Source organism: Talpa occidentalis, unplaced genomic scaffold (assembly GCF_014898055.3).
Source record: "Talpa occidentalis isolate TD23 unplaced genomic scaffold, MPIMG_talOcc4v2.1 talOcc4.9, whole genome shotgun sequence".
Classification (NCBI taxonomy): domain Eukaryota; kingdom Metazoa; phylum Chordata; class Mammalia; order Eulipotyphla; family Talpidae; genus Talpa; species Talpa occidentalis.
In genome coordinates, this window is record NW_023605305.1 from 18,295,272 (window position 1) to 18,432,809 (window position 137,538).

The 137,538-nt window shown below is 55.8% G+C and overlaps 4 protein-coding genes and 2 long non-coding RNA genes across 19 annotated transcripts in view; 3 read left to right on the forward strand and 3 right to left on the reverse strand.

The window, feature by feature from the left end:
* Positions 1 to 318: 318 nt before the first annotated feature.
* HCRTR1 (hypocretin receptor 1) lies at positions 319 to 8,004 on the forward strand. Its single transcript, XM_037498822.2, has 8 exons — positions 319 to 338; positions 575 to 888; positions 1,058 to 1,236; positions 2,290 to 2,533; positions 2,877 to 2,992; positions 4,566 to 4,792; positions 6,099 to 6,220; positions 7,768 to 8,004. Exons 2-8 carry the CDS (start codon positions 690 to 692, stop codon positions 7,956 to 7,958), a joined length of 1,278 nt encoding a protein of 425 aa, XP_037354719.1. The 5' UTR covers positions 319 to 338; positions 575 to 689; the 3' UTR covers positions 7,959 to 8,004.
* A 2,581-nt stretch (positions 8,005 to 10,585) lies between these two features.
* Positions 10,586 to 27,605, reverse strand: PEF1 (penta-EF-hand domain containing 1). Of its 2 annotated transcripts, XM_037498821.2 has the most exons (6): positions 27,559 to 27,605; positions 18,010 to 18,307; positions 13,729 to 13,884; positions 12,993 to 13,136; positions 11,471 to 11,717; positions 10,586 to 11,151 (listed from the first exon to the last, which is right to left on the reverse strand). In XM_037498821.2, the coding sequence occupies exons 1-5, from the start codon at positions 27,580 to 27,582 to the stop codon at positions 11,488 to 11,490; spliced, it is 852 nt and encodes a 283-aa protein (XP_037354718.1). In that variant the 5' UTR covers positions 27,583 to 27,605; the 3' UTR covers positions 10,586 to 11,151; positions 11,471 to 11,487. The 2 variants fall into 2 exon arrangements, with proteins under 2 accessions (XP_037354718.1, XP_037354717.1); XM_037498820.2 differs by having other exon boundaries at positions 10,590 to 11,717.
* Positions 27,606 to 27,739: 134 nt separating this feature from the next.
* Positions 27,740 to 33,882, forward strand: LOC119237007 (uncharacterized). The gene is made up of 3 exons (XR_005123171.2): positions 27,740 to 28,279; positions 31,965 to 32,184; positions 33,295 to 33,882. It is a non-coding gene; the product is annotated as an uncharacterized LOC119237007 (long non-coding RNA).
* On the reverse strand, positions 33,725 to 91,645 carry COL16A1 (collagen type XVI alpha 1 chain). Of its 9 annotated transcripts, XM_037500949.2 has the most exons (73): positions 91,321 to 91,364; positions 90,368 to 90,517; positions 89,873 to 89,971; positions 79,869 to 79,975; positions 77,851 to 77,925; positions 77,627 to 77,744; positions 76,676 to 76,799; positions 76,119 to 76,385; positions 75,466 to 75,546; positions 75,169 to 75,294; positions 74,393 to 74,446; positions 73,553 to 73,588; positions 72,574 to 72,600; positions 71,432 to 71,494; positions 71,227 to 71,268; positions 71,075 to 71,119; positions 70,951 to 70,986; positions 70,536 to 70,598; positions 70,140 to 70,184; positions 69,960 to 70,055; positions 69,747 to 69,785; positions 69,079 to 69,123; positions 68,906 to 68,941; positions 68,277 to 68,387; positions 67,860 to 67,895; positions 67,599 to 67,634; positions 67,438 to 67,527; positions 67,049 to 67,093; positions 65,035 to 65,070; positions 64,845 to 64,889; positions 64,457 to 64,588; positions 63,680 to 63,715; positions 63,405 to 63,512; positions 63,041 to 63,163; positions 62,866 to 62,919; positions 62,648 to 62,689; positions 62,269 to 62,304; positions 62,141 to 62,194; positions 61,911 to 61,979; positions 59,907 to 59,960; positions 59,790 to 59,816; positions 58,994 to 59,053; positions 58,767 to 58,814; positions 58,582 to 58,635; positions 55,408 to 55,455; positions 55,163 to 55,195; positions 52,970 to 53,086; positions 52,845 to 52,886; positions 52,668 to 52,754; positions 51,945 to 51,989; positions 51,086 to 51,130; positions 49,409 to 49,462; positions 48,878 to 48,931; positions 48,292 to 48,345; positions 46,768 to 46,812; positions 46,604 to 46,657; positions 46,315 to 46,350; positions 45,906 to 45,968; positions 43,482 to 43,553; positions 43,222 to 43,275; positions 42,617 to 42,661; positions 42,378 to 42,422; positions 42,056 to 42,109; positions 41,587 to 41,640; positions 39,576 to 39,626; positions 39,188 to 39,277; positions 37,797 to 37,832; positions 37,212 to 37,256; positions 36,134 to 36,322; positions 35,752 to 35,818; positions 35,056 to 35,232; positions 34,811 to 34,888; positions 33,725 to 34,166 (listed from the first exon to the last, which is right to left on the reverse strand). In XM_037500949.2, the coding sequence occupies exons 4-73, from the start codon at positions 79,939 to 79,941 to the stop codon at positions 33,964 to 33,966; spliced, it is 4,824 nt and encodes a 1,607-aa protein (XP_037356846.1). In that variant the 5' UTR covers positions 79,942 to 79,975; positions 89,873 to 89,971; positions 90,368 to 90,517; positions 91,321 to 91,364; the 3' UTR covers positions 33,725 to 33,963. The 9 variants fall into 9 exon arrangements, with proteins under 9 accessions (XP_037356846.1, XP_037356848.1, XP_037356847.1 ...); XM_037500951.2 differs by lacking the exons at positions 90,368 to 90,517; positions 91,321 to 91,364 and adding an exon at positions 91,607 to 91,645; XM_037500950.2 differs by lacking the exon at positions 90,368 to 90,517 and having other exon boundaries at positions 91,321 to 91,369.
* On the forward strand, positions 81,781 to 88,346 carry LOC119237006 (uncharacterized). The gene is made up of 3 exons (XR_005123170.2): positions 81,781 to 81,916; positions 83,547 to 83,745; positions 86,687 to 88,346. It is a non-coding gene; the product is annotated as an uncharacterized LOC119237006 (long non-coding RNA).
* An 11,589-nt stretch (positions 91,646 to 103,234) lies between the features above and the next one.
* Positions 103,235 to 137,538, reverse strand: part of ADGRB2 (adhesion G protein-coupled receptor B2) — a 34,978-nt gene continuing 674 nt past the window's right edge. Inside the window, exons 1-30 of one of the 5 annotated variants that reach the window (XM_037499032.2) lie at positions 135,087 to 135,104; positions 130,810 to 131,623; positions 120,078 to 120,161; positions 119,664 to 119,828; positions 118,282 to 118,446; positions 117,535 to 117,699; positions 117,283 to 117,450; positions 117,107 to 117,208; positions 116,858 to 116,964; positions 115,953 to 116,147; positions 115,768 to 115,836; positions 115,583 to 115,691; positions 114,959 to 115,289; positions 114,486 to 114,591; positions 114,238 to 114,281; positions 113,855 to 113,981; positions 113,320 to 113,423; positions 113,107 to 113,209; positions 112,241 to 112,391; positions 112,010 to 112,079; positions 111,539 to 111,605; positions 111,310 to 111,395; positions 110,916 to 111,014; positions 108,776 to 108,947; positions 108,365 to 108,460; positions 107,988 to 108,027; positions 106,723 to 107,342; positions 104,604 to 104,639; positions 104,241 to 104,339; positions 103,235 to 103,716 (exon numbers count right to left, since the gene is read on the reverse strand). In XM_037499032.2, coding sequence (XP_037354929.1) covers positions 103,531 to 103,716; positions 104,241 to 104,339; positions 104,604 to 104,639; positions 106,723 to 107,342; positions 107,988 to 108,027; positions 108,365 to 108,460; positions 108,776 to 108,947; positions 110,916 to 111,014; positions 111,310 to 111,395; positions 111,539 to 111,605; positions 112,010 to 112,079; positions 112,241 to 112,391; positions 113,107 to 113,209; positions 113,320 to 113,423; positions 113,855 to 113,981; positions 114,238 to 114,281; positions 114,486 to 114,591; positions 114,959 to 115,289; positions 115,583 to 115,691; positions 115,768 to 115,836; positions 115,953 to 116,147; positions 116,858 to 116,964; positions 117,107 to 117,208; positions 117,283 to 117,450; positions 117,535 to 117,699; positions 118,282 to 118,446; positions 119,664 to 119,828; positions 120,078 to 120,161; positions 130,810 to 131,608 — 4,665 coding nt within the window. In that variant the 5' untranslated portion in view covers positions 131,609 to 131,623; positions 135,087 to 135,104 and the 3' untranslated portion in view covers positions 103,235 to 103,530. Of the gene's footprint in view, positions 103,717 to 104,240; positions 104,340 to 104,603; positions 104,640 to 106,722; positions 107,343 to 107,987; positions 108,028 to 108,364; positions 108,461 to 108,775; positions 108,948 to 110,915; positions 111,015 to 111,309; positions 111,396 to 111,538; positions 111,606 to 112,009; positions 112,080 to 112,240; positions 112,392 to 113,106; positions 113,210 to 113,319; positions 113,424 to 113,854; positions 113,982 to 114,237; positions 114,282 to 114,485; positions 114,592 to 114,958; positions 115,290 to 115,582; positions 115,692 to 115,767; positions 115,837 to 115,952; positions 116,148 to 116,857; positions 116,965 to 117,106; positions 117,209 to 117,282; positions 117,451 to 117,534; positions 117,700 to 118,281; positions 118,447 to 119,663; positions 119,829 to 120,077; positions 120,162 to 130,809; positions 131,624 to 135,086; positions 135,105 to 137,538 lie in introns of those variants that run through there. The other 4 variants (XM_037499033.2, XM_037499036.2, XM_054691187.1 and 1 more) reach the window with 4 other exon arrangements.

Below are 137,538 nucleotides of genomic sequence, written 5' to 3' on the forward strand. Positions count from 1 at the left end.
CTCCGCCCCGCCGTGGGGGTGGGGTGTGCAGTGGCCAGGGCCTGGGTCTCTAACGCCGCCCAAGATCCATTTTCAACCCAAAATTCAGGCCCGTGAATTGATTCGGGAGAGAATATTTGCAGTCAGATTGTGTTTTTCTCCCAATGCATGGCGTTGGGTGGATTTGGACACGCCTGGTACACTTTGTGGCCTTGAACAGGGGCTCGACCTCTCCGAACTCGCGTTTCTCCGCCTGTGAAGCCGGGCGCCGCGAGGACGCGAACCTGCCGGGACCACGGAGCCTGCTCCCTGCGCGGGGCTCGGGGCGCACCAGAGCGCACTACCCGCCGGCCTGCGAGGTAGGTTATGGTGATTGCGCCATTGACAGATGGGGAAACTGAGGCAGAAAGGGCGAGGTAAGTTACCCGAGGGCAGCTTATATGGAATCTGAATGCAAGTCAGGTGGGTCTTTCTCCATCAGCTTCAGGTTCACCATAACCCACGGGACTGGGAGAATGAAGAGCAGGCGCATTTGCAGAGTGTCTGCCGCGGTTCCTAACGTTTCCTTTCCTTCTCTTTGCCTCCCTCCCTGAAGGAGGTTTGGGGCTGGGGCCCCACAGACCTGGGCTCAAGCCATCTGAGGCCTCGCCGGGGCACCCCTCCCTCTGCAGAGCCCAGGATGGTCCCCAGCTGCCTTGGCGCTTGAGCTCATGGAGGCCTCCGTCACCCTAGGGGCCCAGACATGGGTCCCCAACGGCAGCGGGGAACCGTCCCCGGCACCCCCTGACTACGAAGACGAGTTTCTCCGCTACCTGTGGCGCGATTATCTGTACCCCAAGCAATACGAGTGGGTCCTCATCGCAGCCTACGTGGCCGTGTTCCTCGTGGCCCTGGTGGGCAACACGCTGGGTAGGTCCCCGTGCCCCGGTGGCGCGGCTCACCCGGGGTCTGGGAGCGGCCCTGACTCAGGTGTCCCTCCACTGGACCCCACCCCGCCCCTCCCTTCCGATGCCGGGTAGTGTGGGGGAGGAGCCCGCGGATCACCGGGCGTGGCCTCTTCTCACCCCCGCCCCTGCAGTCTGCCTGGCGGTGTGGCGGAACCACCACATGAGAACCGTCACCAACTACTTCATTGTCAACCTGTCCCTGGCTGACGTGCTGGTGACAGCCATCTGCCTGCCGGCCAGCCTGCTGGTAGACATCACCGAGTCCTGGCTCTTCGGCCATGCCCTCTGCAAGGTCATCCCCTATCTACAGGTGAGCTCTGCGCAGGCTGCTCATGGACCCCAGCACACCAAGTACAGAAGCCATGGCCTCGCGTGAGTCTCAGCGACCCTCAGACTTGCCTTTCAGACAGGCTCAGTACCTCTGTCGTGTCATCAACTACTGTCACAAGGACAGATCGCCAGGCCCAACTCCAGGACACAAACGCAGCCCACATACTCACAGACCCTTTTCTGCGGACATGTACACATCCAGGGACAGACACACGGATAGTCACACGGATAGTCCTCAGCGTGTTCCTGTTGCCCCTACTGCGCCCTGGCAGACACAGATGCACGCTGGACCTGCTCCCTGACCCCAGGGGGGGATGGGGGGATTGCTGCTGAGAGTCTCCTCCTTCCATTCCTGACCAGGGCCTGCCCTCTCTGCAGTGGTCGGGGGCAGGCTGTGCACATGGAGCCAGTTAGGTGGAAGGAGACTGAGTGGCCCCTCAGTTGCTCTGTACCCTAGAGCCTGGGAGCACTTCTAGAGGCAATGCCCACTTCTGACCTAGACTCATCTCCCAGAATGAGGGTATTTTTTTCCTTACAGGGATAGCAGCTCAGGGCCCGGGGAAGCACGTTTGTATTTCAATTGGCAACCCTGAGAATAAAGACAGGCAGGGGAGGGAATTGACTTCTGGCGAGTTATTTAACCTTTCTGTGCCTCAGGTTCCTCACCTGTGACATGGGGATAAGAGTGCTCAGGACACAGGATTGTTTGAGACTGAGAACAGTACATAGTAGGTTCCATAAATGTAAGTTATTATTCATACTCAGGAACACCTACTATGTGCCAGGTCTCAAGTTGTACATTCTCCAGCCGTGATTTCATTTATTCTCACAAGAATCCTGCCAGGTGGATATGTTCCCATTCAGCAGATGAGGATCAGAGAGGGTGAGTGTTTTGCCCAAATCTGATAGCGAGTAAGTGGTGCAGTCAGGATTTACTGGCTGCCTCATATTTCTGGGCTGTGAGCCCTTCTCACCCTTCCCCCAATCTCTGAGTGGCCCCCAAGAGGACTGACCTTGTGTCCTCACTGGGCAGGCTGTGTCCGTGTCAGTGGCAGTGCTGACTCTCAGCTTCATCGCCCTGGATCGCTGGTACGCCATCTGCCACCCGCTGTTGTTCAAGAGTACGGCCCGGCGCGCCCGTGGCTCCATCCTGGGCATCTGGGTGGTGTCGCTGGCTGTCATGGTACCCCAGGCTGCTGTCATGGAGTGCAGCAGTGCGCTGCCTGAGCTAGCCAACCGCACCCGGCTCTTCTCTGTCTGTGACGAACACTGGGCAGGTAATGGTGGGAGGTTCAGGCAGGCATGCCTTAGGTGGGCACTTCCGAACACATGTCCCTGGGGCAAGCATCCATCAGGGCACTTGTGGGAGGGGACTCCCAGAGTGGGCATCCACCAGGGATACCTCCAGGGCAGGTGCCTCCTCCAGGGTAGACTTCTGCAAGGATCCCCTCCAGGATGGCCACCCCCAGGTGGGGCCACTTCAGAATCTCTCTGCAATGATGCCTGTATGGGGCCCAGGTGGCCCCGGTCTTACCAGTTGGGGCAGGGTGGCCATGAGAATGGGGGCAGGCTGTGGGCTCCCAGACTGGGCCCAATGCCTGCATCTCTTGGTCCCTGCAGATGACCTCTACCCCAAGATCTACCACAGCTGCTTCTTCATTGTCACCTACCTGGCCCCGCTGGGCCTCATGGCCATGGCCTATTTCCAGATCTTCCGCAAGCTCTGGGGCCGCCAGGTGAGACCCACTCTGGTATTGCTGTCTAGGCTGGGAGGGGGTAGGAGAGTAGACAATCCTCTGCCTTCAGCACATGCCACGCTGGCTGCCGCCAGGGGCATGTCAGACTCAAGGCCAAAGGTGCTAATGCTGACCCTGGAGTCAAATCTAACTTACATCTTGTTGTAATCTCAACAGCTGCCATATGTTATAGCAGTTACTCCCCGCTCGTCCTCCAGCCTCTTAACTACCACCTGTTATCCCCAACTTAATATAGGAGAAGACTGAGGCCCAGAGAGGCCAAGAGCTTCCCCCATACCCCTCAGCCAGTGAGCAGAAGATCAGAGATTAAGATTCAGAGGGATTCAATGCTCAGTTCACTGCCATTGCCACAGCGACAGTAGCAGCTCCGTGTTGTGCACCAAATCAGGCACTTTACATGCAGTGTCTTCACAGCTATCTAGCAAAAGCAGCAGCAGCAACCACTTTGTCAATGCAGAGTAAGGCCAGCTAGCTTGGCAAAGCCAGTGAGTGGCAGAGCCTCTCTGGGTCCAAGTACTGCCTCCCTGACTCTCTCCATATAAACTGACCACAACAGGCTCTGTGGAGTCTTTGTCTGGGGGGGTGGGGGTGAGTGAGACCCGAGTTAGTGTCCAGATCAGTGAGAGACTGCAGGCCAGGACATGCCCGGCTGGGGAATGTCACTCACACCCTAGGGTGTCATTCCCATTCTGCAGAGAGCACAGCCTTGAGCCCACCTTGTAGTGTGGTGGGTGGTAGAGACAGACCGGCTCAGACCCAGCCCTGCCTCGGAGCAACGCCCGGTCTGGTGGGGCCCTTCCTGGCCCATTTGCACACCACCAGCACATGCCATCTGCTCAGCACAGCCCCCAGTCCAGATGGCGGGAGTCACCATCCTCCTCTTACAGACACAAAAAAGATGGTGAAGTGACCACAGTCCATGAATGGCTGAGCTGGTCTTAGACCCCAAGTTTCCTGAACTCTAGCCTCATAGACCTCTTGTGGAGTGATCCACTGGTGGTGGAACAGACCTTGAGGGCATCTGTGGCGGCTCCAGGAGCCTGGAACTATCCTAGGCCTATGTGCACCAGCCTCGGCTGGGATCTGGGCTCTGGGCTCCAGACCATTCCATGGCATCCACCTGCTCACCCTCTGCCTGGGCCACCATCAGGCATGTGCCAGGGGTGTCACAACTGACCCCCCACACCAGCCCCAAAGATGGAGGTGGTGGTTGAAGAGGATCGATGGGCACTTGGGTGGCTGTAGCCTGGTGTGTCAAACATCCCTTGCCTCTCTGGTTTCAGTTGCCCCGAGTGTAAACTGCAGGCCGGTAATTCCTCCCCCAGAGGCATGCTGGTGTAGCCTCACAAGGAGCTAGTGGAAAAAGAACACTGCATGGACCTCAAGTCCAGAGTGTTGGTGGTATCAGGAATTTTAGGCTCCTTCCTATGGCAGGGGTCTGGCCCCTCGCCCACCCCCACCCTACCCCAGGGTCCCGCCGGGAACAGGGCCCAGCAAAGGAGAAGCAGGCCCCCGAGGCGCCATGCCACTGCTGCTGTCTGTGTGTGGGCAGATCCCCGGCACCACCTCCGCTCTGGTGAGGAACTGGAAGAGGCCCTCGGCGCACATGGAGGAGCAGGGGCCGGGCCCGAGCACGGAGCCCCCGCCACGGGCCCGCGCCTTCCTGGCGGAGGTGAAGCAGATGCGAGCTCGGAGGAAGACGGCCAAGATGCTGATGGTGGTGCTGCTGGTCTTCGCCCTCTGCTACCTGCCCATCAGTGTCCTCAACGTCCTCAAGCGGTGAGCCACCGGGGAGCGCAGGGCTAGGAGGCTGTGCAAGTGGCTCTCTCCGCTGTGAAGAAAGGCCTAGCTCCATCTTCAGCCACAGTGTGAGCTTAGGGCAGGCCACTTTGATTCTGTGAGCCTCAGTCTCTTCATCTGTAAAATGGGAATAGTAACCCATTTTGGGGAACGACGCGGGCCAGTGAGCAGGTGGAGAGGCAGGGCTAGGCCAGGGCTAGGCCCTGCCCCAAGCCCGCAATCACCTCCTGTCTGGTAAACAAGGTAGGAGTCACGTTCCCCAGAGGGAGCCCTGCCTGAGGCGTGACCGCGTCTGTAAAATGGGAATAGTGCCAGGCCTCCTGGCGCCGCTGCGGACATTCGTTCATTCACTCAGTCGGCAGATTGTAGGGGCTGGGCACACAATGAACAGTGTCCAAGACAAAGTCCCTGCCTCACGGAGGCGACACCTACTGGGAGAGAGAGAAATACACAGTTGTGCTCCCTTATCTGCATTTCAGTGACTCGCAGTCAACGGCAGCCAGAAAATATTACATACAGTAACATGTGACTTTTATTACAGTATATTATTAGAATTTTTAAACATTTTATTATTGATTATTGTTGTTAGCCTCTTATTGGGCCTCGTTTATAAATTAAACTCTGCCATAGGTATGCATGTATGGGGGGACAGATGGTTCCCCGCTATCCCCTCTTCAGGGGTCCAGAACCTGTCCCCCGCAGATAAGGGGGACTACTTCTTATGGTAATGTTGGGTGGTGATAATAGCTATGAAAAAAAGTAAAATAGGGAAAGAGAATAGAGAATGGCAATGACAGGGATTGGTGGGTTTTTAAATTCTTTTATTAGATATAATGGTTAAAAAAGGAGGACGTGACGTGTGAGCTGAGCCTGGAAGGGAGGATCCAGCCCTGCAGGCGACTGGAGCCGCAGTCCCCCCAGTCACAGGAACTGGGACACAGCGAGCAAGAGGCCGTGGGGGGCGAGGGAAGAGCAGAGACGGCCTTGGCATGTGCTTGCGTTTGGCCACTTGCAGGCTGTGTGATCTTGGGTGTGCTGCTTCACTTCTCTGGACCTGTCTCCCTAAGTGGAAAATGGTTGGTGTCTGTAGCTTATGTTGCTGTGAGAATGGACGAGAACGTGTACGACAGCCCCGGGGCAGCAGACCGGGCCGCTGTTCCTACCTTTGGCTCATGTTTTCTGTGTCCGAGAAGCCAAAACTGTTGCAAGGCCCAGGGGGCCCAGGATAGGGCCACTGGGTAGCGCGTCCACCCATTTCTAATTATCCGCCCCCGCCCGGTCCTAGGGTGTTTGGGATGTTCCGCCAAGCCAGCGACCGGGAGGCCGTCTACGCCTGCTTCACCTTTTCCCACTGGCTCGTGTACGCCAACAGCGCCGCCAACCCCATCATCTACAACTTCCTCAGCGGTGAGCGAGCGGGGAGGGATGGCTGAGGGTCGCGACAGCCTCCTCACCCCCAGTGGAGCTTGAATGCAGGATGGTGGTGGGGAGGATACACCTGCGTCCCCTGAGGATCATGACCCTGCTCCGGGGGCTCCTGGGAGACAGGTCACGCTCGCAACAGCGAAGGAAGGAAACTGCCCAGCACCCAGGACCCATTTGGGGGCATTACGCAGGCTAGTGAGCGGGCGGAGGGGCAGGGGCTAAGCCGTCTCACCTCTGCCCTGGTCTTGCCCTGTGTCTGCAGTCACCTCCTGACAAGGTGGGAGTCATGTTCCCCAGAGGGAGCCCCTGCCTGAGGCGTGACTGGCATCAGGGATAAGGGGAAGTTACCCGCAGAGGTAGCCCACGGCCAGGAAGACACACACTGGCAGAGTGGTCAGAATGTGGGGGGCTACCCCTATGTCTGCCTGCCTCCAGCACCAGCTCTCTCACTCTCTCTGGAAGACCAGGCATCCCAGTCCCTCCCGCCCTACCCCAGGCCTCTCTCTACTGCCCACAGTTCCCACTGGGGCAACAATGCCCCCTGCACCCCCACCCTGGCCAGGCTCAGCAGTGTGACTCACCAGACCTCTGGCTGCGGGATTAGGCCTCAAGAAGTGGTTCAGATGACTGTTCAGGCCGGAACACAAATCATCTTTGAGAAAGGTTGAAAGGCTAAAGAATAGGGCCCAGGGGTCACGCTCCTCTCCATCACTGAGACTGAAGAATTACTCAACAAAGGCTCGCCCTGGCTCCAGCCGAGAAGACAGGGAGGTGTGGCCTGCAGCCACACAGATGTCAGGCAGGCTTCCTCAGGGCGTCCTCTGTCTACCCTACCTCCCCTAGGTGCCTGCTGTGCGCTGGGCCCTCAGCCGGGCCCCAGAGAGGCTGCAGGACAATCAAGCACGATCCTAGTTTTAGTTCCGGGAGAAATGTTTCCCGGGTATCCCTTGGCTGAGCAAGGTGGCCAAGGTAGCCCCTCCTTCTCTGCTCTCTCCTCCCTTGAAGTGCACCAGACCAACTTTGCTCCAGGTGGCCTTGGACAAGCGGCTGTACCTCTGCTTGCCCTACCTGTAGAGTGCGGGGAAGGCGTTCAAGCTGGGGGGAGGGGGAGAGGGCGGGGAGGGGCTAGGATGCCTGAGGGGGATCAGCTGAGGCCCCAACACTGCTGTGGTTTTGTCATCATGAGGCAGAGACGGGGAAAGCCTCACCACAGATGGTGAGTCCTAGCCCTGCACCTGATGCCAAGGAGGAAAGAGGTGACCTGAGGCCCCTGAGCCAGACACCACGTTTTGAGCCGGGGCTCAGAGCCAGAGTGCAGTCAAGGAATCAGATGAAAATTGCATTTCTCATTGGGAACCTGCTCCAGGGCCTCAGTCCTCACTCCCTGGCAGTGATGAGTCGCCTGGGGGTTCTCTCTAACACAGCCCCTCACAGGCCACTTGGTAGGCCTTGTGTGAGGGGCTCCTGGGCCCTAGGTCCCCTCCTGCTGCTCCGTCTCCTTATGGCTGTGTCTTTTGTCTCCAACGAAGGCAAATTCCGGGAACAGTTTAAGGCCGCCTTCTCCTGCTGCCTGCCTAGCCTGGGTCCCTGCGGCCTGATGAAGGCCCCCAGCCCCCGCTCCTCTGCCAGCCACAAGTCCCTGTCCTTGCAGAGCCGGTGCTCCGTCTCCAGAGTCTCCGAGCATGTGGTGCTCACCAGCGTCACCACGGTGCTGCCCTGAGCGAGGGCGGCCTGTGCTGCTGCTCCCTGGCTGGGCTGTTCCTCTGGCTCCTGGGGGACCCGCCCCCAAGCCTCAGGAAAGACTGCTGGACACAGTGTGAGGCTGGGCTCAGGTCCTGGTTTTCTGTCTGACTCTGAGGAACTCACTTTTCCCCTCTGAGCGATGTCCCCTAAGCAGGATTGATGCCAAGATTACGCATGCTCAAGAAAGTGGAAAGCTCTTTGTAAAGTGTTGTGGGCAAGATTATCATTGTGCCCCTCTCACCTGGTCAAGCCCAAAGCACCATCTATCCCCATGACCCTCCCAGCAGCTGGCCTTCTTCCCAAAGACCCCTCTCCTACTCATTTACCAGCCTTTCCTGGAGTCTACTGTAAGAGTCCCAGCAGGCATTTCCATCTGCCTCCTGGCTCCCTAAAGCCCAGGCTGAGGCTGCACGGGCCAGCCGCTCTGACGCCCTGCGACGTAACCTGGGCCCAGCCCTCCCCCAGCAGGCACAGGAGCACAGCTACACCCTCATCAGGTGCGAGAGCACGCACCATAGACTGGACCCTCTTGGCTTTGTGGTGTGATAAAACACTCTCCGTGTGGCCATTTGGCATGGAAGCCAGCAGCCGGAAGCAATTGTAATTAAAAGCCTGGCACTGAATGTTCCCTTTCTTTGTCACTGCACAAAATCTGTGCTCCTTAGGTAAGGAAGGCGGTGGAGAAGCAGGAGGAGGGGAGAGGCTGCAGTACTGGGATGCAAAGATCTGCTGGCTACTCCCACCTCCCATCCCCCAACACACAGGCTACCAGATGGGCTTCCTGCCAGGCCTCAGAGTGCCCAGGGTACCCAGCCTCCCGAGGTGCCATCCTCTGACACACAGGACCTTGATCTTTGACAGATCTGTCAGCTCACAGGCCCAGTGGCCTGTGGCAGGTAAGGGTGGGGGGGGATGCAGACAGCAGACTGATGTACTGTTATCTTCACCTTCTTGGGAATCGGGGCTTGCCAATTATTTTCTATGAATTCACAGGATAAAAGAGAAAGCCAGACTTGACTAGACATACTCCTTCTGCCACCAAGACAAACAGAGGGCTGCCAGGACCCTGATCTCTGTTGCCAGGGCGGGAGGTGGAACAGTCTGAAGAACTGCTCTGAGAGAAGCTGGGCACAGCTGGCAGAGGCCTGCCCCCCAGGTCTGCTTAGCTTGATTAATGGAGCTGCTGTCTCTCTCATCTCACCCACCAGGAGGTGGGGCAAACATGGGCCTGCAGTAGCCCAGCCCAGGAATGTTTGGCAACCCCCTTAGGCAGCACACTTTCACTGGAGCAGCACCAAGCCCTCCAGGTGACTCAGTGGCCCAGCTCTGGTTGCCATTTCCACAGGTGTTGCTGGGCAGATAGGCTGTCCAGGCCCTGCCGCACTCCCGCTGGCCTTAGGACCCAAAACTGCTTCCAGTTTGTAGGCAGGTTTGGAGTTGCCACGTGTGGCGTGAGGTGGGCCGGCCGGCACTCAGGCTCAGAGCCAACCATGCCCACAAGGGCGGACAAAGTTCCGGGAGCCGCAGCCCCCCTGAGCACAAAGGTGAGACGCTGGCTGGCACCGTGGCAAAGACGGGTTGAGCAGCCACTCGGCTCAGTGGGAGCACAGGAACGGCAGCTTCCCTGACAGCTGAGTTCTACTCCATACTCCACTGGTTGAGTCCACACCACAGAGGGTCTTACACCTCATCTGGGGGCTTCTGGTGAACTGGAGAAAATTCAGGGAAGACGACCAGATGCTAAGGGGAGCGTGCACAGAGAAAAGTTGCTGGAGCCAGGACTGTGGAGACCAGGAAAGGAAGGAAGTGGGGGAGATGTCGCGGGCCCCAGTACCGAGGGTTGACTTATAGAATAGCGACGTATGTTCTGGGCGACCCAAGTGAGAAGCCCACAGCCTGTGGGTGGGGTGTTCAAGGTGGGAGGGTTGGGCATTCGCATCGGGCAGACATTTCTACTAGTCAGAGGAGGACACAGGCTGCTGGCACAGGCTGGGCCAGTGGCGCCATGGAGGGCACACCAGCTCCAGGTGAGGACTGGCCCCTGAGAACCGGATTCCATCTAATTCTAGCACCACGGCAGCCCAGAGAATGGGGCTGAACTGGCTGCACCCACCAGATCTGCTGCACCCCACTGAGCTCTAAAACAATCATGGTGACTTCACCACACCACCCACTGCAGGGAGCAGAGCCCTGCTTTCTTATCTTCATTCCCCAAAGCAAAAGGATCATCACACCATTACCCATGATAAGGCCCCTCAGGCAAACCAGAACGTCTGGTGTCTTGGCTCTTGATTGAAATTTTGTCAGATCACTGTGGACACTCAGTGTAGAATGGTTATCATTCCGATCTGAAGACCCAGCTGGCAAGTACAGATGTCTGTGCTTAATAAAAGCTATGACTTAATAAATGCAGTTTGTCTGCAAGATAAAAACTAGGGCTTGAGACAATAAAAAGGCCACACTGTAAAAAGCTGAGTGGCTGCTCCCATCGCAGAATGCCAGCCCTGAGTGAAACAGCTTCCTGTCCTCTCCTAGGCAACACTGACTTGACCTCAACAGGGCCCACACTTCAACTTCACCATGGTGAAGGAACGCAGCCCCACAGAGACGTGAGCCTGCACTGCTCCTTTCTGCATGGTGTGCAACAGAGCATGCACCCAAGCGTTCACTGAATGAAGGAATGAATGAGTGGCGGAGTGGATGAGGACATGAGCCGACCGCTGGGGAGGTTGGTGGGAAGCATGGAACTCCAGCGTTTTGTCCTTTTATTGAAGTTTACAGTTTCACTGAACTTTTGGCCCCAAATGAAAAAAAAGGCAAATAAAAACAGCATTGGCAGTGGGAGATGGCAGCGGTCCCCTGGAGACTGAAGCCAAGCGGGGAATGTCAGGCAAGTGAGGGTACAAGCTGCAGAGGGCAGCAGCCTGGCCACAGATGCCCAGACAGGAGACCGCCCAAGCCCCCTGAGCGGGGCCAGTCCCCAGACAGCCAGAAGCTAATCCCCACAGACCGAGGGGAGGTGGAGCCAAGCCTCTGGCGCCCTGGCCATCTCCCTCACTCCTGGTCAGATTCCACTTTGGAGAAACTGATGGACAGTCCGTCTGCTGGGACAGCCCAGGCGAGAGGCCACAAGTGCTAGTGGAAAGAGCAGAGGACACTCACCGCTGCAGCTGGGGAAGAAAGGGAAGCTAAAGGCTGGAGCCCAGTTGAATGGACCCCACTGCAATGACTGGCATCTCCTGCTCTGGCACAAGGCTGTGCCATTTAAATGCTCAGAGCTGTAAGGACAGTGAACTTGCTGTCCTCTCCTAGGTCAGGTCCCTGTGTGGCCTCAGCCCAGGACCCCGCTACTGGGCGGTTCCCCGCCCTCCTGGGGTACAGTGCTGAATCAGGCAAGGCAGAAATCTTTTTCTAGGAGGGGCAGTTAAAGAAGCCCACATGCTTCCCCCTCCCTTGAGGAGCTAGGGCAGGTCCCCTGGTGCACCCTACTCTGCACATGGGCGGGATCAGAGCATCCGAGAAGCCGTCATGGTGATGAAGTCCTCGAAGCTGAGCCGGATGTTGCCCTGCACAGCCGTGTCCTTCTCCCGGAAGGCTTCTGTCAGCACCTGCAGCTGGGTGCACACCTGGATGAAGCGGTCTAGCTGCATGGCAGGAGTGGCAGAGCGTGGGCAGTAGCGGGAGACGAGGAGCTGGGTGAACTGGGGGCTCAGGTTGTAGCCCATCTGGGACAGAGCTGGAGAGCAGGGGCACACAGAGAAGATAGAAAACCTCCTGTGAGCACCTCCGGCAGCCAGGTCCGTGGAGCAGAGCAGTTCAGGGGACTCCGAGGGCACGGGCACCAAAGCAGACAGGCAAGGCACAGACGTCCCAAGGGCCTGCCCAAGATGGCAGAGCACCAGGAGTGTCTGGACACTCTCCTCGACTGGAAGCCCCTATCCCTGTTCCTCCAAGTCTCCGTTACTGTCTGTTCAGTCAGGGGCCAGGGGCCTCAGCACGACACTGGTCTCGCCATGCTCACTCTGGCTTGTCTGCACTGCACGAGGACGCCTGAGCCCCGAGAACCACCTTGTCTCATCATTTCTAAAATGGGGATAATACTTGCCTGCAGGTTCTAGTAACAGTTAAAGGATGACCACATAAAGTGCTCATTACAGTGCCCGGCATAGAATAAGCACTCAGTGTTGTTTGTTAAAAATAATAGAATCCCCGCCATCTCACTCGCCAAGGCAGTCGGGCAGTTACAAGGTCACAGCCTGTACAACCTCCACCTGGGAGGCTCCCCTCCATCCTCACTGCAAAATCAAGCAGCTCAGGTGAAAATCTTCGCTCCCAGTGTGCTATGGGAAGTTGCCTATACCAAGTCTTGGCTTTCGCATCTACAAAAGGGTAATAATAAGGGCTTCCCCTCCCAAAGGAGAACAGTAAACAGTAACTGTAACCCGGGAGAATGGATGCTATGCTAACCGTGCTGACTACTGGGCCTGGCACCTCGCAAGCATTCAATAAACACTAGTTTCATTGTTTTATTATCACCAAAATCCTGACAGGACCTGGCAAAAGGTCCAGTGATGGGACAGGTCACCTCCTTTCCCTGTGACCAGGGTGCAGGCATGGTGAGCGTACCCCCACCACTCCTCAGTCGGACTGACATCTATAGTCAGGACAGGGGCTGGGTTCCCTGGGGAGCCCTTGCTCCCTCTCAGGTTCTTGTCACCCACTAACTACCCTCCTCTAGAATCAGAATCAGGACCATACCTGGAGCTGTGATTTCAGGTTCCCCAACTGCTACTTTTAGACCCAACTGTCGGGGTCCTGGATTTGGGAAGGAAACTGAGGGGTGGGCAGGGGTCTGTGCTGAGTACAGCTGGACGCGTGGCAGTCAGTCAGAGACCAAAGAAAACCCCTTGCTCTGCCTCAAGGAGTCGAGACAGGTCTCGCTCTGCCGGAGCAGTCCCTGCCTATTTCCATAATTATCAAATGTCTTTAGTATATATGCCATGGCCCTCACCTTGCTGCAGCTCTGTGGGACTGATGGAGCCCGAGCGGTCCCGGTCATACTGCTGGAAGAGGTTCTTCCACTGCTGGATGAACTTCCACAGGGCTGAGAAACCGTAGACGTCAATGCGGCCTGACTTGGTCTTGTCAAACATGTCTTCAGGGAGGAGGAAAAGAGGGAAGAAAGGCTTCAAAACTGAGGGCCAAGGGTCCTCCAGTGCCACTGAAATAGCCCTTCTCACCAAGCTATAGGGGAGACTCCCCAGAACCACAGACCTGAGGCCCAGATGTCTGTACCCAGAAAGACCTTCATCAAGATCTGCACCAGCCTCCCACGCTGGCCACCTTCCGCCCCTTCCAGAGCTGCGTGCTCTCTGCAGGTTTAGTAGCGGACATCCCTCACTCCACCCCCTCCCCATCTCCTTTCAGGGCAGAGGTGTCATTCTGTCAAAAGGGAAACAAGTTAGCTTGTGACTCAGCAAGGTCTAGAACTTGAGGGAAAAAATTGAAGGAAAAGAGCTTATTCCAGGGGATCTCACCTTGAATCCAGTTTCCTATTTGAAATCCTACCTGGCCAAAGGATTTCTCCTCAGAATGGAAGCCCACCAGCCCACTGTCAGATATCAGGTGACTGTTATCAGGGGCAGGGTGTGTGAGTAAGTGGCTTTGTAAGTATGTCTGAGGAGGGAAGGAAGGAAGAAAGGAGCTTTGTGTCTGTCAGAAGCCCAGGGGGAAGGGCTAGGACTCACTTATCATCATGAGGCACGTCTCGTCATTGAACGAGGACCAGTTGGAGTTGACCAGAGCCTGCTTCAGCTCCTTGATGGAGATGTAGCCACTGTGATCGGAGTCCACTGACTGGAACCAGGAGTAAGCCTCAGGATCCACGTTGGGAGGAGCACCACCTGCAGGAAGGGGTGCAAACCAGGAAGTCAGACCCAGGTCTCAAGGCCAAACCCCAGAAATGCTGGGATGGGCCAGCTTCAGTGCCTGCCTGCCTACATTTTATCCCGACCCACAAAGCCTCACAAACCCACGCAGCCCCTGGTTTCCATGAGGCCAACATCCTTACTCCGATGGAAGAGGAACTTTGATGCAGATTCAAAACTATCTGCAGTTGATTTCTGCTCCATGAATCCCTCAAGCTTTTCCTATAGTGTTCTCCAGTCACTTCTCTGTTTGATTTTAAGTTTCTAAGGAAGAGGGAGTCCAGCAGATTAAGGATTATCTGAAAAGGGGGATTATCTCTTCCCCAGAGAATGGGAACCTAAAAGGTTTGCTGAGAATCTGACATGCACAGGCCAGAGACAAGTATTTTGAGTCACAGGAGCACAGGGCTCTGTGGTGGGGACTGAACCTGGCCACCTCTGTCCCCTGGTACAGTGGAGATTTGGTCCCCGCCATAAGGAGCTACCAGTGTACTGGGGTCCCCAAACTCCCCCTCTTTTCCTTGCCCATCACCTCCAATGCACATCCTCATTTCCAAACCTTCCTGGAAACATCTTTGACACCTTCTCATCCCATATATCCAAAGAAGTGCCCAATTCTGTCAGTTCCATGTAGATATATCTGCTCCTCCTCATTCCTACTGAACCTGCCCTGGGTTAGACACCTCTCACTAGGACTGCTGCTAACAAACCAAAAACTCCTAATCAGATGATCCTGATAGCTAGTCTTCACCACCCTTCAGTTGCTGTGAGGTAATCTTGGTAAAATTCAACTCTATTCTCATCAACTTGCCCCTACCCTAACTCAAAACTCTTCAAAGGCTCCCCACTGCCTACAAAACCCAGCATCCTTAAAAGAGCATTCTAGGTTCCCACGCAATGGGGTCTACTCCTATCCATCTCTCTTGCTCTGCCTACCACTGTCCGCCTCAAGCCTCTGTTCTAGCCCAGATGAACTACTACACTTGCTCTCACCTACACTGCCCACCCCCACCCCCAGCCTTGACTCACTCTGGGCCACCTCCAATCCCCTTCTTCCTAATCACTTTGCATCCATTTCCTGTCCAACCTTCAAAACTGAAAATGCTATTCCCGCCATACGACCTTCCCTATTCTTTGATCCCTGGGCAGGCCTCCTTCCTTCCTCCTTCACACTCCTCCTCCCTTGATCCTCACCAGTCCACTGTGTACATGTTTTTTTCCTCACCCTCTTCCAAGTTAGACTTGGAACAACCTGCCGGCAGGACCCCAGTCTAAGTCATCTCTGAGTCTCTCTGAGTGTCCAGGGTCCAGCACAGACACAGAAAGGGAAGGTGTTTGATTCACACGTTCTGAGGTTCTGAACAGATTCCAGCACTGGTCTCATAATTCAACTCCCTGTCCCTTCTTTTGCAGCCCTACTTAAACTCTCCGTGTCTCAGTTTTCTTATCTGTAAAATGAGGACATGACAGTATCTCCTTTGTAAGTGTATTGTGAAGCTATAGCTAATAGATGAAAAGATACAGTTAATATATGAAAACCCTTAAATCACAACCCGGTACAACCTAAGCGCTATTATTAGTGCTGTTGTCCTGGTTCAAAAGCTTTGTGTGTCTGTAAAGAGTAAACAGCTTTAAGTGTGTGTGAGTAACTGTGTGTGTCCAGGATGAGGGAAGGATCCCTGATTTGGATTGGAAAGACACGCTGAGTAAGCTGGGGGTGGGGAACAGTGGTGGATGAATGTGGAAAAGCACAGAGGTCTCCTAGGAAAAAGCAGTGTTGGTACGTTTTACAGAGTTTACTCAGCAGGCTTTATTGCATTAACTGCCACAAAGAGAGGGCTCCTTCACAGGGGCAGTATCGGAGACAGCCCTGGGCAGTGTGGAGCTCAGAAACTACTGCTCAGCCCCAAAGGTGAGGTCAGCAGGAAAAAGGTTTGCTGGACTGAAGGACTAGTCTGACCTCCTTGCATGGGAAATCAGGCAACTCCACCTTCTTCCTAAAATAGCAGCCGTGCCATGGGGGGATGGAGTGGGGGCAGAGTCCCAGGCAGGAGGGTTTCTGTAATGTGTGTAATCTGTGCAGTTTGCACAGAGGAGCTCAGGCTCTGGAAACAAAGAATTTGTACACAAATCCTGGCTCTGATCTTTCTGGTTCTGTGACTTCAGGCAACTGTTTAATTTTCTGAGTATTGGTTCCCCCATTTCTAAAATAGACCAGGGGCTGTTGTGATGAGGAAATGAGATAACAGCAAAATAAAGTCTTAGCAAAGGGCCTGGATGTGTGCAGTCACACATCCAGGAAGGGATACTCACAGTGGGTGTGCAAGGATGGTAAGGAGCTGAGGTGGGGAGAATAAGCATGTGGCAGGGGCACAGTACTTCCCGGGGGTTCTGGGTTGATGGGAGAGTGGGTAGGTAAGGAGGCTGAAAGACCCCTTGGGTCTCAAGAGCCTTTGGGATCCTTCATGTGGGCAGTAGGGCACCTTTCATGGTGCTCGAACAGAGATCCTGGACTCAGGGCACTGAGGGGATGTCCAGGCGGCTCCAGTGCAGGTGACAATGGATGGCACTTTAAGAGGCACTGCTGCAGGGGTCACTAGCTGCAGCAGAGGAGGCAATGGCGGCCAGGCCAGAGGAGGCTGCAGAAGCTGAGCAGCTAAGTCTGAGCTCGTCTCTCCTCTGCTCTCTAGCCCCAGTGGTCACCTCTGGCTTCAGGCCCTGGAGGGTTACTTCTCATAGTCAGGGGCTCCTTTCCCTGCAGTGGCCACAGGTAGGCCCAGAGACGAGGTTTTAAAAGGATAAGGAAATCCACCATGAAGCTGCTGAGCTGAAAGCCAACAGCAAGAAGCTCTGGTCTCGACAAGACAAATGGCACTGGCTCAGTGTCTGGAGCCCCAAGGTTTGTGCGTTTCCCGCAGGACCCTGGGTATAAATGCAGAGACACTGGCAGCGCCACTCCCTGAAGGCCCAGCAGGTGCACAGAGTATTTCCAGGCTGCCTCGCTACTGGCTTGATCTCTTGGGAGAAAGCATTCTGTGAAGAGGCTGACTGTGTTTAGGAGAAAGCAGGGGGCTGGGCAACCACCTTCCTTGACCCCCCCTGGCTGAGACCATTCAGAAATCTTCGCTGAAGATTCTCTGCCTCCACTGAATGGCAAGCCCTGCACCCATCGTGTCCAGCACCTCATGTACAGCGTCACTGTCTCTGTCTCGTCTGCTGTCACATTAGACTTGAAGACCTCTGCTATGAACGCCCCAGGGGGAGTCCTCTCAGAAGACTGTTTATGAAGCTCTTCCTCCATGCTAGACCGCACCCAGTGTTTACCTGTACCTTCTCGTTCAATTTTTATTCACAATCCCATCAACATTTTCCTATTTTACAGATGTGGACACTGATGCTTAAAAAGGTGAAGTAATCTGTTCCAGTAGGAAAAAGCCCAAATTCTGAACGACTACTCCATCCTATCTTTCTACAGACAGTGGTCAGTCTCCCTCTCGGAAGTGGGGTTCCCCCACCTTGGTGGCCTGCTTGTTTCCTACCCCCTTCCCTGTAAGAGCGCTGTGCAGCCTCTCCACTGCCGGCTTGCAGAGTCCCTCCAGAAAAAGAGTATCTATGCCCATCCGACTGACAGGCTTAACCAGGGATGCGGTTTGGCCAGTGGAATGTGAGTGGAGGGACTACTTCAAAGCAGAAGTTTTAAGAGGCATTGTGCACCCCATTAACTCTCCTGCTCTTTTCCTCTGCTACAAGAGCAGCTTATCCCAAACTGGGGCTGTTCTCCAGCCTGGATCCTGGAAAGGAGAGGTGGAAAGAGAAGCTTGGCAGCCAAACCACAGCTGCCAACATGTAAGCAAGAGTAAATAAGCATGAGCAAGCAAAGAAATAGATGTTTGTTGTTGTAAGCCAGAAAAGATTTTAGAGCTGTTACTACAACAAATCTAACTAACATGTTTTACATGCTGCTGATCAAAGCTGAAGTTGGAAGCAAGACGCTAAGGTGCCAGGGACCAGGCTGCCCACACATCCACAGGAAGGGCAGAAAGGGCCCTGGGTAACACAGAATGAGAACAGAGGCACCCAGAGTCCAGGATTCCTACTTACCTGGAGGAGGTCCCTGTCCATAAGGCCCTGGATGCTGGGCACCATAGGAGCTTGGAGGCGGCTGTCCATAGGGGCCTCCTGGAGCAGCACCGCCATATGGTCCTCCTGGAGTTGCTGGGAGTCCCCCAGGGTTGGGAGGTCCATAAGGCCCTCCACCGGCTGGTGGTCCATAAGGCCCTCCAGGGGCAGGACCTCCTCCATAACCACCACCGGGGGGCACTCCACTGCCATACTGGGCTCCGCCATGGGGGGGTCCAGGATAATAGCTACCCGGAGGGGCTCCAGGTGCTTGTCCTGCCTGCAAGAAGAGCAAGATATCAGTTAGAATGACAGGGCTAGAAAGTAGCCAAGGTGTCGCATGGTGGAGTTAGAAAACACTGCCACTGCTCCACCATTCTAGCAACTGATTCTGCACGCAGCACTGGAATTATGATCCCATTGCTCAGATGGGGAACCTGGGGCTTCTGCAGGAGAAACAACCTGCCCAAGGTCACACTGTCAATGACCTGCAGAGTCAGGGCTGGAATCCTTCCCTCGTGGCTCCCCTTCCTTGTTCTCCAAGGGGCCCCATGAGGGCTGAGATCATGTCTTGTTTGCTACTTCATTCCCAGCCCCCAGTGTAGAATGAATGCCCAGTAAATATTGATTGTATGAATAAGTAGGCAAATGAATCAAACAGAATTCCAAATCCTCACCCTGCAGCATTCCCATCTCTATCTGCAGAATTCACACTGCAAATGTGGTCTCCGCCTCATTCCCCCGACCCTCTTCAGTCATAAACCAGGTATCCGGACCATGGGTACGTCCATAGCATATCTTGCTTACCCTTCTAGATGCAAACACATTTCCCCATCCTTACTCATGGCTCTGTGAGACAGGCAGGGGAGATTCTATTCCTAAGACAATCCAGTAAATGGTCAAAAGCCAAAAAGATGATTCAAGTTTAGCTTCTATCGCTTACTAGACAAATGACTTATCCTCTCTAAGCTTCAATATCCTTTGCCGTAAAATGGGAATAACAATTAGTGTCTACCTCCCAGGCCTACCTCCCATTCATGTGAATTAAACGACACGAGTTACATGAAGCACTTTGACACAGAATAAGCACTCACTACATGTTTAGCTAACACCCTTTTACAGAGGAAGACATTCAAGTCCAGAAAAATTACAGACTGTGTGGAAAGGCTGGGGCCAGAATCCAGGTCTCCTGGCTGCTAAGCCCAGGCCACCTGCTCATTAAAGCACACCGGGGGTGGCGGCGTTCTTTCTCTTACCCATGTTCCTGTGCCACCTGCCAGGGACGCCTGAGCTTAGAGTGCTCAGCTCCATCTCCCTAAATGGCCAGCACAAGACTGGCAGAGCACAGCCCAGCACATCTGCAGACAGGCTGAGCTCAAGAGCACAAAGCACAGCTGGGCTCAGCTCTGAGGCTGGCACCACTGAGACATGTTCTAGATTAACTTGCATGGTACATGGGGCCCTGGCCACTGAGAGCCTGGACTTTCTCTTTTGATTGTGCTTGATACACAGTGTTTGAGAGTTACCTCAAGGCTACAGCCAAATTCACACTTCATCTAAAGGGGGTCTGCTCGTTCAAGGAAAGGAGGCTCTCGAGGGAGGGCAGGAAGCAGGCACTCCACCTTGCCACTCAGCATTTTGGGAGCCCTTCCACCCTGGAAGCTGTCATGGTAGCAAGACTCCCTCACAGACAATGAAGTCATTAAGAAAATCTCAATTCAAAATTCTGCTCTTGCCAGCTCAGTTTATCACTGTGGGCCCAGGGCTTAATTAAGCTTGTTAAGGCTTCTTGCCTCACAAATAAGATATAATAATCCCTTCCTCATTGGATTATACTGTAGATTACAAGAAATAAATGCAGCAGAATTTTGTTAATTTAATTTTTAGCTAAGGAATCTTTTAATAAAATGAAACTTTAAAAACTGGTAAAAGAAGAAAGCTGCTCTGGCTGAACCAAGGTGAGGATTCTCACATCCCCACTATGTGGCCCCCTCCCTTGCTGGGTTCTGAAAAGCTGCAGAAGCTCATAGTATCTGAAAAGAGAGTTTGCAAAACATTAATATAAGGAATAAAGTTCTTGACAACAGTGCCAGGCATCAAGTAAATAAACAATGAATCACAGCTGCTATTGTTATGGCTTTATATATTCCATATACATTACACCCCGGGTCAGGTGCCTGTGGGGGAGGGGGCACATAAAGATGAGTGAACCCTCCCGAAGGATCTCACAGCTGACAGGAGACACAGAGGCACACTCTGTAACATCTGAAAAAAAACAGCAGGAAGTAGATGTTTAAAATGGACACATATGCCAAGAGCATGGGCCTGCCAGGAATAGAGGGTGCAATCATGGAGGGTTTCCATGAGAGAGCAGCACTTGAGCTCCTTAAAGGATGAAACTTAAAGAATGACAAATTCTTCCCAAGGGGTGTAGAGAGGTGTGATGGGAGAGGTGCCTGGGAGGGCAGAGGGTTTACCTAACCCTTCAGTTTATAGGTGAGGAAGCTAAGGCCAAGAGAGGAGAAAGGATTGGTTCACGTAGCACTGGGAGTTGGAGGCAGAGGTGGGACTAGACACTGCCCCACACGCACCCCTTACATCCTTGTCCAGTGACCCCACCACTTCCTGCCACACTGCTCTTTCTTTAAGGAATAGAGTCAGATGGAAAGAGAAGTGGGGATGCTGCAGAGTCTGGATGCACCCGAAGAATGGGCTGGACACCAAGCCAGGAAATAGCTGCTCCACAATAAGCCCAATGAGCAAAGCCAGGGTACCCGACAGCACCCGAGGCACCGCCTTGCCCTCACGCCAACAGAGCAGAGGCTGCCACGTCTTCTGACTTTCATGCTCTCACCTTCCAGGGGACTGCTGGTCTGAGGCAGTCTGCGAGCAACTAAACCCTTTCTTTCCTGCCCTGCATCAGAGCCCTGGAAATGGACAGTTTACAAAGCACGTTCATGTGCACACAAACGCTACTGGCAGAATCCTGCCAACAGTCCTCTAAAAGAAAAAAGAAGGTATTAGTAGGTCTATTTTCAGATAAAGACCCTGAGGGGCACAAATGTTAAATGGCCTCATTCTGCGAGCAGTCAGAAAGTGAGCATACTGTCAGCTCTGGGCAAGGCCTGGGAGCACAAAATCAAATACAGCCCGTCCTTGAAGGGTTCAGATAACTCTGACACAATCTGACTGATGCCATCAGAAAAATCTGCTTTAAATCCTACAATGGAGGCATGGGCAGAGGGACTTGTTCTGTTGGTTGAATGATAAATGAGCAATCAAACGAGCAAAGGCATGAAGTCAGTCGAGGAGGGCTTCCTGGAGGAGGTCAGATATTGACTCTGGCCTTGAAGGATGCACAGGCACTCCAGAAGAAGTAGGGCAGGACATTCCAAACAGAAGGAGAAAAAAGACAAGGACACGGACCTATGAGCAAGCAGGGAGTGGGCTAAAAAAACAGGAGGCAGGAATAGGGATGCAGTGTGCACTCAGAAAGGCAGGCTTTTTACATATTCCTTGTCCAAGCACCCCACCTATGGCACTTCAGTTAACTGGTGAGTAACCAGGGTCTCAGAGAAATTTCTATCAACTCCCCCACGCAACAGTGGGCCTCACTCATCACCCACACTCCAGGGCCCAGTACAGTGCCCGGCACCTGCAAGCCTTCTGAACAAACTAATGCCACTTTGGAGAGTTTGCTGGAGAAAACAGCCCCAAAGAAGGGTTTCCAATAGGGGAGGAATGTGATCAGAGTCTTGTTTAGAAAATTAACAGCAGACCAGCAGCGGTGGGAAGGATGAGCCTGAGGGGAGGCGGCAGCCCAGGTGCTGGGCGGGCAGGACTTGAGCCAGACAGCAGACCCGGAGCTGGAGAGAACAGCTCTGAATGGATTCTGAAGCTATTTCAGCGATAGACTAGACATGACTTGGCGACTAATTAGATTAGGGACGAGACAGATGGGGAGTGAGATTTGCAATGACTCCGGTCTCCAGCTTGCACAGGAAGAGAAAGTAGACACACCAACTGAGGCCAGTTCCAGGCTGGGGAGTTTTGGGGAAGGTGGTTCTCAGGGTAATTAAGCTTTAAGTAAAGTTCTGAGCCACAAATGAAAACCATACTCTCCAAGCTGCCAGCCCTTTAGACAGTTTTCCCCAGAGCATTTCATGCTGACAGATACAAGATTATGAAAGAAAAGAAAAAAAAAAAAAAGACAAGAGAGATCAGTAACCTGGTTTCCAAAGAGTCACAGAAAACTATCCCTAGGTCTTTACTAATTGCAAATAAATTACACTTGATATATTGGGGTAGTGGGAGGGGACAATTAACATTTTACTGAGGTTCTGCTAGATCTTTCCAGTTCATTTAGCACTCACTGATCCTTGGTCCTAGGAGGCAAGTGCTATTATCTCCACTTTACAGATGAGAAAATTAAGGTGCAGAAAGTTTAATAATGTGCCTATGAGACAGCTAGAACCAGTGAGTTGGGACTAAAAGAGGGTCTGTGTGACTTCAATACACTATCCTCTTCTGTGTGTTCATTCGATAAAGGAGTGGGCATCGACCATGTGCCAAGGACTGTCCTATATGCAGCTGTGGACTGTGGTGGATTTCTACAGTGGACAGGGGTGGAGGGGAAAGGGCTGGATTAGGTGATCTTACAGAGGTTTCAAGTCCAGAAATCAGGAAGACTGAAAAAAATTTATTCCTTTTTCACCCCAGCACCTAGACCCAATTTGCGAGACGCAGTGTTGTAAGAGTTCCCCAAGGCCCTTCTGGCCAACCTCTCAGTCCCTGACAGACTCTGTGCAGCATAATCTAGAATCTCTTTGCATCCCCACAAGTGGTGCAAAGCTCACCTCCTCCTAAATAACCCACTCAGAAGTCCCATCTTTTCTCGTGGCTCTGAGAGCTCACCTTCTGTTCCTAAGATCCTTGTGAAGCTCAGAGGCAGCAGAGCGTGGCCATGCCGAGGCCTGTTGGGGAAGAGGGTAGCTGGCACTGCAAAGTCAAGCCCAGACCCCAGAGCTAGCCCTCACGTGCCCATGGGAGGAGGCTAGAGATCATCCAAGGGGCAAACAATCAGGAGAAGACAGGAGGAGGGGTTCAGGCGTTCGTCTGCAGAGCATCTTCAAATATTTAAAGGCCAGAAACCTGCTGCCAATAAAGAGTGAGCAAGAACTGTCCCCAGACATGTCACACCTCTGTGTTGACACTCCAAAATTTCTCTCCCTAGCGCCATCTCTCCTGAGCCCAGGCCCATATCTCCAGCCCTTCCTGGACCTGCTCTCCAAATCCACTCCTCCCTCTGTGTTTCCACCACAGTGACTGGTACCTCCTACCCCCCAGCACAAAACCTAAAGCCCTCCTGGGCACGTCCTCTTTCTTTTCTATCTTTTGTCACCTCAGTTAGCACACAAGTTTTCTCAATTCTACTTCCCAAATGCTTCTCACAGCTATTTCACAAGGTCACTGTTCTCTTGAGCTTACAGGACTTCACTAACTGAAATTGGTCTCCCTGGCCCAGGCTTTCCTGCTTTCAACCCAGTCTCACAGCGGCCCATGATAATAGCTCCAGAGCAGAAGAGAAAATTCTTTCACGGCTCCCTCACTACTCTTAGGATAAAGTCCATACTCCCCCAAATGGCATTCTAGGCTATTTAGGATCTGGTCCTTGCTAACCTTTCAGGTCTTATTTTTTTTTAAAGATTTATTTATTTATGCATACAAGAGCTGGGGTACAGGCCAGAGATGTGGGGGCGTGAGAGGATTCACCAGAGACAGTGGGGAACAGAACAGGCAGATTGACAGAAGTACACTGCTGATGGGAGCAGCGGGAGAGTCAGGAGAGGTCTGCTGCGCCATGTGGGTTGTTCCCTGGCAGGCCGGGGATTGAACTCGTGCTGTAGAGGCTGCAGATTGCTTCATAGTGCGGTGCTTAACCCCTTGCACCACCAGGGAGGCTCAGGTCTTATTTTTTACCCCCACCCTAACCCCTATTCACTACAACTAGACCGATCTCCTTAAATTCCTCCTAAAACGCCAGGCCATATTACTTGCTTCCTGGCCCCTGTGCTTGCTGTTCCCTCTACTGGAATACCATTCCTTTCACCACACAGCTAACTCTGGCCAGGGATCCAGTTTTTAGTGTATTTTTTTTTTTTTTAATAGAGGCATGCTTTATTTATTTATTTGTTTGTTTGTTTGTTTTGTTTATACATGCACTGGGTACAGTCAGAAGCGCGGGAGGGTGAGAGAATTCACCAGAGCCAGAGCGGGGAGCAGAGCAGGCAGAAGGACCGAAGTACACTGCTGAGGGGAGCAGCGGGCGGCAGGAGAGGTCTGTGCGCCATGTGGGACCCTCCTCCAGTGGCCGGGGAGCAGCCGGGGATCGAACCGGCGCCACAGAGGCTGCGGGCAGCTTCGCAACCCAGTGCTCAACCGCTGCGCCACCGGGGAGGCCCCCAGTTTTTAGTTTAAATGTCACCTCCATTAAGAAACCTCCCTTCTCCTCACGCCCCGCCCCCTGCCCCAAGACAGATTTAGGTATCTGCCTGTGCTGTCTTAGCATCTTGTAATTACTCCCACTTAACACCACCCAATTCTATAATTTATGTCATCTATATCACTCTTCCACAGGGAGTATTTATACCAAACACCATGCCAAGCTTTTTACATTATTATCTCATTAACTCATTTAATCTTCACAGTAACACTTATGACCCCATTTTAAAGAAGAGGAAACAGCCTCAGACTTTTACAAGACATTTCTGCAAAGAAATTGCAGAGCAGGGATTTAAAGCGAAATCTCTCTGGCCTCAGAGACCACGCTCTTAAGCACTAAAACCCATCAAACTGGTTCCCACACAGGACCAAAGGATACTTGAGTTTTACTAGCCCCAGTATTAAAACTGGAGGCAGTTTAACCACAGGCTGGACTCCCCCAGGGCAATGTACTAGGTAAGGGAAGGCAGCCTTGACTAAGCCTTCAGACGCCTTAAAACAACCCATTTCCATTCTTTGAAAGAGCTTGAACCAGGGGTTGGACAAGTAGACAAGAGTACCATGTGTGTGTCCGTTGAGGGGCTGGCGAGGGGAGGGGCAGGAAACATTTCTTCTATTCCAGACATGCTTCTCTCTGTGTCCTGTCTCAATATTTCACTCATGATTCCTCCTTTCTGAATGCAGAACATGTCTGAGGTGGAACTCAAAAGTGTACTCTTGGGCCTCCCTGGTGGCGCAAGGGGTTAGGCACAGCACTAGGAAACTATCCGCAGCCTCTGCAGCATGGCCTGCCAGGGAGCAACCCACATGGCGCAGCAGACATCTCCTGTCTCGCCTGCTGCTCCCCTCAGCAGTGCTTTCAGTAGATCTGCCTGTTCTGTTCCCCACTCTGTCTCTGGTGAATCCTCTCACCCCCTGCACCTCTGGCCTGTATCCGAGCGCTCGTATGCATAAATAAATCTTTAAAAAGTATACACTTTTTCTTTTTTTTAAACAAGCCTCTAGGTGATTCTTGTGCAGACATTCCAGTCAGAGCCAGGCACAGTGACATTGTGTTCCTCAGGAATGCTAGTATCACCAAAAGAAAATGACCAGACATAAAATAAGAGTGGGGTTTCACAGTTACTTAAGTAAGTTTAAGAAATACTGTATATTCTCTCCCTCTCTGACAGATTTACAATGTGTATTACCAATTTAAGAGTTCTGAGATGGCCTGTAGTGAACGAAGTCTTCTTCAGTATTTAATACAGTATCCCCATGACCCTCTTTTCCCCACAGAATCCTCCTCGGGTAGCAATATTATTAACATCTTCTAAGACTCAGCAAGGGGAACAGAGCTTGGATAACACTACTAGGTTATACTTCCTCCTAACCCCTACCTAGGCTGGCATCTCTTTCCCTCCCAAGTCCAACTATGCAATAAAAGTTCAAGCCTCTGGCCTCACCCTTGGGCAAGTCATTTAACCTCTTGGGGCTTATAGCACAGCTGTAAATTGTAATTATTCCCGCTAGCATGCCTACAGGGCCTTCATGCCTGAGATAATGGAGGTCCAAATATGTGCACAAAAACCTGTATGGGGCTGCACTCCCTCTAAGGGTTCTTGTCCCGTGTTCTGGCATATGACTGTACTCAGTTGTAATATCCATATGCTCATGTTTTCCAGTTTTTCCTATATGGGTTTTTATCTCCTTAATTAGTGTGATCTTGGGCAACTCAGGAGTATTCTCTTTCCTTCAGCTTCTACTTAAAAATGAGGTGACTATTTTGAGGGCCCTCCCAGCATTGACCTTCCAGGAAGTCTAGTAAAAATCAAAATACTGGGCCTCCCCGGTGGCGCAGCGGTTGAGCGCTGGGTTGCCAAGCTGCCCGCGGCCTCTGCGGCACTGGTTCGATCCCTGGGCTGCTCCCCTGCCACCGGAGGAGGGTCCCACATGGCGCGCAGACCTCTCCTGCCGCCTGCTGCTCCCCTCAGCAGTGTACTTTGGTCCTTCTGCCTGCTCTGCTCCCTGCTCTGGCTCTGGTGAATTCTCGCACCCTCCCGCGCTTCTGACTGTACCCAGTGCATGTATAAACAAAACAAACAAACAAACAAATTAATTAAAAAAATGCCTCTGTTAAAAAAAAAAAGGAAAAAAAATCAAAATACGAAATGGTAACACTTGTCACTTTTTTTTTTTGGTCTGTCACACTCTTAGTAGTACCAGATGCTTTACAATTGCTCTTGATAACATCTCTGTAAAGTGGATCCTATTATTTGGTCCTATTTTACAGAGGAGGAAATTTTGACTCAAAAAAGCAATGGCGCCAAGGTGTGAACCTTCCTGACTGCAAACTACACTTAACCACCCTATCATTCTGTCAGCCAACAAAGGATTTCTGCTGCAGAATCACCTTGCGGTGGTGATCTTGGCTGGATCAGAACGGGCGGACAAGTGGGGAAGAGATATTTGGCCACAGCCCCAGGTTCTGCTGCCTAACTGCCTGGTGACTTTAGCTAAGTTCTGTGTCTTCTCTACGTTTCACTTTCTCCATATGTGAAATGGAGGTGTTGTACGAAGTCCGAAGTCAAACCAGATCACTTGCGGAGCCTGCTAAAACCCCAGATTCTCCTGATTATTCTGATGCAGTACGTCAAGGGGGGTATTTTCACCCAACACCTCAAATGATGCCGACGGAACCAGTACTTTAAACGTTCTCTCGGCGCCGATGACCCTGCCCAGAGGCCCCGTGGAAGGCCTGTGAAGGTGCGGGGCCCAGGGCGGATCCATTCTGGGTCTGTGGGATCCAAGGCCCCCAAATCCTCGCGAGCGCGACGTCAAAGAGGGCGCGACGCGACCTCCCAGAAGTGCAGTCCTGCGTGACGTGAGACAGGCGCGACCGCCCGTCCCTTTTCCCATCTCTCCAGCGCGAGGCCTCGCTGAAGCAAACCTCAGCGTGGGAAGGGCGCGGAGAAAGTAAAGCCGGGGTAGAGGAGGCCCGGCTGGCCTTGGCGAGGCCACTACCTAGATTCGCCGGTCCCTCACACTCACCTGCCCATACGGATAGCTGGCCATGGCGACTCTGACGTCATACGTCGGCGAAGGGCGAGGCTTCCTGGCCTCACACCCGCCCCTCGCCCGATCAGGGGGCGGGGCCGTTTCTGATTGGATGTTTGGGGCTGTCAATCCTAGGCCCTTGGGTAAACGGAAGTGACGCTACGCGTAGGGAGTAGGTCCGTGTCTGCCAGAGAGGCCCGAGGAGCTAGGGTTCGGCTGGCAGTTTCTGGAAATTTTGGTCACTGTGCTGGCGCGGCTGATCCCCCCGCCCCCGTTCTGCCCTCGGGGAGGCCCCGGGGCTGGTGAGGCCCGGGTAATAAGAGACGCTTAAGTGGGGTGTTGCCGCGGTAGCCTTGTCAAAACCTGTCAAATGGAAGGTGGGATAGAGGCGTAGTTGTCGTCACTCCCGAGTTTCCAAGGCGGTTGCCGTGACAACGGTGAACCTTTCGAGGTCTCGAAGGGATAGAGGCAAAGGCGGAAGTTCTCTCTAATGCTAAAACACCAAGACCCCAGGCGTTTTGGAGTGCGATCTGTGGTCTTCGGAGAAGAAACTACGGAGCTGCCAAAATGGGAGGAAATTTTATAATATAGGGCCTCTTCCGTGGAGAAACCGAGATCCAGAGTGGCAATGACTCGCCCTGCTATGCAATGTGGACTAGAACTGGTGTCAGTGGATCCCCAGTTCTCAGCAGGAAAGTCTTGAATGGTCTCCAAAGTAGGTCAGATCCTAGTTACTAAGTGACCTAATAAATAGTGTGTACTTCCTTAGAGCTTGGTGGTTCAGGTTGTAGGTTTGATTAACTTGAAATTCTTCCGTGTGCACACGATTGTGTGTTTTTCCTTGTCATTATAGCCTCAGTACTTAGTGCAGTGTCTGACACTTTTTTTTTTTTTTTAACTAAGTAAATGAATAGTGTTAATAGGCGTTACTCATTCCAGCCCATCTCTCTAGCTATCTAGTCAGGCACATTCCAAAATCACAGTGCTGATCATGCTCCTTGCCCACTGAACAGTTCACAATGTTCATCTACCCCTATACTTACAAAGTAAGACCCAACTTCTTATTCTGGCACTCCCAGGCCCTTCACAATTTGGTTCAACTTCACCCTTCCAAACTTAAGCCTTATGGCCTCTGTCTATATTCCTAGGATTCAGTTCCACCATTTAGCATTCTTGCTTTGGAGTGAGGATCTTGATTTTTACCACTTCTAACTGTATGATCTTGGGTAGTTATTTGACCTCTCTGATTCTCAGTTTCCTCAGATTTCAGCTGTTTGTACGAGATTAGAAAAATGAGCTTATTACACCTGCTCATGTCCACACATATGCTCAAACTATTCTTTTCACCGACCAAAGCCCTTGCCTTTCAGTCCTTCAAAGATCAGTTCCAATCCCTTTCTCCACTTAACCCTTCCGTATTCCCCCCGTCTCCAGACTTATCCACCTTCTGGCCTATCTCCTTTTGTACTTGGTACCATCACTGTGTCATATTCTAGCTTGTCTTGCATATGAATTCTGTTTGATATTTCCCCCCAAACCCATTCCTCTCCTCCTTCATCTCACCTAGCTTCTCAGACCCCAAACCTGGCGTCATTCTTGCGTGGCCTGTTTCTCCACATTCTCTCCCTCTTCCATTTGCTCTAGTTCAACAATAGACCCACGTCTTCTCTTTTCTCTCTGTTTGCACTATCACCCTACTCCAAGACACAATCTGTGGCCCAGATCACTACACAAGCTCCCTAGCCAGTATCCCTGCTTTCCTTCTTTCCTCCACACTGTTCTTCATAAGGCAGCTAGAGTAATTATATTGAATGTAAATCAGATCTTAAACTCCACCAAAGGCTTCCATAAGTCATATAATAAAATATCCTATTGGCCTTTGTGACCCTAAATGACCTAGACCCTGCCTGCATCTCTGGCCTCACTAGCTGCCACTGCTGTTCCTCCTGGTTCTCTCCAACCATGCTGGCCTAATCTGCACCCTGGGACTTTCAGAGCTCATTTCCACCTCCGGATTTTTGGGTTAGTTCTTCCCTGGGTCTGGAATGCGCTCTTTTTTGGCTCTTCACTTAGCTGGCTCATCCTTGCCATTCAGGTCTTAGTTCTAGTATCATCTCCTTGGGTGGACATTCATTGACACCACATTTAAAATAGCATTGCCTGTGCGTGTGCACTCTCTCTCTCTCACTCACTTTCACACACACACACACACACACACACACACTAGTCATCTATCATGTCACTGCCTCATTTGTTTTCATATTGTCTCTACTTGAATTATCCTCTATCCCTAGTACCTAAAATAGTGCCTGCCATGAATTTAGTGAAGGTCAGTGTTGATATTGTCCTTATCATCACTATCATCCTGCAGTGAATGCTTACCAGGTGCCAGGCATTGTGCTAAGTACAATGTGTGGTTTCATTTTCACAACAATTCTTTGAGATAGACACTATTACCCATTTATAATGAGGCACTGAGGCGGAGAGGATGAGTTCCCTGCCAGCAAAAGGATAAGTGAACAAGCCAGGATTTCATCCCAGGTTCACCATCTTTTATTTACTCTATATTTTGTAGTTAGTAGGTCTTATGGCTTACCTTTGTAAGCTTCCCCACCCCGACCCTGTTCAAATTGAATTGTAAAATCTCTGAAAGGAAGCAATTTGCAGACTGGGCTGAAGGTCAAGGAATATTTGCCAAGAGAGAGAATAGTGACACCTAGCCTGTAAACTGGGGTAACTGTGACTCACACTCATTTGATTACACAGACTTATTAACCTGTTGAGTTCCTATCACTTGACAGGCAGTACTCTAGGTGCCGAGGATTAAACCCTAGGAGAATTCCATGTCCATAGTCCCCTTGGGTCAGCAGAGGGCTCTTAGGAAAACTTTCTGCTGGATGTCTGTGCTGTTTGGGGACAAGGTCACCCAAATCATTTCTCAGGCAGTCAGATGTCAGCCAAAGACAACGTCCAGGGCCCAGGTGTGTTTATTTTGGGGACAGCCACATAAAAGGGAGATCAGGACTTCTAAAGACTGAAAAACAATCAGTTCATTTCTAAAATCCCAGCTACCTGAGGCAGACAGGGATGGGTGGGGAAATTCCTGTTATTGTTTCAGTTTTAGCCAAAGGGGGGAAACTTGGATTCCAGAACTTTTTGAGCACGGGGCACTTTCCTGATTTCAGGGAAGCCCCGTGATTGATCCATTAGAGGTAAGGGTGCTTGGTAGTGAAAGATCATCTCCCCCAGAGACACATCATGCCCACCCAGGCATCCTGGCTTACCATCAAGCTTCAGTATTGCTTACTGAGAAGGAATGCCAGCACCCATCTAATTATTATGGAATTAATTCTTTAATTCCATATCCAATTCCAAAATTCAAGTTCCATTCAGATGCTGTGGATCAGAGGTGATTTGAAGCTTTCCACAGAACCAACAGAAAAATGGAAATAGCAGAGGTGGCATTTGGACAGACTCCCCTTGGTGATGGGATCACACTGTGAGGAGAGCACCTCAATAAATTGTGTTCTCATAGACTGTTCAGGACAACAGAAAGGTCTAGTCTTGTAGGAGGTTAACAGACCACAAGGGAAGAAAGAATCTAAATAGATTCTGTTCAGTTCTGGCAACAGGGGGAAAAGGCAGATTTAGATTCCAGAAGGCACCAAATTGGGGGGTTTTCTTTGCAGAATAAACATACAGCTGCCTTTTCTCCATCTTATAGACCACAGGGTTACTCAAAATAAGGAACCTCCAATTCATTCTTCACTCTGCTATTAGTGAACTTAAAATTAGACAAACTTGTCTCAGCACGTCTTCATACAAGACCCTCCTTATTTCCCAGTCTCCCCAGCTCACGATCTGCCTTCCAACCGCACTGCAGGTCTCCCATGGCTCAGCTTGCTGCACTCAATCCTGTCTGGACCTTGGTACATGCTGTATCTTCTGCCTACATCCATCTTTATCCAGGCAAGGTCAGGTCCTCAGTCTGGTGCTCCCCTGACACCTGGAACCACCCCATCTTCATTGTAACTTCATTACACTTCATTGTAATTGCTTGTTTAACTCTCTGCTCTCCCCATAGACACCAAAGAGGCAGGGACCACATCTGTCTAGTTTGTCTCTGATTCCCTAGAGCCTAGTACAGTTCCTGGCACAAAGTAAAGAGAGAAAATGGATTCATCAAGTTAGACTTTGCCAATCTGTATGATCTGTGTGTTGCCTTAAAAGCCTGGACTAGACTAAGGAATAAAGATTGAGGATTAATAGGGCAGAAATAAGAAAAAGCTGCTGAGGAGGGAAAGACTTGATGCCCTCCTCCCTTCCTCGCCAGCTTAGCCAGCTCCTGAATTTACCAGCAAAATCTCTGTATTTTTTTTTTTTTTTTTGGCTGACCACAGTAACAGAAGAGACTATAAAATTCAGCTTCCCATCTGGTTCTTCATGGTCCAAGAAAATACGGCAATTTCAACTCCAGAGAGACAAGTGCTCAAATCATGAAAGCTTAAACCTAGCCTGTCGTAGAATCCCCAAAGAGTAGCATGAACTTGACTCAGGAAGAAAAGTGAAGAAAGCATCATTTACTCTGTAAGGATGAATTCCCTGGTGGCCTCAAAGTGGGTGAGTCTGATGTTTCCTCTAACGATTTTCCTCACTGGCCTTCAAAGCCAACCTGCTCCATTCAACAGCTGTTCCTCACTTCTCTTGCTTTCTACTCATGCCAGTCTGCTCCTTATCATGACGCCCATCGTCAGTGAGCACTGCACAGGCTGGGCTGGAGGTGGAAGCTGGACTTCCAGTGGGAGCACTTTAGCATCTGTCCAGAACTGGCTGCCACTTCAATACAGAGATGATGCATTTGCTTTTTAACATTTGATGTTAGAATGGCTGGTGAGAGATAAAATAAGAATTGACTCCTCCTTTATCCAAAAACATCATGTGAGATACTCGGGCAGTTCCCTGAGCCTTCCTGATCTCATTCCTCTGGCCACCTGCACACTTTTGCTCCTGGCATGGAAATAAACAGGGCAACGTTTCTGAAAAGCCATCCAAAGTTTCTGGCCTCCTGATATTTTGGGTCCCAAACAGAGAGAGGATTTTCAGAACTGTGCTGGAAATGGCAGCTCTGGAGAGATTTGACAGCCAGTTTGAAGGCTTCAGGCAGTTTGGATAAGCATCTGGACTCGGGGTACATTTTTGAGCCTGATCTACAAGCCTTTTGAAGTTTATCCAACTTAAATAAACTTTCCAGAAAGCTGGGACCAGTAAAAAGGCTTTCTTTGGAAGTCCCTCTGGTTGTGTCCTGTTGCTTTCTCACAGGGCAGCCAGCCTATCAGGACAAGAGATTTGAAAAGTAGAGAAACAGAAAGCTCAAGGCTGTAACAGTCAATTTTCATCTCCTCCCTGCTCCTTCCTACCCTTTAACATACAGAGACAGTGACAGCAGATAGATCATCAAGCTCCAGGTCTCTGGACCACGAGCTGAGACCTGATGGTGGCTTGCCCAGGACCGCCTTAGTACAAGCCATTTCTGAAGGCCTAGGCTGAGGCACAGGAAACATCACCCAGGCTAGATTAGCCAGAACAGCCAAAGATGCCATTTGCAGTTCAGGAGAGCTGGTGACAGCACTGTGCATTGGTACAGGCAGAAGGTTCCATCTCATTTCCCGGAGAAGCATTCCCTGGTCGCCTAGGCCAGGGCTGGAGTCTGTCTCTCTCCTATTTGCACAGGTTTTCTCATCACAGAATTACTGGAGCAGCACGGGAGGCCGCATGCAGGCAGACAGATGGATGCACTGCAGCAGCTGGGTGGCATTTCCTGAGGTGCAACCTGACTTCGGGTCACGCATGAGAAGTGAAGGCAGCGGGTGGGATCCCAAACACTGGGGGTCTCCATCTATAGGGAGACAAGTAGGGAGGGGCCTTTATGAGACCGAAGTGGGGTCTCCAAACTGGCTTTTGGCTCACTCTTCAGGAGATTCAAGGTGGAGCCACTCTTCTGATGTTGAAAAATGTGCTGTGGAGAACAAGACACAAGTTCCCCAGGGCCAAGGATGACCCAGAAGCATCTGGAAAGGCGAGCTGAGTTAGGAATCCCCGTAGAGCAACATCCCTTAACTGCAGTGGTTGACCACAGACAATGAAGGAAATGCCCGTTTTGGGTTTTGTTTTTTTTTTACTCAAGAACCAAAAGACAAAAGCAAGATGACAGGGAGATGCAGCTGCAGCACCAGAGAAACCCCACTGGAAGTGGGATTGCAGGTAGTTTTGTTTGTTTATTTATCAATAAAAAATATTAACAGCAATTAAAAAATTAAAACATTCACAACCCATCACAGAGTCCTGTAAGTTTTAGCCATGTGTTCCCAATGGGTCCTTCATCTAACGGAGATGGTGACTTCAGCCAAAAGGCCCCTTCATGCTTTTCATGGGTGGGTACTGCTGCTCCACTGGCATGGCCCCAAAGCAGTCAGAGGGGGTACAGTGGCCAGCCTTGCCCGGCTGGCCCATGGGGCCTGGGGGGCCGGGGATGCCAGGGATGCCTTGCTGGCCCATTGGCCCAGTGGCACCCATCTTGCCATACCCTGGAGGACCCTGAGGACCTAGAGAGGGAAGAGTCAGAGAAGGAAAGTCAGGAGGCACAGATCCCAGGGGAAGAGATTAGACCCTACATTTGATTACTATTCCTCCAGTCACATGTTATCCTGAAGACCTCATCTGATTCTGACATTAATTTCATAAGGGCAGTGATAATACTGGCTCATTTTATTGAGAGTTTCCATGTGCCAGGCGCGAGGCGAGTGCTTTTTAATGCATCATTCATTGAATCATCTCAACAGCTCAGTGTGAAAAGAACTATTATCTCATTTTTGGAGAGGAGGACACAGGCTCGAGCGGTGGTACATGTGGAGATGATGAAGTGGAGCCAGAACCGGGTCGTTGGGCTCTGGTTTAGGCTACACAGCCTGGCTTCGGTGACCTCAACCAGGTCTTCCAGCTGGTAAGATGTTGAGCAAGATTTGAACTGGCCTCTCTACATTCGACTCTCTTCCACCATAGGCTGTTCACCCCATTTAAGACTTCCACTCCCCCTGCACAGGGTCTTACATACAGTGGCATTAGCTATAACGTTGTTTGATAGGTCTATTGTTATTTGAGGTTCTACCCAGCAATGCTGTGGAAGGTCCACAATAAAAGGGGGCTGAGCTATTTTACACGCATGGTCTGATATGTTGGCTTTTCCTACCTGGGGGGCCAGGGAGACCATTTTCTCCTGCAATGCCAACGCCAATGTCCCCCTTTTCACCTTTGGTACCGGGCATTCCTGGAACAAAAGAAATAAAATAAGTCCCATCCCTGAGCAGAATGACATACCCAGTCGGATTATTTGAACATACACACATGCGAATATATACACATCAGGCCCCTGCAATACTCATGTTTGCTCCGAAGAGCTGTACATGCACGTTGGGAACAAGAGCCCAGAGTTACCTCTCATTCCTGGCAAGCCCTGCCGTCCTTCTCTGCCAATTTGACCAGGGAGTCCAGGTGACCCCGGAGCGCCTGGCCGGCCCGGAGCACCATCCTTTCCTGGCGGCCCTGGTCGTCCAGGAGATGCTGCCATCTCCATGGGGAACTGCATCCTGGAGGTGTAGTAAGCCATCCTCTCTGTGAGAGAGGACAGGGACAGTCACAGGGTGCCCTGGGGACCCAGAATGACTGCAGCTGCTGCAGACAGGCCACCAGTCTGACACAGCATTTCAAGGTCGACTTCCCAAGCAAGGTGTCTGACCCCTTCAGGACAGGGTCTGTGTTTACCCCCGTCCCTAGCACAGTGGTGTTGGAGGAACAGGTGAACAGGAAGAAAGCTTATAAGCCACACCAGCCATCTTACAGATGCTGCTCGCCCCTCTATTTAGAGCTCACTCCATGCAGACTCGTTTGATATCAATTTTCTTGTCTGTCTCCTTTGTTCCAGTGGGGGCTCGGGGAGGGCAGGAGGGAATCATTTTATCTCTGAACAGAACAGGTGACCAGGAAGGTCTGAAGTCTACTTGAACAGAAGCCTGTAAGTGGGCGGGAGCAGGGGTGAGTCGGGAGGAGTTTGAAAAGGAGGCCAGGGTGGGGCGGAGAAGCAGCTGGGAGGGACAAACAGCACCCACTGTCACCCAGCCGTCTGGCAATTACCATCAAACATTTTAGTGATCTCTTGTCTGATGAACCTCTTGATTTCATCATAATTCACCATGTCTCCCTAAGGAAAGAGAAGAAAACCTGCCTCAATTAAACTTCCCAGCCTGGTGCCCTCCCTCTGGGAATAGACTTTATGGAAATAAAGGATGGGGAGGAGGGCAGACACTTAACCCAGTGTCCTAACTCCTCTGGAATGGTACAATATATTTTGTACATCAGTACATTTTAGGGGAAAGAGGGGCCCCCCATTTCACCACACACACAGGTGAAAAGCCATCCATAAAGGAGTCAGGCTCGTTTCGGCAGTGTCAGCAGTAGCTTCTAAAATGTCCATGCTCCTCCCACATGCCTGCTTGTGAGACAGCCTCCCCCTTACCATGGAGCCAGGCACCCCGGGTAATCCGGGGCTTCCTGCAGGGCCCGGAGATCCAGGGTGGCCCCTCTCTCCTGCAGGACCTGGCGGCCCAACAGGCCCCATGGAGCCACTCTTGCCAAGCCCACCAGGACTGCCAGCTCGTCCCTTCTCTCCTGCTTGGCCCTTCTGTCCTGAAGGCCCAGGATCACCCTACAAGAAAAGGAAGTCAGTCCAGCATTGTCGAGAACTGTCCAATCAACCTCATGATAATCACAGCAGTCTGCCCTTTTCTCTCCATCACCCCCCCATACCCACCCCAGAATCTCCTTCTGGACTGTGGTCAAAGCCTCCTGACAGCTTGCCTCTTCTCACTGCCCCCAGAATGGTCCTTTTAAAAGACAGTTCTCCTGGTGTTACTCCTGCTTAGAAGATTCCGATGGAGCCCAACTGCTTTCAGGATAAAGGCCTAATTCCCTGGCCAGGCATTCAGGATCACTTACCATGTAGCCCTGATCACATCCTCTCCAGCCTCATAGCCCTGCCCTTGCAGCTCCAGCCAGACCTCCCTGGTTGCAGTTCTCTTACTCATTTCCTCCCTCCCTGTGAGCGCTCCCCCCTCCCAGGGCACTCCTCCTACTCAGCAGAAATGCTTCTGTTCTTTGTCCCGCTTCTCTAACTCCCAGGCTGAATTGGGTGTTTCTCCCCTCTGCTCCCACAGTGCTGTGTCTAGTTTTGTGGGTTTTTTCCCCATACTCTACTGTGTGACTGGACTTAATGAACCCTATTGTTCAGGGACCTCTGTTCAGCCAAGCCTGGGACAGAGCACCTGGAATATAAGCAAGATCAAGCAGAGGGTTGTAGAAGGAGCCAATCAATCAACCCACCAATGATTGAATCAAGTGCATTTCCATTCTCCCAACCAGAGCTAAGTTCCCAGGATCAGCCCCGTGTAAGACGTTTAGAGATGAGCTTGCCCGAGGTCTGTCCACTCTCTCTCTGCCCACTGGACTTCCTGGGTCTCCTCTCCACCACTGAAGTCAGCAGCTAGGCTTAGCCAACTCACAGGCTTCTCCTCTCAGATCCACCAGTGCCCACTCACCTTTGGGCCAGGAGATCCATAGAGTCCCTGTTTTCCAGGAGGCCCCTGAAGGAAAGCAAAAGTCAGAGGTTAAGTCTGGGAGGGACCTCCAAGCCATCCTGGGGAGGCACCAAGGAGGACCATCTTCCAGAGGCTCTGGGCCATGTCCTGCTGGGCTGTGTGTGAGCACGACAGCTGGAAGGGGGAGTCATGTCCCCTCGGGCCTTGCCTTGTGTGATCATGTTGGTTGGGTCCCTGGTCACAGACAAAAAGAGGTGAGAAGTGAGAATAAAAGGGCCAGTCTGGTGTACTGGATGGCCCCGCAAGAGCAGGTGGCCTGGAAATGTTTGGAGTTTATTATTATTGGCTCTTTTTCAACAAGTACATGGTTAAAAAAAATAGTGAAGACAGTTTTGCTCAAATCCTGGTCCCTTAGTCCCCAGCTCCCCTCCCCAGAGGACAGGGGCACAGTCTTCTGGGTGTCTGTCCAGAGATCATCTGTGCATTCAGGGAACGCTTACTGAATGAATGGAGGGGTTTGGGGAGGGGGAGGCAAGGAGCAAGACGCTTCTCCAAGGGAAAAGAAGCAGCACAGCACAACAGTACCTCTTTGCCAGCTGCGCCGTCCGCTCCAGGCTCACCCTGAGGAGAGAGTGATGGAGATGTGATGCGAGTCACCCAGCTGGCGGCACCCGCTTGCCTGGGCACCAGGCCACCAGCCCCCCTGCTCCACCAAGAAGCCAAGATCCTCCCCTTCTGCTCTGACACTCTCGGGTCATGGAAACTTAGACGCCCACCCCACACCCCAGCCTGGCCCCAGGGCCCCACATGGAAGCTCCTGTAACCCTCCCACTCCAGCTCTACTGGGAAGAGCACACTGTACCTGCCTCGCCCTTTGCTTGAGATCCTGGCATCTCACACACTCCTCTGCATGTATGTTCAATGTTTGCCCAGAGGAGGCATAAACTGTGAACCTCTGTCTGGGTTGAGCGTCCAGAAATTAGCCAGGGTGAGCCTGAGTCTGCTCCCTCCCCCAGACAGGAGAGGTGTCTCCTAACCCAGCGCGGTGCTGGTGGGATGCCGGGAGGAGGAAGCTGTGATTGCACAGCTGGCAGGCTCATCCCAGGCCGGAGGCTCCTGGGCTATAAGCAGGGGACACTGAGGCTTGAAGGAGCTGCTTAGGGTTCATTGTAGAAACCTGAGTAGGAGGCGAGACTGGGCCTTCCCCGCGGATGGGCTGAGTCATCCATCACCCCTGCACTGGCTGGACTCATCCACCCCTTTGCAGGCCACCAGCCCCAGGCCGTTGCCACTGCTCCAAGAAGAAAGCAGGCTGTGGTGGAAAGCCCTCTGACCCAGGGGTTCCTGCTCAGCACCCCATAGACTGGCAATCCATTCCCCCTGGTGCAGCCTGTTGCCTGGGGCCTTTGGAAGAGGAGTTGAGCAGAGACGTGCGCTCTGCCCACCAGCGGCGTGTCATGAACAGCCCACTGGGCCTTGCGGACCATCAAACCTACTCAGTAAGGTCGTGGTGCAGATTAAGTGACAAAATGTCACACTTGGTTCACTCTTTGGCATTCATCAGTGACCAATATGTCACAGCTCTTAGTGTTAAACATTAGTGAGACTGAGGAGCGATTCCCGAGTTGCTGAGAAAGCGACAGTGAAAGTCCCGCGTTTCTGGTTCCTGACATTTACAGACTTTTCTGTGCTTACCAACAAGCTCCCTGGGGAAGGGGGAGGAAACAGGGCCGTCTCCTCTCTGACACCTAGTGGCGCTGGCTGGTGGTGGGGGGCAGTGGCCAGGTGTGCATCTGGAGCAGCTGGGCCCAGGGCTGCTCTCTGCTCCCCCGTATGAAGGGATTCTCAGCGTGAGCTCCGGGCTGCTCTGTCCATGCTAACAGCCTGCCCTTCCCCAGAGCCCAGGCATGCGGGGCTGCACTCAGCTGACAAAGCACTGGTCCTCTCAGGGCTGTGCTGCAGGAGGGTGGTCTTACCGGGGGGCCAGGGTGTCCAGGTGGGCCAGGCTGGCCTGGAAGGCCTAAAAGGCCCCTCTCTCCAGTGGCTCCCCGGTCTCCTTTCAAGCCCTAGAGAAAAGGGGGGTGTTAGTGAGGGAAAAGTGAACCCCACATAGGCAGACCTCCCATCATATGCCATATCCTCCATGCCTGAGCCTACCCCCTGCAGGGGGACAGCTCTGCCTAAGCATGGGGCTGGGACCAGCAGCAGTGTCCAGCCTCTCTGAAGACTGTCACCTCTTGCTTGTTGGGGAGCTCTCTGGTGCTAGGGAGGGAGGAGGATGGGGACAAACTGTTCTCTGCACCAGCCCCCATTCCCTCTGGAAGGACGCCTGGGAGAGAGGGACGAGGGAAGCATGTCACTCACCACCGCAGAGAGCCCTGCTGGGCCCGGCTGGCCTGGAGGTCCTGGTGGCCCCTAGGGAGTGACGAAGTCAGTGGGGAGGAAAGAAGCACCAGGCCCCAGGAGGCAGAGGGACGTCAGCTGCTCCGTTCTCATCCTTAAATCCTCCCTCCCCTCTGGTCTCGCACCTGGGTTTCTGACAGATTTGTGCAGAGCTGAGGGCCGGATCCTGGAGGGCATAGGCCCTCGCGCCTGGCATAGTGAGAGGCACATCTGGGGCTGTGCTGAGGGGGTGGTCTGGGAGCCATGGTCAAGAGGCCAAGAGCATAGGGCAGTGGCCCAAGGGAGTTAATTACCAGGGGCTCCCCTCCTTCTGTTCTGAGAGATAAAGATCAGGAGCTGGGGATCTGAGCAGCAGGTCAGAGGAAGGGGCTCAGCGCCAACCCCAGCGTCCACTGGGTTAAGGTGTAAGCTTGGCACTTAGGCCCCCCTGGGCTCCTGCTCCCTCTCTTCCCACACCCTTCCAAGCCACTGGAGGGCAGTGAGACACAAACCCACAGGTGCATCCACCTGCCTGGCCTGGCTGTGTCTGAATCCTCCCCAGCTATCCACAGCCTCACCTCTGAGGCACAGTCAAATGCCAGATCTCAGGCCAGAGCTACATCTCAACCTCAGGGCATTCCCAGATGGAAAGTTCTAGAAGACTCTGTTCTACTAATCCCAGGTCTTCTGGAGCAGGAATGCCCAGCACTGGGCCTGGCTCATAGCAGGGGGCTGTGCTGGAGGGACAGAGGTGAGAGGAGCAGCCCTGCACCCCCTCATCTCACCCCCCCCCCGCCCAGTGGGGACACAGTCCTCAGCATGTGACTCTTTTCATCTGTAACCTGAAGCGGACTGGACCAGACCTGAGGGCCCCAGTCCAGGGCTTCTGGACTCCGGAGATCCATAAACACAGCGAGGAAGACCTGAGTGTTCCTTATTTGGGTGATGAAAGATAGTTAACATTCCCAGCCACCACAATGGGGCTGTAAGAAAATACCAGTGTGTTCTCTCTTCCCTGGAGCCCTACAACTCAGGGCCCCCACACTGATCAAAAGCACCCATTGGCAGTCGTCTCTGTTACTAATGAGTAAAGTAGATGGAAAATTCGTCATTGCTTAGTTAATATCCTCTCCGAGATGCTCTGTCTCAGTAAATACACCACCCACGTATCCAGCTGCCCAAGCCAAACGGCGCCATCGTCCTGAGTCCTCTCTGCTGCCCCCGCCCCTCCCATCCAGGTGGTTAGTGTGACCTCTACCTCCAAGCATGGGTCAGATCCACCCACTGCTACCCAGCTCATCTGCTTCCACTAGAGCCCCCAGTCCCCCACCTCCAAGGTACCCCGCCTCTGAAGTCTGCACCGTGGTCAGCCTCCCAGCCCCACTCACACCCTTCACAAGCCCCCCTCTCCCGCAGCACTGACCTCGGGATCCCCAAACACACCCAGCCCTCCCTGCTTATGCTTTTTGCCTTGGCTGTGTCCACCCACCCCACCCACTGCCCCAGACTGCAGAGACAGCCGCTCCTTTCTGCCACTGAGGCCTGGTCCAATGCCGCTTCTCCAGGGAAGCCTCCTCCAAAGCTGCCTCCCATCTCTCCTGGTAACAGCCCATCACTGCCTGATGCCTCCACCTTAATTTGTTTATTGTGTCTGCCTGGAAGCCCTGGAACCCAGGGACCTGCTCTAGCTCACTCACTGCCTTAGCCCAGTGCTTGGCACTGCGCCTGGCACGGAGCAGGTGCTCCACAATTATTTATTAAATAACTGAATGATCTTTGTGTGATCAGTAAACTCAAAAGCGCCAGAAAATAAGAAAATGGCAAAAAGCCTGGAACCACTGGATGCGGTGAGTGCAAAGCCCATCATAGCCAGTTCTTCGTGGCGGGGGTGCTCCTGTGCCAGCTCTTGCAGGTCATCGCCAGCTTGCCCACCACCTGGCCCCCGCAGAGTCCTAACTCAGAAGGAGGCAGAGGTGGGAACAGTTGAACTCACAACATGGCCAGGGGGGCCGGGTCTTCCCTGGGGTCCCATGGCACCAGGCTCGCCCTGCAGGGGCCAGAAAAAGGAAGAAAGACCAGAAAGAGATTGACACTCATGGTCTGTTAGGTGAGAGGGCTGAGCAGAGAAGGCAGGATGGCCAGGGTCAGAGGGACAAGTAGAGCCCCCGACCCCCCAGACTTGCCAGGCCGGAGGGACCAGCCCTGACAGTGAGCATTAGGAAGGGAAAGCAGCACCCCAGCCTGAGAAGGCTAGGCCCTGCCCTTTAGGTGAGTGACCCATCAGCCTGCAGGAGGGGTCCAGTTACAACTTAAAGGAGGAAAGGTCAAGACGGACAGTGTTGGGTATAATCTCCACCAGAATTCCCAGAAGGCCAAGGAGAAAAGGCCGCCACTTTGTCACTAAGTAAGAGAAATGGTCCCAGACACAGCAGAAACCAAAGCTACCCACCCCTAGGCCTCACCTCTGCTCCTGGTCGGCCACTGCTGCCAGGGGGGCCTTGTTTTCCACAGTCACCCTACAATAGACAGGGGTGACTGGAACTCAGCACATGTCCACTGGGATCCTCCCAGTCCAGTGGACTCCACATCAGAGGGGTCCTGCCATCTGCCCCTCTGATGCCCTCAGGCTGGAAGATGGTGACCCCTGGAGGCTTAAATGTTGGGGTGGCATCTCAGCCACACATCAGGCTGCATGCTTCCTCTGGTTAGGCTGCCACCTCTGCCTGGTGCCAGGCCTCCGGGAGATCCGAGGAAATTGCTTGGCAGAAGGCACCAGGTCCTTACCTTCGGTCCTGGGAGGCCAGGGTGTCCTGTTTTGCCCTTGAAGCCCTGGAAGAAAAAGCAGGGAACTGTCCTGCCCTTGCCTCAAGCAGAGGCCTCTTCCCACACCTCCTTCTTCAGGTTAAACAAATCAAAGCCATCCCAAGCCATGACATGGGCCACAGGAAGTGTGGCAGGGGCTGCCTGCACCTGCTGTGCTTGGGACACCCGAGCTCCCAGGTGCTTCCTGCCACTTAACTTACCGGGGGTCCCATGAGTCCAGGTGGGCCAGCAGGACCAGGGTCCCCCTAAGAAATGAGACCAGGGCCATTGAGACATGAGCTCTACCTAGGTTACCCCCAACTCATCCACCACTGGCTCCCTTTCCCCAGCCCCTCCCCCAGCCTCCCAGGTTGGAAGGATGTCACTTGGGGAAGAAGGGAGAATCAAAGTGGGGTTCAGCTGCTGACTCCCTGTGAACCCTGAGTGAATCCTGCACCCTTGCTGGGCCTCAGTTTTCCTTCAGGGCACAGAAGAGGGTTGACTTTGATGTTCTGCCCTTTGCCATAATCCCCAGGTTCAACACGCTCCCCATGTGCATCTTGCTCTTCCCGACATCTAGCCTGGTCTCCTGCGTTGCCTGGATTCCCTGTCCTGCCTTGGGTGAGGCCCCGCTCATCCAACATGGGTAGGGGCACCAGGGGAAGTGGGAAACCAAGGGGTTCTGGGGCCAGCAGGGAGGTGGGGTGTGGGAGATGCAGACTGAGGGAAGGTATGGGAGGGCACTTTAGCTGCTTTCATCAGGGTTCCCTTGACTTTGGCTTTTGGACGAGAAGAAGGGGGTACATTTCTGGGCCCATCATCTCACCCTCATGCCAGGTTTGCCATCCTTCCCATCCAGACCATCCAGGCCAGCTGGGCCCTGGAAACAGGAAATCAGCATTTCTGCATGTCTGTGCTGGAGTCCCAGGAGAGGGGAGACCAGACCAACCACCTCCCCCTTATTCAATCCTCACCTCATACCAAACACACACAGGTGCATGCACATGTGTGTGCGCGTGCACACACACACACACACACACACACATACCTCTGCACTCCCATTGGGCTCAGCGGGCACACACTCACCTGGATCCCTGGAGGTCCTGGTGGCCCAGGGGGACCAGGCAGGCCTGATGGGCCTCGAACTCCTTCACTGCCCTGGAAATGAGCCAACAAAGTCAGCAGGGCTTGCCCCACCCTGGTGCCAAGGTCTGGGCCACCAGCTCTGGGGACCCTGGAGGTAAGGACAGCTGACTTCTGCCCCTGCTCTGTCATGGCTTAGCTGGATGCATCCACATGGCACTCCCCGAGAGGCTCTGTCTTCATATGCAAAGCAGTCCCTTCCCTGCACTGCTCCTTGAGGAAGGACAAGGCCCTTGGGTCCAGCCTCTTCCTCAGGGCTGCCCCGGGGTGGGCATGGCAGGCGCTCAGGAGTGTGTGTGCTCACTGAAGGTGTGTTCATTTCACATCAGGCCTAACAAGGCGCTCAGCACGACGTGTGCTCTGACTCCCCCAGATGAGAAAAGGGTGGCCCTGTCCTCAAGGAGCTGGCTGTCCACAGGCTCCCCATGATCATGGGCAATGCATCGGCCCACATGCCCTGTGTGAGTTACGGGGCCCCGGGGGTTCAGAGTGGGAGCGGCTCACTCTGGCTGGGTCAGGATAGGGGTCACAGGAGTGTCTCCAGATGGAGACTCTGAGGGTGGAGGAGGAGGGAGGGGCATGCGGGAGGGAGGATAAAGGTAAGGCAGTGGCCTTGTGGCTAGCCTAGCCAGATGTCTGGGGAGCCCTGTGATGGTTAGAGGTAAGGGAGATGGGGCAGGGGACAGAGCCAGAGAAGTTGAGAGTCTGACTGGAGGCCCTGAACATCATCTTAAACATGACCAGACATACGTGTGGTTTTCAAACTGCACTTCTCAGAGCCCTGGGGGGTCCCGAAGGAACCTTAGAGCTAGGGACAGGAAGTGGGGCTCAGAGGGTGGGACTCCAGGACCCCTCTGCTTGCCTTATCCAGAGCAGCTCCACTTACATCTGTCGCTAGATTGAGGGTTCACATGAGCTTTTGTGTGGGGGAATAAAAGGCTTGGGGACTGCAGCATAAAGTCTGAAACCCACTGTAATAGGCACTGGGGAGCGATTGATGGTTAAAAAATGGAGTGATGACAGATCTGCAAACTAGAGTGTGTACTGGAGAAGTGAGGGCAGGCAGGCACATTGATGAGGAGGGCTGCCGTGTTCATCCTGGGGTGGAGAGGGTGGCTTCCCTGGACCAGTGACTTGCTAGAGACCCAGCAAGGGGGAAAAGCACTGGGTGGCAATGCAATGCCACCAGCTACCAGGTGGGGTCAGCACAGCCCCAGGAAATGTCAGCCCCACAGGGAGGCTGGATAACCCCTGGCCAGAGGTTTGGGATTCTCCTCAATGACAGGCCTAAGGACAGCAGGCAGCCCTGGGGTAGAGGGCTGGCAGAGGGCTCAAGGACTGCCCACGGGTCTCCAACAAAGAAGGAAAGGAGGTGGCGCCCACCGCTGCCTCAACCCCAGCCAACAGGCGCTGACTGGGGAGGCAGCAAGAGGCCTGGGGGCTTCTCTGGGTTGAGAGGGATGTTTCAGCTCTGTAGCTCTCTCTGTACAATCCTGAGATGTCCCGAGCCTCTCGTACCTCAGTTCCTCCCCTGAACAGTGGTAAGTTAGGCCAAGATGGCCTTCTGTGAGGGTCTCCCGGCTCTGAAAGGCTGTGCTGTGTGCTTCCAGAGGGAAGTGCTCCTGTGAGGCCACAGGCCTCCTGCCCCCCTCTCCCTACGCCATGATTCCCCCCATACCCCAAATCCAGAAGTCAACCTTGGAGCCTCTTACACCGCTCTCTTACATCTGGGGTCCAGAGTTTGGACTGAGTCAGGGATGCCATCCCCAGGCCAGGGCAGAGTAGTCTCCACAGCTTATCAAGTCAAATGCAGGGGTAGTGACTTGCTGCTTCTTCCCCGCCTTGTCACAGCTGCCCTGGCTTGGCCCTTGGGGACAACCTGAGCATGACTTCCCAGGGGCCAACACCCTCTGGGCTGGTTGGTTTCTTTCTACTATTGTCAGAAACAGGAGGCAAACACTCCCCAGAGAAGCTCCTGCTGGCTGGCCTCAGGTGCCCAGTGCTGCCCTCCTTTCCTCAATGGCTGGCCTCACCTTGAGGGGAAGAGGCTGGCCTGGGCATTCCCATCACCCACCTCTAGCTACTCCCACCTGTCTCCTCCCCTGCCACCCTGCCATTCCCCATCTCCCAACAGGAAGCAACTTCCCTGCACAGAGGCCAATGGGAATCCTGGGCTCAGCTGCCATTCCTAGGCAGGAATGGCACCAGGTCCCTGTGGCTGGCTCACCCTGGAGGTCTCACTCTCCATCCTTGACGTGACTGAGTCAGTCCTCAATTCCCCTAAGGCCTGATGCAAGGCCTGGGGCAGGTGCTTGGGGGCGGCATGGCACAGATCTGTGACCATGCCCAACTCGGGGCCCTGCTCACCTTCTCCGCTTGGGGGCCGGGTGGGCCAGGTGCTCCAACTTTGCCTGGGAATCCAGGGAGACCCTATATCAACAAAGGAGCAGGCAGCGATGAAAGTGGGCCTGGAGAGGGAGTTCCCTTTCCACTTCCTCCTGCATGTGCTTCATTTTGCTAACAGGATGCATTTTGACTTTCTAGAAACACCACCCAGGAGAATTCTGTCTGGCTGAACTACTGGGCTGGAGCCCACCCAGGAGGCCCTGATTTCCAGGTCTTGGCTCCTGGAATTAGGCCTGGCCACCCAGGCTGTCCCTCGGGTGCCTCTTCCCTACCCCCCCCCAGGTCCATCCTTTTCCAGGCTGGCCTGGTCAAGCCTGCCCCACCTGAATGGGGTCACACAAGACAGAGCTGGCTTTGTGTCTTCACTCACCGGTGGGCCTGGAAAGCCTGGCTGGCCTTGAAATCCCTAAGGGAAGAAACAAGGGACAGTTTGCTGTGCTGCCCGCCCTTTCCTGCCTGGCTCTCCAGGTGGAGAGAGTGACAGGACCTTCACTCCAGCCATGGGACCTTCCCTTCCCTTTGCCCAAGATGGCCACCAGATGAGGCTCTGGGCATGAGGAGAAAGGTGACGACTCAAAGATGGGGGGGCAGGGGCTGGGTCCCCCACATGACCATCCACTGTCATCACAATAGCAAGCTGGGTCCTGGTGGTCACTCACCTGGTCGCCCTTCTCACCCGAGTTCCCTTGGGGTCCTCGCTCTCCTCGGGGACCCTGTCATCATAGAAAGTGTAGCTGGAACTCAATAATCTGCTTTAAGACCCCCAGGCAGGGCCGAGACCGGGAGTTCAGTGTCCACATGCCCCTGCCCCTCCTTTACTCACTGCTGGCCCTGGAGAACCTGGGAGGCCTTCGGATCCTGGTGGGCCCTGGGGAGACAAAGGAGCAAGACCAGTTACTCTGACTGGGGGAGATGGGCGATCAGGGGCCGGGCACAGTCGAGGTGGGGGACGTGGTGAGACACCCTGCTAAGCCACCAGGACTCCTCCCCCTCTCAGGCTTCTCCTCTCTTGCCTGAGAAACTGAACCAGCCTCTTAACTCGCCCTGCCAACTCCTGGCTCTCTCCAGTCCATCCAGTAATGGCTGCCATATTCTCTTCCTGCAGCACAGCGCAAATAATGCCCTCCTGCTCTGAAACTTCCCGTGGCTCCAAGTGAATGGGGTGCACTGCCACCAATGCTAGGTTTGAGGCGTCCTGCCAGTTGCCACCAACTAACTGCTCTTCCTACTTCACTTCCCTTTCCTTTTCTTATCTTCCCCTTGCTTGGTCCAACCACTATTTCCCAAACACTCTATGCAGCCCTACCCCTGGGCCTTTGCACACCTATCCCTTTTACCTAGAATGCCTACCATTCCCCCACCCCTTCTAGGTCTCTTGAAATCTTACCAAATCATTAGATGATGTGAAGTTATCCCCATGGTGGCCCCACCCCTAGCATCTCCCCCTAAATTTCCCAGTAGAGCTAACATGTGGCCCCCTGACCCCTGTTCAGGTCTCAGCTCAAACACCACCTCCCCAGAGGAGTCTCCCCTCTACCTAAGGACATCCTGCAAATCAGCCCAGCCCCCCTACCCGCTCTACTTTCTCCAACAGTCTTTTCTCCCATAATCCCATGTGCTTATTTACATGTGTGTTACCTGCCTCCCCCACTGGAATGTGAGCTCCATGAGGACAAGGTGTGCAGTTACTTGTTTGATCTTACACAGCGCCCTCAGAACAGAGCGTGGCACCCACGAGAAATATTTGTTACTGAATGGATGCACAACGGGGATGGCTGCATCCCACCGGGACCTTCCTGACACCTGTGAGGGGATACTAGACTAGGGCTTAAGAGTTTGTCACAATAGATTTGGGTTCAAGTTCAGGCTCTACCCCAACTCACTACCTCGCCACCTGACTCTCAGTGTCCTCATCTGGTAACAGCCAGGGTCCTGCATGGCAGGGGCCTGGCCAAGGCTGACTTTGCAAAGGTGACTCTGGGTTCGCCCAGGACAGGCCTGGCCGTAGGGAACCTGAGCTGGAGCCCCAGGCCAGCTCTCCCAGGCCAGCCCCCGCCCACTGCCCTTGCAGGGGGTGATGCTGTCCTGCTGCTGACTGGCCCCTTCCCCTGACATCCTGGCTAGCCTGCCTCCGTGCAACCTGCTGCGATTCTCCTCACAGCCTCCGCCTCTGCAGCACCAGCCTGCACGAACTACTTGAGACACAGCTGGGGCGGCTCAGGGGGCAGAGAAGCAGGGGTCATGCCCCCCCTTCACAGGCTGCTGGCAAATCTCTAGTCAGCAGCGTGGAGGCGGCAGAGGCCGACTCCATTTGAAACCCTCCTCCCTGCCCGCAGCTCAGACTCACCGATTCTCCCTTCTCTCCTGAGGGCCCGGTGTAGCCGCGTTCCCCCTTGATGCCCTGACAAGCCAGCAAAGAGAAGGGGATTAGCCCAGTGGCCCGCCAGTCACAGCGGTAATGTGAGGGGCGGAGACTGCAGCTGGCACCCAGAAGAGACAGCCCTGAGGGCGCTGCTGGGGAGCGGGAGGTGGGCGGCTGTGGCTCCCACCACGGAGGCCCGCAGTGCACAGCAGGAGCACACCCACCGGCTTGGCAGGACTCTGTGTGGTGACACGTGGGCACTGTCTCCAATCCCCCCCCCCCCAGGAGGCAGACCTCAGTCCCCCCAGAGCCTGGGCCTCTCAGAGTGCTCTGAGAATCTGACCCTTGATGTACAGTGACTATAGCAGGCGCCCAAAACAGAGACACCTCTGTTTTGGGGCCCACCCATACTACCAGGGGGGTTATAACTGGGGATCTTCCTGCACAACCCAGCAGAGCCACAGGCTGAAAAGCCTGGAAGGAGGGTGCCCGGGGAGCACTGCCCAAGCCCTGTGCTGCCCTGACCACCCCCAAGACCCTGTAGCCCCAGAGCCAGCATCCCCTTACTCACAGGCAGTCCTGGGGGCCCCATGGCACCTGGGTAGCCAGACTGCCCTGGAGGACCCTGTAAAGAAAGGTGTACAGCATGGACCAGCCCCCAAATGTTTGTTTCCCCCTCTCTGGGCAGAAGTGTGGCCAGAGGCAGAACACGGGAGGGGCCATTCAGCAGGTGCCATCCCCACCACCCCAGTGCAGCCCCGCTGTGGGTCATTTCCGCAAGGCCCAGGCTCCCTTGCTTGTGACTCCCACCACAGGCCTGGGACTGGGGACAAGCACAGCCTGCCCAGGACCTTCAGGGCAGGGCCCATGAAGGCCCAGAACAGAGGACACCGAGAACCAGGGAGAGGCCCTGGAAGGGGTAGGCACCCCTGACAAGGAGGTGGGGCACACGGAGGTCCTGAAGGTATGTGAGGACCCCCAGGGTGAAGGGCAGCAGGGCTGAGAGGTAGAACTTCAGAGAAAGAGCCACCTTCCATCTTCCGGTGGCGGCCGCCATCCCCCAGACCTTCACCCATGCCCACCCCCTGCCGCTTCCTCTCACCTGTTCTCCTTTCTCTCCTGTCAGGCCCCTAAGTCCTCTCTCTCCTTGAAGACCCTTGGAGAGAAAAATCATGAGAAACTGCAGGGGAGGGTGGGCCCCACCCAGGCCCTGTTTCCTCCCCTGCCCTGCAGCTCCTGTTCCCATTCCAGGCAGAGGTAGAGGTGCTGGGAGTCCTTCCAGTGTCCCCAGCAAGGTGGCTATGGGGGTTACCCCAAAAGGGTAACTGTCAGAAGTATAAACTCCCACCTATGGGTGACTCTCAGGAGAATCCCCCACCCCCAGGGAGGGGACACTCAGGCAGGGGCTGTCTGGGGTGCACCTTCAGGAGGGTGACACGTGGTCCCACTGAGGGGCAACTGTCAGGAGAAGTGTCCCCAGAGTGATGCTCGCCACCAAAAGGTATCACCGGACACCCCACACCTACCTGTGCAGGCCCACCCCGTCCCAGCCCCTGATCAAGGCATGGAGGGCGCCCCACAGAGCAGTCCCTGTCACTCTCAGGGTTAAAGGGATATCAATTTCAATCGAAGCCAGAACCACCAGCCCCTACCCCGACTCCTCACCCCAACCCTGGATCCACACACTATTAAGGGGCCATGTCTGCTCCTTCTCCCTTGTGCCCTCACGAGATGGCGCCCAAACCTTTCCACAGCATGAGACAGATGGCCAGACGGACAGATGGCCCCTCCACCCAAGCAAGCAGAAACAGACAGGGTCCGGCCAGGATGGGGACTTGGGGACAGATGGAGCTGTGACAAGGCCGGGCCCTGCTCCCTGAGCCTCCATCACGAGGCCTGGGAGGAGCGAGCCAGGCTGCGGAACATGAAATCCCACACACGGGAGGTTAGTTTCCGTGACCCGGGAAGGAGCAACAGTGAGGACGAGGGTGATATAAACACACTTGTGACGATGACGATGACGAAGGCAGAGCAATTAACGACACCTGGAGGAAGGAGCAGGTCAAGGCCCTGGGCACAGAAGGGCCGGGCCCCACGACACCCAGAAACCCAACTGGCTGGCATCACGTGCCCAGTCTTGGAGCAGACTGGGGCCGGAGCCAAGGAAGAGGAGAGAGAGAGGAGGAAGCCGAGAGTTTCCTCTAGGATGATGGGAAGGTGCAAGCATGGCTGCTTTTAAATCGCGGGGGTGCCCTGGACGGTCCTGCCAAACAGCGGGGCAGCAGACCTGTGCCAGCCTGCAATGTGAAGCCCTAAAGCTCTGGCATCTCTGCCGGGCTCTGTGCCAGGCGCCTGGCAGGGCCCCAAGAACTACTTTCAGCAAATCTTCAGTCAACACCAAAGGTGGGAGAAGCAGGAGGCAGAAGTGAGAAGGGAGGAATAAAGAGGCCCCTAGAGGCACCAGCTTAAAATAAGAAGGTAAAATAGCTCTGGAGGATTTAGGGGGAGTGATGTGGGATTGTGGGAGAGAAAGGGAAACGGAAGGGGGGAGAAGATGAGAGAGAGAAAGCAGGAGAAGGGAAAATGAGCAGAAGTCAGCGCCTGGGAGGATGTCCGCGCTGTGGGGACCTCGGGGGACCTGTGTCGTTAGCTACCCTGCCTGCAGGGGACAACGACAAACACAGTGGAGGAGGGAGGCGCGGCATGACGGGGAGACAAGCAGAAGCCACAGAGACCTGGCTGGCGGGGGAAGGGAGGTCAAGCAGCGCTAGGTTCTTACAGGCAATCCGGGGGAGCCAACAGCACCAGGAAAACCTGGGGGGCCCTGGTGGGAGAAACAGCAGGTCACTTCTCACAAGCACAGTCCAGGGCTGGGGTCATGGTGAGAGGAGGTTGTGGGAGTATTTTCAAGGCAACTGGTAAAAAGACTCGTTGAAAATCCTGGCCCAGAAGACATCTGCTCCTCGCCTCGCCCCAGGAAGAAGGATTCTGCCATCAGCAGAGATGCTAAAGAGCCCCCACCCCCGAGTCAGACAGCCTTCCCAAGCCTCCCCGAGTCTAACTGGATGCCCCGCAGGAGTGGAGGCTGGAAGCTGCTTCTTTCACCCTGCGTGTGGGGCCTGTGACCTGGCCTCCACCTGCCTCAGGCGGGCAGCTCCCTGCTTCTGAGATGACTCCCACCAGCTAGTTTTTATCTCCAAAAAAAAAAAAAAAAAAGTAAGTTCAGTTCTCCCAGTCACTTCTAATTTCCTGCCATATCAACAACACAGAGAATTCCAGGGCAGCCGCCCCTGGCTGGGGCTTTGGAGACTGGTCCTAGAGATGACCCTATGGAGGGACAAAGGGCAGCTCCAGCTGAGCCAGCCCCTGTAGGGACGGTGTCACGGGGGCATGGAGAGACCTGGCCAGCATGCCACAACCATGAGCCAGAAGCCTAGGCCGTCCTGCCCACCGATGTAGACATGGGGATGGGGCAGCGAGGCTGCACCCTGAGGCACAGGCGGGAACACAGGCAATGAGGGTGGAGCAGGCAAGTTCCAGGGATTCGGTCGTGGGAGTCCACAGTCCCCGCAAATACCGTGGGCACTCTGCCCCCTCAGAGAGCATCTCAAGCAGGCCAGAAAACTGCAGATACTTACAATGGGTCCTGGAGGACCTGGGGAACCCCTCATGCCAGGTGGGCCCTGCAAAGGAAGCCAGGGGAGATGGATGGAGGGACTCAGGCCCCACAGAGCCAGAGTCTCTGTGGCCTTCCTCCAAGTTCACCAGCATCAACCGAGGGTGACTAATAGCCAGAGGAGGACCGTTGAGCTGATGTTAAACCTTTCATTCGGCTCATTCAATCATCTAGCATTTACTGAGCAGCTGTTATGTGCCAGGCACTGGTGCAGGTGCTGAGAACACAGCAATAAACAACACGCACGAAGCCTGCCTCGAGGCACGTACATTCCAGCAGAGGGAGGGACAGCAACCAATAGAACAGGCACTGGCACTCAGTTGGGGCTCATAGTTGTGGTATGTCCCTCGACGCAGGGAACACAGCATGTCAGAGGGTGATGAGTGCGATGCAGGGAGGGGGTGGTCAGATAAGTGTCCCCAGACATAAAATGCAACATTTGAGCAGAGAGCTGAGATGGGGACCAGGGACCCAGAACCACAAGTCCAGTGGCCAGGACAGCAGATAAGTTCAGAGCAAAAGGGGTGCTGGGGGGGCCTGAGGCCTCTGAAAGACTCCCAAGAGACATAGAGCCACCAGAGAACCCAAGAGGACATCTGGCAGAAGGGAGACTGCCCCCAGGAACTGAGGGCCACTCAAGCAGACACACCAGCCCCTCGGGGCCCTGCCCAGATGAGGGTCTCACCTCCTCTCCTCTCTGGCCAGGCAATCCCGGAGGACCTGGCAGGCCGGGGCTCCCTGGACAGCCGGGATCTCCTTCGCTGTTGTCACCCTGGAGCAGGGCAGAGATGGTGGCGTAAGCAAGCAGGGCCCTCCCCATGGAGCTCAGGGCAGGGCAGAAGAGGTGGCGGGCCCCACTCACCCGGGGCTCCTCCGCTCTTGGGCGCTCCCGCTCGGCGAAGCACTGTGGGCAGTGAAAGGCTGTCTGTCAGGGAGGCGGCCAGGGGCACCCCTGCACGCAGCTCACCCCTGGGCGCAGCCTCCTACCCGGGCACAGTTGTCGAAGCCTGGCACACCAGGGACGCCCTGGTCTCCTTTCTGTCCTTTTTCTAGGAAGGCTACTGGGTGGGCCGTCTGCTCCTGGGCACAGTCCCCGCAGATGGCCTGAGGAAAGGAAAGGGTTAGAGGAGAGCAGGAAAGGCCGAATGGGGACCCCCACTACGAACTTAGCGGGGCCCCCTGCCTGGCAGCCTCTGCCCACGCCTGCTTTCTCCGTAGTCATATCAGGAGCCGCTGCGGCAGCTTTGCTCCATCCTCAGGGGACCCAATCCCAACAATTGGCTTTGAGTTTCCTCCAGGAAGAAGCTCTGGTGGGGCCATGCCAAAGCCACCTTCCAGACAGCGTGTGGGAGGAGGCGGAGGGGCCTGTGGAGGGACCATCTGTCCCGCCTGTGCCTGCAACCTGCACCCACAGTGAGGACACGGCACGAGGATTCAGGCTGCAAACGCTGGCTCCAAGCAGCAGCTTCTCCACCCGAGGGAGCAAGGGAAGCAGCTGCAGGAGGAGCCCCCTGCCGTCAACCCTCAGGGCTGGGGCCTGCCCTCTTCCCCAGCAGGTCTCTGCTGTCCGGGGCTCCCCAGCTTGCTGGGCCTGAAGACGTCTCAACAAGAGGGTCCCCTGCTTACTTGGGGATTTTAACCCCTTTGGGGTCACAGGCTTCTCTGAGAGTTTGATGGAAGCTACAAGTTCTCTCCCACTGCTAAAAACCAGGGTACAATTTCAGAGGATTGGGGAGGCCCCGAGTCTACCCATGGCATGGCAGAGTGTCCCTGGACCCCTAGGCAGGAGCGCCTGCTCCCACCACCTTCATTGGTCACCACAAAGCCCAATGACAATGGCTGTCATGGACTCAGCACCCATGGTGCCAGCCACCAGAATAGGCCCGCACCCACACTCACACTCAAGCCTGACGCACAGGGAAGCAGGGGCATGACACGCCTTCTGGGGGTGAGGGCCTCGGTGCTCAGGGATGGTGCGACTGTCCAAGGACGTGCCCCCGGCCTGTCTGAGGCCAGAGCTGGCGCCCTGACCACAGATCTTGACTTCCTCTGGGCAGTGGGTGCATGTGGTGAGTGGGGATCCTGGTCAATATCCCTGGGGGGGGGTGCCTCTGACCCCTTTTCCAGACCACACTCAGTTCCTGGTTGGGGCCCTCTGTAGGGCGCTTGTCGGGAAGCCACCAGATGAAATCTTAGAGGGAGAAATCTCAGATTCTATACAATCACTTGCTCAGAGGTAGGACTCAGAGGAATCCTGGCTTGCTTCAAGCCCAGGGTTGAAGAGCTGGGGGTGTTATTACCACACCCCCCTGTGATCCAAACAGTAACTGCTGCTCAGGCTGCTTTTTTTCCTAATGTCCAGAACAGGGGTGGATGGACAGGCAGTCCCCATACTCTGTCCTGACCAGGAGCCACCGGGGTCGTGGGAGGTTCAGGGCCAGTGTTAGAAGCTCATGGCCAGGACCAGGGGATCTGCAGGCCCCTTAAGGGAGGGGCCCCCAAGGATGCCGAGCTGGAGGGGGAAATAATCCAGGTCTTATCTCTAGAGGTGACTGAGCAAGGAAGGGGCGTTACCCTTGGCTCCCAGCTTGGGAGGCTCCACCAGGCCACAGCCCATGGGTGGGGCCCTGGCACAGGCCTGCTCGCCTACCAGACCCCAAGCCCCCTTTCTTGCAACATGAGAATTGCTTCTCAAATCCCATCTCCTCCCTGGATTCTTTTTGGATTCATCAGAGGACCACTGAAGCCTTCCACGCTGCCCTCCCGCGTCATCACAGAACATGCGCTTCGCAGGCCCCTTCCCACCCTGCTTTGGAAGCCGCTGGGCCCGGCCCAGGTGTGGCTGGGTGGAGCAAGGCTCCACAGTGGCTACTGCGGGCAGGATTCCAGGTTGGAGCTGCCGTAGTGTCCACCACGCAAGTACCTTCGCAGGACTCCTACAGTCGTCCAATGAATGAGACATTCATTCCAAACAAACTGTGGGCTTCATTCAGCAGATACTGACAGAGGCTCTATTTTGAGCCAGGCACTGCTCTAGACCCTCTTGGACACTTGCTTGGAACACACGTCCCCACAGAGCGCTCCACTAGCTGCCCTCTCTGTGCGGGGCCACACGGCTGAGCACAGAGGCCCCCTTAGGAGACACCCAGCCAGGTCCTCCTTCCTCCCTCGTACTCTTACCTGAAGCAGACGCCTTTCAATTGGTAAGGATCCCTGCAAAGACAGATGGGAAGGCTCAGGCAGGTGGGGGCAGGGGTGGAGATTTAAGGCATTAAGTGGAAACTTGGGAAGTCACGTGCCACCCAGGGCTTCTAACCTGGGAAGAGGGAGAGAAGAGGGACCCCGACTGCAGCTAAGGGAGCTGGCAAGGCAAGCTCAACCCTGGGGAGGGCGGGGGCTGGATGGAGAGTCTGGCTGGTACCTACCACTTCCAGCCCAGGCTGTCCGGGCAGACCGTTGTTCCCAGGCACACCCTGCAGCCATCAAGAGACACCATGAGTGGACCCCTCTCCGGTCTCATGTCACCCTGCTTTATCCTCAGCATCCCCACCAGCTCTTCCCCTTACCTTACAGAACGGAGGGCCCTGGCTGCACAAGGCTAATGTGCAGTCTTGGCTTAAACCTCCAGACTGTAGGGGAAGCTGAAGAGGCCCAAGGGAGTTCCCACCCTCTCAGCCTCACCCCCACAACACGTGTCAGGGGATGGTCAGAAAGTGGGCGGAGGGCTCCTCTACCAAGTGACTACTGTTTCTGTGCTAAGCACTGTTCCTGATTTCCTCAAGTAAGCATCGGCTGGCTATCTTGGGGAGCTGGGTGTCTACCTTTAAAACCGGAAAAAGAACTCAGAGAGGGTAAGTACCTTGCCAAAGGTCACAGGAGGAGCAAGGCAGAGGGGTGAGACCCAGAGTGAGGACCCCTGGTTTCCAACCTTCTCTTAACCCTCACCCTTTTAGCATCATCCCTGAACGCTGTTTACACAGCAAGGCGGAGGTGTGGGAGCCGGGCCTAGAAGGTGCAAATTCAACTACCTGTATAATGTTGGGCAGGTTATTTGGGGAAACGAAAACTCAGTGCCTCAGTTTCCTTTTCTATAAAACAGGGGTAGTTTGTGGGGAGGCTTGGGAGGGAGGCTCACCAGAGTTGTTTGCCACCCAGACTCTGTTCACCTTGCAGACCCACAGTGCACACTTGCACATTAACTCCTGCAGGGAGGCAGGGAGTGTGTCCCATTTAAACACCCTGTGCCCGACATGGAGGAGGCTTGTCTTAAACACGTGTCAAGTGAATGCACGGCTGCTTGCCCGGCTCTCCCTCGGCCTTCGCTGAGAGCTGGCCTCCCTTTAAGTCCCAGCTCCCAGGAACACCACCGGCCCCCACCAGTCACCCAATTTCAGGCCAGGTTCTGCCAGGCCCAAGATAGACCTGGAGTCAGCCCTCCCCTACCCCTGCCCTGCCCACTCTCTGCATGACCCCCCATGCCCCCTCCCCTCCACCGCACATCACTCAGTCCTGCTCATTCTGTGTCTTAAATGAGTTAATAGGGTAAAGTGCTTACAACAGCATCCAGCACTGAGAAAACACCTTGAACATGTTAATTGTAATTATGCCCTTAAATTATCGTTCACCCCTGCTCCACTCTCCAGTGCCGTGTGTTAGTTCAAGCCTGCTAAGTTGTGATTTTCTTTTCCTGCCCACCCAGCACTAAATCCCAGCTGTTGCTCCACTGTAGAAGTGAAGTTATCCGCTAGCTATAAGGTCCCTGATACATTTCTTAACCTCTGTGCCTCAGTTTCCTCTTCTGTGAAGTGGATGTAGCTTACACGAGATCACACGACTAGGGCAAGTAAACGCTGTGTATTTCTAAACCTGTTCCTGCTCTCGAAGAGAGGAGTCCCTGGCCTCTCCCTTCCTTGAAAGGACTGCAGGAGACGACCTGGCCAGGAGGACCTGCACTCAGCCTGGCACCAGCAGGTGCCCATTCATTAGCAGCAGCCTCGGTTTGGTCTGCAGCACTGGGTCTGTGAGACCTGAAGCCTGGGCCCAGACTGAGCTGTCACGTCACTTTTCTGCCTGGTTACACCAGCAGGCCTTGGCAGGGCTGACAGCACATAGTGTGCGCTTGGTAATGGGTCATTGGAAAAGACCCAGGCTTCCTCAAACTGCAAGCCTCCTGCAGACAGCGCTCTGTCCCCAGCCAGGCAGCAAGAAGTGGGCACACTGGTAGCTGTGGCTGGCATGGGGGACCGGGAGATGGCTCTGGTCATGAGGCTCAGTGACAGAAAGAATGGGCCCACGGGCCACATCAGCAGTGGGGCTCATGGGTGCAGATTCTCAGGCCTGGGTGGTGGGGAGAGGTGATGAATAAAATCATCAAGGGCGGGGAGGGGGTGGTCATTTGTAAAAAGCTTTCGTGTGACTGTACTATTTCTTCAGGTGGGAATTGCTCCTTCAGAAGCTGGGAGCCAGACAGGCAGAAGCCACTGCCTATGTCTCCTGGGATCTCTGGAAAATGAGGCCTGGTATGTAAATCATTGGGGAAGTATCCTGAAGTCTTCCCCAAAGGAAGGCCCCCAAAGACCCTGCCAAGTCCCCACTGGATGACCTCAGAAAAGACAACTCACTTCTCAGATTTTGTAACTTTGGGACCTCACCATCTTCCCACTGGATTTGGTGAAAAGCTCAAATGAATGTGAGAATGCCCAGAAAATATAACAGCCATGGGCGTCATGATTGCTAATGCCATCTAAGCATTGAGCATGTGCCAGGCTCATTCTCAGTGTTTTGAATGTATTAACTTGTTTAATACAAAAGCCCTATGAAGTGGGCGCTGTAATTATCGCCACTTAACAGATGAAGGACGTGAGACACAGAGTTGGCCTATTTCTAGTCCCAGGCATGCCAGGCACACTCCCACCTCTGGGCCTTTGACCTGTGGCTCTGCTGGGAATGCACTCCCTCTCTGGCTCATTCCTCATTGCCTTTAGGTCTAGATTCAAATGCCATCTTCTCTTCAACACCTTAATCAAATGTCTCTCCTGCATGCCTCCTATTTTCTATCCCCACACCCTGCTATAATTAGCCTTCTGCTTAGCACATGTCACTTTTGAACATATTTATCTTTCTTATTATGTCTCTCCTACTAGAATGCAAGCGCCAGGGGGGTAGGGATTTTTACTTTCATCCACTGCTGCATCATCAGCACCTAAAACAGAGCCTGGTAAACAGCAGATGTACAAAAATAGTAGTTGCATGAATGAATGTGGATTGCTGCTCCAAAATGATGGAGCCTGGTGTCCTTGTAGAGGGTTTTTATCAGACCCAGGTTCTGGGTTCCTGTCAGCTGACCAAGGCTAAGCTGGGCACAGTGTCAGTGGGTGCCTGGGTCAGCACACAACGTCACATTCCTCAAGAAAGGGCAGGGAGGGCACACAGCCTGCGCCATGGGACCAGAGGGGTCTCCTCCACACTCTGCAGAGCATGACAAAGGAGAGAGAAATGACATGTGCGCTGGGAGGTGGAGCACTGCATTTGGGTCCAGCACAGAGTGGGAGCACGAGCCCAACATCCCACCTCCGAGTCGCCTCACTCGCCCCCTTTACCTGTAACCCAGGCATTCCGGGGGGGCCTGGTGGTCCAGGAACACCGGGGGGACCCTGGGGAACAGAAGAAATCATCAGACTGGCAGAAAGCTCTGCCCCGCCACTGGGGGCGGCGGAGTTAGGGTGGACAAGCCGCGGGGTGCTGGCGGACAAGAGGAGAGACAGAGGAGACAAGCGACACACACCTGCGGGCCCGGCTGCCAGGAGCTGCCCATCCAAAGTCCCGGAGCACCCTGGGTGGGAGTGGGGACCGCAAAAGAAGGGAAGAGGTTATAGGCAACGTCCACACCAAGCACAGGGCTGCGTGGGGAGGCAGCTGGCCGGGGCGTGAAGCCCTGCGGGGGCCTTGCACACTGGGCACGAGACAGGAAGCTGGGCCTCTCCCCCAGCAGGGGTGAGACTCTCAACTTACCGGCATGCCAGCGAAGATGGGGTCTCCTCGGGAGGGGCAAGAGCACTCCCCTGGCTCACCCTGAAATGACAAGAGCCTTTCTCAGAGGGGCAAGGATGGAGCACCTTCTGGAAACAGGCAGCAGGGAGGCAGCCTGGGTTCTCGTGATAAGGCAGGGTCAAGTCTAGGATCTGCCTCTTATGATCATGCCCCGGAGCATTCTGTTCGCCCTCCCAGAACCTCAGTCTCCTCCTCTGTGAAAAGGGGATAATAACACCAAACACACAGACTGTCATGAAGAGGGAATGGCTTGACACACAGCTCCTGCCACCTGGCAAGCGCTCAACAAACTGCCACTGCTGTTACTGCTGCTTTCGGTTTCATCATCCCTGCCGCTGCCCAGGGAGCCTCGGTCAGTCGCAGCCCCCATGCCCCTTGGCAGCCAGCCTGCCATGCCCTTCTCTCCCAGGCCCTCACAGCTATGCCCTCTCCCTACTAGTCCTCTCCAACCCAGTTGCTGCCCTGTCCTCCGACTCAGGCTCCATTTGAAAATGCAGCTGCCCCCCCAAGGAGGTCTTGTTGCTCTCTGGGTCTCCTGGGATCCTGGGGGAGCACTGGGCAGCATCCAGGTAAAGTGGAAAGTGTCTGGTGCCCCTGTTTCTGGGACCAGGGAGCAGGTGGGTGGCAGGTAACCAAGATGACGGGTGCCTCGGTTCCCTTCCTGTAGCTCAGGCAGCCCCAGGCGCATAGGCTCCCCAGCCAGCAGGCCTGCAGGCTGCTAATATCCCCAGATTATCTGCCAGACCTGGGGACTTACCTTCTCCCCCTGAGAACCCTTTTCACCCTGGGGGAAGAAACACAAGGAGGTGAGTAGATTGGGGTGGAGAGGCTGGGCCAGCTGTGGCTTCCTGAGGCCCCAAGACACTGTACTCACTGGCATCCCTCTGGCTCCTGGAAGTCCAGTCTGTCCTTGCTGCCCATCAGGGCCCTGCAGGGAGAGAACCCAGGCTCAGTGGACACCGAGGGGCAGCAGCAGCTGTCTGCCCCCACCCGCGGGTAAAGGTAATAGGACACACAAGCCCTCAACCCAGTGCCCTCTTTCAAGAGGAGGCAGCTGAGGCACAGGAGATGAGGAGAAGAGGAAGACAGGCATCTCCTGAGCCCCATGGGGTATCAGACACCAAGCTGAGGGCCTGTTAGAGGACCCTGAATGCAACCCCTGCTCCCAGCCCCACAGGGCACTATTGTGCTGTTTTAAAGATGAGGAAACTGAGGCCAAAAGAGATTTTGTAATAGACCCAACAGCACAACTGCACCCAGATGTGTGTGTCCCAAATCCCTGCTCTCTCCTTTCCCGTGAGTGCAGGACACTCTGCTGACACTCTGTGTCACTGCTGGACACACCCTCTCTATCGCAGACATCATCTTAATTCACTAAATGGGGAGACAGGAACTTAGGCCTCTATTTTGTCAACAAGGAATTGGAAACCAAGAAGCGTCACTTGCCTGGGGTCACACAAGGAGCAGAGTGTGGGCAGGGGGAGGGAGGCCTCCCAGATGGGATTCAGCTGGAGAAGAAGGTCCGGAGAGGCCAGGCTGGCTGTGCAGGGACACGCCGATGGCTGCCTGATTGTGGGACACTCCACCCCACAGGGACCTGAGGCCTCAAAGGACCAGGACTACCTTCACCCTGACCTCTGCTTCACCCTAGGGCCCCCGACACAGGCAGGGACCCAGGCTGTCCAGCTCCACTGGGTTACACAGAGGGGTCCTTGGCCCCTCCAGGTTTCGTGCCCCCTCCGAAGGAATTTATCGGGGACCGCAAACTGGAGCTGGAATTTCTCTAGTGAGTCACGAAGGTAGATTAGCACACATTTACCAGGCTACTCTGAACACTTCCAAGAGCCCAAGAAAAATTACACATTTGCCCAAGAGTTGGCCTGGCACAGACTGGCTGAAACGTAGCATTTCTTGATTTAGGCTGGAATTATATCATCTTGTAAGGTTCTAGTGCGTTCATGTGGAGTAGAAGCTGACTATTATACAGGTCTTTGATGAATGAAAATGAGATGATGCATTTATTATTACTTAATCTGTGCCATTTGTTCAATAGGCACATCTTTTGAAATGGGACTCACTGAGGGGGGCAGTAATAAAAGGAAGGTCTCTGGGGGTAATGAGGCTGGAGGGTCTGCTTGTCTGGAGAGACCCATGCTGTCCCAGGACGGTGGCCACCAGCTACGTGTGGCTATTTAAATGTAAATTAATTAAAATTAAAGGAAATTTTAAATGTTCATGAATTTTCAGTTACACTGGCTAGTTTCCACATGCGGCTAGTGGCTGCGCAGGGACATGGGACACGCCACCTTCCCACTGGGCCACCTTTCCACCTTCCTGCCTGGGACAGGACAGGACAGCACATCTCCAGCATGCTGCCACTGGGCAGCTCCAGTTTAGATGACCCTGAGCAGGGGTGGAAGAGTTAATATGGGCTTATGGGCGTCGAGTTGGAGAGACCTGCGTTCAAGTCCTGACTCTGCCTCTTCCCTTTCTGGCCTTCAGTTTCCTTACCTGTGAAATGGGAACAAATCCAGCCTTTCCCTTGCAGGACTGCTGTGGTGTCAATGAACTGCTCTTTGTTTAGAGCTTAGCACTGGGCCTTAGTTAGATCACTGCTAGACACAAGATGGTCGGCATCACGGTGGTGACAGGTATCACCATTATTCAGATGTTATGATAATCCTGAGCACTGCTACCTTGTGAACAGTGATAAACTGAGTACTAAACCCTGTACTAAAATAGTCCCCCCAAAAGTGCAGTCTTCCTTTCCCAAGGCTGGGCCTGGCCAAGGCCCCTCTCCTCATGCCCCCGGGCTGCTGGGATGTGCCCCCTCCATAGCAGAGTTTGGTCCAACATGGAGCACAGAGAGGACCCTTACCGGAGGCCCAGAGACACCAGCACCAGGAGGTCCCATAGGTCCAGTGGCTCCTTTCAGGCCTGGAGATCCCTGTGAAGAGGGAGGACAAAGGGTACAGGGTAATCCAACAGGTGAGATGCACCAGGCTGGGTCAGAGCAGCCCTGGCAGGCATCACTTAGCTCCCACTGTGCCCAACCACAAGTGCACTCCAAGTACTGCAGACCTAGCACTCAAAGAGGCATATGCTCACCTTGGCACCCTTCTCTCCAGTGGGGCCGGGTGGTCCGCGAGGTCCCAGAAGCCCCTGCATATGGAAGCACTTAGCCATCCTATCCTAGAATGGCCCGTCCCCTTCCTCCAGGCCCAAGGCAGACGTACCTGAATGCCAGGCAAACCCGGGGCCCCAGGCTCTCCCTGCAAGTCAGAGAAGGCAGACTGAGCCATGGCTGCCCAAGCCAAGCTGCCTTACACCCCCAACCCATGGAGACCCGGTCTGGGGTGCACTATCTGCCAGCCCAAACTCAGGAGAGGTTTCCAAGAAAACCCTGAGGTTTGGAGGATGAGGGGTCAGAGCCAAGGTCAGAAGTAATAAAAGCAACCACAGGTCAGGACTATGGCCCAGCTCCTTAAGCCACAGCTGTGCTCTTGAGCATTTGGGGGCAGGGGGAGCTCTGTGGTTTGAGGGGCCAATGGGAGTGGGTGTCTGGTTAATGGGAGTGTTGGGGGAGGGGAGGGACAGGTAAGGCTGGAGACTCACCTGGGGCCCCTGGACTCCCTTTCCTGGAGGCCCAGGCTCTCCCTGAAGAGACAGAAGGACAATTCTCATCTTGAGGTTTCCCAATCACCCTTCCCCTCTACCCCAGACCCTCTTCCTCCCCACCCCACCTCTGCTTCCTCCCTGTGCCGTAGCTGGTCTCCATTCCACACTCCAGCCCCACTGCCCCCATGGATCTCCCCATCCCCACGCACACATACCTGTACACCCTTCAGTCCTGGGGGCCCCTGAACTCCTGGTAGACCCGGCTGACCCTAAAAGACAAAAGGTGGTCCATGGGCCCCATAGGGGGAAAAGCAGGAAAGAGAGAAAGCAAAGCCCAGGCAGGGAAGGGCCAGGGGAGAGGCGGGGGGGGGGGGGGGGGGGGGGACTCACATGTTTACCAGGTCGACCCACACCTTCAGGGCCAGGCTCTCCTTTGGGGCCCCGCATCCCAGGCAATCCTGCCATGTCTGTTGGCACCCCCTGCAGGCTGGGGCAGGCAGTGCAGCCATCACCCTGATTAGAGACAGGCAGGATCAGGGCTGGAGGGCCAGGGCTGGCAGCCAGGCCACAGTCCTTCTGAGAGCTCTGCCTTCCCCTCAGCCTGGGAAATCAAAAAGGCCCCTGACACTCCCAGTGCTCCTCCCTGCTCCCCCCAGTGATCTCGCTCTCAGCCTGACCCACAGTCCTTTCACTCATTAGCTCTCAGCCTGATTTCTTCATGCTCAAGCCATAAACTGACCCCTGCCTGACTGACCTTCTCTCCTTTTGGCCCCATAGGGCCCCGAACCCCAGGCTCGCCCGACAGTCCCGGCTGCCCCATGGTGCCCGGTGTTCCAGGATCTCCGGGATACCCAGCATCACCCTGTAAGGAGTAGGAGTCACGGAGGGCTGAGGGAGGTGGTCCAGCTGGGGGCTCCTGCAGGCACTCAGAGCCCTCCGCTGGGGCTGGACAGGGAGTGGGAGTCGGGCCAGGGAAGTGAGGGGAAGGAGGTGGTGAGCCTGTCTAAGAGGCCCCCGAGATTCGCTCACCTTCTGCCCCTTCAGTCCACGCTCTCCAGCCTTGCCCTGAGGAGAAAGCATTGCCAGCACCTGTTCACTCATACCGAATGCCCCCACGTGTCTGCCACTGTGTTGGACCCAGGGAATACAGCAGGACACAAAACAGACAAAAATCTCTGCTCTCATCCCAGTGAAGCAGTGTTGTGAGATTAAAAGAAGAGACCCAATTCCTGCCTGGGTGACTGTGGGCCAGCTCCCTAACTTTTCTGTGCCTCAGTTTCCACATCTGTTAAATGCAGATAATAAAAAATAGCATAGGCTTCTACGCCGTAGGATTTTTTTTTTTTTTTTTTTTTTTAGATGAGAGGAACTAGTACATGTGGCCCATGGTATACACTGTGCCGGCGCCACTGCTATAATAGAAGCAGTAACAGTAATAATCACCACTGCGTAACTATCATTTCTGCTGCCTGTTGTATGCTGCTCGATGTTCCGCACACATCATCACCCGGCTTTCCAGCACCACCACCACGCATGGGAAACAGGCACAAAGACGGAAGCTGCTTGCTTGAGTCAAAGTCAATAAACGGAGGAGCTTGAAGCCCTCCCTGCCTGGGCCCAGGTTGGTGCTCTTTCTGCCCGCCCTGCCTTGCTGTGTCCCAAGCCAAAGGGGGAGGCCTGGCAGGCCAGCTCCCTCTGGGCACAGAGGCACTGACCCCTCGGCCCCAGAAATCCAGCCAACCAGGCAGGGCCCCTCCTTCCTCTTCTGCCTGCCGGCGTCCCATCTACAGAGGCCCTAGAACTCACCTGTTTTCCTGGTAGGCCAAAGCCTGGGGGCCCCGGCTCTCCTTTCTCTCCAGGATGGCCAGGGAAGGCCACCATGTGGCCGTCTCCGTCCTGAGACTTGGGCAGGGCTAGGCATGGCTCACAAGACTCTCCCTGTGAAGCAAGGGCACAGGACAGACTTGGAATGGGGGGCTGGGGACATAGCCGGGTCTGACACGGCATGTCTACTGGGCAAGGGACTGGGAGGGAGATAAGAAATGGGGAGTCAAGTCATCAGGGGTCTTGAACTCTACATGATGGAGTGGCGTCCCCAGGCAGTGGGGCCCCTGGGGAGGTTCGACATAGAGGGGTAGATGTGTATGTTCAGGACGTACATGCTGGCTGCAGCGTGGCCAGTGTCCCCACTCACCTTCTCCCCTTTGATGCCTGCTGGTCCCACTGGCCCTGGCAGTCCCTAGGTGATAAAAAGCCAGGGGTGATGCCCAGCAACTGCCTGCACCCACAGAGGCACAGGCCAGCTCGATCATCTCCATGCTGGAGGCAGGCAGCACCCTCACCTGTCCTTCCTGCAGGGCTGTTGCCACCCAAAGCAAACTTACCGGACTTCCAGCTGGCCCTGCTTCCCCGAGGCTACCCTGAGAGAAAGCAGAGAATACAGGGTCAGCGTGGGGAGGTGCAGAGCTATGTCAATCAAACCCCAAAGTAGCCCCGTTAGGAACTTTAGATTACTGCCTAACCACCCCTGCCCCTCATTTCCTGACCAGGAAAATGGAGGCCCACAGAGGACAAGGGTTTCTCCAAGGTCTCCAGGGGAGACTGTGACCAGCCTATAGATGCCCAGCCCTGACCCAGCACATGAAGATGATGAATCTGTTTATCCTGCAGTGACTCCCTAGACACCTCCCCGAGCTGCGCACTGGACAAGGTGCCTGTATGGAGCACGCTGCCTACGAAGCTTACATGCTTGTGGGAGACAAGAACGATTTAAATTATAGTAACTGTAAATAGTGATGAATGCTGGGAGAGAGAGAAGGGGATGAGACAACGCTGGTGGGAGGCCATTTTAGTCAGAGAAGTGTCAGCCACAATTACCATCAGAAAGATGGTAATAAGGTCAGCCAGTGAAGAAGAAGGGGAGGTAGACAGGGAGACTGTTCTAGACAGTGGGAGCATGAGGACAACATCTCAGAGGTGGGCGCAGTCTTGAGATTTTCCAGAACGGGAGGTGGGCTGTGCATCTGAGCAAGGCAAACAGAGAAGCAGGCGGGCCTAAGGAGCAGGCAGAGCAGCTGGTCAGGCTCTTGTTAGGCCTTACAGGCACCACAGAAGGGTTCTAAGCAGGGAAATAACATCCTTGGAGGTCTTTTTGCAAAGTCACATGAGTTACTGAACAAAAAATGGACCCTTCAGGAGTTGCAGAGGCTGCGCGGGCAGGCCGGCCACAGGGCTGCCACCACAATCCAAGTAAGAGGTGATGGGCCCGAGACTAAGGTGGAGGTAATGGAGGTGGAGGGAAGCAGTGGGAGAGGAGAGAGATGCTGTTGGTAGTACTGGCAGATGCAGGAGATGCCCTGGGGAAGGGAGGCAGCAAAAATGCCATCAGCTTTGGGGTTTGAGGAGCTGGGGATAAGCCATCTCCTGAGATGGAGAAGCCTGGAAGAGGAAGCAGGTGTGGGCTGGGGATGCAAACACTCCACTGGAGAAATAGAAAGCCTGGTTCGCCTGGTGGGGCTGAGTCTGAACATGGGTTTCTCACTTTGGAATGCTCAGATGCCCACAGAGCCCCTCACTTGGGTAACACTGCATGCCAAGTTCAATGCTGTCATTTGTCCCCATTGCAATCGAAAACATAAACATTAATAAGGGCACTGAAATGGAGAAGAAGGTGAAGCCTACAGAATCTGGAGCCAGTCTTTCTGGGCTCAAATCCTGGTTTACACCCAAGCACCAGGGTGGCCTTGGGCAATTTATTTGGCCTTTCCTGTCTCCACTTCCTCTTCTGTAAAATGGGAATAATGGAACCCATGAGGCTTGGGGATGAGGACACAGGTTAACACAAGTACAAGCACTTGGAGATTTTATTATAAAAATCTTGAAGGTGGGTCTTCCTGGCGGCACAAGGGGTTAAGACATAACCTATGAAGCTGTCTGCAACCTCTGCAGCACAAGTTCGATCCCCGTCCAGGAGGTCACCACATGGCGCAGCAGACCTCTCCTGTCTCACCCGCTGCTCCCCTCAGCAGTGTATTTCATCAGTCTGCCTGTTCTGCTCCCCGCTCTGTCTCTGGTGGATCCTCTCACCCCCGACACCTCTGTCCTGTACCTAAGCTCTTGTATGCATAAATAAATAAATCTTTTTAAAAAAGTCTTGAATGTTCTAATTGTTTTAGGTTATCAATAAATTAAAAATACAACACTAAGGAATTCTCTTGGAGAACATGAAGGCTCTCAGAAGTAAATTCTTGGACTGTAGTATGGAAACACCGATGCGCTCATCACTGTGGATTAAGTTTGATCTCTTATCCATATTGGCCTATTCCCCACCCAGGGCCCCCCTTCTGCTGCCTCCCTGCCAAGGAGCCCTGAATCCCTGACAAATAACCCAGGTCTTACCTTCTCTCCTTTCAGCCCTGTTGGCCCTGGAGCCCCAACTCTCCCCTGAAAAACAAAAGCAGTTACAGCATCTCTTCAATCCCATTCCCCCCAAGACTTCAGGGGTCCAGTGCCCACCCATAACGGGAGAGACAGGCCTGGGATTCTGAGTCCCACACACAGCAGGCAGCTGACAATGACTTCTGCCATCCAACTAGGCACTACTCAGTGATTCTGAGAGCGAGCCCCAGAGCATGTGACCCTGGAGGCAGTGGAGGGACAGAAGGAGGGAACCAGCTGGCCCACTTGCTTAGGGACTTCCCTCCTGTTGTCAACCTTGAGCCAGGGAGGCTACCAGGGTGGCAAGGATGGATCAGACTGGGCTGGGCTGGGAGGACGCAGTCACTCACCGGAAGGCCAGGCACACCCAAGGTGAGGGGGCCCCCTTTAGAGAGCCCGTGGGCCTCTCCAACTGATCTGCAGGATGAGCAGGACTCCCCCTGGGGAAAGAAGGGAAGATCAGAAAGGATCCCAGAAGTCAGGGGTGGCTAGAAGACCAGGTGCCCCTTACCTTCTCTCCTTTGAGGCCTTGAATGCCAGGGTCCCCCTGCAGGGAGAAAAGTTAGGGGCTAGGACTGGAAGTATTGGGGAACTCCAGACTTCCTAGTCATATATGAGGACAACAATGTCACACACCACAAACCCTTCAAACACCCAGGGGTCCTTTGGAGTTCAAGGTCATCACCACAGAGCCAGGGCACATCAACCCATGTAACAGATGAAAGAAACAAAGCCAGGCTAAGTTACCCCACCAGAAAGTTCCTGTACGTACCCGATCACCTTTTTGTCCAATAGCTCCCAGGCCATCCTGGAAGAAAGGGTCTGTGAGTGAGTGGAGTGGGGCCTCCTGGCGAGGACCCTAATCCAGCTACACCCACCCCATGCTCCATCCCAACCAATACCCACTCCCAGGAAGAGGGCATAGCCTTGCTCACTATAAGGGATGGCTCCACCCCAACTTGCCCAAAAGGCATCCTGGAACCTTATCAAATATACTCTGTGGAGTTGCCATGGAGACTTCATGGGCAACCTTCTAGCCTAGCCCTGAACTCTATGGCTCATTCCCTGACCCAGAATGTTGGGAGCCTGGACCCTCAGCCCTTAATCTCTATGGCTGCCAGAAGTACCCAGTCCCTCTGCCCAGCTCCTCTCCATGGTCATGCCCACAGGCTTGTTAGTGAGCACTCACCCTGGCTGGTGCAGGATCACCAGGCTCCCCCTTTGGCCCTGGCTTTCCAGGGAGCCCCAGGAAGTTCTGGAACCCCTCAGGCAGAGTCGGGCACACTTCACAGGGGTCACCCTAGCAGAAGAGAACAATCTTGAGTGGACTGGGTAGGGCTAAGACCCCGGGGAAGGTAAGGAGCCTCATGCCCACCCTGCTCGAGATAGTGGGTGGGCAAGCGCCCACCCCCAATGTCACAGCAAACAGCAGGAACACTGGAAGAGCTTCCTGGTCAGCAGACTCACTCACTCAATAATTCCCGCACACCACAAAACTACACCCTCACAACCAGCCGTAAGAAATTATTGGGTCCTGTTTACTGTGTCCCATTTAGATGTGGAAACTTGGATGAAGACAGAGCTAGCTAATTGCTTGCCACATTCACAAATCACGTGTGTGGCAGAGGCAGGATTTGAACCCAGTGGTTAAATTCCCAAGCTGGGATCTTTGTGGTATAATCACACACACGCTGTAGGAACAAAGATGTAGGGTATCCTCTGGAAGATCTAGCATCCCGGGGCCAGGGGGCTGGGTGCTCAGTGTCATCTTTGGAGACAGGCCCCCACTCCCATCTCTACCCGAGGCCTGACACTCACCTTCTCTCCTTTCAGCCCTGGCACGCCTGGCTTGCCCTGTTGGAGAAGTAGTGTTAGTGCCAGAGCATGCAAGGGAGAGCCCCAGGATGTAGCCCCCTCCCTCTCGAGTCCTTGGGACAGTGGACCTGGGTGAGAAGGATAGCAACACCCCCTACCGAATTGGGGCCACTCACCGGCTTCCCACCAGGACCTTCCTTTCCCGGCATCCCAGAACTGCCCTGCGGTCAGAGAAGGGTTAAGGAGCAGATTCCTGGCCTGACCCCAACCCATTTACCCTTGGCCCATCCCAAGTCCCCTCTCTGGGTAGCAGGACAATCTCTGCCAAATCTCCCGTTTCCTCTGGATCTGTTTGTTCAGCAAGCACTCCCTTCTTCCAGGCACCTGTCCCTCTTCATGTCTAGCCTAAGTCCTTCTGGTCACCAAGGAGGGGAGAACATGGTGCTTCTGAGTCCCCCTTCCCTGGTGCAGTGGGAGGGGAGGTGGTCTGGGTGACCCCAGAAGAGTCACAGCAGACAGACAGATGGACATTGCCAAGGCTTTCTGCTCATTGTGGCGCAAGGTCCTAAAACGAGCTTGGGCCCTGCAGTTAAGGCCTCTTTGTTTGTTACCAGACTTGGGCCCGCCCACCGCCACGCCTGGAACGCAGGCCAAGGCTCCCACATCAGCAAGCCCTGGAATGGGGCACTCCCCGACAGGGACCTGGCTGAGCAGAACCCGATATCCTCAGCCCAAAGCCTGGTTCTCCCCTCCCTCCCTCCACATGCCTGCCCCCTCCTCATTCCCTCTCTCCTCCCACTGCGCAGACAGCCCCCCACAGGCCCACATGCCCTTCCTCGCTTACCTTGTCTCCCTTAGGGCCCGGTGGGCCGCCTGGATCTCCCTGAGGGCAGAAGCACGGTCAGGTGGCAGCTCCCCAGGGGCTTCACATTACAGTAAGATCTACTCAAACCCCTCCCCCAACCAGAACCCCTGGGATGAACCTCATCTCCCCACGCTGACCAGGCAGGAAAAGGGTCTCTGAGGGAAAGGCAGCAGAAGGCCAAGGAGTACTCACCGGCATCCCAGGCAGCCCGATCCCAGGGAGCCCAGGGGGCCCAGGTGGCCCAGGCTCTCCTGCCAGCCCCTCAGGCCCAACAAAGCCAGGGTCTCCCTGGCACAGACAGGAAGTGGGTGTGAGAAAGCTGCCGCCCAGCCCCACCACCCACATTCTACTCTACAGACCCCCACAACTCACCTTCTGTCCTTTGGGTCCCATAACACAGATCTCTCCTGGCCGACCCTGTGGGGTGGGATGAGGGTGTAAGAATGGCCTGAGGCCTGGCACCCCCTGGGGCAGCAGTCCCTGCTGGGACTGGCCAACACCCACCTGCCCACCCACACTCCCCTCCCCAGAGCAGATGCCAGCCCAGTGCTTCAAGGTCAACCTCAGGGTCAGGGCTCTGGGGCTGGGTGTCAGGGGGCTTGAATCTGGGTCCTCTCTGCCTCCTGGAGCCCCAGCCCCCATCCCTGTGCCTATTCTCCAGCCTGAGCAAGCGCGGTGGGTCAGATTCTGCTGGTTAATTTCCAGCACTTCAGGGCCCTGTGCTGAGGGGTGTGAGGGTTGAGTGGGGAAGGTCCCAAGTGCCCGTACATCTCGGCCTGGCTTTCCTGGCGAGCCCTTGATGCCTCCATCTCCCCGCTCACCTTTCTGGCCCTGGAGAAGGAAGAGGCAAGGTGACTGGGGTGGAAGAAAGAGGTTGGAAGAACCGGAACCCCTCCAGTTGGGCGAGACACCGTGGTCTCTGCCTCCCCTAAGACCGAGTGACTTCCGTCACCACGGGAGGGTGACAACAGGTAGGATGAACCTCCCGCCCACTCCAACCACTCACTCTGGGAATCTAAGGCATCCCCTCTAGATCTGGAGGGAATGTGGGCAAGGCAGGCGACCAGGGAGTGAGGCTTCAGAGAGACCTGTGCCCAGGAGCCCCAACCTCTGGGATGACGCCGAACACCTCCCTTCTCATGTCCCTCCTTGGCACCCATTGCTCCCCATCCAGACTTATTACCTTCTGGCCGGTGGAGCCTGGGAGTCCTGAGGGCCCCTGAGATGAGGGGACACAAAGGAGGGGTAAGAAAGAAGGATGAGGCTGGGCCAGGACCCTACCTCCCCTGTCCTGTCCCCCCACTCACCAAGGCTCCTGACTCCCCCTTCTCTCCCTTCAGGCCTTCTGCACACTGAACAGGGAGAAAAGATGTTGAGAGTGGCCCAGGGTTACCCCATGGGCTTCCCCAGGGGCTGACCCCATATTGGTCCTGAAGCAGGCCTGACCTCCAGGTCTTACCTGAAGTGGGGCATCCGGGGCGATGCGGACACAGTCACTGCCCTGGGGTTAGGGAACAAGGGGTCAGGGCTGGGCCCAGGGACCCCATAGTCCCGGTGCCCTTAGAACACAGAGGTTTTCACACACTGACACTCGAAAGACCCTGACCCCTCAAAGGGCCAGGCCACAGGTTTCCAGCTGAGGTGGGCAGGGCTGGGGCACTTACCCGGGCTCCTTTCTCTCCCTTGGGGCCAGCTGGGCCAGGCGTGCCCTGCTCACCTCTCCCTCCCTGAGGATGAGACCAAAAGGGGTGTTGGAACTGAGGGACCCGAGGGAATCTAGAGGAAGCACTCCCCAATCTGATCTTGCCTCCCACACATGGGTGTGTAAATGAGCACGTGCCCCAGCCCCCATGTACGGGGCATATGGGCCCTCCATGTGCCCCCCACATGGCCAGGGCATCATCCACACCTCCCCCAGATGCTGTGTTTGGCAAACCTTTGGTCTCAGCCAGAGGGGCTCTCTTCCCCCACACACCTGCCCAAGCACTCCAGCTCACACCCTTTACACAGGGCACATGGCACGACACACCCGCATGGAGTGGCAAGACCTGAGACGCAAGTACTGGTTGCCTGAGTCCAAGTCCTGTCCCCACCGCTGACTAGTACATGGCTCAGGCAAGTCATGGGGCTCCCAGGGGCCTCAGTTTCTCCATCAATAAAATGGGGTTCATGGTAGCACCTACCTCAAGGGGTGTGGTGAGGAAGAAATGTGATGCTTGCAGGTAAGTGCTGGGAACGAGTCGGGCACTGTCAGCGCCTACGTGAAGTGGTTCCAAAGACCTACCCCATGCCACGGCACACGCAAGTGCTGTCGCCCCTGAGCATGCACTGCCATCACTCACAGCTCTCAGCTCTGTCAGGCCCACAGCAAGCGGGTTTGCCCCCACGACAGTGGGCCGCACACACACAACCATGTGTCCCAGAGATATATGTAGCCACATGCACACACAATCACTCTGACACACCTAGCCACACACGTGGGCGCGGCTGAGCCTCAGTTTCCCCTGAAGCAACATGATAGCACCCTGTGGGATGTGGAAGGGGGTTCAGGAAGGTAATAGTTGTGCATGTGTAGCCGATGGCCCGATGCACAGCAGGGTCTCACGAGGGGCAGTTCTTAACATTCTTATGCACACACAACTCTCTGTTCTCTTCAACACACACACACATACACCTCTAATGTCCTCCAATACACACAGGCTTGGGTAGCCCCACTATAAACACAGTCATGGATTTTCACACACTGAGGGATGGGCTAGGACCACCAGAAAGGGCAAAAGTGTCATCTTCTCTGTCTGGGACTTACCTTGGGGCCAGAGGGACCAATTGTGACCTGACAGGACAGAGCAGAGAACATTACACCTCAGAGAAGGAGAGGAAGACAGAGGCCCAGAGAGCACAAGCAAGTTAGCCAGGGCCACACAGCTAACCAACAGCCTGAATTCCCGTCCCTGCTCTGCCCCAGACCAACTCGACGCTGACTCTACAGCCTAAAGTTGTCAACCTTGCAGAGAGGGCTCACCTACCTTCTCTAACCTGTGGGGCTTTGGCTAGGATAATACGACAGCTCGGTTGCCATGGTAACCCCTGCGTATCTGGGGACCATCAGCCTCACCAGATTTTGTGGGAGGACTAGATGGAAAGAGGGGCAGGCAATAAAGTGGGTACTTCTGGATGTCCCTCAAGGTTGGGGACTTAGAGCTGAGAGGAGCGGGCGTGGTCTCTGTGGGCAGGGTGGCCTGTCAACTCAGCATGTCAGCTCATGGGAAAGAGCCAGGCTCCCCACAGAAGAGGCAGTTGGTTCCAGTGGGGCTCACAGTGAGCCCCTTGTCCTTCTGGACCCCCAGAGGGAGGCTAGGTCAGGGGGCTAGAGAGGCATAGGAGGTGAGCCCCTAAGCCAACATGTGTCTGGGAGTTCAGCACTGGGCTCTGTCGCCCTCAGCCTGCTTTTCTCCTTTTAGACCTTTAACATGGCGCATGAAGTCCTCCAGCTGAGTGGGCCCGAGTGCTCGCAGGGAGTGCAAAACTGGGTCCTGCCAGCCACTATCCCGTCCCCACTCCACCCTGGACCCCAACACATTGCCCAGATCACAGCGCTCGAGGCGTCCTTCTGCGCAGCCCTGGCTTGGCAGGGATGGGATGGGGGTCAAGCCCAGCTCTGGGGAATGGGCAGGGAGGGAGTGTGAAAGTGCACAAAGACCCTCTTGTCCTCAAGCGGGAAGCTGCCAAGCCAACCCCTAGGCGCCCGGCCCCACCCCCACCCCAAACACCCGCTATTCACTCACGTTGCTCTCCCGGCCACCGTGGACACAGGGTGGGCACTGAAAGGGGAAAATGGGCCGGGAGGTCAATTCTGAGAGCCCAGGATCAACTTCCTCCACCCACTTCCCCATCCACACACGAGGCGCACAGAACACCACCTGTGTCCTGGGTGAGCCTGACAGGAACACGAAGACAGGGCTCCCATTAACACACCTCGCCCCTCAACTCCCACCAACCTGGAGCCACAGCCACTTCAGACAAAGAGAAGAGAACAGCAGTGCACCTTGGGTCATACTGCATGTTGGGCCGAGAGACCCAGAATCCAGGATCCTGTAGTCTAGGCCTGGGCCCCATGAAGCCTATGGCCATTTGCTGCCAATTCAGCAGGAGTGTCAAGGGCTAGTCCCCAGAGACAGGCAGCAGGCAGACAGGGCCCAGCACTAGGTCCCAATGAATGCTGGCAGCTGCAGGTTACCCACACCCCATGCCCAGGCTCCTGTCCACAAAGCCTTTTGTGAAGAGTTCGTGCTGGCACCTCCTCAACCAAGCCCCTTTTGCAGTCTAGATTGGAGGCTTGCATCATCGGCTGCTGTCTCCGGATGGGCCTGAGAAAGGGCAGGAATGGAGGGTGCTTCCAACACCCCAACCCAAGAACCTAGGAGGGTGCCCTAAGAGTGCCAGGTACGATGTTTGTCTCGCCCCCACTCATCCTTCCTTCCCAGAGCTGGCACCTACCTAGCCTAAGCTCTGTCCAAGAGTGGGGGCAGGTAGGAAGAGCGTAGGTGCAGAATGTCTAATTAAAGGGGTGTATAGAGGGCAGACAGAGGGCACCGCAGGCTCCTCCTCCCAGCCACCATTCCTACCTTTGTTCCCTGCTCTGCTTTCTGGCTGATTCTTCCCGTCAGCTGGGCATCCACCTAGGCAGATGAGCAAAAGGGAATGCTTCCAGAGGCACCACATAAAAGAGGTACCCAGGTAGGGGCATGGGCCCCAGGTACCCCCTCAGTCTGAAATTTGGCACCTATGAGGGCATCAAGAGCCTGCTCAGACCCCTGGCACCCACACAGCCCCCCTACTTTTCCCCTACCCACGTGATATCAGAGAAAATAAGACCATGAATCAATGGGATCCTGTGTCTCTGCGGCCAAGGCTGGGCACAATGCCCAGTGGGCAGGGAGACTGCCCAGTCAGGGGGTGGGGTTAAGGGAAGAACTGGGCTTCCCTGCCACCTCTAAAGAACCTGAGAGTGGGCAGGGCAGCTGGCCATGGTGCTGGGCCCAGGAGAATGGGTAAGCCCAGAGGGAAGCTGTGTGCCCTGGCCTCCGACCCCAGGTATCCCTGCCCTGAAGAAACTGTCTTTGGGTGCAACACTGGTGCTGCCCTCATGGGAGGGGTTTGGGGTGGCATCACTGAGCATCTGGGTAGTGCCAGAACTAGACAGACACAACTCTCGATGCCAATAGGCAGGACACAGGGTCACCCAGTGGGCTCTCTGCCTCTCTATTGGATAATAAACAAATAGGCGGGTCTGCCAGTTTGCCCTCCCTGCCCCAGGCACGTGACCAACTGACCCTAGTGGCACACCTCAGTCAGGTCATGGGAGTGGTAGTCTCCCTTGTGCCTGCTCATGCCTACTCACCTTGCTGTTTTGAGGCTCCTCCAGGCAAAAGCAGCGGGTGTAGACCTTGCCCTCAGTCTGTGGATTGATCTCGATGAGCTCATTGCTCTGGGTATCCCGGCGGGCCTTGGAGGTCTCTGGGGGGCACTGCCCAGTGGAGGGGAAAGAACAGGGTCAGGACAGAAGGCAGGCTCCCCTACCAACTGACATAGCCTAAGAACCCCCCGAGGCATACCCTTTGCAGGCCTCCATCTCCAGCATCTGGGACCCCTGGGCAGAGCCCCAAGGCCCCCATCTATGCTAGGACCGGCCACTCACCCCTCCTGGTAAAATCTCACAGCAGCCCTCTTCCAGCACGAGTTCCGGGTCACAGTAGATGTGAGCCTGCTGAAGGTCAAACTGCAGGGGCACACAAGTCAGTCTCATTTTATTTATCCAGGGGGGCCAGCTCTGTATTCCAGCCCCCAATAAGACACAGAGGTAGCGCCACCCCAGAATTTGACCTCAGAGGGCTTCCATGCTGGCCTGGGAGACCATCGAGGATAGGGCTGTCACCAAAAGCAAAACAAAATGGCACGTGCAAGAAAGAGGGAGAGGAGGGAGGCCCAGAGGAACAGCAGAGGGGGGCTTCCCATGCATTTGGGCGCTGAAGGACAAGCAGATGGGTGAGCAAGGAGGGAACTGCATAGGCAAAGGCATGGAGGTGAGGACGTGCTAGGTGAGATGGATGACTAGCATGGAACTGACTAGAGCAGAACTGCATGGAGAGACAGAAAGCAAGATGACAGTAGAGACATTTACAGGGACTGGATCATGAAGGCCTTGAATGCCACGTTACTGTTTAGACTGCATCTGAAGGCAATGGGAAACCATGAGAGGATTCTGGGCAAGGAAAGGTTGTGGTCAGATGCAGGGGATTCATTCAAGTTCCAGAAGGCGGGAGCAGATGCCAGAGCCCATCTGGCACTCACCGACACGGGCTTGCCTTGTTCAGCATCCAAGCCCAGAAATACATGGCCCACGGGCCGCATGGGCTGCCGGGGCCCCAGAGGCTGGGAGGAGGCCGAGGCGCAGTCCACATGCAGGGAGGCAACACGTTCTGCCACACTCAGCATCAGCTTGTGCCAACGCAGGTCGAAAAGCTGGGGCACCGGAAAGATGCAGGACACAAAGTCCCCATCTTGGCCCCGGGCCCGGAGCTCCAGACTCCGCTCTTGGCTGTTGACTTCCAGGGAAATCTGTGTGGAATTCAGGAAGGAGCAGAAAGAGAATCAGGGTCCAGAGCCAGAACAGGGAAAAGTTAAGGGCCCTTGAACACATTCCCAGGAGGGGAAACCAGAAAGCTGGCTGGGTCACAGAGCAGTCCAGCTTGAAAGGACTGGCGAGGAGCTGCTGGAGTGTGGGCGGCCTTGAGGCTAGGCCTGGAGACGGAGGGGAAGGCTCCAGAAATCACAAACTGGGACAGAAGTTGGCTGGTTAGCTGCTCACATCCAAGAGCAATGGGGGTGGGAGTGGGGTTCCAGCTCACCTGTGGGTACCCATCTCCATCAGTCACTTGAAATAAATACCACGTGTTGTGGTGAGTGTGTTTCTTCAGCAATATTGTCAGCACCAGGGCAAACTCCTGGGGGAGGCCTTGAGGGAATACTCGTCTAGGGGGAGTGGGAAAGGTACCCTGAGGCTCAGGAGAGAGACCACTTGCGCCCACCCTGGGCCCTTGGGGTTGCTGAACCCACAAGAGGCAGTGAGACAACATGCAGGCCCACCCCTCAAGCCGACACACACATACGTATCCACTCACTCCAGGCATCTGAGTGCCTCCTACACACCAGACACGGGTTTGGCTACAGGAATAAAAGTGGGAAAACAGAGAAGGGGGCTGCCCTGGTGGAGCCTTCAAGTCTGCGAGAGGTTGGGATGGGCAGACCATAAACAAGAATCAGAATGACTAGTGCACTGTTTCTTTGCAATTGTGGTAAGCGCTTCCCAGGAATTCAGGATGCCTTAGGGAGAATAGTCTGGCCTGGGGTGGGAGGAGAGATGCTGAAAAAAGATGAAGAAGGTTCAACATGGCCAGAGCAGAAGAAAGAAAGGGGAACACTTAGGAAGATAAGGCTGGAAGGTCAGCAGGGCCAGACCACCCAGGCGTTTGCGGGAATTTGGACTTCACACATGTGGATGCACGCACACAGCTCTTGCCAGGTTCCCACCCCCATCCTGGGGTCCTTCTGGTGCCCATTTGATGCAATCCTGTTCCCACCCACTGCCAGTCAGAGATAAAGGAGGGACAAGGGGGGTCTGCCAGGTACTGCCAGGTACCTACTCTTCACACCCAGGGGAGGAGACCAGGTTGGCTCCTGGCAGGGGATGGGATTAAATGACCCAGAGGTGCCCCTGGGCTTGGGCCCCACATCCAGAGTTGCCAGGGAGTGTGGCTGAGATCAGCACCGGTGCCCAGCAGTCACACTGGGGACGTTACCGAGTGGGCTGGGTGAGGGCGGCCGCCCCCAGTCGCAGGATGAGAGGCCCCTTGGGGTTTCGGATCTTCTTGATGGCAGATGTCTTCATGAGGCTGAGTCTGCGGATGAGGTTGAAGCCTTTGGGGAGACAGCAGGGGAGAGCTCAGCTGGGCAGGTGAGGAGGGTTACAGGCTACGCCAGGATGATGGTGGAAGGGGAACAAGAGGGTGAGACAGGCACTCACCAGTCACGTTGGTCGATAAGTCACTTCTGTGTTCCAACCTGAGTCCTTCTTGCTGTGAAAGTGGGCACTGTTCACCTGGAAGAGAATTGGCAGCAGGGCATTGGGTGGGCTCAGGGTGAAGTAGCCTGAGCTACTGCTTGGGGAACCTGGGGCGGAGCAAGTTTCTGTCCCTTATCCTGGAACCCCGCCTTGGGATAGCTTTCTGAGCCTGAGCCTGGCTACCCTCAGAGGAGGACCTCAACCTACAAATGGGAAGACTGAAGCTCAGGGTCTGAGGCCTGGCTCAAAGTTATTACATGAGTGCACACCAAGCAGAACCAGAATTCCTGGTACCCAAATCCCCCAAGGGCCAGGCCACAAGAGAGAGAACAGAGAAATTCCAGGCAGCCCTGCAGCTCAGAGAGTGGGGAGCAGTATATGTATATCTATTCCTCCATGACATGCATCTAAGTGGGGTACTGAGGAGCACGTCAAGGGCAAGGACACGTCAGGCCCTTGCACACAGTGTTATACACAAGTGCACGTGCATCTGCGCATGTGTGTGAGTCGGGGGTGCCTGTGCCACCAGGGGTGCCATGTGCAGTTATACCTGCATTCTCAGCTATGGGTGGGGTTCCACTTCCCACACCAGAATCAGATAAGCAGGCCAGATACAAGTCTGAGCCAACAAAATACTTTTCACCTGGATAACTACCTTGTGAAATAGTGAAAAGAGAATGTGGGCCTGAGGGGACCACAAGCTCAAAGGACCCTCAAGGCCTTAGGGCTCTGGCAGGTACAATAAGGGGGTTAACACTCCCGGAGAAAAGGAGCCAATTTAGGTCTCCAGGATGCCGAGGGGTCAGGTGGGCAGCCGCAGGCCTGCTCCTCCCTGGTGATGATTAAGCAGAGGGATTGGGAAATGTGGCAAAAATTGGGAAACAGAGGCTAGATTCAAACAGGCCTTCCTATCAATGCAGATGGGGTAGCTGGGACAGGACAGTGAAAGCAGCTCCTAAGAAGCTCGGCATTTGACTCCCTGGCTGCCCAGTGGAAGGAGGAATCTTGGATCCCTAGGCCCGATGACCCCTCTAGAGTCTCCCACCCCCAGGTCTGGACAGAAATATTATCATTGTCTTTGGCATCGGCAGTAAAAAGGGGTGACTCACCCCTTGGCTATGGGCCCGGATTCTTTACAGATGTTGAAATTCTCTGCCCCAACTCCCAGGGGACCCAGTGGAGAGATTAAGGCACACACTCACACACAGAAACACAGATGTACACATACAACCCATAGGCAGTCACCTGCACCCCAGATGCACAGACTCCTCGCATCTGCACCTCGGTTACCTTCAGCTAGATTCAGCTTTTAGGAGCACTGTTTCTGCTCGGGAAGGCAGTGGAGTCCTGAGCCCAAAGGGCACCCACCCATCAGGACAGGGCAAGTTGCCCAGTCAACTTCCTCTGGCGTTAGGCCCTGGAAAGCTGCCCCTCTCTGTCCCATCCAGTGTCTGGGCCTTTGGGCAAGCCCTTTATCCAGGGCAGGCCACGGCAGATGGGGAGCACGTGAGCTGGAGGGCGGATTCTCCACCAGAGAGGATTGGAGCGGCCTGGGCTTCTTTCATGATGCAGTTTCCTTCCATCTGGAGAGCTCCCCACCTCCACCAGACCCCATGGGTCCTGTCAGCACTCTGTGCACAGCATGGATTTATGTGCTGGGGAGGGAGTAGGTTAGTCTCTCACTCAGAGACCCAGGAATATGTACAGATGCACAGAGCAACTGAGCTGCAATACAGAGGCCCAGAGACACATGAATGTGCAAAAAGAAACACACACACACACACTCACCACACACACACACACACACTTAGGTTTGTAAGTGCAAATATCTCAGGTCACCATGACCCCAATCTCCAGTCCTTTCTATAAAATGATGCCCAGATGACCCAAGCGCATAGCCACATATGTGCACGGGACCCCAGTACCTCCAGGAGCTAATGGCAAACCTATGGCACCGCCCTCCTCCTGAGTCATCTCACCTGTGTCTGCCCCGTGGTTGCAGGTGGCCCAGAGGCTGAGCAGCCACAAGCCAGGAACCCAAGATGCCCACATCCTGGTCCTGGGAGGCCAAGCACAGCCGCAGCACCTGAAAACCAGAGAGACCGGGGAGGTAGATTCCTGAGCGCACACAGAACAATTCTACACATGGGTAAGTAATGGCCAGTCTGCAGAGCCCAGGCCTCAGTCCCTCTCAGAGACCCAACCACAGACCTTTGACTAGGATTTGGGTCAGGGTGATATTCAAAATATTTAACTAGTGGTATGGCACAAACACTGAGCAGCCAGGGCAGAGGGCTGGCCGGAGCACAGAAACAGGTTCCAGGCAGCATCTAGCCCTACCAGTGGGTATTTGCTAGACTGAGAATTTCTAGAGGGTCTTAGAAGGCCAGGTCAATTGGGAGAGCAAGCGGGGCTGAGGCAGAGAATATTTAACAAGACACTTGGAAGTTTTTCAATATTTTATCAACCTGTGCACAGTATTGGTATATACCAGCCTAACACCTGGCTAGCTGCACCCAGTTCAGCCAGAGAGCCCTGCCAAGCCCCCATAAGGTTGGGGTTGATGTCTGGGCTGAGTGTCCTGGCAGGCATCACAGGGTTGTGTGTGGGCCAAGGAAGCCTCCCCCATAGGTACAGTGGACAGAAGAGCAGGTCATCGGGGCTCAGGACCTTGTTGCAGACCTCCCCTGCTGATGGATGCTCGTCTTTTAGTTTTATTAAACCCTGATGAATGGGCCCAGATAAATCAATGAGGGCTCAGCAAGCAGCCAGCACAGTCATACATCATCTGTCTCCCCAGAGACAGGCAGTTCACACACACACACACACACACACAAATCATGCATGTGTCATTATGATACACACAGATACACACACACATCTGTGCCAGTGTGTTTCATACAAACCCACCTGCACACAGGCATGCTCAGAGACACATATTCACCGATACACCCAGATGCACCCGCTTACACATACACACGTGCACACAGCTAGCCTATGATCACCCCGTCAGTGGCCCCTTCTGGGAAGTTCTTATGCAAGTCTGACTTCATTCCCCCCAGCTGCAATGGAGTCCTATTTCAACTCCCTCAGACCTGGACAGGGAATGAGTGCAGAAGGGACCCCCTCCCCCCTATTTGGAGGGAGGATCCCAATCTCCTTACTGGGGCAGAACTATTCCCCCACCCTATTCAGCTCCCTCTTAGTGGTATACACATCCCACCTCTCCAACCCTACCCTGGCTTCCCCCGCGGGCCGGTCAGCGGAAGGGCTGCCAACACGTGAACACGTGTGGAGGCATAAGCACCCATGTACTCTCGTGCCCTTTGGGATCCTGAGCTCTAGGCTCCACTCACCCCGTCCAGAGCAGGGGGCTACTGGGATAGAAGGAGAGAAACTTCCAAGGAGATGATCTCACCTCAACACAAAGGCACAGATTTGGGGGCAGGGAGAGTCACAACTGGGATGGAGTCTAGAGCTCATCCTGCCTTAGAGGAGATGGAGAGCCGGAGAGGGGATGCCACTGGCCCCAGGTCACACAGCAAGTCCAGGGCAGAAAGGGCCCTTCAGTCCAGAACCCGAGGCAGCCCACTCCATCCCCACTTACCGTGCTGGGGATCCCCCACCTCACTGAGTAATCCAGGCTGTCAGGGGAAGGGGCTTGGGTTCCTAAGGGCCTGCGGGGGTGGGGGCGGGTCCTTGATCACTTCTGGCTGGTCAACTCCGGGCCCTAGTTCCCCTGTCCCGAGCTCCTGGGGCTGAATGCTGCCCAGTGCGCCTGCCCTGTCGGGTCTGCCAGCCACTCCGGGTGGGGGGAGAGGGGGCGGTTCCAGGGGGCTGGGGACCTGCCAAGGGCTGCTAATGGAACACAGCTGGACCCGCCCTCCCGCCAGTCAGGAGGTGGGAGGAAGGGCTGGGAGAAGGCTCTAGTGTCGACTCCAGTGGCGGTGTAGCAGTGGTGGGACAGAAGCACAGCCCCACTAGCCTGGCCGGGCTCCCAGGCCCGCCCCTCCCACTTCTCTGCCAGGTGAGCAAGCAAAAGGATGAGGGAGGCGGGACCCAGCGTGCCCAGAGCTGCCCTGGAAGGGGGTTCCTCCGGGCAAGGGGGCAGACGAGTGGGCGAGAATACGCTCCTTTAAGAACTAGGCCTGGAGCTTGAAGGGCCTCCCCTGTGCCACCCCCTTTCCTGTCCCTGGCTGGGCCTCCAGAAGACTTGGTGGGGGAAAGACCCCCCTCCCCAGTTCCACGGCACCCATGACGTGGCTGCTGCCCGAGCCTCCTTGGTCAGCTTTTTCCAGCTTCCCAGCCTAACACTCCCAGTTAGTCTGTTCCTCTGTCTGTCTGAGCTGGGGGGAGGGGCCCTCTCCAGAAGGGGGGGTGTGTGTGTGCTAAATTAACCCCTTCTGCTCTGACCCCATTCCCAGAGGGGGGAACCAAGCCGGTCCTCCTTACTCCATGAGGTTGGGAGGGCCTGGCTTTGTGGCTCCAACTCGCTATTTAACCAGGACTCCATTTTTCTCATCCGTGAGATGGGACAATGAATGTCTCTGTCTCACGGGGTTGCTGCAGCAGGAAATGAGTTGAAGCCTGTTAAAGCGCTTACTACAGGGCCTGGCCCAAAGAGAAGCTCCATAAATATTCACTGTTACCATCATTAGGTGGTGGAAGCAGCGGGAGCTGGGACAAAACAAGAGGACAAGGCTGGACTGGCGTTCTCAGCAGTGATGGGGAAGGGCTGCTTTATGTTTAGGAGCCGGGAAGCGAGAGGGAAAGAGGCTGGAGGAGAGATTGGACTTCTCAGGGGAAAAGAGCAGGCAATATGTCCAGCTCTGTCCCCCAGTGGCAAGGGGATGACCAAGGTGACCTTTGAGGTTTTCCCCTGGAGGCAGCAAATGAATTTCTGGGCACCAAGACTGAGTAACTATGGAGAAGAGGCACAGAAGGTCTAAGAGTACTGGGAATGGATGTGGGGGTAGTGGGGGGAACAACCTCAACCCCCCACAGAAGTGCCCTGACGGAGAAGGGGGCTTCCCATAGAAGCAACAAGGGGGAGCCATGGCCCCAGCTAAACCCAGGTGGGGGTGAGGGAGCAGGCCTGGGATTTCCCTGCCTGCAAACCAGAGGCGCTGAGTCAGCGGAAACCCCAACCGTGGCCACGGAGGCGCCCATTGTGGTCCCTGCTCAGAGCCAGCCCAGATGTGGTGGCAACAGTGGTGGGGCCAGGGAAGCGCTGAGCTCAGCAGGCGGGAAATGGAGGGGGTGCTGGTTTCTGGGTGCTGCAGGCTCAGGGGTGGGCAGGCCCAGGTCCAGCTGGCCCATTGGGTCCAGCCTCAGTGGTGGGCACTTGGGAAATAACAGGCCACACATTTAGGTCAGGCTCTGCGCTGAGATCATCACATGGGTTAACATCTTTAATCCTCACAGCAACCCCAGGCTGGAGAATTCTATTCTTATGGGCCCCCCTACCTCCACATTTCCCCCTCCTCCCTGCTATTCCAAAGCAGAAATACTTTGGGTCTGGGAATGCTCAAAATTTTTTCATGTAAGTTAATGATAATGGCATTCCCTGACCCCCCAAATAATAATCTATTAGGTCATACCAAATAGGAACATTCTACTTTCAGATAGTGAAGGAAACTTGCATGTCTGTTCCACAGATGGGAGACCTGGAGTTGAGGAGCAACACAGCTTGCCCAAGAGCACCAGCACAGCTAGCGGAGCAGCCAGGAGGACCATGCCCAGCTAGCCGGGACACAAGCTCCCAGCCAATTCCTATCCTCCCTATTTATACTCCCAACTCTCCCAGCAGGAGGCAAAGGCTGGACTCTGAGCCAGGGATGGAGGAACCTGAGAAAGGTAAGCCCAGACACGTTCCCACAGCACCCTAAGGTGCTCACATGAGCAGCCCAGCCTGGACACACTATCACAACGCAGTCTAGGGGTGTGCCTATGCCCCTTCTTTCCCGACACAGATACACACAGATCCAAAAACATGCAGTCAGATGTGCTTTCTCATGACACGTGTGTGTAGACCCCACGTGAATGTGTGTGCACACAGATACATGCACACACGATACGCCTCCACATGAACAGACGCCGAGCGCCACATGCGTGAGCACAGATAAGGCCACAGAAAGATACCCCTGGACAAACCCAAAGAGTGCATACTTCTCAGAACGCATGCACACAGCACACATACACTTGGATACACACAGAGATACATGCACGCACATACAGACTTGAGTTTGCACAGATACACACAAACACACACTTGTGTCCAAGGCATACACATGTATATGCAGGCAGAGAAGCCTGCAGACACATAGCGCATGCACACGCATGCAGGCATGCATGCACTGACACACATACACAGTGTAGCCGTGCTGACATTCATGTGCATTCAGCCCCAGAAAGCCTTGCACGCCAGCAAGCAGGGTATCCCGTGGGGCTGGGCTCAGTGCCCTCACCCCAGATGGCATCGCACGAGGTAATCAACGCTGCTAATCGCCACCAGCTGCCCTGGTGCCTGCCTGCCGCTGCCGGGTGGGGCTGCCAAGGCCTCCTGAGCCTAGGGTAGTATGCCCAGATGTCATCAGTCCCCAAGGACCTACCCACCCCATCATCCCAGCTGGCCACTGGGGAATCCCCATCTGGCAGGGGCAATACCTGGGGCGTGGGGAAAATGAAGAGCCACGACAGGGCTGGTCCCAGGATGGGCCTGTTAACCCCCATGAGTAGTTCTGAACCCCTACATGCATACATGCACTTCTGGCCCAGGCATATGTGCACATAGATGTAAACAGAGGCATATCACACACACACAGAAGCCTATCACACTCATGTACACACACACAGAGAAGCCTATCACACGTGCACACACATGCACAGAAGCCTAGCACACATGTCTAAATCAGGCCCCTTAATTATCCCTACAGATCTGTGTCTCCCTTTCTTCCTCCTTCTGGTAAATGCCGCCACAATTCATTCAGATGCCTGGGCCAAAAACCTAAGAGTCATCTCTTGGCTCCTTCCCTTCCCCACCACCACCATCCAATCCTGTCAGTTCTCTCCCCTCGATCTTCCCCATCCACTGATTCAGCAGCATCCACCGCTTCCCCCTCCTGCCGAAGTCACCACCGCCCGCCCCTGCGGAGCCCCCAAAGCCACTTCCGCCCGGCATCCAGCAAGCCCTTTCCAGTCCTGCTGCCACGCGTTCCAGATTGAACTCTGGGTTCAATCTCCCAGTTCTCATTTCCCCTAGAAAAAGTCCCACAGTCTGTCCCTGGACCTTACCAATCCTTCCTGTCCTGTCCCCTTACCCAGAAGCTGTGCCCCCCAGCAGGGTCCTTTCTCAGCCCTGAAGCTGCCAGCTTAGTTTTCCCCTCTGGGCTTTTGCCACAACTCTGCCCTGTGGCTGGAAGGCCAGGGCCCTGATCTTCACGAAGCTGGCTCTTTGACATCAGGTCTCACCCACAAGTCACCTCCTCAGCGTGGCCTGGTGACCACCAGATGGAGAGGATCCCAAGTCGCGGCCTATCACAGGACCCTGTTTTACATCTCTGCATAGCTCTGGTGTTTGCATGTTTGTCCCCTTGTGCTCCAGTAAGTGAGAGGCTTCAGGCGGGGCCTGGAGCTCCCTGCCCTACTGCTGGGCCTGGCACTCTTCTGTCCACCACTGAGCTGGTAACTAAATGCACACAAGACATGCCCAGCCTGGGGTATGACACACAGGCACACAGGCAAATGTACCTGCGGCAGATACACAGACACACACGCAGCCTCTGGGTCATAGAGGAGACAGACCAGAGAGCAAGGCCTTTCTGCCTCCTTCAGTTTCTCTGGGCATCTCTGTCCTGTCTCCTTTTGACTCTGCTCTCTCACTGTCTCCATCTGGGTCTGGGGAGACCGCTGCTTCTGGAGCTCTTTCCTCCAGCTGTGACTCTCGTCCCCTCTCCAGCTCTCTCTGGCCTTTTCTCACGCGCTCATTCTAACTGTCCTCTTTCCTTTAGTCCGGGATCTGCATCTCTAACTCTGTATCTCTGTCTCCCTGTGTCTCTGGCCCCTGCTCTTTTCTCACATTTCTGTGCCTTTTTATCTCTGGCCTTCCCTGATCTCTGTTTCTCTTTACCGTCTGCCTCTCAATCTCTGTTTCTATCTGCCTGTGTCTCTGTTTCTGGCTCTGTGTCTCTGACTCTGTCTCTCGTTTTCCTGCCCTCCCTTTCCTTGCCCTAAATCAGCCCTGCCACCCTGTCTGCATGGCCGTCAGCGGCCCTGTGGCAGGGAAACCCATCTTTCACCTCTAGTGGCAGCTTTATGGTCATGACGGGAGGGCCAGGGATCCACTTTGCTGATGCCCACCTCCCCTGCCCGGCCATGGTGAGCTCCACGAGGACAGCCCTGGCCTTGGCAGCATTTCCAGATGCCCGGCCAGGGTATCTTACTTCAGGAGCTAATGGAACCAGACACCTGCTTGGCTGACCACCCTGGACCTTCGGATGGGCACTGCTGTGGATGTGGCAGGTACCAGGCTGAGAGATGCTGAAGGAAAGAGAACATTCCAGGTGTCCTGGGCCCTACCTTATTGCCCCCTGGATTCTGCCCACCTGTTCAGAGAGACCCATGAAAAACAGCAGGCACAAAAGGCCTGGACTCCAGTCCTACCTCTAGCCACTGTGTGACCTGGGGATCCTGGCCCCCAGGTAACTGAAAGTTCCCACAAAAACTCACCTCAGCTAGTGTGTTAAAGCCTCTTATCTGACTACCTTAGTAGTCCTCAGCTGGGCAATTTTGCTTCCAGGGGACATTTGGTGATGTCTGGAGACAGGTTTGACCATCACAACTTGAAGGGGGACCTACTGGCATCTAGAAGAGAGAAGTGGCCAGGGCGCTGCTGAGCATCCGGCAACAAGAAAGACTCGACAATGCAACGAGTCAACAGCACCAAGGTGGGGAGACCCTGCTGTACCCGAGGGGAAGTCTGCTGCTTCAGAATGCCCTTGCTCCCCGGCCTCCCTTAAACTCTGATTATTCTCTGACAGAGACGGCCATGAGCGAACCGCAGGTCTGGCCTCGGCTCTACCTGCCTTGATAGTATCTAGCCCTCACCAGGCCCAGCCACACACAAAGAAATGTGTCTTAGTCTCTCAACAAGCACGAGTGCCCGGCACTGTGCATGGGGAGCGTAGTCAGCTCTTGGGACAACCCACAGGGCAGAGTCCTCCCAGGAAAATGTCCACACCATGGGGGCCTGGGCCTGTGATTTTCCCACTGTGAGCCTCTATTTGCTCATCTGTCAAATGGGACCTACCCCCTCATCTAACCTGGCAACAATTCTCAGAGATATGTCGCTGCAGTTCATCTCCACAAGGATTCAAGATTTAAGTCTTGAGGTACTAGGTCCTAGGTGTCATGGAGCAGAGATTTTAACTCAGTTCTGCCTGAACCCAGGACCCAGGTCACCCATAGTCCCCCAAGTGCTATGAGAGTAGAGTGCAAGTTCTCAAGCTTGATTGCTGGGCTCCACCCCCAGAACCTTCTGATTCCACAGTTTACTTTTGCATACATGTGAGCAGACATTGCCTGCTGCTGCTGGCCCAGAGACCACATCCAGGAACCCTAGAGTAGAGCATGATGTCATATTGCCTCTATGGGGTTCAAATCCTGGCTCCGGCTCTTGCTGGCTCTACAACTTGGGAATATCACTTAACCTCTTCCTCTGAAAAGCAGAGATAACAGCAACATCACATAGGGTTTGCTGAAAGGATTAAAGGAGATAATGACAAAGGGAAAGCCTGTCTCACAAGTCGCACCTGACAAATACTCATAAATACTCACCAGCATGAGTCCCCAACACAGCAACTCCCCACTGCCCTAGACACACAGAAGCTCCGAGAGGATTAACCTTCCTCTTCGCCTGTCTCCTGCCACTTGCCTGCACGGGGCAGGACACGGAGATGACATCTCAGGACTAGCACAGGAGGAGAAGGAGGATGCAGGCCACGTCTGCCAGGGCCCAAGGGGCCTCTGCCCCACAGCACAGGCCTCCGGAAGCAGAGGTGAGAGCAGAGCACAGGGAGCACTGATGACCTCCGTGCCGACCTGGTCCCTCACCTTCTGCCAGGCTCTGCCAACTGCCAGTAATTCTTTTGGGGGGTAAGAGCTGCCATCCTTTGACTACCAATCAACTCAAATCAGTCTCTGCATTGTGTAACCCTTAGCCAACTCCTAGGCCTCTCTGGGTCTTATTTTCTTCACCTGAGACTCCAACAAGAACTCAGCAAGGGCCTCCCCGGTGGTGCAGTGGTTGAGCGCTGGCCTCTGCGGTGCCGGTTCGATCCCCAGCTGCTCCCCGGCCACCAGAGGAGGGTCCCACATGGCGTGCAGACCTCTCCTGCCGCCCGCTGCTCCCCTCAGCAGTGTCCTTCGGTCCTTCTGCCTGCTCTGCTCCCCGCTCTGGCTCTGGTGAATTCTCTCACCCTCCCGCGCTTCTGACTGTACCCAGTGCATGTATAAACAAAACAAACAAACAAATAAATAAATAAATAAAACATGCCTCTATTAAAAAAAAAAAACAACTTTAAAATTAAAAAAAAAAAAAAGAACTCAGCAAGTGGTCGAGGGTGGGGGCTGCAGTCCCAGAATAATTGGGTTCAAATCCCATCTCTAACCACTTACTAGCGTGACTTTCAGCACACACTTCACTGCTTGGAGCTTGTTTCCTTGCTGGTAAACTGTCCACAGTTGACAGGGGGGCTGTCTGGGTTACCGGAGATGACACATTTAAAGTCCCGAGCACAGTTTCTGGACCGCCATAGCTGCCAGCTACTCTGTACTTACCATGAGAGGTTGTACCCCTCCGCACCTGCCCTCCCCGCTGTAGCATGGAGACTAGCGGGTGGGGAAGGCAACTGGGAGCTGTCTCCCTGAAGGGGAGATCTGATCAGAAGTTTGGAAGAGTGAGGAGTGTGATCAGTTATGGGCCATTGGTTTGAATGCCTCTGTCTTGCTAGGCGGTGAGTCGCAAAAAGAGCTACTTTTGCTACCACTTTATCCCCAGAGCCTATGACAGAGACTAGGCACTTAATAAATATGTGCTGCATGAATGAAAGAGAGAGCCCAGCTCCTTCTGAGGATAAATTCCCCTCCATAGAGGGCAAGTCCAGGACTCTCCTGGGTGAGGCGGGTTGAGAAGGGGAGCATTCAGGGACTTACAGAGTCTCTCTTTGCATGCAAGAGTCTCAGACAGTTGGACTCATAAATTCTTCGAATCCTGGAAACTCTGGGTGGAGAGAGGCTCTGACGGGCTGCCCAGCCCCGCCCCGCCTCTTCCCAGGAGTGCCCCAGCTGGGCTGGGGAAGCCTGGCAACCTGGCTAGAAAGTGAAGCTCAGGGGGGGTCAGCAGAGGAAGGGGAAAGTCAAGGTGAAACCACAATATTTTCCTCAAGGCAGAAAAATAAAACCAAAGATCGGAAAGGGTTTGATAGCGGAAATAGCACTGCTATTTCCTGACTCTGTTCTCTTAAGCAAATTCCTTCATCTCTCTGAGACCTTTATTACCACATCTGTAAAATGGGGTAAAAATGATAATACCACATTGAAGTGTTGGGGAGACTAAGCCAAGCCCACAGCAAACACTCAAAAATGTTCTTTACATTATCTTTTGCGAGGGGTACTAATTTACCCCTCATATCCACATTCATTTCTGAGAGCTGCTCCCCCCACTATTTACATAGCTGCTTTCATAGCTTTTAGAGATTGATGGCATTTCTGACAGATAAAAGACCGATTTGCTTTTTTTCCACAAAGTGGCCCAAATAACAAGTAATATGTAAAGAAATAAAACCAACTGGAATATTGTCAGCCTTGATCACTCAAAAAAGTCATGGCAGTGGGGTTTGGAAAAGAGAGGACAGGTGGTTGGAAGGTAAAGGGCTGAGGACTGGGGATCTTGGTTCAAGACCAATGGCAGCCTTGATGTACTTACTGTTTGCTTCTAGGAAGGTCCCTGCTCTTTGGCAACAAGGGAAGTTGAACTTGGGGACTCTTGAGCCCCTTCCATCCTCCGGGTCTAAGGATCTTAAACCTGTAATGACACAACAAGCCCCCTCCTCAGAAGAGGCCCAGGGTGAGGTGAGCGGGGCCTGTGCAAAGCCTAGGATGCTGCCCCTGGCCCCCCGCTCAGCCCAGGTGTTCCACATGCTCCCACAGGCCCCTGTGACTACGCCCTATCCCCTTAGCTGAGGCCCTCCAGGGAGGGGAGCTCATCACTTCACACCCGCTATATCCAGAGCGTCTCAAGAGAAATCAGTGCCAATGATGGTAGCTAACTCGCTGAGCTGGGGTTGACCCCAAGTGTGTGTAACTCCCAACATGCCGGTTGCTGCTTTTTCAAAAATAATTTAAATCATCAAGACAACCCGAAAGATCTATTATCTTTCCCATTTTACAGGTGAGTGGGTGTCATCATCAAAGTAAGCACCTTATAGGAAGGAAACAGTCCTAAGAAGTGGCTTGCTAAGAGGCAGCGCTGGAATTTAAAAGCAGGCTATTACAGCAGGGCTGTCTGAAATCCAGGGCTATTTCTCTGTGCGATAGACACTTTCCTCTCCGTGGGACTCAGGTTCCTCATCTGCAGCACAAGGAGGTTAGCTCCAGAACCTCTAACATCCAAGTTGGGACTCTTTGCTACTCTGAGCCCAAGTCCGCACCCAGAAGCCTCCAACAACCCGGAGGGCTTGGGCGGGACCGACGGGCAGGTGTAGACAAGACTGTCAGAGGGGAAGGGGGCGCCGCCAGACACGCAAAAACAACCAAATAAATTAGGGCCAGGAGCTCCTAATCCTTCCCGGCTGCGGCTGCGCTGTGAGCTGTGGCTGCCACCACTCGCCCGGCCGAGCCGCGTCCCTGGCCGGCTCCCGGGGCCTGGGCGGTCGCGGGGGCAAGCCAAGAGCGCCGTCGGCCAACAGGGCCGGAGAGAGGCCCGGCCTTAGCAAGGCTGCCGGGGAAGGAGGCGGGAGGCCCTCCCAGCCGGTGACTCAGGCCTCCCGGACCCCCTCCTGGGTGGGCTTGCTCCCGCGTCTTGGTCTATTTTTAGAGCCGGCTCCAGGCCTGAGCACAGAGGGGCAAAGAAGGGGGGGCCCCCATGGGGAGGCAGGAGCCTTCCCAGCTCCTCTCAGCCCGAGCACCAGGCCCTGCAGCTGTCTGTCTAGAAGGAATGGAAGAACTGGGGAGAAAAGGGGTGGCGACTGGCAAGGGTGAGGCGCAGGCCCAAAGAATGCACCCCCTTCCGCCCCTCCGTAGGGCCCGGGCGCTCCGGGGAACGGGGCGCGGCCCCCCAGCCCGGCCTCCGCCAGCCCCAGGCTTAGCCGGCGGAGCGGGCTCCGGGCTGGGGCGAGCGCGGGCGGCGCCGGCGGGTTGGCTACGGCTACGCACGTGACTTGGAGTCGGCTGTGGGATTGCAGGGGCGCCTTATAGGTTCTGGGGATCCCGACCCCACCCCACCAGCGGCCACGTCCCTCACCCCCGCCTCGGGCCACACCCAGGCCCCGGGGCTTTCGTGGCCCCACCCCTGGCCCGCCCAGTCCTGGCCTACAGAGTCTCTTTCTCTTAAATGTATTTATTCATTTTTAATTGAGGTAATATTTGGATACCCCCATGAGGGACTATCACCGTAGTGCAACCACCGTCCCTCTTTTTCTTGCCCCCAGTGCGCTCCCACCTCGCGCCCGTGCCCAGGGCTCGGGAGGCCTGGATGCCTGGACGGTGCAGGGCGGGGCGGCTGCAGCGCCTGCTCCGGAGCTGGGGCAGAAGGGAGAGGAACGGGGCGCTCCTCCCCCAGCGTGGGGCGAGGGAGCAGGAGAGCGGCCGGCAAGAATGGCGCCTTTTAGGGGAGGTCTCCGGGCTGAGGCGCATCTGCGGGAGCCGGGCAGTCTTCCAGGCTCAAGAGGCAGTGGCAGCCCCCAGCATCGAAACACCCCCGTCTATGCGGCACAGGGTGGCCCACGGAGGCACCTGGGGCAGAGCCCTGTGGGCTGACACCCCTCCCACCGGGTTCCCGGAGCGGAGGCCGCCGTCCTGGGGCGTGGGCACAGCTGAGGGCCCAGAATGCCTGAGAGCTCAGGCAAGAGGGGTTTGGGGAGGCCCAAACCACCGGCCCAGGAAAGGAGGCGGAGTCGTCTCCCTGCACCAGCCCTCCATCTAGTGGGAAGTTTGGGAATCGCGGGGTGCAGAGGTGGGGTGGGGGGAGGGGTGCATTGCATCCTGAATCCTGCCTCTCAGAGCGTCCCGTCCCGCTAGCACCTGCACAGGGCCATTCTGTCCAGTCTGCACCATCTCAGGGATTTGCCCCAGATAGGCATTTGATGGTGTATTTCCTCTCCGCACACCCCCTGTCCCCCCAGCTACCAAGTCCTGTCCCTTCTTCCTCATCGATATCTAGAATGCCCTCTTCTCTCCATCACCACCATGACCACCATCCTTTGCCCAGATCCCTGCAGCTCCAGCCAACTGCTCCACCTGCCTCTGATTCTACCCAGCCCCCATCTATTCTACTATTAGCTAATACTATTCTAGTACTAGCGTTTCTAAAACACATCTGATCGCTTCTGTGATTAAAATCTTTGAATGGCTTCTCATGGGCAACATGAACTCCAGACCTGGGCTTGGGACTTAGGAGGTCTTCAGTCCTAAATATCACCCCCATTTTCTCCCACACCCCAGGTGGCTCTCACCAGACCTTCACACCCACTGTTTCCTTTTCCTGGAACACTTTTCCAGGCTGTGTTCAGGACTCAGTCTTGCAGAAACTTCTTTCTTTAGGAGACCTTTCCTGGCCCACAGGTGAGTTAGGTGCCCCTTGTCTGAGCTCACACCCCCTCCACCGCTCTGCTCTCGAGTGGTTACTGCCTGGTCTCTCCTCGCCTATTCTCTCTGGTGACAGGAGACTTTATTGAGATGTTAATTGTTTTCCTCCCCTCCCAGTTCCAAGCCAGTATCCGGCTCTTTGATTTTTCTAGCCTGGGGAACTGTGCAGAACTGAACACAGAAGCTGCTTGAAGTCTGATGGCTCCTCCTGACTTTTGAGAAGGCTAACCTCCGGGAAGTGACAGTGCTAGATGTTCCCAAGGGTTGGGGAGATGAGGAGAGAGAAAGAAGAAATAGCAGCAAGCCACAGGGGAGGGGAGGGGGAGTCCTGTGGCAGTGACGACCTGCGTCCTGCAGTGTCCCTGCCACACGCAGGCAGATGGGTGGTGCACCTGGGGAGGCAGGCACCCGAGCTCTGGGGTACAGCCACAGTACCCTGAAGTGGCAGAGGAACACTCCCACCCTGATGTGCTGAGACTCAAGAGACCATGTGGACCGTCAGTGGTCATCTCTGAGTGACCAATATAGACTGAAGACAGGAGGCACCTCCTTCCTGCTTAGGCCCGGGGGCAGGGGGTCAGCAGATCTCCCCAAGCCTAAGAAGGAGGTGGTAGCAGGCCCCAGTGATACTCGAGAATGAAATTCTGCCAGCTTAAAGGATTTAGGAAGAATCAGATTAGAGTTGAGTTAACAAGAATACAAAAATGGGCTAATACTTGAGTTTGTGTGCCAAGGGCCCTACCTGCCACACCTGTCTCTTGTCTCCCTGCTGCAGGCCTGAGATACATGGGCCTCGTTCAGAATTGAATCTTCAGGACCCAGTGTGGTGCCTGGCACATAGTAAGTGCTCAACAGTATTTGTTGAGTTCACTTTCCCTTGGTAGCTGCAGAAATCCTTCTAAAACCCAAGTCTGCTTCAGTGATTCCCTGGCAGCCCTCAGGATAAAATCCAAACCCCTGGGGCCTCCCCAGTGGCGCAGCGGTTGAGCGCTGGGTTGCGAAGCTGCCGGCAGCCTCTGCAGCACCGGTTCGATCCCCAGCTGCTCCCCGGACACCGAAGGAGAGTCCCACATGGCGCGCAGACCTCTCCTGCCACCCGCTGCTCCCCTCAGCAGTGTACTTCGGTCCTTCTGCCTGCTCTGCTCCCCGCTCTGGCTCCGGTGAATTCTCTCACCCTCCCGCACTTCTGACTGTACCCAGTGCTTGTATAAATAAATAAAAAAATAAATCTTTAAAAAAAAAAAAAATCCAAACCCCTGTCATGGCCACAAGGCCCACTGTGATCAGAACCTGCCTCCCTCCGCCCTCATCTCTGCAGCCCCTCCTCCCACACCCTCCTCTCCCACTGAGCTGAACCAGGAGATTTGCAATTCCCCAAACTTGCCAGGTTGTTTCATGCCTCCGTGGCTTTGCTTACAGGGCACCCTCCGCCTCCAGTGCCCTTTCCCCTTTCTCTGCCTGCTGAGCTTTCAATTAGTCTTCAAAGCTCGGCGCGCGAGTGTTTCCTTCTTTAAGAAGCTTTCCTGGACACCCTTGCCAAAGGGGGAGGAGACTAGTGGAGCCTACTTCTCCTGTCTCCTTCCCCACGCCTGCGCCCTGGGTGTCCCAGACCGAGGGCTTCTCTAGTGTGCTGAGCCCCCCGTGTCCAGCACAGCGCCCCGGGCACCGTATGTTCTCCGTGGAGGCTCACTGTCCCCGGGCTTTTGCCCTGACTCCATCAACTCATGATGAGGACCTGAGCAACCACTGCCTTGGTGGGCCTCAGTTTTCCTCCCCACACAATGGGGGGTGGAGCGGAACTCAATGGTCCCAGTTGAGCGTGGAAGTGATGGCGTGTAAAACACAATTCACTGTATGCACTGCCGGCCTGCTAAGGGCAGAGCACGCTCACGTGCAGCTGCACAAGTGACACCCATGCATGGATACTGGGGAGCAAACCCCGTCTAGGCTGCACACGAGATTCCCACACAGAAATGTATGTGGCCTTCTGTGTAGACGCTCTGTCCTCCCAACCCCCATGCCCAATCAACCACTGGCCCTGACAGTGAGAAATTCAGCAGCAGCCAGGGCTGCCAGTCCAGCAGCAAGTTAATATTCAAGGAATGAGCCTCCTACAATATGCATGCCCGGAGGCTGGTGTCCTGTGGGGCTCTGCCCTTCCTAGGCCTGCACACACAACACCCTCCCCTCCCCCCCAAAACACCTAGTGGAGAACAGTTAGCCTGTGGTGGGGCCGATGGTACCGAGGGCCAGACCTTTAACTCTTTTCGCCTTTTGATGTCCTATGGGATTCTTAAACTCCACATTCATTCATTCAACATTCATTCACTCACCCACTCAACAGTAGTTATGAAATCCCTTTCTTGTGCCAGGCAATGGTATGTATGTCAGTGACTATCACCCTGATCTACCCTCAGGGGCTCGTAGTCTTGGGTGGGGGGAGGGAGGAGACACAATAAATAGGAGCAGGTACTGTTATCAGACTGGAAGAAGCAGTACTGTGGAAAGATTAGGATGATGTGATTAAAATGACCCAGATGAGCAAGGGGGATGCAAGGAAAGCCTTTGTGAGGAGTAGCTTTGGAGCTTCAGTCTGAAGATGAAGAGCCAGGGCCTCCCTGGTGGCGCAGGTGTTAAAGTCTCAGCACAATCAAGCTATCACCAGCTACTGAAGCCTGAGTTCAATCCCCAGCCAGGGAGCTGACCCACATGGCACAGCAGACCTCTCCTGTCTCGCCCGCTGCTCCCCTCAGCAGTGTATTTCAGTCAGTCTGCCTGTTCTGCTCCCCACTCTGTCTCTGTGAATCCTCTCACTTCCCCAGTACCTCTGCCTACACCCCAGTTCTTGTATGCATAAATAAAATAAATCTTAAAAAAAAATTAAAATGAAGAGCCAGTGAAGTAGATAACCAGGGAAGAGCCTTTCGAGTGGTGGATACAGCAAATGCAAAGGGCCTGGGGTGGGAGAAACCATGAAATGTGGTTGAGGCCCAGAAAGGGGGCCAGGTGCCTGGAATGTGGTCAATGACAAGAGTGGCAGGAGACCTCTGCAGAGTTGTGGGTAAGATCTAGATCAGACCCAGACTCTTGGGTATCAGTGAGGACCTTAACTTTTTTCTAAGAGCACTGAAAGGCTCTGAAAGGTTTGGGGCAGAGAAAACAAATCCATCCCTCTCCCAGCTTCCCTCCTCCTTGACCTCCTTGATATCCTTCCTAGAGACCATCTTTTTCATCTTTATATTTCCAGCGCCCAGCCCAGGGCCTGGCATGGACTGGCATCGGACAATGTTTACTGAATAAATGACCAAGTCAGGCTCTCCCAGCTCAAGGCATGACTTGAATGGCTCAGTCTTTCAACTGAGTCCTTGGGCAGCTCAGGACAGATTAAAACATGTAGGTGTCCTACCCATTGAAAGAGAGTCTAGTGTTCCCCATACAAGATTCCTAATAGAAACATTGCTAATCCATGAAGCATGGTGCTTACACGTGTGCTGAAATTAAAACAACTTCTTTTTGGATTTTTCAATTGCAAAATTCAGGATGAGTTCATTGAAGCAGAATTTCTTTCTGCTCATGTGTGTGTGTCTGTGTGTGTGTGTCACTGCTGGTACCCACGCTGGACTTAATCTTCTCGCTGGGTCACCCAGTACTAGATGGCAGACTTAGCTCAACTGTCCCCTTGGTGATGTGGTCTCGGCTGCGGGCTCAGGATAACCAGGACGCCCTGGTAGCGGGGCCTACGAGACAGCAGGTGGCCCCAAGCAACATTACAGCAGCTGCTCAAGGCTGCACCAGGTTTCCAGCTGCTCAGTTTCCAAAATCTGGCGAACATCCCCTCAGGCTACCACGTTTGTCTCTGCCCATCCCTGACCCTGTGAAAATTGTACAAATTGAGCAATGCCCTAAGAAACAGCTCAGAGAGGTTGTTTAACTTGTGCAAAATCACCCAGCAAGTTGGGGATGTGGTTCTGATTTGTGCACAAGCCTGTTCTGCAAAGCAAACATTCCCTTACTGAGAGTGGATGGGTGAGGCTGGGGGTGGATGCCATGGACCAGAAACCACCTGTTTATATCTGGATCCTTGGACCTGGCCAGAACAGTGAACATGTTAACAAGGTGACTTTGGGACCCCACCTAAGAGTGGGGGCTGGTTGCTAGGAGAACCAACCTTGTGATTACAGAGTTGGGATATTCAGTCCCACCTCCAACCTCTGTGGACAGGCAGTGGGGCTTAAGTTCCATTTTCAGTGATCAGTGGTTTAATCAATCATGCCTATGTAATGAAGCCTCCATGAAAATCCCAAAAGGGTTCAGAGAGCTTCTGGGTTGGCGACCACGTGGAAATTTAGGGAGGGAAGCACACTCAAGGCGTGCAAGCTCTGCACCCCCCTTGCCCCACGCATCTCTTCCATCTGGGTGGCCCTGAATTGTGTCCTTTTATAATAAACTGGTGATCTACTAAGAAAAATAGAAGGTTGGAGCTGGGCCCAGTCCTCCCTCCAGCCTCTTTCACCGACCAGCTGGGCTCTAAGCCTAAATTCAACCCTCCCCCAACCCTATTCTGGGCCTGGAGATGGACTTCCATCTCAAGGTCCCCAAGTGGGTTCCAAGCATCACGCAGGCATAGTGAAGTCTCCCAGGGAGGCTCCAAAAGCCTGAGCAGGCACAGGTTATAACCTTCCCTCCTCACACCCCTCACTCACTCAACCCCCAGTCACACCTGCTTGATGGGCAAACCCTGCAGGGAATTAGACTCAGTCCCCACCTGGGGGGTAAGTTGGTTTTCCCTCCCTACCTCACCATCTTCCCAGGGAATAGAGCTCAAAAAATTCAAAACAGAATTCATGATTCTTGGGGAGAATGGGACAGTGGGTGGCTCAGGGAAGCACCCCCCCCACCACCACACAGACGTTTTCCCAAGCCAATCCCAGGCTAAGCTCTGCCTCCACTGGGTTCCAGCATCCATCCCCTCCAAGTGGGAAGTGACAAATGAGCCTGAGGAAGTGGAAGGGGGGGAGCTGGCGATCGATGGCATTAACATGGTGCCCAAATTAAATATTGACTTTCTTGGTTGACTCTAGGGATGTCTGGATTGATAGCTAGGGCTGCACCGTGGCACCACAAGGGATGGGGACATACCAGCCCAGAGCTGGCCCAGTGGGGAGCGAAAGCTTGGGAGGAGGGCTCACCCCTGATCCTGCCTGCTCTGGAAGAGCAGGCACTGAGGCTGCAGCAGGCCCGGGGCAGTGTCGGACCTCCCCATCTCATGCCCTGGGAGGGAGTCCAGAGTTCCTTGGAGCTGAGGTTTTTGTTGAGTGCCCACCCCTTCCCCCACCCCCTTCAGGAGGTGGGGCTGGCCTGCCACCCAACAAATGAGAGGAATCAATCTTGGCGATGCTGTCCATTACCAGGTCTCAGGCCCCTGCCTCACAGGGTGGCAGGGTTGGGTATTTTTGGTCTGTCATTAAGAAGGATCTTGGGGAGAGGGTAAAGACAGTCTCTCCATTTCTAGAAACATGTCATCATCTTTTCCAGCTAATTCACCTTTAGAACCTAGAGTAGGCCCTGAGCTTTCTTTCTTTTCATAGCACCACTTCAGAAATTGTCTATACCACCTTCATTTCTTCACCATCCACTCCCATATGGCTTCTTGCCATGCCAATGACTCTAAACAACCCCCTCCTGAGTAACAGACCTGTTTGTCTACACATTGACTTCCTCCTTGAAACCCCACCTTGACTATCAAGGTTAACACATCCAAGGCCAAAGTCATGACCTCCCCCAAAGCTGGTCCTCTGCCTGCACTCCGAATCAAGGCATGGTCATCCCTCTGTGGGTAAGACAGAAGTCCATGAGTCATCCTTGGCTCCCTCCTGTACTTCCCCCCACCAGGGGCTGATGATGCCACCCACTACATACACAGATCCCATGCCCTTTTCCATGGCACCTCCCAAGCCAGAGTTCCCTTCACACGAGGCTCTCCTTATTGGCCCCTCTCTGCATTCACTCTCATCTTCGGTGCTGCCCCATCCATTTCCCACCATCCAGGGCAATTCTGCTCATAGATAAATCTGATTGTGCCAGTCCCACACTCAACAACCTTCTCAGACTCCCACTGAACCCCTACTGGAGTCTCCCTACCCTGGATAGTTAGCATACGTGTTGAGAGTCTGAGAGGGTGGCAGTCTTCCTGAGCTTGGGGCCTTCAGGGCGGCAGGGAGGAATGATGGGGAGTACGGAGGACTGGCTCTAAAAAAGTCCTGAGGAAGGACCCCATGAGCTTCCAGGCTGGGCAAGAGGAAGTCGGGGGTCCAGAGAGGAAGTTGGCAGCATCCCGCACCCAGGCTCCCCCTCAGGTCACCTAGACCACCTGATTTCCTTTCAATTAGTGTCTAATGGAAGTGAATTAAACCTGATTGAGTTTTAATGTGTTCGTTCAAGTGTCAGCCCCAGACTGCCTCCCTCTTCTGGGGGTCTGGGGCTGTAGGCAGAAGGAAGGAAGACAGGCCGTGGAGGTGAGAGTAAGGGTGGAGGGGAGGCGGAGGGCACACTCTTCCCCCAGTTCTGCTCAGGTAAGTCTGATACCAGTCCACTGGCCTTCTCAGAACCTTCTACTTCCCCAAGCTCCCTCCCTGCCCACCTGAATCCCTTGAACCTAGATTCCAGCAACACTAACTTTGGACTTAAGTTAGGGGGCGCTGTGTTCTTACCTCCTTAAACCCTCACCATGACCCAGCGAGGCAGGTCATACTCTTACCTCATTTTCAAGGACACCAACTGACTTGCCTAAGGCCACTGCCTTGTTCTGTCTAGGGCTGTGATGTCCAGTGGGGTAGTCACTACACATGGTTGCTGAGCACTCAGGATGTGGCCAGGCTGAACTGAGACGTGGTCTACATGTGAAAAACATGTAGATTTCACAGAGTATGAAAAAATAACATAACTCATTGGTCATTTTCTATATTGATGTGTTTTGGAGGGACAATATTTTTGATATATTGGATTAAATATGCTACTAAAATGAACGTCACCTATTTTTTTTAAAGACTTTAAATGGCTACTAGAACATTTGAAATTACCTTTGTAATTTGCCTATTTTTATTGGACATTCCCAGGATCTGGTCTCATGAATTTAGCAACAATCTGCTTGTCCACGACCCTGCCACAGTCTAGAAGGCAAAGAGGCCTCTTCTGATTTTGAGCTCCCCTTACTAGGCAGGTCCCTTTCAGCACCCTGGACAGCACCTAGAATTGGCTTCACACTTGGGGTCCTAGGACAGCACTGGGGTTCCGGAAAGAACAACTGGGGGCAAGGGCATATGCCACCTACAAAATTCTCCCCGTGAATATGCTCAAGTCATGGTCTGTGTACCCAGTAAGGAAGGCTGCGTTAGGATTCTAGTTGTGCCCACGTTATAGATGAGGAAGCGAAAGCTCAATCTGTTCACTAAGACCCACTGATGCCTGCCTCATGTGGAGCCCTCGGCTGAGCACATAAACCCAAACAAGGTTGGCGTGATAGCAATTCTGGGCGAACAGCGAGAGAGTGCAAGTGTGTGCCGGGGCTGTGGGAACCCAGTAGAGCTGACTGCTGGGGCAGGGAGTTCAGGGGCAGCTTCACACAGGGGGCTACTTGGGCTGGAGGGTGAAGGAGAACTTATAGTGTAAGCAGGAGGGAGTTCCAGGCAGATGGGATGGCGTGTACATAGGCCAGAGGTGGGAGAGATGGATCAGGAGACATGGGCAAGAACCCTACCACCAAGGACCTTGCATTCTAAGTTAATTCTAGGACCTAAGCTAATTCCGGAGGCTTCTGAGCAGGGCAGTGGCCTGGCCAAGTCTTCATATTTGAAAAATCACACCAGGGATTTTTCACATGGCAAAGGATTGGAGACTAGAAGCAAAGAGGACAACAAGGTGAGAAATTCAAGTCCAGGAAAGAAATGACAGGTTGTTAGATGTTAATCCAAATAGAAGGGCTGTCAGGCCTACAATAAGCACCCGCAACGGGTCCAGGGAGCTGTCCAAGGTGACACAGCAAGTCAGTGCCCAGGGGACTGGAGACAGAGGTAGAGATAAGCACAGCCTCCACCCCAGGAAAACTCCACCCCTGACTTAGGAATTCAAGTCTCCAAGCCTTCAGGAGCCTCTCTTGCAGTCGTGGTTGCCATTTGGGTAGAATCAACAAGGTGAATAGGAAACTTCCTCCTCAAACCAAAGCAAAGAAACCACAAGAGGGAAGGAGAATGAACACTGCAGCTCAGCCCTGGAGAGATCCTAGTGGTGGCCAGTGGGGCCAAACGCAGGAAAGGAAGGAGAATCCAAGAGGCACAGAGGCTTGGGAGGTGGCTCAGGGAGACGCCTGGCCCAGCCAGCGGGGCGGGGGCTGCTGGCAGGCCCCACCTTCCCAGACCCAACTGACAGCCTCCTCCCCACCCCATACACCCCATTGCTTTCAGTCCCGCCAAGTCAAGCTTGCAGGAGCCCTTGCAATGGGAGGGTGGTGGTGGCGGTCAGGGATGGTACCTCTGCGTGAGCCTATCCATCCTTCTGGAGCTAGGATCCCTCTGTTTGGAAACTAACTTCTCCCCCGCAGTCCCCAGTGGTTCTGGAAGGGGCTGCCACCCCCCTACCTGGATCAATTAGAACCTTAAGAGTTTTCTGTTTGGCATTCAAGGCAAAGTTTCTTTCCCTCTGGGGCAAAGCTGGGTGACGGAACTGGGAGAAGGCAGCCACAGGAATGAGGAAAGCGCCTTCGAGAATAAAGCTGACACAGAGCAGTGGGAGGGTGGGACATCTGGTGGCACTCAGCCACACATGCCATACCCTGTCTTTGCAGCTTGTGGCTCCTGAAAAAGAAGTTCCCTTCTGCGTAAGCTGTGGTTCTGCCCCTTCTGGTCACAGTCCCAATATAGTCAATTCCAAGCTCTAGGAGTCTGAGAAAATCAAATCCCTCTCTAAGCCTTGACTTCCTCATCTATGAAACAGGAGGAGGGGGTCACTGTACCTACCTTGAAGACGCAAATGAGGTGGTACCTGAGGGAGTGCTTTGTATACTCAAGTGTTGGGGCTGCCCAGGGGGAAGGATGCTGAGAGTAGGGGTAGGGTCTGGAAGACCCGAGAGCCTAGGCCCACAGGCCTGAGGATGCTGCCCAAAGTCCTTACCAGGCCCACAGCACGCCCGATTCCGAGAAGACTGAGGTGGTCTGGGCACCACTCACTCCAGCTGGCACTAGCCCTGGCACCCCCACCCCACCTGGCAGCCATCCAGGCTCCTACAGCCCCAAGCCCTCCCTCTGATGTCAGCACCCCTCAGGACTGTCAGCTCTCCCAGGGCTGTGTCTGTCTCAGGAGTCCAGTGTTGCTAAATGACCAAGTCTACGGGTGCACGTGTGGACCCTTCTCCCGATGCTGCCACCTGCCGACCCCAAGCCCCCTCTTCCTGAGTGCCAGGAACCGAGCAAAGGTCCTTTCAGTCAGGTGTGAAAGAACACAACCCCCCAGTGAGTCCTTCCCTCTCTCTCAGGCACCAGCCTGACCCCCACTGCAGAACCACCTGAGCCCTGGCACTGGGGGCTCTACCACAACACAACTGCCTGCTGTCCCCCTGCAGCCATGAAGACCACGTCTGGGAAGCCAGGCTCACGCTCCCTCTCCTCCCAGGGAGGGGTTGAGGAGAGATAGAGAGAGGTGGGAGGCCCCACTGGGCATCAGGCCTGGGCTTGAAGTCGCAGCTCTGCCTCTGGCTGTGGCCTTAAGCGAGTCACTTCCCATCTCTGGCTTTCCCATCTCTATCCAAGGTTGTTGTGGTGGGTCATTAGTCTGGGGTGTGTGTGTGTGTGTGTGTGTGTGAGAGAGAGAGAGAGAGAGAGAGAGAGAGAGAGAGAGAGAGAGAGAGAGAGAGAGAGAGAGAGAGAGAGAGAGAGAGAGAGAGGAGACAGACAGACAGAAACAGAGATAGACTGACTCCTGGCACAGAGGACAGCAGGAGCCCAAGTGCCAAACGGTAGAGCTGATACATCACAGGGCTTATTCTGTGGCCAGGTGCTCCCTAAGCACGTCACAGACTGACATTTGTTTCATCCGCATAACCACCCTGTGAGATAGATACTATTACCATCCCCCGTGAGATGGAGAAACTGAGGTCACTAAGCTGTGCCCCGGCCCAGCCAGGCAGTCTGGGAATGGCAGCCATGACCGTCAGAGCCTCTGGGGAAAGCCAGCTGAAAGGGGTCCCAGCCCACATTCCAAGCTGCTCAACCCAGACCCAGGCAGAAGAAGGGACTCCAAGGTCTCCCAGCGAGTCAAGACAAAGATGGAGTCAGAGCCCAGGCGGCATCCTCCCAGGCAGGGCTGGTCTGACCCCATCACACAACCTGACAAGACCAAGTGAGGTGAACCAAGGAGACAGGGGAGCAAAGTTGGGGTCCCAGGGTTAGGCCTTCAGCTGGGGAAAGCAAACAGTTCAGCAGCAAAATCCACAGAGTGAAGTTTATTCCCAACAAAGTTCCCCTCCCCCCTCCCCAGCCCGGGACAGGGACAGACAGGCTGGGGGGAAGATGGGGCTCCAGTGGCTGAGGTGCCTCTGAGAAACAGGGAAGGGCCCTGGCCCTCCAGGCCACGTGGCGTCTGGCTCCCCCAGCCCAACCGAGTCCACTGCGCCTCCCTGCCCAGCCCTCGGGAGAGGGGAGGGGGCGCTGGCTCCTGGGTAGTTCCAAAGTGGAGTGTGAAAATAGAGAGATATATATATTTATACGCAGTGGGCAGTCCAGCGTGGCCTCACACCTCTGTCTGGAAATCACCGTCTGGTGGTTCTGTGGGCTCCCAGGCTGCTGTCCGGTGCATAGCCAGCCGTTCCCGGGGTTTGGGGGGCAGCGAGCCCAGCGTCATAGACTTGAAGGTGCTCCAGCTCTGATGTCGCCGCTGTTGGGACAGGCTGGGGCGCTCCCCCGGGCTGGGCTTCTCCTGTGGGGGGACCGGGAAGGGCCCGTGGACATGGGCCAATACCCTCTCACCCACTGTCCAGAAGAACAAACTGAGGGGGCCCAGAGCAGGTCAGTGATGCCCAAAGTTACTGAGCAATCAGGTACAAAGAATGTTCAAATTCAGGTCACCTGGCTCCAGAGTGGGGTTTAGGGGAAGGGCTCAGAATGGCCCCCTGGGACCATTCTCAAGACCCAGGGAGCCCCCATAAATGCTCTCTGTGGCACTTGCCCCTCTACACAAAGCCACAGAGCTTAGCCCACATGTAGACCCTTGGTGAGACAGACTGAGGTTGCCCAGGCAGAGGAGGAAGGCAAGGAGGGAATGAGTCCCTTGAAGCCCGCCTCACCTCCACCCAGCCCACTGGATACACCCACCTGACCAGGCCACCCGAAGACACACACTTCTCTCTCTCTGCAGCCAGGGGCCAGGGCCCAACCCTAGGGGTCACTACACGGGTCAGGTGCTGAGCTTTGTGGCAGGACCGCCCCAGGAGGAGCCCTCACCTTGGCTGTGGTCTGGCTGCGGTAGCGGTCGAAGGTGTGGAACTTCTGGTTGAGCTCGTGGTAGAGTTCCGAGTGCCGTTTCCGGGTGTGCATCACCTTCTGGGAGCCAGAGGGTGTCAGAGGAGGAACTCCCCACTGGGTCCCCACGCCCCTGCCTGCTGCTGGCCCCTCTGGGACAAGGCCTGGCTCTCTTTTAGCCCCAGGGCCATGTACCATGGCAGGAAGGGGCTGCAGGGAAACTACAGTCTTGGGGTCTGGGTTCTACAAGGGGCCATGGGGTAATTTTAGGAGCAGACCCTCCCAAGACAGATACCACAGACAGACACCCCCACTCTCCACCCCAAACACACACACAGCACTTACCTCAAAGTCCAGATCTGAATATCGTAACTTCTTTCTCTGGAAAGGAGCAACAGGAGACAGTGAGGAGAAGCTTTCACCACATGCAAAGAGCTTAGAGACAGGAAACCTGGCATCCAGGGGTCTGCTGCCTCACCTTCCCCTAGCCCAGGCCTAGACAGTAGCACTCCTTAAAGGGAAGCCTTTGAGAGGGTGGGCACAAGGGTGAAGGCCTGGGGGTGAGGCCCCACCTGATACATTCCTGCTGCCCTTGCAACACACACATACACACACACACAGCTGGAAGGCACAGGCAGACACTCAGGGAGCACACATTGGCACAGGGCACAAGCCAAGGTGGTATCCATTCTGTGATCCACTCCTCTGTCCTCCCCTCTCCTGTCCTATTCCCTCTGCCAGCCAGGGGGCCCCCTCTTCCTGGAACCCTCCACTCTCCTACAAACCCAAAGACTCCGATTTTCTGAAACCTTCCTTTGACCCCACTATGCCCCTTTCTCTGCTAAATCAGACCCTGCTTCCCTGGTTTCCCTGCCCCTCATGCTTCTCTGGGTCCTCCACCTGCCCAAGGCCACCTTCAAGGCCATGGCAACCTACACAGGACCCAGTGCTGCCCAAGAAGGGGGCCTTACAGGCTGAGAACATTGGCCCCCGGAGCCCTTGTCAGACCAAGAACAACCTTCCCAGGTTATACTGGGGAAACTGAGGTCCAACGAGGGGAAGCGACTTGCCCCAAGGCCTTCAGATGCAATGTGAGACCACCATCGAGCTCTCCCAAGTCCCAGGCCTGGCAGGCATACCACCAGCTCCCGGGACACCTCTCTCCCGGTCCCCCTCCCACCTCCAGGTCCCTTCTTTCTCCACCACCCTCCCTGGCTTCTCCAACAGCAGGCGCTCTGTGCTCTGCCCTGACCTTCTGCTGCCCTTCTCCTCACGTGTGCGTCCACCCCCTGCCCAGCTGCCTTCCTCTCTGGGACAGCAGGACAGAGCTCCCTGCCCTGAGGCCCACAGCACATTGTGCCCGACTGAATAAAGTCGAAACGCCCCCGCCCCAAGCCCGCTCCTCCGCCTCCACCCCACTGTGTTGCCCACACCAGAATCCTGGATGTCATCCTTGACCCCTAGAGATGCTGCTGCATTTATTGCTACCTCCCACGTGAAGGGCCCCATGCCGCCCCACCTCAGCGGCCCAAACCGGGCAGGTGTCCGCAGAACAAAACCTGCCTGAGCCTCTCCTCCCCTCCCCAATGCCGGTGTAGCGTTTTCAGTCTTTGTTCCGCCTTCCTGTTTTTGCCATCTGCAGCAGGAGCAGGCACCAAATGTTCAAGAAACATTTTGGGAGAAAAACTAAACTTGCAAACCCTCTAGCTGCTAACTTAATTTCCTTTGTGCGGAGGATACGAAGCGGGTTTTTGAGGCCAAACATGAGCAGCTGACGATGTCAGATTTGTGGTTCCTGCCCTTGCTTTATTCGTATCCTCCTCATCTCTGCAACCAGCGTTCTAGAATGTTCTGGAGTCCTACCCTCACCATTACTGTTTGTTCCCCGTGATGTCCTGCAGGGAGCAGGCTAAGGAGGACAGTGGGACATCTACAGAAAACAAATAGGGAAACATAGGGATTCACATTTTCTCGGGAAGAGATGGTCACCAGCCACAGGCCTAGAGGCAGTGCCTGAGCCTAATTTCAGGCAGCCATTCCCAATTACACAGAGATAAATGTTTCCTATCAGTCCTCACAACTATGTGATCCGCTAGGTCCCACTGCCGGCCAGCCTCACATGAGCTCGGACATGCGTGACCGGGCTCTCAGCCCCATCACGTGGCTCTACAGCACCTGCCTGAGCCACTAAAGGTGGCCTGTCCTAACCACCACCCCAGTGAGGCACTAAACAAGTGTGGCTGGACCGACAAGTGCACCCTCAGCGGGGAAATGCAATTCCACATGAGTTCAGAGGAGCCAGGAGTCCCCAGAGCTGCCGCGAGCAGAGAAACACACAGCAGACAAAGGTGCTGCTGTGAGCCGATGCCCACCATCTCTTCCCAGCTGCTACCTGTGATGCCAACATTCTCAGCACCCAGGGGCAGGCTGCCCAGCCCCGCCTCATGCCCCCGAGGCCCCTCACCTCCAGGGAGCCCAGCTTCATGGTGGAGCCAGGCACAGTGCGGGGCATGGTGCGGCTGCGTTCCCCGGGCTCGGGCACTTGGCGGGCGCTGGGTGTCGGCTGTGGTGGCTGGAAGGTCATCCCGTAGGGGTTCTGTAGTGACCCATAGGCAGGGCCCAGCCCCAATCCGGAGTGGTCCACAGGGAGGAAGCCGGGATAGCCTTCGGTGTGGGTCAGTGCCTTGGCAGCCCGCCGGGGAGTGCCCTCAGGCCGTGCCCGCGGGGCATCCTCGACACCTCCGCCCCCACCTCCAGGCTGCAGGCTCAGAGTCCGCCGGGGCAGCACCATGTAGTCCCCCTCTGACCCTGGCTCGGCCGGCCGGAGCCACGTGAGATCCAGTTGCCGCAGGCCGCCCTCCCCACACATGTACACAGGGTTGGCTTCCTGAGGGGGTGGTGGCTCTCCCAGGCCCGGTGAGGCTGCCATGGGCACCAGGATATTCCCCGGCAGTGGTGAGAAGCTGAGGCCGCCCTCAGGACCCATGAGGCAAGACTTGGGCTCCTCGTCCTCGTCCAAGGACAGGCGGGACAGGGTGCCTGTGATGGTGGACGGGTTGCAAGTGTTGACCTCCTTGAACAGAACTGGGGCAGGAGGAGAACAGAGTCAAGTCCTGCGGAGGAAGAGCCCCCAGATGCCCTTGCCCAGGCTGGGGAGGCACCAAGCCCCTGAGCTTGGACAGTGGAAACTGAGTCCTAGAGAGATGGTTCGGTGGCCGGTACTTTCACCCCCCAGAGAGGTTAAGAAGACAACTATCCCAGTGGCCCAAAGAAGGCAGGAAAAGGTACGAAACCGAGGCTCAGTTCCCACAGTGCCCTGGTGAGCTTCTAATGCCTGGCCCCCGATGCCCCAGGGCCGTCAAAAGGGACTTGTTCCTCCCTAGGAGGCATACAGGTAAGAGTGTCTAGTGAGAAGCAATGGAAATGATACAATAATGAAAAGCCATGATGTGCCCAGTAGCCTGCTAGGCATGCAATTCCCCTAATTAGCTTAAGGCATCCCCACCCCACCCTGGGAGGACAGATTCTCTTTGCAGCTATGCTAACGGAGGCTCAAAAGGTAAGCTGTTTGCTCTGTCATACGGTAAGTGGCATTAAGTTCTGAATGCAGTTCAGGGCTATGTGACGCTAAAGCTGGCTCCCCTAGCCAAACCCACACCAGACCCTCGGGGGGCCCTCCCATCCTTCCCCTTCCTGGGACCTTTCTTGGCTCTGTCCCAGCAGACTCACCTGTCTGACAAGCCAGATCCACATCCTTTTCAAAGTCTGACTATAGACAGAGAGGGAGAGAGCAGATGGGCAGAGAGAGAATCAATGTATCGGGGGTGGGGGGAGAGCTTGTGGGGTGGAGGCTAAGGCCCTTCCAACACACCCAGGGGTGCTGCCGACAGCCCACTGCCCAACAGAGCCCGGGGGGGCCCGGACGTGGTTTGCTTCCACCTGACAGGTGGTGAAACTAAATGCCCAATGCCATCTAGCTGTCACGGCTGAGTCTGCAGACTTCTGCGCCCGCCCTGCCTTGGACAGGGAAGGTGAGGGCCCTGGGGTAGAGAGATGGGGAAGCATGCTCAGTACCCACCCATGCCTGCCCAGGCCTCCTCACTCACCAAGATCTGCAGCTGCCCATTCTTGCACGAGTCTGGGGAGTCTTCACTCTCATCTGCCCGGCACACACCCATCTGGCACTTGACCACGTCCTGGACCTGGGGGCGGCAGGGGCCTGCTGGGCCTGAGGCCACCACAGGGCCCGTGGCCAGGCTGCTGAGCCTCCCACCCCAGGCACCCAAGTAGGTGTGGCGGGAAAGAAGTGGGCGGAGCCTAGGGGAAGGTGAGGACACTGGGCCAGATCAAGGGGAAAGGAGCCCGAGGAGGCCAAGGCCAAGGCTGCCCCAGGCTCAGCTTCCACACCAAGGGCCACCCAGCGGAGGGTCTGGCCAGGGCCTCAGTGGCCCCTGTCTGCACGGGGAGAGAAGTGGCGTGGGAGGTGAGTGGACAGGGGCAGGAGAAGCGCGGGCCACCTCTCGACGCAGGAAGCAGTGCACAGCGGTGATGACAAAGCCCTGTGCGGAGTTGAAGACGGCAAAGAGGGCCTGGAAGAGGACGGAGCGGCGGTCTGTCATGGCCAGGACAGCTGACATCCAGGTGAGTGCCAGCAGGGGCAGCACCACACAGGAGCTCCAGAGGGATGCCCTGAGGACAGCGGCAGACGGCCCATCAGAGTCACACCCCAGGGGGCAGGTGGGCTGAGCCCAGACTGGCACTCGGCCTTGGGCCCTTTGGCTGTCCAAGGGTGGCAGGGCCCCAAGCGCCAAGACCTCAGGAATGTCCCCAAGCAGAGAGGAGCTGAGGAGCCGGAGGCAGAGAAACTGAACAGAGACAGAGAGCGGAGCACATGGGCCAGACCAGGGACCGAGATGATGGGGAAGACAGACACAGCGGGCCTGAGCCAGAGCCACAGGCAGCATCAGGGGAAGGGGATGGAGAAAGAGACAGTGGGAAAGAAGAGGGGGAGGAAGACAGATGCAGATTCTGTGAGTTTCAGCCCCAATTTGCACAGAATCACCGGCCTGGGCCACATCCCCAGAGACTCCAGGAGAGGAAAAGAGAAAGGAGGACAAAGAGTGACGACAGACAGTGGGAATGCACAGGACAGACAGACAGATGAAGCAGGCAGAACACACAGAGGGTGTCACAAAGCACACAGCTGTGGAGGAGATGGGGGGCAGCTGGTACAGCAGAGGCCCTTCCCCTTCGTTTCCCCAAGGAGGCACCAAGCCCCCAAGGGCCACAAGACCCTGTACAGAAAGCTCAGAGCTGGGCCTGCGGGTAAAAGCCAGGATCAGGGCCAAACCCACACGTTCCCCGCCTCTCTGACCAAGGAGGGCAGAGGGAAAAAAGGCAGATGGGCCCTGGCACCCAGGCACCAGTGCCAGTCCTGCCCCGGAGGTGACCGCCCACGGGGACACAGGAAGGCAGTCCTGCTCTGCTGGGCCAGGCGCCACACGCCCAGCCCGCTCTGCCCTGTGAGCATGCGGTGGCAGTTAGGAAGGGGCAGGCACCACCGGATACTGCAGATAAGTAGGGGGCTAAGACCTGCCCTAGGAAGAGTGGTGAGGGCGGTTCAGCCTGGCAGGGGTGAGCACGGTGGCCTCCACAGCCAAGACTAAGAGAGAGCCTAATCACAGCCGAAAGAGCTGCTGTTGATTAAGCACCAATTCTCTGCCAGGCCCTACGCTGAACACTTTACATACATTAGTTCACATTGTGATCAAAACAACTCCGATAAACAGACATGGGGGTTATTATCCCAATTTACAGATGAGGAAACTGGAGTGTGCCCAGCTGGGCAGACACAGAGCCGGGACACAAACCCAAGTTGGCTGCCTCCAAAGTCAGAGGCGGATGGCAGCCCCAGCGGGGGGAGTTTCTGCTACGCGGAGCCACCTCCAGAGCAGCCAGCTCCCTGACCCTGGAGGGGCGGCAGGATAAAGCTGAGCTCATGGAGGCATAGCTGGACCCCCGGCCCTGGGCAGGAGCTTGGCCCCCTGGGGATTCGCGTGCTCACTACTTGCACAACTGGGGTTTGAAGATTTCAGCTGCCAGGGCTAGTGGAGAGGAGGGCTTATGGGCATCAGGTGGGGGGCTGGGGAGGGGGGGGTGTTTCAGTGAAATAATCCTCTACCTCCAACATTCTCTGTGCCCCAACTATGAGCCTGAATACCTTTGAAATTCCAAGTCTCAGATTCTATGACAGATGATAAGACTATGATTCACTCATTCTAACATTTCTAGCTTCTGATTGTCTTATTCTAAGATTCTGTCACTCTAATTCTAAGGTTCTGTGGGCTCAAACATTCTAAAGGCCTAACTAAGATTCTATGAGACTCTGCAAGTTGGGGGTGTAAGGAGGGGTCTGCTGTGCCTGGATAAAACAAGCGGGGGTGGGACGGGGAGCAAGGGGGGCACAGGAATCCAGGATTTTTCGGGAGGCACAGACATTCACTCCTGGTTCCCCTTTGCCACCTTGCCACCGAACCCTTGAGAGCGTGTGGCAGTTGGCAGGGCATTGGGCTGATAACCCTCCTCCTCCCACCATGGACATGGCCCCCCCATTCTTTTGCCCCCACCCACCTCCCCCCCCCAGGGGGCACAACTAACATGGCGTTCCTGGCCGAGGCTGAGCTGAGCAGGGGGCTGGGGACCACTCCACACGCTGAGCAGGGGAGGAGCAGGCTGGCCCAGGGGCACCGCTCCGACCTCGGGGGCGGCACAGACATGGGAAAAGGGGGGAAACACATGGCGGGAGGAGACGGGGCAGCGTGAGCCCCAAGTGGGGTGGGGGGGAGGGCAGATGAGAGAAAAAGAGGTGGGTTAGGGTGGGTGAGGGGCTGCAACTGAGCACTCCAGGTGCCCACCTTGCCTGCACCCTTGATGCACCAAGACCAGAGAGCCCGGGTGGCATGTAAAGCCCTGAGACTCCATGAGAGGCCAAGGCTGGCCCTCCCTCCCTACACCATCTCCCACAAGGCCCAGTCGCAGAGACCCCCCTTACCCGGCCCTCTGCTTCTTGGATTTGTCTGAGATGCCATCTCGAGCCATGAGCTTGTTGAAGACGATGATTCCAATGAGCATGTTCACCTGGGGGCCGGGGGAAGGGTGGGGGAGGAAAGTATCGTCAGGTGCCCTCCGGGCAGGGAAAACCCAGGTGGGAGCAGGACTGCAGGGAGGAGGCAGACCCCCTGGGGCCACACCCCTCCCGGGACACTGAAGGGGGCACATACCAGGACAATAACAGCTGCTGGGCCCACAAAGGCGTAGAGCAGGCCGCCCTCCAAGGAGAGCCAGCAGCTGGGGTAAGAGAAGAAGAGGGGGCATCAGACATCCAGCAGGATGACTCCCCACCCTTCAATGGTCACTGCACTGCATGCCCACCTCACCAACAGGACCCAGTCCAGCCAAGGTTAGAGTTCACTGGCTCTTCTGAGCTCCAGTTTCCCTGCTAACCATGGCCAAGAACATCAGAGGCAGCCCTGGGGCGACCATGGGGTCAGATAAGGTCGATTGATGCCTGAGCTAAAAGGTTCTTAGAGATTATCCAATCCCAACTCATCCTTTTAACAGCCAGGGGAAAGATCTGCCCAAAGTCCCACAGCAAGCGTGGGCCAGGACTGCAGCCTGAGAAGGCCCGCTGCCCAGTCTGGCACCCCGGCAGGTCCACTAACCCCCAATGCCCACATGGGAGGGCCACGTACTAGCTGGATGTACCGTATCCTTTGGTGCGGGTAAAGCCGACAGACACGGCCACCACCAAGGCAGGCAGACCTGGGGGAGAAGCAGGACTGGGTGAGAAGGCGGATGGTCCTCAGGGTCCTCTCATCCTCCCAGACCCGCAGCCAGCTGACCCCTGCGCTCAGAGGCTGTAGCCAATGCTGAACCCTCCCCGCCCAGGCCCAGTGGCAGAGTCCAGCATGGGCCCTGCTCACCCCAGCCCAGGCAGAGGAAGCGCTTTCGAACGAGGCGGGTGCGCATCCGCCCAATGACAGCCAAGTAGGACTGCCAGGCCTCAGTGAGCACCCAGCAGAAGGAGGAGAGGAAGAAGAAGTGCAGGAAGGCGGCCGTCATGGTGCACACACCCTGCAGGGAAGGGGGGAAGAGTGCCCCTGAGCAGCGGCCAGGGCGGGAGGTGCCAGGCTTCCCACGGGTCCGCTGCTGGGTGCTGCCACGGCTGCCCACCCAAGCTCCGCCCCCCAAAGAGCCCTGCCAGGCACCCCCATCTTCCTGCACCCACACACAGCACGACACAGGCCTGGTGACATGCACACAGCACTCGGCATCCGGGAGGCGGGCAGGCAGGCTGCCCACGCACAGACGGGGCTGGCAGGGAGGGGGACAGACAGAAGCATCTGCCACGTCATGGCCGGGCGGGCCCCACGCTGCACTCACAGCGCTGGCACCGTGTGGAGAGGCTGAGGGGGCATACGGAACAGCCAGCACAAGTCACCCACAGACAGGTGGGCCGGGCTGCTTGGGCTCCCACAGGCCCACAGACGTGGAGGCCGCGGCTCACAAATGCCACCTGCCCAACACACACGCACGCACTCAGCTCATGCACACGGTCACAGATGTACACACTCATCACAGGAGTACACCACACATACGCCCTCTCTGACGCCCTCATGAATGCTGACAGTTCCCCACACACACCCCCGCCCACCACACAGCACGAGTGTACACAAACATCCACCACTTAGCACATCCACGCAAACACATGTGCCGCCCCCTGCAACACTCTCCGCCCTCCCCCCTCATCCCACTCCCACGCCCTGGCACTCCGTGAGCTGGCACCTGCCTTGCTCAGCACCCTCGACTGGCCCACGAGGATCAGGATGTTGGATGCCAGGATGGACAGGCAGAAGTTCAGCAAGATGATGGAGCGTTCAGATTTTATGAACCTGCAAGGGCACAGCAGGCAGAGACCAAGGAGCTGGCTAACCCGCCCAGGCTGGGGGGGCTGGCCACCTCCCACCCACACCTGCCCACTCCCGCCCAGAGTCCAACCTACCTCCAGAAGGCGGCATAGATTGCAAGCAGGGTGAGCAATGCCATGCAGGACACAGCGCAGCCAATCACGAGGGGGACTGAGGGGGAGCCTGCCAGCTCCAGGGTCTGGGAGAGGGAAGCAGACAGTCAGATGGGTCCCAGGGAGAGGGCAGCTGCAGGGTGCCCACTTCCTGCCTAGCACAGACCAGCACCTGTACCTTCATCATGTCCACACACATGAAAGGATTGATCACAGTATTCGCATGTGCACAGAGCAGACCCAGTCACATACATGGACACACGCTTTTGTCACCCACACTCTCACACACAACCAGACACATGCATGTACACACACACCCATTGCCCACCACCACACCCCCAGGCATGTGTTATGACTGAGCACCATCCTAGGGCACAGGCTTTGTGCAGCCCTACAAGTACACCCTGCTCAGACACGCATTTGGAACCCAGGTCCCTGCCAACACCGTCATAAGGGCAATGGCTGCCCCAGAGCCCCCTCCCATGTCCAGCCCAGGCATTTTCCCTCTCACTCGTACCAGATCCTTGGGCGGCTGGGCCAGCACAGCGAAGGTAGACAGGCGCTGGCACTGGCAGCGGGTGTGAGCGGCCTGGGTCTCCAGGGTCTGGCAACTCTCGGTGTCCCAGTCCCCTGAGCTGGCGTCACTTGGGTGAGGGGAGAGGTAGAGTGAGCCCCAACCCACCTACATGGCCCACCCCTGTGCCGGTCACTGCCCAAGGACAGGTCAAGTTCAGGGCAAGGCCACTCCAAAGGCAGGCAGCTGGGAGCCCCAGCAGAGCCCTTGATCCGTTAGGCCAACAACAGCACCAAGGAACCTGCTGGCCTTCAGGGGGAAGACCCCTTCCTGAGGGGAAACCCCAAGGACCACCGCTCCCTGAACGGAGCCCCTGCTCAACTCACGCTCTCGAGTAGTCCCAACTGGCACAGTGGGGATCCGTGGTGCCCTGGGGAAGACATGAGTGCAATTTTGGGAGGAGAGCACCCTATCCCTGACCGCCACCCCCACCCATCCTGCTGTGCAGGCGCCCATACCAGTCAGAGGCTCAGTCTGCTCTCAGGGCAGACCGCCTCCCTGCTATGGGCGCAGACAGGTATTTGGTCACCCATGTTGGGATCTACCTGAGATCCCGGCCTGGACCCCCACTCACGTTGATGATATAGGAAAGCTCCACTGTGATGAGGGGCTCCGCTGGTGGCTGGGTTGGGGGGCGCACAGTCACTGTCATCACCCGGGATGTGACAGCCAGCGGGGGCCTAGCGGACAAGTAGTGAGGTCAGCTCTTGCCAGCAGACCCAGTCAGGAACCCCAAAAGTTCTTTGGATGGGGAGGTGGAGGGCACCGGGAGGGCCAAGGCCACAGGAAGGCCTAGAGCTCAGTGGGGCCCAGGATTTGAGGTGAGGCTTTAGAGTTCAATCCAACACTCCCGGGGCCTCCATGAAAACTGGACCTGCATGGAGGTCATGGAGAAGCACCCGTGTCCAGAGCCAGGTCAGGGGTCCCTGAAGCTGCAAGAGGCTTCAGGTAGGTTTCTCCAAGGCCAGCACAGGCTGCATCCTCTTTGCTCTCACCTGGTCCTCATGGGACCCTCAGCAGCCCTAGCAGCCCCTCCCAGAGACTCACCGAGGGGGCGGCAGGATGAGGCCAAGGGTGCGGTAGAGCACAGCACCGATGACAAAATAGGAGGAGGCCTCCTCAGGGTCCGCAGGGAGGAGACGCTGGTGGGAATGGCCTGGGCCAGGGGGCACCGTGCCTGGGCCTCTCCCCCTGCCAGGGCTGCCTGCTGCCCCAGATGCAGCTGGCTTCCCAGGGGAAGAGAGGCTGAGCACCTCCTTGGGCAGGAAGAGGCGGTCTTCCGAGTGCCGCACCCAGTCCTTCATGCCCCGGCGGCCCCGCATGGGGAACGTGATGTCACTGGACACGGCCGAGATGGGCTCTCGCTGAATGCTGATCACTGCAGTGAGAGAAGGCCAGGCAGGCCGCGGGGGAGACAGACGGAGATGGGGAAGACGGGGCGTGGAGGAGACAGACACCAGGAAAGCAGACACAAAGAGGTGGGGGCAAACACAGAAGTGGGAGGCGGGCAGCACACGGACACAGAGACAGAGTGGGACAAACAGGAAAATAGGGGTTAAATGAGGGAAAGACTGAGCCCAAAGAAAAAGACAGGAAAAGCCCTCAGAAGCCATCCCTCCCACCGCCTGGCTTCTGCCACCGCCAACACCCCACCCCAACCGCCTCGTATACCCAGGTTGTCCGTGACAATCAGAGAGCTCTGGAAGGCCTTGAGGGCATCGCCCACCAGGTGAATGAAGTCCTCCACGACACGGAGCAGGTGCACAGAGCCAGGGGACACCTGAGAACAGAAAGTGTGTAATGGTCCAGGGCAGGGGTGGCCCTGGGGGAGGAAGTCCGGAGGCCCAGCCCCTCACCTGCTGAGCGTCATCCCACTTGTCTTTGTTCTCTGCATCCACCATGAAGCTTACCACCTGGAAGAAGCGCTGGGGAGACAGCAGATTGTCGTGCAGCCCCCTAGGTACCCAGTCTCTGCCTTCTAGGCAGAAGTCTAGGGCTTCAACGCTCAGCTCCCCTCCCTACTGGAGAGACAGGGCTGTACCTGCACATCATCAGCAGAGGGCACATAGGTGGCCCTTTTGAAGGTGTCAGTGACGTTCCTCAGAATGTCCACAGAAAAAAGCAGGTCCCCGCTGTAGTAGGTGCGCCGGGCCAGCAGCTCCTGCAGGCTGCGTACCACCTGTGACATGCCCTCACCTGCCAGCATGCGCTGCCCCTTGGCCAGGTGCTCCCGCAGCTGCAGGTGACAGGGAAGTTACTGTCACTGGAATGTCAGAAGCTGGGATCAGCCCTGGCCCATCCTTCTCCTGTCCACCTACTGCTTATATCAGGGGTGAGAGAGAGAAAGGTCAGACAGAGATGTTCAAAGGGGTTCATGGGGAAGACATAGTCCAAGGAAGAGACACAGAGAGACAGAGAATCCCCAAAGAGACTGAAAGAGAAATACCTACAGAAGGAAGGCGTGCAGATGCACGCATAAGAGACAATAGGCACCGCTCAGGAAAAGGGACCACCCCACAGAGTCATGGATATCCTGGAGTGTAACATGCATGCGTGCTCTCTCTTTCAAATACAAGCTCCAAATGCAAATATCACACACAACTACCAATTATAATCAAACGCACTCATACCAGCCACATTCGGTGACAACACTGGGAGGCCCTGGCCAGGCCTGGGGACACAAAAATAAATTCAACTTTGTCCCTGCCTTCAAGGAGCTCCCAGTCTAACAGAGGATACGAATATTTTAGTGAGCACAGAGGTAGGGAAGACACTTGAGAGCTGGGCCTTGAGGTATGAGTAAGAGTTTGCCAGATAAGGAAAGGCAGGGCCAGGCAGAAGTGGGCACAGCATAAGCCAAGGCACACAGGCAACAGTAAGAATCCCCCTACCCCCGACCGGAGCCCAGGACAAGTCCGGCATTGCCCCAGCCCAGCAGGCACTCACTGACAGATACAGGTAGCGGTACTCGTGAGAGATACAGCGGGCAAAGCTGGGCAGCCCCCAGTAAGCCACACCCTGGGCACTGAGGAGACAGCGGCGGCTGGCAGACCCTGCAGGGACAGAGCAGAGGGCATGGTGAGGGCGCTGAGCTCTACTCACCACTCCACAACTAAGGGTGGAGGCTCAAAGAGGTGGGGGCCCAGAAAGGGGCAGTAAGAATGGGGACCCGTGGGGAGAACCGCAGCCCCTCACCTGAGGCATTGGGGGGGCACTTGTTGTAGATGATCTCACCAGCAGCCGCCTTCTTCCACGTCATCAGCATCACATACTCATCCCTGCACATCTCATGAAAGGCTGTGGGTACAGTGGAGGGGCTCAGCCAGGCCCACACACTAGTCCCGAGCCCCCCTGCATTCTGGGGGCAGTACCTGGACACCGCTTCTCACTGCAGGGCTTGACTTCCTCTCCAGTGCCCTCACAGGGGTAGCCCTGTGAGCCCGTGGCCTGGCACATGCGGAAGCGACGCTGCCAGCCCGTGTCACACGTCTTGGAGCACAGACTCCACGAATTCCACGGCCCCCACTTGCCATCAGCAGCTGTAGGAAAGAAGGGAGTGAGCAGCTCCAGGTGCCCGTCCCCCGTCAGGGCTGCCACCCGCGGCCCTTGCGCCGAGCACTCACCCGGGCACTCGAGGTTGCTGCACTCTCGGGTGTCAGTGAGGGCACCCGTACACGTGGCCCAGGCGGGGCCTGCCACACTGCACTTCCGGCTGCGCTGCTGGGTCCCATTGGCACAGGATGTGGAACATGGGCCCCAGGGACCCCATTCTAGCCACTGGCCTTCCACTGCATGGGGAGACACAAGCAGGGGGCCGTTGAGCAAGGGGTGTGGGGACAGGCAGGTGTGGAGCATTACAGGGAGATGGCACAATCTACTCGGCATTCAGACCTGAACCAGGCCAGACTGTAGGAGAGGGGTGGATGAAGGGGGGCTGGAGTGAGCAGGTGGTGCCTAGGCCTGGTCCTGCCTGCCTGTCACCAGCTTCAGGGACACAGGTCACTTCTGCACTCAAGCACCAAGGTACACAGGAGCACCTTCTGATCTCTGCCCACATTTAAGCCCACCCACGCACTGCCCAGCTTCGTGTCCCCTTACAGCCCCCCTGTCCCTGGGCACAAAAGTGCAATGAACAGCAAGAGCAGCCCAGGACTTAGGGGAAGGGGCACCAGCAAGAGGCCCCGTTTTGATGGGCTGGGCCAGGTCACCTCCCACACAGGAAGGTACACTTCACCACTCTCCCCATGCTTGGCCAAAGTTCATGGGGCTCCCAAAGTTCCCGGGACACTGGGCCTGACTGCCTCCCCAGGGTCCCCCACCCCCCACCCAGTTGGGCAGCGCCCGCCTAGCAGCCCACGGGCACTACTGACCCGGGCAGGCGGCCATACTGCAGAGCTTAGTCTGCAGCTCGGGACCCTCGCAGGCCTTGCCGCCGTGCTGGGGGGGCACGCAGGTTCGCATCCGGCTCCGAGACCCCCGCCCGCAGCTGCGGGAGCACAGGCTCCAGGCACCCCACTCCTCCCACACGCCGTGCACTGCAAGGAAGCACGTGGCCGGTGGCTGGGCGGCACCGTGGCCCCGCCCACTGCCCATCCGCCCACCAATCAGGAGTTCCGGCAGCTCTGTGACCGCTCCTCATTGGCTCTGCCCTGGATTCTGTTGCCAGAGCCATCTCTCAGGGCCCCCAGGACTCCGCCCTTTGGGGGGGGATGTGGAAGACACAGGTTTCAAGTCCCAATTCAAACAGGATGCCTCCTGTGGACATCCAGAACAGGGAGACTAGATCACCCCAGGAGGGGAGCCAGGGGGCCTCCTCTCCTGGGGGCACAGAAGAACCCAGGAAAGGATTCAAGAACCACCCAACCCTCCCCAGCCCACCCCTCCCCAGCCCCAGTCCCAGCACATGAATCCAAAATGGCAGGCCTGGGGCAAGAGACCTGCCCTCCCGATCCCAAGCCCTTAGACACACAGAGAGACATGACCCTGTACATGGACACTGACACAGAGAGCTCACACTCTGGAACACAGCGCTGCCCCCAGCCCTCTGCAAGCTCCTGCCCACCCCCAGGTACCAAGATCCCCTCCCCGGTAGGTGCTACTCTAAATCCACAGCCAGGAGCTGGGCACGGCCTAGGCACCACTTCACTCCCTCAGGGCACACAAGAAGCAGGACTGGCTCAAGCTGCCCCCCCCCATGGTTGACCACCTGTCCCAGGCAGGCACATGCGCATTCTCAGTAACTCCATGCTGAACTGAGGAAGGGTCTAGGGGAGGTTCTCCGGGGAGTGTGAGGGGAGCCAGGGGAGGAAAAGGATGGTCAGGGAAGGGTTTGTGTCTTTAAAAAAATAAATAAGTGGCCTTGGTCTTAGATCTTAAAGGACAGGCTGAATTTCAATAGCGAAGGTAGGGGTGGGAGGACGGGATGAGAATAAGTGAATGTAGAAGGCGGGAAGCCCACGACGTGCTGGTGTGGCCAGAGGGTTGGGAACACGGAGGGCAATAAAGATAAAAGCATGAACCTTGACTCAGGACGTAGGCTCCAGGGGGGCGATATGGCCAGAACTGAGCCCACTGGGATGGGTCCTGATCTGATTCACCTGTGTCCCCAATTGGGGGCAGGGCATGGTGTAGGGAACAGCAAGTTCACTGAATGATAGGAGGAGGCAACCAACCATCTTTGGAAGATTAACCTCCCTGAGTGCCAGGCAGGCCCCAGCCCTACAGTCAGATGGGGCAGGGAGGACGGGCATACCTGGGCAGGTGGCTGAATTGTTGCAGGGCCGGGTCTCCCGCAGGGGCCCGCTGCACAGGGTCCCATAGGGGGAGGACACGCAGGAGCGGGTCCGCACCTGCAGACCCTGCCCACACGTCAGGGAACACACGCTCCACGGGGACCACTCCTCAGCCGCCGGGTCGCCTACGAGAAAGGGACAGCGTCGGCGGCAGGGGGCACCTCCCAGGCATCAGTCTCATAGGCTCCTCCTACCCTGACCCCAAATGACAGGCTCTTCAGCAGGCAACCCAGCCCTGCCCACAGGCCTCACATGGCAGAGACGCGACTGAGCTCTAGGACGTAGACACAGACGGGCACACGCCAAGCACACATGCCACCAGACGCCACACAGCCGGGCCCCGCCGCAGAGGAAGGGAGGCGGGCCCGAGTTACCTGTCTGCGCCATGTATAGCCCAGGCTCATCTGCAGACCTTGGCCACTGGGTTTTCACCTTCGGTTCCTCTTCCGGCTCCTCACCTGGAACACGGAGGTGGTGGCAGGGGCTCAGCAAAGGCCAGCTCTGTCCTACTAGAGCGGCTCAGGGAGGGCAGCCTCGCCTGCCCTTGGCCTGAAGGTCTGGGGCCAACTGTAAGTAGTGCTGAGCAAGCAGCACGCCCTGCCCCCTGCCCCACCACCACATTCTCACAGATAAGGAAACTGAGGGTCAGAAGGCCAAGCAGGACTCCCCCAGGGCCTCGCAACCATCTTTGCCCCTTCCTGCCTCAGCCAGACTGGGGGAGACTTCAGGGGCGGCTGTTCACATGAATGAGTGGAAGCCAAGTGCTGCCCATGCCTCTCTTAACCCTCCCTGGGAGTCAGGAGCTATCACCTCTGTCTAGAGATGAGGAAACTAAGAACCAAGGAGGGAGACACTTGTCCAAGACCACATAGCTTGCTGAGCCTGAAGCCCAGGCTCCTTCCCTTCATGGGGCAGACTCCTAGGGCAGCTGCAACCATCCCCCTCCCCCGCCCCGCCCGGCAAGCCTGCCTCTGGGACATGGTTCATGTTGCGCTAGGGGCCAGGTCCCGGACCTGGGTTCTACACCCCAAGCAGCACTAGCTGTGACCTGGAGGCACAGTCAGAATGTTGCTCCTCTGAGACCCAGGTGCTAATCCAGCAGACACCTTGTCCTCTGCCCTCATGGCCCAGAAAGCAGCAGGTGCTCTGCAGGCACCTCACCAGGCTCTTAGCCACCCTGATTTATGTGTCTGCTCTAAGACCTCAGAAGCATCACCAGTCCTGGAGTAGCGGCAGGGTGCTCCCATTCTCCAAAGTCTGCCCCTCTGGCTCAGACATGAGCTCATCCAGGCCCTCTCTCACAGGCTGGTAGCAGGGCCAGGTAGGGGAGGGGGGCAAAGTGAATGCAGAGGGAAAAGACCCAATTCAGCCTCCCCTGCTGGGCAGGTAGAACTGGAACAGCTTCTGCGGACAAGCCTCTCAGTTCACACTGTCCCAACTGGAGAGACTAGGCCTCTCCCACACCCCAGGACCTCTATTTCTGAAAGCCAGGTCAGCACCCAAACCAACAGGCACTCTGAAGGAACCCACGAGGGTTGGACCCTTCCTGCCTCCTGTAGCCAATCCAGGTTCTGCACCTGAGAAAAAGCTGTTCCTGACCCGGCGGGAAGAGTGGCCACCCTGAGCACCCCCGCAGGAGGGGGCCTGGACTGCCACTTAGTCCAGCTTCTGGTCTTATCAACTCTGGGTCCTTGCCTCTGCTACTTCAGCCACCAGTCCCAGGACCTAATTCACATCATCCCCAAAACTCCACCTTCTCTGAAGCCTGGACCACCAGGAGAGCTTTGGAGTCAGGCAACCCTGGATCCCAACCGGGGCTTGAACACGGGCTAGCTGTGTGACCTTGAGCAAATGTCTTTGCCAGACTGACCTCACTTTGCCTTTTTCACGCCTGTAAGACAATACTCAGGCTAGTGCCCAGCTGACAGCCCCCAGCTGGAGGCCTGACAGGGCAACTCCCTGACAGGAGGCCGTGAAGCCCTTAGCACCATACTTGGCACGTGGCAAAAGTTCAGAAGGTGGTAGCTGGTTTATTTTTACCATCTCCTCTCCCTTCATAACCTCCACCCCCTCTTCTGCACCCTCACACGCCCTCCTTTAGCCCCTGGACCTCCTCCCTTTGAATGGCAGCTAGGGGCTTCCTGGCCTCACTTTGGGTGCTGCCTCCATCAGGACCGGGACCACAGAGTAGGTGTTGGTGCCACGCCCGCCAGCTCCCAAATCCCCTCTCCCAGCCTTCCACCACACCTGCTCAGCCAGTCCCCGGCCCCGGAGCCTTGTGAAAAGCCGCCTTCTCCACGCCCACCCCCAGGCTGCTGAAGAAATCGACAGCTGTGCCAACTGGCACCACGACAGAGTCAGGGCTCACATCCGCTGTGCCCAGGGCTTCTCAGCAGCCTTCCTCAGCTCTTCCTCACCCCACACAAGGCTGGCTGGCAGAACCTGACTGTGACCTCGCTCCTCAAGCCCATCCCCATCTTCCTTGGCCACCACCCTCTCTCTGCAATGAGCTCCTTTACAGAGAAAGCAGAAGCTAAAACAAGGAAGACAAGGGGGCCCCCAGCCCTGCATCTCCCAACTTTCCTGCGGACCTTCTCATGAAGGCCTGCCCTCGCCTGGTGCTGTCTCCTGCTCCTCCCGCCTTCTTAGGGGTCTCCGTCCATCATCCCCTCTGTGACCAGCATGTCATCAGCATTCTCTCCTGGCAAGGGGTCTCAGCTTCCTCCATTCTGGGGGTGGGGGGGAGCACTCCTCTGACCCTCCTTCCTCCGCTGCCTCCTGGCCTCAGCTTCTCCTCACCAGCAATGAGTGGCCACAGCTGCCACTGCACTTTCTCACCTGCCACTCAAGTCCTGGCTCAAATGTCACCTGGCCTGGTCATTCACCGCAGTCTGGCTTCCAACCACATCTTTCTGCTGAAGCTGTTCTTGACAAAGCCATCGATGCCTTCCTTGTTGCTAAATCCAATGAACACTTTGCAGGTTGCTTGACCCCTCAGCAGCACTTGGCCTCATTGCTTCCCTCCCTCTTCCTGACTCTCCAGTTTTCTCCTTCCAAGCTCTGTCAGTCTCCTAGAGCCCTTCCTAATGCTCCCAAGACATCCATGCCTTGTCCTATTTCACTGAACAGCACCTCCCCCGCCCCTGCTGAATTAACCCCTTAATGGCTGCTCCCAAGTCAATGTCTCCAGTCTCCCCCTCCCATGATTCACTCCTGTATATGCTCCTGAATACTTCTAACCAGGGGCTCGCAAACTCAGCATGTCTAAAATAGGATCATCATCTCTCAAACCTCTGCTTATTCTCCACCTTCTTCAGCAGGAAAACTCCTACTTGACCTTCAAAGCCCACGTGAAATGACCTCTCATTCTGAAATCTTCTTTACTCCCCCAGGCAGAGTTGGCTGGCCCCTCTTCTATGTGCCCATTCATCAGAGATGACTCCACCTTCAGACTATCTGAACTTCCCACCAATAAGCCCACAGAAGAAGGCTGTATGGCAGCCATCTCCCTGACCACAGTGAACTCCAGCACAGAATCCAGCCTAGAGAAATAGCAATAAATGCCAATGAGCATTCTGCCCCTAGCTTCCCCCCATCCATGGGGGTCGCTGGAAATGGCAGTATGTAATCTTGAGTACCAGCTCAGGGACTAGCAGCCTTGTATATGGACACACCCAAGCCTGACAACCATTCATTATAAACACCATGAAGATGCCCTCTGACCTGCTACAGATCCAGGCAAGAGTACTCTTACCCAGCTCCTGTTCGGTGTCTTGACTACTCTGGTGTCTATACAGTCTTCCCCTCCATACCACCACCAGCCTGGCATCCAGTAAGTCCATCAAAGACAAGTGAGAGACCAGCCTGACCTGCTTATCCAGGGGGGACCCACACTGCTGCCTGGAGTGCCCACATTCTCCACTAACCGCTCACCGACCACTTGTTGGCCAGTCCCACAGTATAACCAGTGGTGGTGTCTGTGGTTTCCAGAATCCTGCCTACTTGACAGTCTGAACATGCTGCAGGTCTAGCTCATGAGTCCTCTCCAAGTCCCCTGGGCTGGACCAGACAAGGGAAGAAACCACGGCCACACAGCAGAGGCCTGCACTGCCTGCCGTCCTCTCTACCCCCCTCCACTCCCTTCAGAGAAGAGACCAGCAATTTATTTTCCCCACACGCGAATGCCAGTTCTCCCTAAAGGGGAAGAAGACAGAGAAGACCAGAGGTGTCATTTACTGAAACAAATGTTTATTCAGCATATGCCACGTGCAGGTCCCAGTCGGCTCTGGGCCCAGAACAGGGGGAGCATGAGAGGAAGCTGAGGCAAGAATAGAAGGGGAGGTCCAGGAAGGAGCGCAAGTGCCCCCACACTCCTGAGTGTCCCTCCCCATGAGCTCCAGGGCTGGCTGGGCCAGGGGCTTGGATGCTCGCAGTCCCCACCCTCAGTTGTCTGGCCTGCTGGCTGCTCCAGGCACAGGAGATCTGCTGCCTGTCACAGCCACCCTCTTTCCACTGAATTACATTGCGGTAGCTTTAATCCAGGCATATATATTTACCTCCCTGGAGATGCCTTCCCTGATTTCCATGGGGCCCCAAGTCCCTCACCCCACCCAAGCCCTTCATACCTGACTTTCTCTGTGTTCTCACCACTTTCTAATTACTCCTTTGTCCATCTACGCCCCCTGCCCCTGAGATGAGCATGACTTTACTCTGTAGCCTGCAAAGTGACCCTCTGGGAGTCTAGCTCCAGTCTCACAAGCTCCCCTGCTGAGGAACCTTCAGAGATTGCACTGCCACAGCCACAGTATAAACCCGAGCCGGGCAGGCTCTGACTCTGCTGAGCTGTCCAGATCCGCTCTCCCCTCACCACCAGGCAGCCAAGCACGCTTTGAGGCCCTGTGGGCCCTTGGGAAGGACTAGGCACCTGGTGTTTGGAGATGGCAGTCAGAGCCTTGGCCCCACCTCCCACCACTGGGGCCATGACCCAGCAACACCAACCTATTTTCATTGGGAAGAACTAGGAGCCAGAAAGATATAGGTTTGATTCTCGGCTCTGCCAGTTTGGTTGTATACCCTTGAGTAAGTCACCTCGCCTCTCTGAGCTTAAATATCTTCCACAAAAAAATAAAAATGGAACTTCCTACCACAGTGTCATTGTGAAAATTAAAAAAAACAAGAAACAAGGACCACCTGGAGTACAATTAGCTCTCAATGAAAAGGAGCTGGCACACCCTTCTTGTTATCCCTTTAATGTGCAAATGTTTCCTCCCTCCTCAAATCTGCTAAGCTGTTCCCATCCCTTGGAATGTACTTCCTCTACCACAATTTCCCCAAAATCTTCTGCAAGTCAAATACCACCTCCTCCAGGAAGCCTTCCTAGGCTGGACACAAAAGGATCTGGTTTTGCTGCTCCCCTCTTCTGTGGCTTAGACCCCAGGCTGCCTCCTACTACAGCTGTGAGGGTCCTGGGCTCATTCCTCTCTTGGGTCCTGAGGGATGGTCATACTCTCCCTTGTCCCTCCTACACAGAAAGTCTAGTTCTGAGCAGCCAAACACAAGACAGGCATTCAGCAAGCATTAGCCAGCTATCCCTGAGGGGTCCTCCACCACCACTACTCAAGTGCCTGGCACTGGCAGGCAGGGTGGGCACAGGCTCTCTGCCATTTTATCAGGACTGCAGACACCTGCCAGGACATGCTCTGCAGACCCTGCCCCCGAAACTCCACACAGTCCAGCCCCCTCAGCCTTCTTTGTCATGAATGCGTTAAAAATAACCTCGATAATCATCCCTTCCACAGGGAGAGAGCGTTGCAATTTACAAAGCCGTCCTCCCTTCCCAGGGCTCTCTGCATCCTCCCGGAGGCTGGCCCCAGAGCCCTGAGGAGGCACCAATTGATCCCCTTGAAACGTGGCTCTGCCATGTCCCTCCTTGCCTGCCCACCCCTCGAAGTGCTTCCTATACCCCACAGAGTATCAAATCCCAGGGGGCCGGGGGGGTGGGGGTGGGAGGGAGAGGTGGCTTTTGAAAATGCCCCTGTCATCCAATACAACCAGTGTCCCTCTGAGCCCAGATACCCAGCCAAAATGCCAGCCCCCTCCAATGACTTCCTCCAAACTACCGGTCTGTCTGCCCAATCTCCCAACAGAACTAGCTGGGTCTCTGCCACCTCCCCATGAGGTCAGGCGCTCCTTCAGAGCAGGGACCACCTCTGAATCCCATGTGACATCCAATTTCACGCTGCTCAAAGGTTCTTGGTCAACAGGGTGAGGACCCAGTGTTTGGGGATGGTGGTCAGAGCCTTGGCCCATCCCCCCAGCTATTGGGGCTACGGTCCAGCAACACCAACCTACTTCCAGCTCCCTGCATCCCTGGCGCTCACACCCCCACGCCCTTGCACAGGCTGTTTCCTCTACCGCGAAAGCTCTTCCTCCTGCAGGGTTTCCCAGAGCGTGGGGTGGCTGATGTCTTGGGTGGCTCACAAACATGCCATTAAATAGCACTGGATCATGAATTGATGACGTCAGTCCCTTTCCAGGTCTCTTTAATTTAGGGTGACTGTTTGCCCATCTGCCTGGGATAGCCCAGTTTGGGCTGTTGCTCTGATGTAATTAATAGTAATCCTCTCTCCTCTTTATAACTTCACAAATATCCCAGTTTAGATGGTAAATTATACGGTCTCTTGACTTTTAACCCTCCCTAATACATGAACGATCAAGTCTCTGTGCAGTCCTAGGCTGTAACACATCCCCGGCACGTGCTCATTTCTCTTTCTAACAAATTTAGAGGAGGGAAGAGCATCTAGCAAGGATCTAATAACATCGCTTTGTTTTCACTGTGGCTGTTTTGTTGGTTTGGCTAGCTCCTATTTCAAATAAATGATACTTTTTCCAGTTATGATATGAAATTTCTTTTCAATAGATCAAATTTTAAAAGTAATTCAATGTAAAGAAAAATTTCATGTACTAGTGAATTCTTATTCACTCCTCAAAACCCAGTGTACAATCACCTTCCTTAGAACCCCTCCCCACCCACTGGGGTTTAATCTCTCACTCCTCCACCTCCTCTGACATCCAGACACATCTACATGAAACTATGACAACCTGCAACAATTTATTGGGTGTTTACACGTGCCAGGCACTGTGCTAAGCACTTAACCCAAATTTCCCATTCTCTTTAGAATAGTTCCATTCTCTCCATTTTACAGGTGATGAAGATGGGGTGAAGACACCTGCCTCGTTCATACAGCTCGTCACGCGTGGGGTCAGGAATTGAACCTTGGCTGGACAACTTCAGCTGGGGCCCTGACCAGCACTGGACACTAGCAGTCATGCTGCCCCACCAGAGGACAGAGGTGCATCTGGTTCTCCTGGTATCACATTCACTCAGAGCCAGCCTAAGGCCTGGCACGAACTTCACTCTGGTAAAGACACTGGGATGTGTGCAAAGAGGGTGGAGACCTGGTCCCTGGGAGTGTGGGCCTGTGCCCCATCCTGTGATGAGCACCGAGACCCAACAGCACAGGGCTGAAGGACCTTCCAGGAAACACACAACACACACTAGGTCTCCCTCCACCCCATCCCGAGAGAGGCCCTGCCTCCCTGGTGAGCAGGTGGGGCCCCACTGCCTGCCCCCAAGCCTGGCAGGCCCACAAGGGAGCAAAACCTGAGCGCTGAGAGGAGGCCCATCTAGGACAGGGATGGACATTCAGAGGCCGCTTCCTGGAGAGGACAGAGCTTATGGCCTGCAAGGATGGGAAATTCTGAGAACTGAGGGCAAAGGACCTTCCAGGTGAGGCAGCAGCAGAGGCAGGAAGCCCAGAAAACAGGGGATTCAGGAGTGCAAAGGGAAGGAAAGAATTAGAAGGCAGACCGAAAAGCAGGTGGGTCTGAGTGATGCTGGGATGCCAGGCTGAGGAGTTTAGGCCACCATGGGGAGCCACTGGGGGCTGGATCAGGGAAGTGACACTCAGAAATCTAGGGGTTCCCTTGTCCAAATCACAGTGGCAGAGTGTAGATTTGAACCCACTTTCTTTTATGCCTCCCAGGCCTGACACTCAGAAGCCCCCAGGCTCACTTAGTGGCTAGGCTTCAGGAATGGTGCCTGGATGACAGTGAGGGTGGGCAGCAGCTCCCAGGGGGCAGCAGGGAGTGTGGATAGGAGATGCTGGGTTTGGAGGTATGAAAGATTTCTTCCCCGGTGTCCCTAGGCAGTCATCCCCATGGGCCAGTGACTTCTCGGGTCTGGAGGGTCAGTGGGCAGGTTAGTGGTCAGCCTCCTGAACTCTGCAGCCAGCGCTACCTCCACAACCCACCTTCCTGCCCCAGCCTCAGTCAGCCTCTGTGCCAGCCCTCTGCCAAGCTCCTTCCTGCCTGCCTGCCTTCTCTTCCTCTCCCCCCCACTTAACAGATTGCGGCAGCAAGATGGCACAAATTTATGGCTCAACTCACCAAAAATAACAAGAGATCTATCAAAGGCAGTTTGCGTGAAATTAACAGGCGCCTGTACCCTCTTGTCAAACGCACTGGGTTCTGAGGCGGGCCCAGGCACTCCGTTCTTGTCACTGTCCCCCAGCTCCCAGCCTCACCCCTCTACTGGCCCCAGCCCAGTCCCGCCCCTCCAGGTCATGCAGTTGATCCTATTGGGGTGTCCCAGAGAAGATGAGCAAGCTCCCTTACTCCAGGGCCTGGAAGAGAGGCTGGGCCACGGGTCTCATCCTTCCATTCACCACCGTCCCCACCAATCTTGTTCCCAATCTGGCAGCTCCATGTGCCAGCTGGTTCTCCTGCAGCTGGTACATGTGTCCAGTTGGCCCAATGGAGAGAAGGTGAAGGGAGGCATGGAGGTAAGGCCAAGGGCTCAGGAAAGAAGGTGCTGCCCCCGGGCACAGGCCCTGATGATGCCGCTGGCCCTTGAATGCCCCTGGCACATGGACTAAATTGAGCCTACTGTTTTCTGCCCCAGAGAAGCAGAAAAGGAGGTGGCAGGGAGGAAGAATCTCTTGCCTGCCAAGGGAGAGGAAGAGGCTGTGCCAGCCCAGTTCTGGGCCCCAGTGTGCCATGTGAATCTGCATATGATGACCAAAGTCACATCACCCATGCAACTCCCACAGGCCCTCCCTGCAGGCAACCCCAATGGAGCAGCCTGGAAACATGCCAAGCAGGACAAGGGGCATAAACAGAAGTTAGATTTAGGAGCAGGTAGGAGCCCAAGGTCTCATGCCCAGGGATAAATAGCATCTAATCTCCACCCATCCTTAGCCCCAGGGCTTCCAGCGGAGACTCTGGCCATGGTGACGATGATGCCCTTCCCATCACTGGCCCTTTCTGACCCCCAAAGGCACCACGGCTACCAACCAATTCCTGTTTCCGGCTTCAGCCAAGCCCAGCTGGCTGCTCCTGGCTCTGTGCTCCACATGGCAGCCTGCCCAGGGTGCCCGCCCATGAGGGCAGAGCCTGGCTCTGTCCACTGCAGACCACTGGGCTGATGAACCGCAGGGAGAGCCAGACAAAAGAACCTGCCCTCTGCTGAGCACGATGGGGGAGCCCCCCACAGTGACAGGTAGTGCTGGCCAGGCAGGAAGAACCATAAACCTCCTGATATACGCCTGGCGCTCTCCGCCGATGTTCGACAAAGAAGCAAAATTCAATTTCTTCCTGCAGGCATTAAATCCCAGACTAGCCTCCAGGGCCTGTAACCTACCCACAGCCTGGCTGTCACTCGGACAGCTTCATCGACCGCTGTTAGAGGCCAGCTGGCCTGGGGGAGAGGCCAGAGCAAGGCCACTAGGCACCTGCTGTGGATGGGCATGATGCCAGGTGTCTCAAGGAGGGCGCTAAGAAGCCCCTCCCCAGAGAATCAAGAGAGGGTACTGTCATGAGAGTCATCCTCTAATGAATTCAAGGGCATCTCCCCATTTTACAGATGAAAAAACTGATGCCAAAAATAACAAGTGAAGACAGGGCCCAACTCTGGGACTCTGCCCTCCAGAGCAGGGATGGGGACAGGTCGTACATTGCCTAGAGTTCCTAGCAGCAAGGGGTCACCCAGGACCCCCTGCAGCTTTGTAAATTATCTCAGTCAAATCCAGAAGCATCTTCTTTCCAAGTGGGACATCCTCACGATGGCAGGCCAGCACCTTTTATCCCAAATGGGAAAACTGAGACCCAGAGAAGGGAGGAAACTCCCTGTTAGTACTAGAGCCAGTACCAGATCCCAGATCTGCCTCCCTCTCCCCTCCATGTCCTTCATCCCATCCCCTGCCAGACCCTGGCCAGTCCCTGGCTCAGCACAGTTCAGCACACACACACAGGATCCAGTAGAGGAGTTGGGGGCCTTGACGCTGCAGGAAGGAGGGTCAGCAGAAGGTAGCTGTGGCTGAGGGAGCTGGGGGACCTAGGGGTGGGGGGAGCAGGAGCAGGCAGGACTCAAGGGCTCATAGAGCTTTTGCCCAGTCAGCAAGAAGCTCTAGCAGCTGGCAGCCTCGGTCCCAGAAGACATGGGCCCAGAGGGGGAGACGGGGGATACTGGGAGCCAAGCCAGCCCAGCCCTCCAAGGCAGCCTCGAAGCTCCAGCCTCTTCACCCAGGCACATTCTTCCCTCTGCCCTGACCCTGGGACCGCTGCCAAAATTCAATGACCCATGTGGGCAGGAACACATCCCTATTTCCTGCCTACTAACGCCTCCAAACTTGTCAACTTGCGGTGCCGGGACCTGCCACAGTCACTCCCAGCTTTTGACCTATGTACACTGCTCCCCCTACCTAGAAGGCCCTCACCACTCCCTTAGCTTGTCCTTCAGATCTCTGTTCCTGTATCACTTCCTCCAGGAAGCCTTCCCTGACTACCCAATTAGAGGATCCTCTCCCTGTGTTTATCATACAGCACTGTCTGATCTATGCCCCCATTCATCCACCCTAACTGCAAACTCTTCAAGAATGAGGTCTGATCCCAATCCATTCTGGTGACCCCAACATCTGGACAAGGCTGGACACAGAAGATATCAGCAAACAACTATGTGAATGGCCCCAGGATCTGCCAACATGGGCAACAAGAGGCACCATCAACCCCCTGGACACACCCACCCCAGTGGGCCCTGCTCAGACTCACCATATCTCATCTCAGTTGTGAATAGGTCATTGCTGCTCCCTGAGTGCAAGTCAGCTTCACCAGGTGGGGCTGGGCCCCCGGGCACCAGGGCATTGGACAGGGTGTGGGCAGCAGGAAGACCTGGAGACGTGGTGGTAGTGGAAGGGCTGGCCCCGGCCTCGCCAGGGCAACTGCAGCCCGGCTGGGCAAAGCCACAGGCCCTGCCAGCAGCGCGGCCACACTCTTCACTCCACCGGCAGAGCACGCCACAGGTGAACTGGCTGGAGTTGTTGTTGTTGATGAGCAAGACCTCCACAAAGCGGAAGGCCAAGGCAGCGGGTGCCAGCAGGCGTGGGGCCTCCGAGGGCTCGGCCGACAGGCACAGCTGCACAAAGTTCTTGTCGAAGTGCAGGAAGGTAAAGGGGCCTGAGCCCCCACACAGCTCCAAGCCCGCTGCCTCCTCCTCCTCCTCTGGCTGCCCCACCTCTGACTCTGCCTGGGCCACGGCCTCCTCAGGGCTAGGCCGCAGGCAGGTGAAGTTGACCAGGTAGTGGTCCAGGGGCAGCAGGCGGGGGGCAAAGTGGGCGCACACCTGCTCCTGGCGGTTGAAGCGCAGGTAAAGGGAGTACTTGGTGGGGTCGGGGTTCTCCAGAGTCCAGGAGCAGCCCGAGGCGATGGTAGGAAAGAGGTCCTGCAGTGAGAAGGCCCCGTAGAGCACGCCTGAGGCCAGGGCGGAGCAGGCGCTGGGGGCAGGGTCGAAGGCGGTGGCCAGGCGCAGGGACAGAATCACAGATAGTAAGAGGGGACAGGCTGGGGTCATCCTATGTCCCTTGCCCTGTGGAGAGAGACAGTGGTCAGTGGCCCTAGGCACAGCCAGCGCGGGCTCTGAATCTGCCACGGCGAGCTGCAGAGCGTGGGCCGGGTTCTCTCAAGGCACCCAGGACTACCCACGCAATCTTAGCCAAGAGACTTGCGCCTCAGGGCCTTACCCTCAAAATGGACCAACGAGAGTCCCTATCTCACAGGTTTCCGCCAACATCTAAATGAGGTAAGCGAGGGACGGGGCTCAGGAGGGTGCCCAGAATCTTGCAAGTCCGTAACACTGGTGTTTTTACTCGTATCCTGTGGTTCCTCGGAGGGGGGTCCCGTCAGCCACGGCACCTCAGTCCGAGGATGTGTAGCCGGGGCCCCATCCCCACCCCCCAAAGTGGGTTCTCCAAGACTGTTGTTCTCAGTCACAGGTGTCGTGATCGGCGGAGGCGTGTCACACGTAATCCAGCAGTAATTGTCAAAGTAGAGATGTTTGACAACGATTTGCTTTTTTATAAATCAGAGCAATTCAAGGTTATTCCCAGAACAATGTCATCCTCACTCACTTGCTTTACTGAGTGGGAGAGAAAGGGGAGGAGCTACCGCCAGTGTACCAGGGACTACGCACAAGCTCAACCATGCCCGTGCGGGGCATCGCCAGTGTGAATGCCACGAGCGTCACTGATGTGGACTTCCTGGTGGACACGGGTGGGGAGGCATCTGCAAAATGGGTCCAGTAATTCCCCTCCGACCCCTCTTCCCTCCTGCCACAGACTTATTCTGGCTCAGGACCCGTTACAGTGAGGCAACCAAGCCACCTCTCTACTCTCATCTCCCACGGCTCTTGCCTGAAAATCCCTTCATTTACTCATGGCCTCTGGCCCTCGCCATCTTCCTGGGCCAGCTCAGCTATCTCTCCAGTCTTCAAGCTCCTGAGAGACGGGAGCTCACTAATGACTTAACTACCTTTCCCCCAAAGCGCTGCACTAAGCTGAGCTCCCAACAGGTGTGAATGCACTCCAGGTGAGGGGCCATCTGGGACCCAAGCCCCACACTGACAGACACATGAGGGGACCAGGACTGGGTGGGCGGTTGCTGCTGGTGCCCTCCCACCCACTGGCCACGGAGTCTGGGCTAGCTCAACCCCCCTGCCAGCCCTGCCCCCGAAGCGATCCACACTATCTCCCTCCTCCAGGCCCATGGCATAGCTCACAGCAGTGGATGGGCCCCTAGAGCCTGGCTGTTCTACATTAGGAGGAGAGAAGATGAGGCTCCAGGAGGAGAGGCAATCTGCTCAAGACCTCATAAGAGGAGCCAAGCTGGGACTGGAGTCCAGGACCTGAGGCCCCAACCTTGGCTTCTCGCTCACCCACCAATAGCCTCTTGCTCCTTCCCTTCCTTGCTACTCAGGCTTCAGACCAGAAGCCCAAGCATTTCGCTCTGAGAACTAAATCACAAGCACAGGATAATGCACAGGTATGAGGAGATTTTCCCCAAGACATGGCTGCTCCCCAGAGACAGATTTCCCCTTAGCTGTTCAAAAGTTCAAAGAGTAGCCAAGGGTGGGGATAGGCATTAGAACCCCAGAATTCCAGTCCCTGTGCAGCACCCACACTGCCCCAGATCCCACAGGCTACAACTGAGTCAGGCCCAAGCCACAACCACAAAGAAGTACCAGCCTTTCCCCAGTCTCAGGGAGCAACAGGAGATTGGGGGGAGACAAGTTTAAGGCAGGCCCATCTACTAGGGAAGAACCACCTACCCATCTCCAAAGACAGCCTGGAGTTATCCAGCAGAAGCTAGTTATCCACCAGAAAAAGGAACCAGATCCCTGGCCTCCCTACCCCACGCCATGCTCGTCCCAAACTGTTCAGCCACCCAGTCCGCTGCGGCACCAGTGAAGCCAGCAGCTGATGATGAGTGACATATAATCTCCCTGTTGCCCCCAATTATTTTTAAGCAGCTTGCAAAATTCAGGCCATGGCTGCAGCTCAGCGGCGGGGAGGTGGGGGGCTCATTATAACTGGCCTTGCCTCCCCCACTTAGGGCAGGATGGGGAATCTCCATACACACACACACACACACACACACACACCCCAACACACGTGGTTTTCAATATCCTGTGCCCTGCAGACATGCACACAAAGCATATATGCACAGACACACACAGACATTCTGCATGTGAACAGATACGCACACAGACATACAAACACAGATACTCGGCTCTTGAAGGCCCAGCACATGACAGCTAACATCATGCAGGACCTGACCTGCTGTTCCTTCCTTTGTGTTCTCGAAGCTAGGGGCTCAGAGCCCAGCACCACCTCCTGGGCCTCTGTTGCTCCTATTCCATAGCCACAACCTATTGAAAACCACTAAGTCCACATTCTTCAGAGCCATAGACTGGCTCCAGAATTGAGCCACCACTAAACCCTACCCTCAAGCCCCTCCTCCACTCAGTCTCTTTCAGACACCCCCTTCACACTCTGGAATTTCACCCTGGCTGCATATGACCCTCACTGTGCCTACTGTAACATAAGACCTTTTAGGGACTCCTTTTTATATCGCTTCCCACCCACAGTCAGTCCAATTCTAAGCTGGGTCAGAGCGCACCTCCCCTGAGAGGGCATCTAGAAGGATCTTTACCTCACAGGCAGTCTGCGTGGTTATTAGCCACAATTAACCTTCCCGAGCCTCAGTTTCCCTTTGTGAAATGGAAACTTGATCCTTGGTTTGATCAGGATGGCACACAGCTTCTCCTGCAGCCTCCTGTGAGCTCCCAGCGCTCAGGCACAGTGAGAGTACTCACACCTGCTTTCCTCCTTCCCCGCCCTCTACTCAGAACCTCACAGGCTCCCCCCATTCTGCTGAGGTGGAGGTGGCTACTTCTGGAAGACTCGGGGTTGAACCACTAGAGTAGCTTTGCCACCTCCAAGCCCAGAGAGATCAGGCACCGGCGCTGGAGAGGCGATGCAGGGAGGCAGCTCTCAGGAAGAACCTCCTGGGTCAGGACAGTGATGGAGAGGATAGCCACTGCCCACAGGCCCCCCCCCCCCGGACCTCTCCGGGTGAGCCGGCTGAGGAGCCGGGTCGTGGTAACCCCAGTCTCAGGGACCCCTTCTCGGGTGATGGGCTCGCCTCTCTCCAGGCCCAAAGCCCAGTCCTCCACGAGCAAAGCTGAGAAGCCCACCTTCGGCCCAGGCGCTCACTGCCCAGTCTCGGGCTACCCTTCTGTGCCAACGAAGGAATCTGAGGCTTCGCAGCGACCGGCAGGGCCAAGCTAAGACTGCGGGGCACAAAGCCTCGGAGCGCGTCATGCCAGGGTGAGGGCCGGGTGGCCCGGGGCCCGGCGCCCTGTCCGCGCGAGGCTGGCAGCAGGGGCGCCGGCGGGGCCGGGGCCGGGGCGCGGGCGGGGGAGGGGCGCGCGGGTGCGCACATCCGCCGCGTTTATCCACCTGGCAGCTCCAATTCGCCCGCCCGTCACTCACCCTCCGCCTCCCGGGCGCTCGCCGCCGGGCCGAGTCTAGGCCGCCGCGGGGGTGGGGACCCCCACTCGGGGCCCGCAGGCCCCCTATGCATCCCCTGGCCGGGGGGCGGGGTCCTCCACACCCCTCTCCCGGAGCTCGCGTACCCAGAGGGGCGCACACCCCCAGGAGCTGGTGGGCGGGACCGAGGGGGGCGGCGACCACCCCGTGCGGCCCCTCCCGCCCCGACCGGCTGAGAGGGCGCCCGGCCGGTTCTGCGGGGTCCTCCGGCGGGGGAAGAAGTCTCCGGGAGTCACCCAAAGGTCCTAAAGAAGGGTCGAGGGGCGGCCCCAGCCAGGGGGGCGGCGCCGCGCGGGCGGCGCGGGAGGGGGCGGTGACTCAGCCGCCCTCCGCCCGCCTCCCCGGAACTTTGCAGCAGCTGGAGCCGCGGTTGCTACAGGAACCGAAAGCTTTTGTTCCCCAATGTCAGGGCTGCCCAGGCAGGCGGGAGGCTGGAGGCTGCCACTCCCCGGGGGGACCCAGGCCCAGTCACACCGCCACAGGACTTCCAGCCCAGCTGGACGTCACGGGTTCGAGACCCCTCCCCGCAGCGCCCGCCCTTCACCAAGGCACTCACGTCAAAGCCAGGTTTCTTCAAAGTCTTGGGGCTCTCAGGTCAGGTCATCCCAACGCTGACCTGGAGGGCTAACTGTCCAGGAAAGTTCCTGATGGCTTCTGGCCTCCTGGGGAAGAACAGGCTCCTCTGCCCCATGTGCTCCTCTGACTGATCTCCCCTGCCGGACCCCCTAACAGCCAGACTACCTTGGGGAACCTCGATTAGGGGTTCTCCTCTGTACTTACCCCACCCCCCGGGGCCTCTAGACTTAAACCAGGACTAAGGAGACTTTGGCCTGGCTTTCACTGAGGCCCCACCCGCCAGAGCTGATCCAGAGCAGCCCAGTGGGATGTGGAAGGGTGCGTGGCACAGTGTGGAGACCCACCCTGACCCAGGTATTTTCTGGCTTTATTATCCTGGGCTTGGGGTGAAGGCACTAGAACTTGTTTTGAACGCCTCTTCTGGGATTAGGGATGGAAAGGAGCCTGACCTTGGCCTTGAAGAGAAACAGCCCAGCACACCTATCATTACTGAGAATGACTACATGCCAGGCTCTCTGTACCATCTAATTTCATTTTCCCAGCAACTAACAAAGCAGTGATCACTGACCCATTTTACAGAGGACTAACCAAGGCTCAGCAAGGCTATGTAGCTTGCCCAGGCCACACAGCTTTTGAAGGGAAATTATCTGACCAAAAGCTGAGTTCCCAAGTACTAACTCAGCTCCATTACCAAGGGAAGAGGAGGGAGGGAGGGGGGCAGAGACCACCTGGGTCTCACTTTAGGTTAAAGAAATGGCGAGGACACACAGCCACTCCAGGCAAGACCTACCCCTTTCTGAGAGTCATGGGGGGCAGGGGTGGGGTGGGGGAGAAGGAGACCCAGAAGGGAAGAAAAGGGGAGAGATCTCTGTCAATCTTTGTCTGGTGACAACCCTGCCACCAACTGGCATACCCTGTGCAGAGTCCACACTGCCCCTCGCTCTGTGGCAGCCGGGGCACACTTCCCAGGTGCCTGCCTTGTCCCAGGGCCAGGTGGACTCCCAGATGCCTATCCATGCCCAAGCCTGACAAAGCCCACCTCTGCCCGCACCCCCACCTGTGCAGACTGCCATGGAAGGGGTAGACAGACAGCGGCTCTGTGGGGTCACCTGCCCAAGCCCACACAAGCCCAATGAAACCATCTCAAATACAGGGGCCAGTCCTGCTGGTCTGCGCTGGTGGCTGAACCGGCTCCTGGACGGCTGCTGGGATGGGTCCTCCGACCACCCACCCCGTCCCTCCCCAGAGCATGAGGCCTGCCAACCAGGGCCGCGCCGGCAAGACTAGCTGGAGGGACAGCGTCCTCGCCCACCACCCTTCTCTCCCCTGGGACTTCCCAACGCCAGCCCCGCAGCTACCGCTTTGCTCAGGCTGCGGAAACCTGGGGTTGCCCGGGGAAGGAAAAGGGGCGGCGGGTCCCGGCGGCGGGCAGGGGGCGCCAGAGGACGCCCAGGGGCCCGGCCGGCAGCTGGCGAGGCGGGCAGGCGGGCAGCCTCCCTCCGCTCGGAGCCCCTCCCGCCGCGGGCACCGGGCTCGGGCCCCGCTCCGCATCGGAGCCGCGCGGAGACTTCCCCGGCCCCGCCGGCGGCGCGAGCGGCCGCCAACTTCGCCGCCTGTGACCCAAGCGCCCAGCGAGCCGGGCCCGGGGCCGCGGGGGGTGCGCTCGGCGCCGGCTCCATTCCTGGGGGGTGGGAGGGAAGGGGTGGGGGATGGACGCGAGACTCTGGCCGAAGATGGACCCGGGGGCCGGGCGCGCGGGGCCGGGCGCGATCCCGGCCGGGGAGCAGGGGGCGCGGGGCGGCGCGGACGGCGGGAGGAC

Bases quoted from the DNA above. Each gene is read 5' to 3' on its own strand.
- HCRTR1 (XM_037498822.2), top strand. From the start codon at position 690: ATGGAGGCCTCCGTCACCCTAGGGGCCCAGACATGGGTCCCCAACGGC. The intron at 889-1,057 runs GTAGGTCCCCGT...CCGCCCCTGCAG, and splicing joins CCTGGTGGGCAACACGCTGG to TCTGCCTGGCGGTGTGGCGG. The intron at 6,221-7,767 runs GTGAGCGAGCGG...TCTCCAACGAAG, and splicing joins CATCTACAACTTCCTCAGCG to GCAAATTCCGGGAACAGTTT.
- PEF1 (XM_037498821.2), bottom strand. From the start codon at position 27,582: ATGGCCAGCTATCCGTATGGGCAG. The intron at 18,308-27,558 runs GTGAGTGTGAGG...CTCTTCTTGCAG, and splicing joins CCAGCTATCCGTATGGGCAG to GCAGGACAAGCACCTGGAGC. The intron at 13,885-18,009 runs GTAAGTAGGAAT...CCCTTCCTGCAG, and splicing joins TGGACAGGGACCTCCTCCAG to GTGGTGCTCCTCCCAACGTG.
- COL16A1 (XM_037500951.2), bottom strand. From the start codon at position 79,941: ATGTGGGCATCTTGGGTTCCTGGCTTGTGGCTGCTCAGCCTCTGGGCC. The intron at 69,786-69,959 runs GTGAGTACTCCT...TTCTGCCCTCAG, and splicing joins TCGGGCTGCCTGGGATGCCG to GGAGATCCAGGCGGCCCACC. The intron at 62,690-62,865 runs GTATGTGTGCGT...CTGTCTCTTCAG, and splicing joins CAGGACTGAAGGGTGTACAG to GGAGAGCCTGGGCCTCCAGG.